Below are 144,179 nucleotides of genomic sequence, written 5' to 3'. Positions count from 1 at the left end.
TAGATCCCCTTGATGCACCGATTGTTCATGATTTTGTGGAAGAGATGTCACCTCCTCATAATGATGCAGAGGAAGGAAGTGTTGAGATAGAAATTGTGGGGGAGCCAACACCCCAAGAGCCACTTCCTCAGACTCCGGTAAGGAGGTCCACTAGAGAGAAACAATCATCTAGAAAATACTCATCAAATGAGTATGTGATGATTACAGATCAAGGAGAGCCAAAAACTTTTGCAGAATGAAAACAAGTCTAAGTGGCTCAAGGCAATGAAAGAGGAAATAGATTCATTGCATAAGAATCACACCTTTGATCTGGTAAATCCACCTAAAGGAAAGAAAGTGTTGAAGAACAAGTGGGTCTTCAGGAAGAAAAGTGTTGGGAACATCTCTCAACCTAAATTCAAGGCACGACTTGTCGTGAAAGGTTTTGGTCAGAAAAAGGGAGTTGACTTTGATGAGATCTTCTCACCAGTTGTAAAGATGTCCTTCGTTCAAACTATACTCGGTATAGCAGCAAACATGAACTTAGAAGTTGAGTAGCTTGATGTGAAGACTGCATTTTTGCATGGTGACTTGGAACAAGAAATTTATATGGAGCAATCTGAATGCTTCATTACAAGTGCAAAGAACACCTTGATTGCAAGCTGCAGAAGAGCTTGTATGAATTGAAGCAAGTATCAAGGCAGTGGTATAAGAAATTTGATTCTTTTATGACTGAGAATGGATATTCAAGAACCTCCACGGACCATTGTGTGTTTGTGAAGAAATTTTCAGATGAAAATTTTACCATTCTCTTACTTTATGTGGATGATATGCTGATTGTGGGCCAAGACATCAGTAGGATAAGCAAGTTGAAGTTAGAGCTGAGTGAGACCTTTGCCATGAAGGATTCAGGACTAGCAAAGCAAATTCTTGGGATGAGAATCATTCGTGACAGATCACATGGGCTGATCTGGTTATCTCAAGAGAATTATATCAAAAAGGTTCTTGAGAGGTTCAACATAGATAAAGCAAAACCTGTCAATTGCCCTCTTGCAGAGCATTTCAAACTTAGCTCAATTCAATGTCCTGTAAATGCTGAAGAAGAAATCAAGATGCAGAAAATTCTCTATGTTTCAGCAGTAAGTTCTTTGATGTATGCTATGGTCTGTACTTGATCAGACATAGCTCATGTTGTTGGAGTTGTTAGTCAATTTCTGTCAAATCAAAGGAAAGAACACTGGACAACAGTGAAATGGATTCTAAGGCAATTTGCGATGGCAATTTACAACGAATTATTTATATCGCAAATTAGTAATGAATTAGCTAGAGAAAACTAATCGTCCCAAAAATTACGAATTTTGCGATAGAAAAATTCCGTCGCTACTTAGCGACGAATTTTGTGACAGACCAATTCTGTTGCAAAACCCATAGTACTTAGCGACAGAATTTTTTTGTGGCTAATTAGCTATAGATTTTGCAACAAAAAAATTCCTTTGCTACTTTTCGATTTAAAATGAACCACCTCGGGCATGAAATTCTCCCTCCCTCTCTCTGATTACTCTCAAATTGGCCCGACAGGGAAGAGGGCGGCCTCAGGAGGATGTTCGCCCCTAGAGTGTCGATGGTGATAGAGAGCTGACAGAAAAGACGGTGCGGCGGGAGTTGCAGAGAGAGAAGAAGAAGAAAGAAGAAGAAAGAAGAAGAAGAAGAAGAACCCCAAAGATCTTTGCCTCTCCTCCCGGAACCCTAGCTCCATGGCGACGATTGCGAACCCTAGCTTCATTTCTTCCTCCAAACCGAACCCTCTCTCTCATCTTTGTCGTCGTCCCTCACTTCGATCGTCGATGTACTGGGAGAGCTGGGTGAACATGAGGAGGGAGCTCTCCTTGAGGCTAGGAGAATCTGAGGTGACGCACTGGAACATGAAGGGGAGGAGCTCATGCCACTGACCCTCGGGGACGATGCTGGATGTGAGCTCAGCGGCGGTGTCGCAAAGCTTCTTCACGATGGTTTTGGAGTCCTCACGCTGGAGGCAGGAGAGGAGGTGGGACTTGATGGTGGATTGGGTTGGGGCGGAGAGAGAGGGCCAGATGAAGGAGTCATCGCGGGTAATCTGCTTGCGGAGAAGGATGGCGACCATGGCGCGGAGCTCGGGCTGAGACGACGACTGGAGGAGGTGGGCGAGCTTCAGGGCAAGGGCTGGGTGGACTTGCATAGGTTGAAGAGGGACTCGGCCTGCGAGCGCTGGTCGTTGGAGGTGGACATGAGGTGGGTGATTAGGGTTTCGAAGGGCGAGGGGTCGGGGCCGAGGATGGCTGCCAGTTGTGCGGCCTGCAACTCCGATGGATCCATCTCTTTCAGGGTTTCCGACGATCTGATTCAATCGATCGATCGGTCTCCTCCACCTCTTCTTCTCCCTTCGTCGCAGCGGAAGGAGGCGGAATTGCAATGGGGGAGAGAGCGGTGGCGGAAGGGAGAGGGAAGGAGAGGGGAACAGGGGCGGGCTTTTTTTGCCCTCTCTTTTGTCTTTCTATTTATACGACCCCTCTATCTCATGTACAAGAGGTACAAAAAAATAATGTTAAGCAAGAGGTACAAAAAAAATTCAGATGGGAAATTTCCACTAAAACTTGCCTCTAGCTCTGTTTGCATGTTTTGCACTTGTTTAGTATTTTTTCCCTTTTCTGATCTCTTTTTTTCTTTTGAATCTTGCAGAACATATCTGCACCATTACGAACACTTCAAGAGTCAAATTTCTCACCACCCACAGCCCAATCTGAAACATTTTCTCGAGTTGGTGATGCTACTCTTCACATAACAAACAATCTCTCCATCTTGAACAGTCCAGGCTATTCTCTGTCACTTCACAACCTGAACCAAAACGCTATATCTCAGGTATGAAAAGTTGAAAGCCAAGTAAAGAGGCTCTCTATTTCTAGTTTTTCTTATTAAAAATAGAAAAAGAATAAGTGAAACCAAAATATATTATAGTTTTCCTTTTCTGTTTATTAAAGGGAAATGGTGGTCTTCAATGGACTATAGAGAACCAAAGGCAGAGGTTCACCGATCAAGGATTGCTGAAGAAAATGGGTTTCTTTCAATAGAAACGTAGACTATGCACATACATGGTCAGTCCAAATTCTCAGCATCAATTTCACAAAATCCAGTATTATCTGCCACATCAAAATCTACCTCTAAATTCTGTTGCCCTTTTTCCTTTTCATATTTTTTTTAATAGCTTCATAATTTTTTAATAGTTTCCTCTTTTATTAATGTAACTTTGCCTTGTATTTTTCAGATTTGAATAGGGGACGTTTTATGACCAAACCCAGCAGTTTCTGAGAAACCCACCTGAAAATAAAGAATCTGCCTCCCAAAAGTTTCAATGAAGAGGGCATCTTCACCTGAACATCCCTGTCCATGAGTGTTTTCTTGCAAGACACTGAATGTGAGAAGGAAATGTAGCAATAAGAGAACAACCAATCAAAATAAACTAGCCTCTACTTTGTTCCATTTTATCCTTTTCCCCTTTTTCTCTATTTACCATTCTCAATGGTGTACAGTTTCATGAGGATGTACTGTTGTTATTACTGTCAAGTTGCATTATTGCTCAGTCTCAAATGTTTGTCTCTCTCATTTAACAATCTTTTGTGTTATGCCAGTATGAGAACCTGAGTTTTTTTTTCTGCATTTGATGTATTGTTTAATACTGCTTCTGAGCATATGCTCCTTATGTTGTTGGTCCTGTTTATCAAATAATGGATTTCATTGCTTGCTGAGTGATAGTAATTCCTTCTTCACTTTCAAATTTAAGCTGCTTGATGGATCTTTGATTTATGGCTAAATTGATCCATTTGTTTCTATTGATTTGCTTTGATGTATAATTATGTTCATTTGATGTATTTTAATTTTGTTTTCTGATTGTAAGTCTTTTGCATTCTCATAAAATGTTCATTGCGTCGGTGGTTTTTGTCACATCTGACAATTGCATCCTGAAAATTGGTCTATACAAATGATGCTTTCTTTCTGCTGCTTTAGAGAAATGGCCCTCGAAGGTCTCCTTCCGACAAAAGTTCAGGATCAAACTGCTAGTTCTGAAAGTGATATCAAGTATCCCAAGCTAAATGACATGTTAGATTACATATGTAGGCAGCAGCCCTGGGTGTTGAGTTCTACTGACACTAGGGAAGTCATTCTTTTATTTGCCTCAAAGACATATGTGGCTGTGATAAGGTTTTTGTTGAAAACGTACACAATAGATTGTGATCAAGCTGTTTTGACTAGATTTACTTCAGTTTTTTATCCTCATTGTTGTGTAGGAAACTTTAATGAAGATTTTCGACAAGGCCGTTGAGTCTCGTTTGGACCGCCGTTGTACCTTCGTTGCACTTGGGGCTGGTCTTTCAACAGCAAAAGCAAATACAATCAGTAGCCAAAAAACATAAATGCCTGTGGAAGCAAATTATAATTGTTGTGCTTGCTGTAGAGTGCACATTAAGCCATGGTACTATTTTATGCAAGAATCAGATTTAACTAGACTCAGTCTTTTGTAGGGTCAAGAATTAACTTGCATTTTATTAAGTTTTCCTTGCTGGTAGAGATAAGCAAATTATTTCTATGTGAGTGCAGGCAGATTAAAATTTGTTTACTCAGCATAACAAGATAGTTGAATATAATGAAACAACAAATGGATGAATGAGATGCAGCTGCTTTTGCATGAGGTAGGTAGTTTATGTGCCTTCCCTTACAGGCCATCTTCATCTTCCTGTGACAGGCACCTCTTTTTTCTTAGTAATGTGTTAACACCACCACTCAAATCCATTTGAACATAGAAGACATTGTTATATGCACTCAAGATTTATGGTATTAAATGCATGTCATAGGTTAATCATGTAGTCTAGCAGTTTCACTTTGTTGTGACTTCTCATTGCATGCCCTATCATATTTTTCCTTCCCATAGAAGTTAGTGCACATTTCTACTTTTATATGTGACTCGGATGAGATATCAAAATGATTTTTTAGTTGTGTTTGTCTGTTATTAAAACTTCATATAATGTTTTAGCAATGCTATTTGATTGAGACTTTCAGGCATTTTTCACCAATATATATATGTATGTATGTTATCTGCAGGTCATTGAGGACAGTGTCATTTGCTATAGCAGGGTTGTACTTAATTTTTTAAATCATAATTTGCTATAGCCTCTTTTTAGCCACCAACCTATCATTTATTTGAATGTTGGTGCTATATCTGTTGTACCATCTGGAAGACAACCTTATTATACTAGTATGGTGCTTGTAGTTAGGAGAACCCAATCCCACTGCATTGTAAATACATATCTCATAGTTTAGAAGCTGTTGATATAGCTGATAGAATTCCAACCAATGGGTAACTCATTCCATTTCCTACAATATATTCATCACCAATTTCTCTGATCAGTAATCTGTTGCATGATGCAACACTTGGTGGAACATTAATAAGATTATTTTTAGCTTTTACCTGTTTGTATACTTGTTTAAAGGGGTGTATTTTCATTTCTCACCAGATTACCTGGCTAGCAAAGTGTTGCATGATGCAGCACTTGTTGAAAATTTCAAAAGGATACTTTCCACCTGTTACCTAATTTATATACTTGTTTAACTGCATTGATATTTTGTTTCATTGGCTTCTTAAAAAAATTACCGGTCATCCTCTCTTCTTGTAATCCTCCCTGATGATATGTATTTTTGTTTGGCTGGTTTCATAAATTTGATGGTTTGCATTGTGAGACAACTTTGTTCATTGAATGTAGTGATGTATGTACCAGGTGATGACACTTAGTTCTTCACTTAATAGAATGATTATTCAGGCCAAATGTCTCAAATACGAACCTTTCTTCTGCAACCGATTGATTCCAATTAGTTCAAGCTTCATTCCAGTTGGAGATTGCAACAAAAGAATTATATTTTGTCGCTAATGTTGTCGCTATTTTAGCGACGGATTAGCGACAAAATATAATCCGTCGCCAAATTGAATCCGTGCTTATTTAGTGACGGATCATATTCGTCATAAATTAGCGACAGAAGTAGCGACAGAAGTAGCGACAAATCAGTTATGTCACTAATTAGCGACGATAAATATGTAACAGACGCTATCCGTCGTCAATCTGTCGTTAAACACATTTAGCGACGGATAGAGTCTGTAGCTAATCCATGTTTTTCTTGTAGTGTTCAAGATCCTCCACAGACCATTGTGTGTTTGTGAAGAAATTTTCAGATGAAAATTTTACCATTCTCTTGCTTTATATGGATGATATGTTGATTGTGGGTCAAGACATCAACAAGATAAGCAAGCTGAAGTTGGAGCTGAGCGAGACCTTTGCCATGAAGGATTTAGGACCAGCAAAGCAGATTCTTGGGATGAGAATCGTTCGTGACAGATCACATGGGCTGATCTGGTTATTTCAAAAGAATTATATCAAAAACGTTCTTGAGAGGTTCAACATGGATAAAGCAAAGTCTGTTAATTGCCCTCTTGCAGGGCATTTCAAACTTAGCTCAAGTCAATGTTCTTCAAATGATGAAGAAAAAATCGAGATGCAGAAAATTCTCTATGCTTCGACAATAGGTTCTTTGATGTATGCTATGGTCTGTACTTGACCAGACATAGCTCATGTTGTTGGAGTTGTTAGTCAATTTCTGTCAAATTCAGGGAAAGAACACTGGACAATAGTGAAATGGATTCTAAGTTATCTTTAGGGCGCTTCGAAGATGAGTGTGTTTTGAAAATGGTGAACCTATTCTTGATGGGTTCACAGATTCTGATATGGCTGGCGATGTTGATAGTAGAAAATCTACTTCTAGGTATTTGATTACTTTTGCAGGTGGAGCAGTTGCATGGCAATCGAAATTACAGAAATGTATAGCTTTCTCCACCACAGAAGCTGAGTTCATCGTCATTACATAAGCAAGTAAAGAATTATTGTGGTTGAAGAAATTTTTGCAAGAATTGGGCTTGATGCAAGAAAGGTATGTTCTTCACTATGATAGCCAGAGTGCAATCCACTTAAGTAAGAATTTCTCATTTCATTCAAGATCAAAACATATTGATGTTCGATACCACTGTATTCGAGATGTCTTGAATGACAAATTGCTGCAACTTGAGAAAGTTCATATTGATGATAATACATCAGATATGTTGACTAAGGCATTGCCCAAGGACAAGCTTGAGAAGTGTCGATTACTAGCAGGAATGGTAGAAGCCTCCTCATAAGACAGGAAAGGGAAGAATTGTTGGGTTTTCCTCTTTATGAGACCCATTTATCTTGGAAATGGATCGTCTGATAACTGATCATTTATGACATCATCAGTAGTTCGATGCATATTCATTATCACGACAGAATTCCTAAGCACGATGTTTGATCTTCTCGAGGACAATTTCAGTACTCGTTGGATAGCTATTTATTTCAGTATTCACTGGATAGCTCTCGAATTTCAATTGTACACACCACGACAGTAAGAGAAACCGTAATATGGCAGAATTAGGAAGGAAGAACAATTTGGGCAACCAAAATCTTAAGAAATAAGAGAACACACACACACATATATATATATATATATATATATATATATATATATATAGAGAGAGAGAGAGAGAGAGAGAGAGAGAGAGAGAGAGATGAATTAGGGAGAAGGAACAATTGGGAAAACAAGATCTTACGAAGTGGGGATCCTCTAGCAAATGAAGCAGCGATGCCTGAAATTTTTCGCGATGAAGGGTTGAATAGAGAGCTGGAAATTATGAAGTAGGAAGATCTTGTATCTGTAAACCTCCAGAATTGGAATATCAGAGAGAGAGAGATTATTTGTCCCACACCTCGAAGAAGACAGCAGATAGGGCGAGATGTTTGAGCATGAGCCATTCTATCCTTCTTTTTCTGTCTGATAGGAGTAACAGGGGCCACACCGGAAGAGAAGAAGTGCCGCTCAAATCCTATCTATCACCCATTGTTGGATCAGCAGCGCTTGGCCCAATTTAGTCCGTATGACTCGATCAAGATTGGGTTGGGTCGAACCATTGCGTTGGCTATGCAACGGTCATATGGAGGTGCGAATGGGGCCCCGCACTCACCTTGCACACTTCCCAATTGAGATGTGTGGTGAGGATTGAACATAACTGACGATCTATGCAATATGACCTTAACTGCTGTCATCCTCAGCTATATCACCTCCAAAGTCCTCAATATCATAAGATTTGGGAAAAAGAAACCAACAATGCCTAGCACTGATAATGTTTTGATCCCATTCAGTTTCCATTAGCATCACTCTTTGTTAAGATGATTGTTACTGTTTCCTTATGACCGTGTTCGATTACAGATGCTTTGTAGTTAAGAACCATTAGAATGCTCAAGAAATACAATTTTATCTCGTTTTCAAGTAATAAACTAAAATTGAATCAAACATGCATAGACTAACCCAAGTGAATTTTAAATGGGTCAGATTCAATTCAATAGCAGACCCACATTTCAACCATATTTAATACAGAATTATTTGATTAGGTTGGGTTTGATGGTTACCAAGATCTAAATTGTTTGGAAGTGGTTCAATTGGAGAGAGAGAGAGAGAGAGAGGCCCCATATCTTCAGGACTTGAGTAATAAACCCCCACTTTTTGCCAAGTCACATAATCGTCATTAGTGATTCGGTGTACATAACAAAACTAATAAAACCTTAGAAAACATAACAAAAAAGATTTGCAAAAGCATCCAAAACCTAGGCCAGTTTAAGCACAAGTACACGACTTGCTTAATCCCATTACAATGACAATAATCATAACAAAGAAATCAAGCCTGGCCTGGTTTGCTGCCACCCCCCTTGCCGGCGAGCACCTCCTTCGCAGAGTCTAGAGAACGCGCCACCGCGGAGGCGACGCCGCTCACGATGACCCCTCCACCACCACCAGCAGCGCAATCGCTGGAGTGATGCTGGTGAACCACCTCAACCGTCTCCTTAGTGGCACCCTCCTGACCGGCCGACGATCGGAAATCCACAGTCTCCACCTTCGTCTCCTTCATATCTTCCGCTCCACCATCGCCCTGCACCACCAAGAGAGTGTCAAAGCCAAGAATGCCGAGAGAGAGAGAGAGAGAGAGAGAGAGTTACCTTCTTCATCTTTGAGGAAGCCATTAATTATGGGGAGTTGAGAGATAATGGTTGCAATTGGAACTCTAAAAAAATTCTTCAAAGATCACCATCATCGTTGCTTCAATTCAACATATATATAGAAAGAGAGGAAGGGGATTGGAGTTTCTGTGATGGGCGTTTTCTCGCTTCAAGGAGGAAAGCACACGTATTGATACGCGTGGCTGTTTCCAAACGGTTGAACGTCGACGTATACACACAGTAGCACCAGGTGTAGGGATGGCAGTGAACGGAAGAAAACGAGCCCCGCCCTGCCTAGTCTCGTACAGACTAAGACCGAAGACATGAAACAGGGACGGTGGTTAGGGATGGACTTAAGCTTTCTTCCGTTTCGTTTCGCTTTAGATCCTCTTTAATAAAATAACTAAAATATCTTTAAAAATAGCATTGGACCCGAGAGAAATAAGGTCTCGTCCCACTTCGTTCTGTTTAGACCAAGAATAGAGGACATACCCGTGCAGAGGGGATAAAGGACAGAATTTTGAGATAGGGTGGCCCTCCTCCCCCCCCATCCACTTTCATCCCTAACCAGGTGGTGAACTTATAGAATATTGAATGAGATCACACTCGATGTAGTTAAGCTTGGTTTTGGTTCTGACTCGGTATGAACACATGCTGGAACAATGGCTGGGGTCTAGGGTCATGGCTTTACAAACACATTTTAAATGTGCTGCTGCACCTGAACATCCACCATTAGCTAGGCGGCCGATCAGGTGCAATCACATTGCACACTTTAGTATGCTGCTGCAGATGATTTGCCATTTATCTTTTGTGAAATACTACAGCTGACAGGTTATATCTCGAAGATGGAGGGTGGTAAGTTGGTCAGGTGCAGTGGTGCACTTAAGGTGTGCAATGTAATTGCACCTGATTCGCCATCCATCTGCTGTTGGGCTCCATAGCTGACAAGCTGTATGAGAAAGATGGAGGGAGCTCAACCTCGGTCTTGGTTCATTGTGTGAGCTCACACATGTTTAAAAATTCTTTTTATAATATTTGTAGAGGGAAAACTCTGGTTCAAGTGATGCTCTATTATATAGCTAACCTCTAAACCATTAAAACATTAAAACCTCTTAGTCATCCCTCTGCTTACCTGAAGCTTGTTGATTTGGCTGGCAAGGATGCACACTCTGAGTATCGAACTTGTGACTTTTTTAAACTTAAAACGCTTTAAGCGGAGACCCACCTAACCAGATGTGCGAAGCTCTTGTGGGTACGTTAGCACGTGCACACCATAGTCTTCTAATTTCTTTATAAGAGAATGCATGTGTACCAGTAAGTAGGGATCCAATCATCAGCACTGTGGTAAGCGATACCATAACGACGGATGACATAGTATACCATGGCAAGCAAAGCAGGTTATATGTTCCCCCCCCCCCCCCCCCCCGAACAGGGCCGGTACTGAGATCTCATGTTCGGGGCTTCCAAATAGCGCCATGTATACGATCGAGACCGGCATGGTTCCCGATGACAGTCTGCATCATACTGCATCGTAATTTGGTGCCGCAACAAAGACTTAAGTACCATTTACCGCCATTCGCTTCATCTTCCTCGAACGGACATAAATGCCCTCCTTCTAGAAAACTGAACCGTCGGTTCGTGAAAAGGACAAAACTGTCCTCCATCGTTATCGCGCCAAAACGTTCCGCAGAGTTTGCGTATGTAGCAAGCGTTATGTTGTAAGATTCAAATAGTTCGAAACAATCCATTCTCGCTCTAAGCACTCTACCGGAGATTCTTTGCTTTCATCTGCAGTCGTCGGAGCATCCTTTCCTTTTGTTGTAGAGCATCTGTTTTCGTCTGACCACTGCTTACTCTACAGTTGGAATATCCAAATTCCCATCGTTTCGGTGAGTTTCGTGTAAGGTTTCTTTCTTCAATCTGAACTTTGCTTCTTATACAACGATTTGTTTCTTATGAACCCAAATATTCCGACGATTTCTAATCATGATGATCGTGTAATGTATTGTGCAAGTTAGCAATGTCTGTGCCTCATCAGATTAGAGATACCCCGTCGTTTTATGGGTTGTCTATTAGAGAAGTGATTCGTCAGTCCCATCTATCTAAGGTTTTTGAAAGATATCAAAATATACTTAAGATTGAGAACGATGAAGACAGGGAAAAAGCCTTAGAATCGTATTATGCGGAGGATTATCCATCAGATATCGAGGTTGCGGACCAAAGGAAGAACTCTGAAGAACGAAAGATGCAGAACAAGGATGACGAAGAGAAGGCAAAGGCAAGAAATATTGCTGAGAATTTGAAAAGAAGGCTGAGGATTGAGGCACTGTTGAGGGAAAAGAGGAAGAAGAATGAGGAGGAGTTTCAAAGTTATGTTAGATATTTAATGGATGAAACTGCGACAGAATGTAAGAGGAGAGGCTTGGAGCGCAGTGCAATGTTTAAGAAGGCATGGCTACTGAAGAAGGAGGAGGAGAGACGAAGGCAAATGAATAAGGAGGAGGAAAAGAAGGAACATAATATTCCTCAGTATGAGGAAGAAAAGGAAAGGTGAATGAGGGAGAAGGAGTTTGAGGAAGCTAAGGAAATACAAAGGCAGGAGAAGGAGAATGAGGAAAAGAAGGAAAGGCAACGAAAGGAGAAGGAGGAGGAAGAAGAAAAGGAAAGAGAAAGGAAGAAGCAGGAGGAAGAATTTCAGGAAAGAAGGAAACAAGAACTGAAAGAGAAAGAAAGGCGGCGGAAGGAGAAGGAGGAGGAAGAAAAGGAAAGGGAAATGAAGAAGCAAGAGGAGGAATTGTAGGAAAGGTTAAGGAAGAAGCAGAAGGAAGAGGCGAAAAAGGAGAGAGAAATGAAGCAGAAGGATGAGGAGAAAAAGCAGAGAGAAAGGAAGGAGAAGGAGGAGGAGGCGAAAAAGGAGAGAGAAAGGATGCAGGAGGAGAAAAGGGAGAGAGAAAGGAAGCAGAGGAAGGAAGAGGAGAAAAGGGAGAGAGAAAGGAAGGAGAAGGAGGAGGAGGAGAATAGGGAGAGAGAAAGGAAGCAGAAGAAGGAGGCAGAGTAAAGGGAGAGAGAAAAGAAGGAGAAGGAGGATGAGAAAAGGAAGGATAGAGAAAGGATGGAGAAGGAGGGCGAGAAAAGGAAGGCGAGAGAAAGACATGCGATGGTGGAGCCGGTAAAGATGGAGATTGAAATGCAATTGGAGGCAGTGGACCCACCAGAAAGTCCCAGGTTGGATGAAAAACAGCAGAAAATAGCTGTCAAGGTAAATATATTTGTTCTGTCTGTGAAGATTTAATAACATGTTTAGCGATTTTGGTATAGCGATTACTGTGTTAGGTATTAATTTGTATAGCGATTACTGTGATAGTCTGTCTGCAACCAATATTATTTATAGCGGTTAGTAGAATAATATTTATAAGTATAAATGGAACTAAATTACAATTGGCAGGAATAATATGTTATTTTGTGTTACAGGGAGTTCACAGGAGAAGTAGAGCAGTAGGTGAAAAGCTCGGAGGTCGGTGTCAATGGCCTGTAGTTCTGTCGTGGTATGGTCAGCTGAGTGCATATCAGAAGGACCGATTACGAAATATGCACTTCGATGGCCTTTTGGACCAGCAATATTTTGAAACTTGCTGGAATACCATGACCCACCTGGTAAATAAATGGAATGATAAGACGAACACATTCCAGTTTGATTCTTTTGAGATCACCATGACTCTAGAAGATGTGGCGAGGATCACTGGCCTTAAGTGCGATGACAGTGTTGTCCTGTTACGGCATTCAAACTATAAGGCAAGGGAGAAATGCACGGCCCTGTTAGGAATGTCGATGGACGAATGGAGTCAATGTATTTCTGATGGAATAAATTCCACATCAATGAAGGTCTCATTTTTTCGTAACCACTCCGCTACTTGTGCATCTGAAATAACTGACCAAGAGTTGCGCGGCTTCCTTCTATATTTTTTTGGTCTTACATTATTTTTCGATTGTTCTGGTTTGAGAATAAGTTCCATGTGGCTGCAGTACCTGACAGACTTAGACGAAGTAGACAACTATGCCTGGGGTGCCGCTATGCTCGCACACTTGTACAGTCAACTCCACCGTGCGAGTAACGGTACGAAAACAGTTGGTGGATTTTGGCCATTTGTTCAGGTATTTATTGATTACATACTTAGTAATTGTAGAACAATCTCATTGCAGGTTGTGGTGTTACTAATAATATTGTTTTTGTTAGGCCTGGGCGTTGGAACATATTATCCCATTGCGTCCTCGTTGTGGCCCTCCGATTTGTGGTTTTCCAAACACTACAAGAAAAATGTTAATTAGCGACGAAAATTTGCGACGGATTTTTTTCGTCGCCACTTTGCGACAGATTAGCTAGAGAAAACTTTCTTCATGAATCCGTCGCTAAGTAGCGACGGATTAGCGATGAAAGTTGTTTCATCGTTAAGCCGTCGCTAATTAGCGACGGATTAACGACAACGATTTTTTCATCGCTAATTCTCAATACAAGGAAAACATTTTAGCGAGGGATTTAGCGAGAGAATTTTTCCGTCGCTAATCCGTCGCTAATTAGTGACGGATTAGCGACGAAAAAATTCCCTCGCTAATTTTCGATTTAACAGAGCGCAAAATTTCCCCTCTCTCCTCGTTCGAAATTTAAATCGACCGCGCTCGATTTAAACCGACTTCTTCGGAGGACGGCGACGTCGGAGAGCATGACGACGATGAGGCAGTTTCACGGAGGTCGGCGACGCCGGAGGACGCTGGAGGACGGCGATGCCGGAGGACGATGACGCCGGAGGACGCCGTCTCACGGAGGATGCCATTTCACGGAGGACGGCGACGAGGCAGACGCAAAAGCGGTGGCCGGAACCTCAGCTTTTGGCAGCTCATTGGAGCCGAAGATGGCGGTGCCAGCAGCTGCAGTGGATGAGAAGAAGTGGTCGGCCTCTGGACTGTCAAGGAACGACAATATTGAAGACGGAATGTTGTCTTTCTCCTCTGCGATCGTCCTTCCGTCCGGGGTGAAGTCGGAGGGAGACTCGAACCACTTTAACCTCGAGGCATCGGTGCGGGAGGCAAAGAACTGCTGAGTGGATCCCGAGAAGCGACCGAAGAAGCAGGGCAGGAAGCCAGTCAACGGGCAGGAGGAGCCGCTGAATCATGTGGAAGCAGGAGGACGGCGACGCCGAAGAGCAGTGGTTCACAGAGGATGGCGACGCCGGTTCACGGAGGACGGCGACGCTGGAGAGCATCGGTTCTGTGCAATGCCTGTCGGGTGCGGTATAAGTCCAGCTTATTGCTGCCGGAATACCGCCCGACAAGGATCATTTTTTTTTATTTTTTTTTTAAAATTTAGCGACAGATTAGCGACGGATAATGTCTGTCGCAAATTAGCGACGGAATTAACGACAGATAAGTTTTTTCGCTAATTAGCGAGCAAAAATTCGCGATGGCCTCTATCCATCACTAATCCGTCGCTAAGCCATCGCTAAACTGTTTAGCGACGGATTAACGATGGATATAGTCCGTCGCTAATCTACGATTTTTTTGTAGTGAAAGATCGGTCGTTGGGCTAGAATAAACGTCGCAGTTTATAATGCTAAGTTCATTTTAGATGGGCTGCAACTAAACGAGGTAAACGTTCTAAAATTGTTTATAATCGCGACAGCATTTACCATTGAGTATTATAAATCGTTGTAATGTTCAGCATTCTTAAGTATCCATCGTTGTAGGATTGTCTTCCGTAGTACATATCGTTGTTGCCATATCATGCGTAAATAAATGTTAATATATTTGTCATTCTTTATTAAAAAGAATTACTAATGTACAGGTTTTGTGGAGACCTTATGGAGATGGGGAGGACGATGATGAAGACGTTGTTGCGGTGGCTGCTAGATTGGCTTACCGCGATTTGTGGCTATTCTGCAATTTTGAAGCCGAGTTGCAGCAAGGTAGTCGAGTTCTTCTACAATCTGGCTTGGGGCAGTCTATCCCAAATAAGCCTTTGGAAGTGAGAAGGAAGATGAATAGTGGTGGTGGCAGGAACGTTAATTAGCCCGATCGCTACAGGGACGAATTATTAAATTGGAACTCAGGTGGTTTGATCCCTTCTATTTCGAAACCACATGAAGGACGACAATTTGAACCCTTCTATTTCCAAAGGTATTGGGAACCAATGCGGCGAAATCGGAAGATTGAAAAAATTGTGAACCCATGCCTCCCAACTGCCCCTTCTCATGTTGCAGCCCAGCCTCTACAACCAAAACGTCGTCTCTCTACGGTTACTACGACTGGTCCCTCAGTAACAAATCGCGAGGAAGAGCGAACACTTGCATTAAAAGAGAACATTGTCTCTGCCGCAAGGTTCGAAGTTGTGGAGAGGGAGAATAAAAAATTAAGGGCAGAAGTAAGCACTATGGGGATTCAATTGAACTCAGTGGTAGAGATGATGATCAGTTTTCTTAATAATGGTCTCGCAACGAAGATGCCACGCAGGATAGACAGTGCACAAATAAAAAGTGAGAGACAATTCTATGATATTTCATCTGATTCGTCAAGTGCCTCAGAATAAATCGTAGTTTTTCATTTTTATCACACTAGGTTTTTGTTGTAATTGTATAATGACTTGTAGTAACGTGACATTCTTTTATTGTTTAATTCTTTTTTATTACATCTTTTCATCTGTGGATCTCTGAAATAAATAAACTTCAATCGAAAATAGATGTTTGTTCAAAAATCGTGGCATTGCCTAACCTCTTTAGCATCGCTAAGATATATCATTTCTGTTTAGCAATCACTGTATTTGTCTCCGCCTCGAAAGAATATCGCAATAAGGATTGGCGATGTAAGCCTTGAATAATAATTTAATGAGTTCTGACGGCGTAAATGATAACAGTCAATAGCGATAAGAAAATGGTTTGTCGTTGCGTGAATATATCGATGTATTCATATACGATAATCAATAGAATAATCGTGAAAGATTATTCATACCCAAAAGCTTGTTATAATGCGACCGACAAACGACGGGGTTTTTATTATTTAAAAGTTAATAATTAAATTTTGGGGGTGTTTTCGAAAAAGTTTGGCATGTGAGACGACGTATTTTTAATTATTTCTATCGAAAAAAGTGCGGTTTGTGGAAAGACGTATTTTTATTTATTTAAAACGCAATCATTTAATTAACGGGTTGTTTTCCGAAAATGTCTGGCATGTGAGACGACGTATTATTAATTATTTGTATCGAAAAAAGGGCGGTTTGTGGAGATCGGTATTTTTAAATACTTTGAAAGCAATCATTTAATTTGGCGGCGGGTATCGAAAAAAGGGCGGCATGCGAAACGACGTATTTTTATTTATTTAAAACACATTTAATTAGCGGATTGTTTTCGAAAAAGGGCGGGACGTTAAAGGACTTTACCTTTGTATTTGACTGAGGACGGTGTTTCCGTATCTGCGTTGCAAAGGTGCCATCGATATCTCCGTCCAGGCATGGCGCCGAAGAAGGGGACAATCGGAGCAGTACGACCAGCCATGGCGTCCAAGAAGACGACTACGTGGCCAATACGACCCGGCACGGCGCCAAAGATGATGGGAGCACTACGACCGGGCACGGGGGCAACAGAGAGGACGGTGGGAGCAAAACGACCAAGCACGGCGCCAACGGAGAGGACGATGAGAGCAAAATGACCAGGCACATCGGCAACGGAGAGGACGATGGGAGCAAAACGGCCAGACACGGCGCCGAAGAAGAACACAACCGCATCCACAGTACCAGCATTAGCGCTTAAGACATATATTTTTTGAAACGCCTGAGCGCTTTAGTCAACATTTGCCTTTTCATGTCACATTTGGACTATTGTTGTTTACTGTAGACAATAATTTCAATGTCGAATCCTGAATACCACACTCATGGTGCACACAGTTCAACATCCACAGGTAAGGTTGGGCGGCAACGCCCTGACGAGTGCGTAGATGTCATCGAACAGATGCAAGAAGAATTTGCAGTTGGAAACACTATCAGTAATTTTGTAAGTATTTAACCACTATCAATTTCTACGTTGTTCTGGTTTGTATGTTTTGAAGTTCGTAAATTTGTGCAACCAGACAATGTGTGATTTTGTCCATTACATCCAGAGCAAGCCAACGAGCAATACAGTACGCATCATCACCCCTTATTTCATGGTATGGCTGTTCCGCTGTTGTTTTCTTTGTTTTTATTACGTACTCAAGTTTCTTGATGGTTAAATCTTACTATTTCGTGCAACAGTGTACGTCCGGCGAAAGCCATACAGCATTGGATTCAAAGATGCAGAACCTTGTTGGAACAACGGTGATGAGTGTCTAGACATTTTGAAATTTGAAAAAGTAAGTGAACGAACCTCTTCTCCAAGGTTTAGTCGTAACATCCCCATCACGATATGTCTCTGGAATGAGAAATTATTTTTTCGATTCATAGATTTTACTTCCTACACTCTGGCAAAATCCCGACCATTGGGTCCTATACAAGATGAATTTTCTGGAAAAAACAACTATGGTGCTACAACTCATTGGACTGCCACAGTGGCGTAGAACGCGACACTATGCATTTGGTAAGATTGTGGCCATAGGTGAATCGTAGCTATTCGAGGTGGACCGGAGTGTAATATATTATCCCTTTATCACAGACGAGATTCCTTAACGAGGCTGTGGGTGTGGACATTGCCGAGTGGATGTTGCTCTGTGCTGACGATGCTCCTTTACAAAGTAATGGGGTCGATTGTGGCATATTCGTAATGAAGCATATTGAAGCAATATACAATGGAATAGATGTTACTTTCCACGCTGTATGAGCTTTGTATCCGATGTTATTGTTTATTCCTGTTATATATTCGTTTCACATTACATGTTTTGTTGCAGGATATTATGCCGAAAATACGCGACGAAATATGCGAACAATTGATTGAGTTTAAAAAGAACAACAGACAAAATATGTGAAGTAAAACATATCGATTGTTCTGTCTGTACAACCTTAGGAGCTCCGCCATCACCGTTCTCGCCCTCCTCCTCGACAACAACCCAGTCGGTGCAGTCGCGCTGAGGATGGCCAACAGAAGCTCCACCACGTCGTCTTCCTCTCCCTAGCGAGGAGGTCTCAGCACAGCCGCCGTTCAGGTGACGGGTGTTCATCTCATTCCGGTGACGGGTGTTCTACGAAATGTAAATCGTAATCAGAAATAGTTTTGTGTCGTATGCGCATAACAAATGCTGGTTGTTCTTCAGTAATGAAAAATATTGTACGGAGATAGATATTTCTAAAAATCGCATTCAGTGAACGTATCAATAAGAAATGTTTGTTCTCAGAAATCGCTGTATTGCTGAACCTACGGTAAGGTACGCCTAAGGCAATTTTTTGGGACGCGTGTGGACGTACTTTTGGATTTATTTGAGATCGAAAATTTCGGTTTAATCGCATTGATTAATATATGGAATAGCCCCCACATTGTTCAATTTCATTAATGCGGAGTGCATTTTGACTGGTTTTGGTGTTTGTTCTCAGAAATCGCTGTATTGTTGAACCTACGGTAAGGTACGCCTAAGGCAATTTCTTGGGACGCATGTGGACGTACTTTTAAATTTATTTTAAATTGAAAAATTCGGTCCAATCGCATTGATTAATATTTGGAATAGCCCCCACATTTTTCAATTTCATTAATGCGGAGTGCATTATTACTGAAGATTTGCTTTTGGTTTAATGAAACTGACGTATATACTTGAAAACTGACGGAGGGTGATAGGACGTTTCATTGATATTTGATTGACACAACACACACTTCCACTTTGCTTCGCGAATAAGGAACCGACAAATCGATAATATTCACACCGACAAGTTTTCATGGTGGTAGCAGTGTAGTTGACGGTAGACGACTAAGCGTATCGCTTCGTACTATTCGTAAAATACGAAAGCTACATTAATTGCCGTTATTCACCACTTTTTTCATATGCCAGCAATAAAGCGATGTTTAAGCATACAACATTTCATAGCGATGTTGAATATTATTATCATTTCGAACATTACAAGTCTTTGTTCATTAAAATACATCGCAGTCTCACTCAGCGACTGTCAACCACGCCGGTTGAGCGCACATCTTTTATCAATTGCAAGCCTTTTAGATGCTCGCGAGGCCTTCTTCACTTTCTCCTCCGCAATTAGAAAGGACGTTAATTTTTTGCAGAGTTCTTCACGGAATCCGGGTATATCAACCTGCAAAAACTTATTGTAAGGTAGAAGCAATAGACATGCACTTAATCCCCAATAACAGAGGCGAAGAAATGGCATACAGCGTCGAATAAGGGTTCTGCACCATTGTATATTGCTTCAATGTACTTCATTACAAATACCCCGCAATCAACGCCATTATCTTGTAAAGGAGCATTGTATGTCATGCGATAGATCCACTCGCTAGCATCGACTCCCAAAATGGCTTTGAGGAAACCGATCTGAGAATAATGCGACCGACAGTAAATTCATGACCCCAGTACACGACTTGTTCCTCACATAGATATTGAAACTTACGAGATGGGAAATGTCTAGCCGTAAACCACTGTGAACTTCCAACGAATTGTAACACCATAGTTGTTTTTCGCGTAAATCCATCACGTATAAGACCCAATGCTTTTCAGATTGCCATAGTGTAGGAATCAATATCTGCAAATATATCAAAAAATTGATGTTAGCACTTGTTATGCTGTAATATTGCACTCTAGGTTTGTTTGCTTACCTTTTCACTTGACAAAGGGTCTCTGCAGTGATTACCGTTAACCCAATAAGGTATGCCGTCTTGAAATCCACTAGAGTATGGCAAACGGCGTAAGATAGTCTGCAAACCCAAACATTGCTAACACTAACGATAACATACGAATCAATTGGAATAAATCAATAACGGAAAACAACATAAAATAAAATCGATATACCATTAAATACGGGCTTACGACGCATACAGTCTGGCTTGGTGCGCTGCTTTTAATATAACTGACGATATAGGATATAGTCTGTTTGCAGCAAATATGTTGTTGTTAACGGACGTACACATGACTTACGTATATAGACAACTGCTACTAGTTTCATACTAACAAAATTACTGATCATGTTGTATTGTGCGAATTCACTCTGCATTCTGTTGATGACCTCCAGGAGTGATTGACTAAGTTTTCGCCCAACTTCGTCGGTGGATGTTCGACTGAAATGAATGCGGACATTGCAACGAACGATATTGAAATTACATTATACAGTACACAAAACACAAATCGCGAAAAACGGCATGAAACAGACGGATTTTGATGAAAATGTAGACGATGTGTAGACAATATACCCATGATTCGCCATTGTTGATCGTGTAGCTATCTTCGTCTGTGTAAGTTTGTATGTATGAAGGAACCGTCTGTTTGATTGTTGCTGGTTCACGAAGTAGAAGACAAACACAGCTTCGAGTACTCGTGCGACTATTTATGACCTAAAAGATGTACTGCTCAACCAACATGATCAATGAATACTGTACGACAAATCAAACATTTATTGTTATCCGTTTTAACTGAGTAATTCTACTTCATATTCACTGCATGGCGATTTGTGGTTATCGTTGAATAGCGATTTGTGCAGCAATACTCGGCCTTTGTAAAGGGTGTTAGTCAACGCCGATTTGCGGTGTTAAACGATACTAGTATAAATTGATAGTGAATGTTTGTCCATAATAACCCCACGGATCTAAAAAAAAAAACCACGGGTTGAACCACATATCTTAAGAAATGAAGTGAAGAAGAGAAGAGACACATTGACTAGCCTTTTATTTATAATATATGGATACAACATTTCACAGGATAACAATAATGATTTCAAAAGGCAATTGAGGTGTCACAGGAATCTCGTGTGGGCCATTAATTTAGTTGTTATGCCTCTTTGCATGCCCCGATCTCCATAATGCCGGATTTGTTTTTGCGTTTATAGTCATTTGTCACTAACGACTTGCGGTTCGTGGTTGGATTTGCTTAAATCGATAGATAGTAATTTTTTGCTTCTGCATGAAGTCGATCGATGACATCACTGTATGGCGATTTGTGGTTATCGTTGATTAGCGATATGTGGCATCGCAGCATAGCGATTTGAGGGTATTGTTCGACTGTCGATCTAAGCGCGATGACAATGGTTGTTCAAGTAAGCTTTTTTGGGGCATTGACCAAGGTTGCGCTTCATTTTATGATCCAAGTAGGCTTTCAACCGTGCAAGTGATAGCATACTTAGATCATAAAATGGAACGCAACCTTGATCATAAAAAAGCTTACTTGAACAACCTTTGTCATCCCGCTTTGATCGACATTCGAACAATACACTGAAATCATTACGCTGCGATGACACATATCGCTAATCAACGATAATCACAAATCGCCATACAGTGATGTCATCGATCGACTTCCTGCAGAAGCAAAAAATCGCTATCTATCGATTTAAGAAAATCCAACCACGGACCGCAAGTCGTCAGTGACAAATTACTATAAACGCAAAAACAAATCCGGCATTGTGGAGATCGGGGCTTGCAAAGAGGCATAACAACTAAATTAATGGCCCACACGAGATTCGTGTGTCCCATACCTATCTGATGATTGCATCAGAGCCTGTCATGAAAGAGAAAATATTAGACACTGAATTAAGTTTCACAAGAAATGCATACCTCTTCGCAACATTGATTACATACCAAAAGACTTGTAAAACTGTAGCGATCGTTGCCGGAACTCAGGTCGGGAGGAATGTAGGTTTGAACGTTTGGTGGTACTTTGGCATGGTATTGCTGCATGATGGACATTACACGAGTTAGCTATTTGACAAGCTTATCGCAATGGGAAGCAATATAATGTTTTACATACTTGTTCATTGCAAGGGCCTTGTTGTTTTTTATTACAGGTAGGTTGTTTCTTAATCCTCTTCTTGCCAACCAATTCTACTGCACCCTTTGCCCTCCGACGACTGCGATCAAAGGCAGGTTTTCTTTTGATACCCTTCGCTTCATGAATATGTCCATCATAATCAACAACGTTCACTACTGACTTGTTGAAGATAATGTTTACGCTTCGGTGCAACTTCTCAGGAGTGTCAAGCGAAACATGATTTTGACCTACACTTTTCGATCCCATTATCTTCGTCTGGTATTCATTCACTGCAACGGACTTAATGTGAATTAACTCCACGTTTTCAAGTAACTTTGTTGCAGCTTTTGTCACACATGCATAGCCTTCTTCACTTCTCGATGCCAAATCAGCAACATGCATGAATGACCTACACAGTTGTTGGTAACGGGAGGCTATGTGGCACTTCTCGTCAACACCAGATTTACTCGCATTGTCCATAACGAGCATTTCAATCTTCGCGCGTCTGATCCATCTTCGCATTACGTAAGACTCAGGTATTTCTTGTATCTTCTCTTGATTGAGTGTCTTTAATGCATGACAACATAGAATGCCTTTGAATTCATACATTTTGCACGAACATTCTACCCTTCCGTTGTCAACATTGTACGTGACATGTGCTTCTTGCCTTTTCTGATGCTTTTCGCCCTTACAAAAAATATGGTATTTGTGCATATTCTCGGTTTGCACGAGTCCTTCTATTTTGCAATTCATGACATGCAACACCTCTTTCTTGATCCATTCAAATACAGTTAGTGTATACAGAGCTGCAGGTCGCATCAATATTTCCATGCCAAAAGTTTGAGGTCGTGTATTGAAGCATTTCACGTCTTGTTCAAGCTCATTTTGTCTTAGACCGTCTACAAATAATTCATATTGTTCCATGAAACGAAACATTGTTAAACATGAATACAGAGTTTTCTTCAGGGTGGCATGCATAGATTCGGCTCTTTGTGTGCTTATCATACCTGCACAAAAGTATTGTCTTCCATATGCCAATGCCCACTTCTCTTTTTCTGCATATAAATTTTGTAACCACAGACAGTCAATAAGGTCGTATGTCTTAATCATTTTGTCCCAATCTGACTTAAAAGTGACCTCGTCTACGCTATGAAGTACACACCTTGTAAACGTTTTGTCAAACCCTGTATTCTGATTAAATATGTGTCCTATGTTCTTTGCTGCATTTTGAAAGATATGCCACAAACATAGGCGATGATGTGCATCTGGCCACACATGAAGCACTGCAGCCGCAATTGCGTGATCACCATCTGTAAGTACAGTTTCAGGATGCTTCTCGTTCATTGCCTGTGTAAATACTCTGAACAACCACTCAAAGCTTTCCTTGGTCTGGTCATACACAAAAGCACCGCCTAATATACAACTCTGTGCGTGATGGTTCACTCTCATAAACTACGCAAATGGCCACTGTTCAGTATTAATTTTTACTGTAGTATCAAACACAAGCACATCATTGAAGCATTCATAATCTACTCTAGACTTTGAATCTGCCCAAAACATATTCACAGCATATCCATCTTCGTCCACTTGCATTGCACTAAAGAAACCATGTTCATTGCTTGATTTATTCTGTAAGTAGCGAACCAAACAACATATTTCTCCGTTCTTCATGTTATCTGTCCTCTTCCTTCTCAAGTGGTTTCTTAGATCCAAAGGAGTGAATGGCACATTTTCGCGACCACCATCTATGCGGATAAACAAATTGTATGTCTTCCTTGGTGCAATGCCGACGCTATCGGCTATTTCAGCCATTGCAGCATGCGCTACAGTTACTTTACGATGTGACCTTAGCATAACAGTCATAAATGATGCAGATAAATTATGATTATGATCACTGATTAAAGTACGCACGACAAATTTTCCATTCAGATGTCTTCTCAAAACCAATCTCGTCTGACATCCACATCTTGATTCTGGCATGCCCCTTGTTGGATTTCCCATTGATTTCTTCCAACCTTGCTTGGAACAGACATATGTCTTTCTAACCAAGACACCCTGTGCATTTTTTGACCAAGAAAACCTTCTCACACTGAAGCCAACTTTTAAGGCATAATCATTGTAAAATTTATATGCATCTTCCTCGTTATTAAACTGCATTCCTTCTACAGAAACATAGTCACGTGTAATTCCATGTACATTCCCAGTTCCTACGGTATCAAAATCTACCTCATTATTGAATTGCATTTCTTCTCCTGGAACATTCAAGTCAAGTGTACTTCCGTGTACATTCCCGGGGCCTACACTTTTATTATGTGCACTGTCATCAAAATCTACCTCATTATTGAATTGCATTTCTTCTCCTGGAACATTCAAGTCAAGTGTACTTCCGTATACATTCCTGGGGCCTACACTTTTATTATGTGCACTGTCATGGTAGTCTAACTCATCATTGAATTGCATTTCTTCCGCTGGAACATTCAAGTCAAGAGTGGATCTAATGCCTGCACCCTTCTTTTCATGTGCATTGTTAGTGCAGATGTTCAATACTTCAGTTGCGTCATAAGTATAGATATTCAATTCTCTAGATCTTTCGATGGATTCAGCTACATCGTCTTTATTACAACCTGATGATAAGCTCAACAATGTTTTAAGCAATATATCAATTTGTGTTTTGCAGCAAAATAGCAAACAAATCGATATTAACTAACAAAACGGGAGTCTGTTACTAATACAACGGTTTGAGATACAATGCATACGATGAATGAATGTAGGATACCTGATGGGGTAGAGGCCCTTCCTAGCATCTGCAAACAAGTATTCTTGTCAATAGGTCCCAGTGTCTTACAAATATCGATAAGTTTCCAACCTTCGTAAGAACAAGATCTACCTGCAATAACCAAACAATGCCTTAATGGCACACAAGACGACATGCCTTCTTCATCGATCGCATGATGAGATGAAAAGCTACTCACGCTGCCTTAATGGCACTGGTTGGAATGTTTGTGCATCATTGCTTTCTTCGATAATGCCTAACAACAACGACAAATAAAATAAGACAGTGGAATGTTTTGTAAGCAATATATCAATTTGGGTTAGCAAGCGGCATAGTTTTACTACAATTTAATCAGGATGCATATAACAACGGATACCACTAGGGTTAAGCAAGTCAAAGCAACGATTTAATGCATGACAGTATCAAATCAAGTGCAGTTTGATGTTTGCTTATACTGAGCATCGACTTATCGCTTACCATGCCAATAAAATACACATGTCGTACATGTGTGTTGACGATAACGCTCTCATAATATTCACGAGGCTCTAAAGCGAGTTCAATAGAAGTCGCTGAGAGAGCAGCGATATGCATGCGAAAATTGCCCCGTCATTCGTGTAACGATGTGTTTCTGCATCCGCATGTTTTCAAAGTCTGTGTACAAATATCTTACAAATACATATTACATGAAATATAATATCTTACACAAACAATATGTATGTATAGCGATTTGTAAGATATTGAAAATCGATGCGGCAGTTCAGCATAATAACTTACAACTCGACGATACAAAACCATACTATCTAAAAGGTCGATAAATATATTGCACAATAAATTACAAATCGATAAGGAAGAACTTGAGCATAATAACAAACAAATCGATATTAACTAACAAAAATGTATCTCACAAAAACGGGAGTCTGTTACTAATATAGCGGTTTGAGATACAATGCATACGATGAATGAATGTGGGATACCTGATGGAATAGAGGCTCTTCCTAGCATCTGCAAACAAGCATTCTTGTCAATAGGTCTTAGCGTCTTACAAATATCGATAAGTTTCCAACCTTCGTAAGAACAAGATCTACCTGCAATAACCAGACAATGCCTTAATGGCACATAAGACGACATGCCTTCTTCATCGATTGCATGATGAGATGAAAAGCTACTCACGCTGCCTTAATGGCACTGAAAGGAATGTTTGTGAGTCTTTGCGTTCTACCATGATGCCTAACGACAACAAAAATGAAGAGAAGACACTGGAATGTTTTGTAACGCAAGGTAGGCACGAGAAGGCAACAGTGTGTTGTACAACAGGATAAAAAACAAGGCGGAAAGCTAGACTGAAGACGAAGGCAAAATTTTGGTTGATAATGGGAGCAACTGTTACAGCAGATGGCGCAGGGGTTTAATGAATAGGGAACGTCTCCACTTTAAATGGTTAACATCAAACTTTCTGGATGGAGGACTTTTTTGTCTTTTTATCGACCCGTTGTTTCACAACTTTTGAATGGAGGATATTTTTGTCATTTCCTCGAACCGTCATTTCAAGACAGGAAAAGCAAGTAAGGGCGATTCAGTCTTTGCAACAGCACCAGAGTCAGATGCAAAGTTATGTCAACATACACGGGAATACGAGCCCCATGTGCATGAATACGTGGCGCTCATTCGATCCCCCGAACACAGACGTGGGATTCAGTGAATCATCGGGGGCGAACATACACCACCCTCTCATGATACTCGGGTACACGATGGTAAGCCAGGTGTCACTCTATTGCTGCACACCACTCGAGGAAAGCATCAGCATCAAGTCGACCCGTGAACTCGGGTAGGTCTAACTTGATACAGGGTCGATTCCAATACTGACAACCGTGCTGCACACATAGATACACATATCACATGAACTTCTGAAAGTCTCATTTCTAGTTTTTGTTTCCCAACACATTTTTTGTTTTTGTTTCCCTTCCTGGCAACCTCGCGTAAAACCCAGGTTGCCCTAACATCAACAACATTTTCAAAATACATGAAAAAAGCATGATTCTATACTTTCAAAATATTGTGATATGTTCAAGCTAGCATGATTCTATTGTTTATACCAAAATATTGTGATATTATCATGGTATTTATCGTTATCAATTATTTAATAGGGAAAATGACAATATATCTTTTCATTTTTTATATATTTATAGTGACATCTCTTCGTGTAAACGTATTTTTAAATTTTTTTTATATTATGTGAATAACGATGTGAGAAAATGAATATTTTTTATTTCTCATGAGAATTTCGCTGTTGTTTTGCTGTTTTAAACTTTGTTCACTATGCTAACATGAGCAACCAATAACACCAACTGCATAACTCATGTCACAAAGATATAGGCGACAGATGCGTGAGTTTTTAATTCTTAGTCAATCAAAAGTACTTTTTTATATTTTGATATACAAAGATGTACTTTAATAAAAAATTAATTACAATTTACAAAAAATATTTAAAATAATGGCTTTACATGTCTGAGTCATGTTGGTGTATCCCAGTCATGTCTCTCTAAACACGAACTCTAGGCAGTGTCACTGTGACGTGGTTCTTGGTATTGTTTCAAGTGAGGCCTGCATTAAGATACCGCAAGGGGTGGTGTATGTTCGCCCCCGATGATTCACTGAATCCCACGTCTGTGTTCGGGGGATCGAATGAGCGCCACGTATTCATGCACATGGGGCTCGTATTCCCGTGTATGTTGACATAACTTTGCATCGGACTCTGGTGCTGTTGCAAAGACTGAATCACCCTTACTTGCTTTTCCTGCCCTGAAATGACAGTTCGAGGAAATAACAAAAATATCCTCCATTCAAAAGTTGTGAAACGACGGGTCGATAAAAAGACAAAAAAGTCCTCCATCCAGAAAGTTTGATGTTAACCATTTAAAGTGGAGACGTTCCCTATTCGTTAACCATTTAAAGTGGGGAACATATAACCTGCTTTGGAGTATCATAGAGTGGCCTTGGCCGCGACTTGTTTACACAGTTTGACTCTGCTTTGGTGGACAGATCTGCTCCAAACTCAAGAAGAACAAGGATTGGGACCTGTTGGCATGTTAGCCAAGATGAAGTGGGTGGTGCACAAACTGAAGAAGAACATGAGGAGGAGAGTGCACGAGGCCAATGCTGTTACATATGATTCGCCAAAGACGAATTGTTTCTAACCTGAGAAGGATGATGCAACAGCAAATCCGAGTCCAAGATGATTCACGAAAAAGAAGAAGGGCAAGAAGAAATTGGAAGATTATTGATGATCCATGATTCATTTGGATCTAATTTATTAGGTTTATTTATCTTTTATGTTTTGGAGTTGTTATTGGACTTTGGATCTATTCAAGATCCATTTAAGATTAGGGCTTTTTTATTTGATATAAATACTTGTTTTGTGGTGGGATTTAAGGTAGAAGTTGGATGAAACCTTCTTATTTTTTCTACAATTTTAATTGATATTTTTTATTATTCTTTGTTTTTCAAGCTTTTTTGCGTAGGAGTAGGTGTAACCTACTTTTTTTTTTACGTCATCGGGATCGAGGGTGCATCACCTATTTCCAAGGTAGTCAATACATGAGCTATCATATGGTATGCAGTGCATGTAATTCTAATGTTTAGATCCATTCAATAGCAAGTACCTAAGAATGCAATCTTTATAGCCTATTTAGTATAAATAATTTATTAGACAATGAAATTCTTGATATTTAGATAGTTTTGTATGAAAATTAAAAATCAACAGCCAGTAATCTACCGTAAATTTATATGAAAAATCTGGTCTTTATGCCGTAAGAACTTGATTTAAAATGATGGGACAAATACTGGCAGGTTCTTTGTATCACAATATTTTCAGAGGTTGAAATATTCTTGAAAAACACGATATTTTCAATATAGCTCCTATTTTAAAATATCATGTTTTTCCTGATATTAATGTGACACAAATATTTTTTAATATTATTATTTTCACATATACCTTTATATATATACTGATATTTCTTTGAGATTTTCTTAGCAATAAAACCTCAATTTATCACAAAATTTTCCTCACTTAGACTTTCCTTCGAATGATATTGCTGTGACTATGATTTATTCTTGAAAAAAAAGAGCCACGGTATGTAAAACCCCCTCCGGCGAAGTCGTCGGAGGGGATAAACATCAAAAAAAAAATTAATGAAACAATGGTTTCCCCAAAGGGGAAACCGCGTTACGAGAGGGGGTGAGGATAAACCTCACCCCCAAAAATCCGCGGAGGGTGAGGCTTATCCTCACCCTGCGTGAGGGCTATAAAAGCCCTCACACAGCCTCCCTCCACCGCATCTCAACGAGCGATAGAGGGAGAGACTGAGAGAGAAAGGGAGCGACAGAGAGTGGGAGAAGGAGGAACTTACCGGATTCCGGCGGCGGCGGCGGTGGCGGCGGCAAGGTAAACCTCCTTCGCCTTCTTCATTTTTCCTCTTCTTCGTTTCTTTTCCATCAAAACAAAGAGGGTCGGCAGCCATGGTTGCCGGCGAGTTTCTGAAAAAAAAAAATTGATGACAGAGGAAAGGAGGGGGGGGGGTCGACTGCCCCGGTGACCAACCGACGCCGATGGTCGGCCCGTGCCCGGATAGGCATAGGCGGAGCTGGGGGGGGGGGGGCAGGACTGGGTTGTAGCCCAGTCCTGCCTCCCGAAACAGTTAAAAAAAAAAATTTAAAGCCCAGCCATGATTCCATATGAAATAGATTTTTATCCATTTTTGTAGCTCAGTTCTAGCCTAACCCTGACTGCAACAAATAGCTTGATTTGTCCATATGAAATAGATTTTTATTAATAATTGTAGCCATTTTTTTTATCTCAAAAAAAATTTTTTTGGGGCGCTGCACCCAAACCCCCGACTATCAAACCATTTTTTTCCTACACCCTTGTTTGCCCCCCCTCACATGAATCCTAGCTATGCCACTGCGGATGGATGCAGAGGAGAGGGTCGGCAGGGGCCGACCCCTCTACATCTGGGAATCAGAAGGGTCTCAACCCCTTCCGCTCTTTTTAAAAGAGACCAGGGTCGTGCCCAGACCGAGCCTTCATTCAAAAAAAAAATTAGGCCAGTTCGGCCTGGGTGCGACCCAGACCGAATTGGGTTAATTCGAGTCTCACCCAGACCGAACCGAGACAGGTTGAAAAAAAAATATGAGTGGTTTGGGTGAACCGGTTCAGACCAAACCGGTTTAGTGGAACTGGTTTAAGTAGAACTGGTTTAGGTAGACTCGAGTCTGAGCTGAACCGGGTTGGATAAACCCGAGTCAGGTTGAACCAGTTCGATCTAACTGGATCTGGGTTCTCGGTTTGGATCCAGTTTGGTCTGGACCTAGTTTGAATCCAGACTGAATGTTCTAGATCGGTTTGGATCAGTTCTGGATCCATATCAAAAATAGATATGGATCAGATCAAACAAAAGTCTCGTATGGTACCGAAATCCGTAATTTATCAAGATATCCATTTGGATACTCGAGATTCATTTCAGTAAAATGGACATAACTTTGCACTTCGAACTCGGAATCGAGTGAGGTTTAGTGTGTTGGACTCGTATTGTAGAGATAAATCTGCTAGTCCATTTATTTTAGTAAAACATTGATACAGAAATTGAGGTTTTTTGAGTAAATTCGGGAAAAGGTATTTTTGGTAAGAAGTGTTGCGTATTAATGTGAATATATTATATTATAACCAGATCACACTGATAGAATTCATGAGGCGTGATTTGAGATAAAGCACATGATTCACCGTTAAGGTAAGGGATGTTATAAGTAATTTTAGATGTGAATAAACCTTTTTCACGTTGCTTGTTATGGTAGTGTTATAGATGTTATATGATTGGCATGATAGTTTTGATTGAGACCATGACATGCTTAAATTTCATGCTTGACATTATGAGTTAATTTATATACATATTTATTGTGATATGCATGTTAGTTTCGATATGTCATGCATGATAGAAAGTGATTGTATTTGTGATTGCATGTCTATATGATCATTAATATCATGCATTGTGATGAGACTAAGTTTAGATTAGAGTCTCATTTAGTTCATTCATATTGTTTGAATAGAGATTTTGAGATCAACATGCATGACTCCTTAAATCCCGGAAGTGGCGACCTATGGCAAGGGATACTTGCTTCGTGTCCAGAGTGCAGCCACCACGGAGAGTGAGCCGCCGGTGATTTAACGATGTAGAGACACTACATCATTGCATGCTAAGTAAGAGAGGTGTGAGTCCTAACGTCATCATAAGATTAAGAATAAGAATTGTTGTGATTAGTCATGACATCACTCGTGAGAGACCGAGTGAATTATGAGTTTGAAAATGTCGATAAATGTGTGAACTTAGTTATGACTTAGGATTTCACTCACATTGGTTTGAGATTCTGGAGGACCATGGATGGTTGACAACCATCATGGTTAGGATGTAGCATGAACCATACCGAGATTGAGATCTTGACCTCTCGACTAGCTACTAGTGGGGTCCCCGTGGTAGTTCATTGCAGTGCCTGGTGGTCCGGGGACTACTGAGAGTGTATGATTCATTGTCTGACCAACATGTAGAATTGGGGTGTTCTACTGGGTTGCTACGCCCATAGACGACTATGACCAGTATAGTCAACCTAGTGATAGTTGTGTGAGAGAGAGTATTTGATAATGATACTGGGGGTAATTAAAATATACAAACATATGTGGTGTGTCGAGAATTAAACTAAGACTAGAGGCTTAGAGCCCACTACAGTTGTAAGTGTAATTGTTTATTTGCTTATAATTATTTTTTACTGGGTTGTAGACTCACCCCCATTTCTGTTAATTACAACTGTAGGTTTCAGGCATTAGCACAATCAGGACGTGTGCAACTTACCCTTTTTTCCGGCAGAGTAGTTGATATATTTTATTTTCTCGTTATTGAAACATTGTAAGAAAAAAGTTGATTATGAGAATAAAATAAAAAGTTATTTTTTAACCACGTTTTCTCTGTGTAAACTTTGTGCTCTTTTTTTCTGGAAAGTAATACCAACCAAATTCGGACTCTTGAGGTTCCAGATCGGTTGCTGATTAAGTACATAACAAAGGTTCCAGATTGGTAGCTGATTAAGTACATAACAACTGCAGACCTTTTTAGTCGATAATATGGTACTAACATTAGTACCAAATGTTTACCCTTCTAATTTAAATAATATGCCATTATTTGGTTTCATGCTTGGTAGCAAAAGACTAAAGAATCATCTTGCGCGCGTATGTATATATATATAGAGAGAGAGAGAGAGAGAGAGTTGCAGACTTCTGAATATCATGATACCGCAGTGGCCTTGGAGGAAAAAAAAAACAAAACATATACGAACGAAGAAAAGAATAATCGCCACGTAACAAAAAACCAAAAGACAGGTTGCATGGTATGTTTCATTCAAGAAGAGGCTAAATTTCTTTTTAATAGTTCAATCATTTCTTAAATTCAAGTTGTATAATATGCCTTTTCTTGAGGGTATTTTCTTAGTTACATCATCCAGCTTGGCTGGTACAACTTACAATTTTAATATTCTGTACTACACTTTTATTATAATAGCTAACTTGGAATTCATGTGCTATGCTTTTTGTTTATTTAAAAAACATGTTTACGAGGAAATATCCAGGGTCATAACAATTTAAAGAAACATAAGATAAATAATTGGTTCAACAAAAATAGCATGAAACTCATTTGACCACTTCACATTTCTGAATTTTGTGAAATGGGCCTTTGTTTTCTTTGAAAAATGTCAAAGAGAGACCTACTTCTAGTGATGGCAGTGGACCAGGGCCGGTGCTGGGGACAAGCTCTTCACCCCCGCCCCCTCCTAAAATTTTGCCCTTCATTCCCGCTTCTATCCTGGCACAACTTTTGATTTTCACCTCCGTACTATTTTCCATTTCATGTCCTTCGTCCCTGCTTCAAATGAGATGGTTCACTGCTATTTCTGTCACTGTGTTACACTAGTCAGAAGAAAGAAAGAAATATGAAAAGAAAAAAAGGGTTGTATAACTTAGGGTCAAGAAAAGAATATGTATATATATTAAAGAGATTTAAATGTTATTTTATAAAATAGTAAATGTATATTAATAATTTTAATAACAGATATTGGGGGCGGGGCAGAAGAAAGAGTAAGTCCTCCCCGGCCTCCATCCCTATACTTTGGTAATGATTTTGGTTTTCTCACTTTCGGTAAGTGAAACTTCTTTCTCGCCTTTCTACCTTGGTGAGAACTAGCTTAGGTTTCAGATCGGACTCATTTACTAGTCTCCACAATATTTTTCCTTAAATAAGGTAAGGTGCTTCCCTATAGAAGCCCATGTTACATTAGTTGAAATCATTGAGGTTTAAGGGTTTTGATATTCATCTCCATTTCACGTTTCTCCCAAGTCCACTGCCATCCCTACCTACCTTTACAGGAAAGACGAGTGGTTATTTATCTCTCTTGTAAAGATAAATAAGTATTTTCCAACACTAAAGGTAATTTAAAAACCCAAAAGAATCACGTTTGATGTTGGTTAACCTGAGATCCCTATTTATCAGTTCTCAGGAAACCCGTGGCTCATATCAGCAAATTCAGACAAGTGAGGCCCATTTTTCTCATAAGACCAAAAGATCTGTTAAATGATTTTTTCTCAAGAAAAAAATAAAATAAAATGTGGCACCAAACATCAAATCCTGGTGTCTCCCATGGACCACGGTGCCTTGAATTTGATGGACAGTAGATGAGATCATGAGATGAGAGTTCACTCGAGCCCAGATTCCAACATTGGTGGCTCCCCCCACCCCCCCAAAAAAATATGTGCTCAATGCAGCATCAACTTTATATGATGCCTCCATGGGCTGAATACTACTTATGATGTAATGGTCCACACTCCACATACCACTTCATCATCATACACAAAAATATTTGCATACAATAGGAAATGGCAAAGTGCCAATTGGTTGGTAAGTGAAAGGAGGATACGCTCAAAAGTTCCTACTTCTCACTGCCCATGAGAGGTCAATATTATACAAGTAAAAAAGTGTGGCAGTGTAATATCTTTTATCTATTAATTATTGTTTTATCACCACTACTGAATAGGCTGAGCTCGCGGTTGGATGGAAGTCTGTTAGACCACCATAAGACTCTCTCTCTCTCACTCTCACTGTCATGGAGTCCCTCCTCCTGGGAAACCCACCGTGCATTCGGTTCTTTCTAGCAACGCATGAATCCCCAAGTGGGCTTTCGCATGGGTCTGCCGTGGTGCAGAGACTGCCTTCGAAGGCGTCTCGGTTATCCACCGCCACCCATCAAAGATGGAAGGAGGGGTTCATCGTTCGGGCAGAGGAGAAAGCGAAGAGTTCCATTCAACCCCCTCCCTCCATCGACGTCGATGAGGAATACGAGGTCAGTCTAGTTATTTTTTTTGAAAGATCAGGTGTATTCGCATAGACATTGATGATTCTTGGTAGTATCGATTGTACCCAATAGGAAATGGGTTTGGTGGGTATAGTAGTTTTGTGCTATCTATTGATTAAAAAGCAGGGATGATCGTTCTAGTGACTATAACTGGTACTTTCTTCATTGTTTGATCAAAATATTTTGCTAATTTGGTAACCATGACAGAAGCAAGGGAAGTGCAATCATGGGATTGGAAAATCTGATTCCTTGCGCTTGATTTCGTTATAGCCTGAATGATTACTTGCCTGATAGAATATACGTAAAAAAGAATTCTTAGAATGGAAATATGTAGATTATGTCTCGTTTATTGCATGTGGTTTTTCATTATGATGACATAACATTAAATGGGAAAGGATTCTTACATTAGGGTTACATAAAACATCCGTGTTATGTACTTCACCATAATTGAGCACCAGCCAATAGATGATTGATAACTACGAGATATGTAATATGTTGGCGAGTTGAAGAGTATCCTATGGTTCATCTCATATCATTTTTTCCCAGACAAGCTGTCATTATATACTCTAGTAGAAAAAAAGAAAAGTTTCTGTCTGTGTTTTCTCAGATTTTTGCCTTTCTTTTTGGTAATCTTTAGACACGAGTTGATTCACTCTAATCACGTATCCTGTATTTGAATCCTAAAGCTAAAAGTAATTTCTAAGGCAATGCAGTTTTCAGCTTTTTCTTTTTCTGTCACAAATTAAGGGTTCAGTCTCGCTTTGGAGTGGTTTCCAATTCCATTAGAATGGATCCTTTCTCTACAGTTTCTTGTTAATTTATATACTATTTATAAGTGAAAATATATGCTGATCGTTTGGTAAAACATTTCTCAAAATTAGGAGTCATGTTTTTTTAAATGCTCGTGTTGCATAGTATTCTATGTGATTATTTTGTTGATTTTAACTTGGCACAAAAGATGAACGGAATTTCATTAGGGCATTAAAAGATTATGTATTAGCCACTGAATCATTAATATTTGTAATCTATGTCACATGGATACGGCTGAGGATACAGCGATACAACCATTTTTTTGAACTTCCCAATATGGCTTGTATATAAGGGGATTCAGAACGGGAGTCAAAATGGAGTATCCATGTGACATAGTTTGTATTTTGTAATGAACATGGCAGCAAGATGATTGAACCTCTTTATTCTAAGGGAAGTCCTCACTTTTTTGTGGGAACCTGCATTGCAACTGTTAATCTCGCCTATGCATGAATTGAAATTTTGTTAGGACAAATAAATAATATATATATATATATATATATATATATATATATATAGTACATGGTTAGTCTATGACCACCATAGCAGAAAAATGATAGAACCTCTTTATTCTCTGAGGGAAGCCCTCATCCTTGGTGGGAACCTTCTTTGCAAATGTTAGGTGCCTTGGATGCTGCGCCTTTTTATGCTTGAACTGGTCCAAGCTGATCCAAAAAGCAGAAAAAAAAAACTTATCCAAGCTGATTCCTCAATAGGTTGTTTATGTTCTTTGCCTTGCACGCCTTTTATTATCTGAATTCAACTAACACATCTGCATTAAATTTAGTTTGTACAAGTTATGTTCAGAATCAAAGTTAGCATAGCAGCTAGATGATTGGATCTCTTTATTCTAAACTAAGCCTTCATTCTTGGTGGGAACCTGCATTGCAACTGTTAAGTTTTTTGGTTGTCTCGCCTATGCATGAACTGAAAATTTTGTTAGGACCAAAAAATTATCTGTAGTAGCACATGGTTAAACCGACATAGCAGCAAGATGACAAAACCTCTTTATTCTCTAAGTGAAGCCCTAATCCTTGGTGGTAACCTGCTTTGCAACTGTTAAGTGCTTGGTTGCCACGTCTTCTTATGCTCAAACTAATCTAAGCTGATTCCTGGATATCTTTACGTTGCATGCCTTTTTATTTCTGAAATCAACTACCACATCTGCTGTAATTTAGTTTGTACAGCTTTTGTTCAAGATCAAAGTCTTGGCATGTTGTGAACATAGACTAGATTCAATCTGGAACTACTAGAGCCAGAATCTATACAACAACAACAACAACAACTACGCCTTCATCCCAAAACAATTGGGGTCAGCGATATGAACCAAAAAAGAAATTCATTTTGGGTCTTCCACATGAATCCTTTTCCTCCAATCATTTCTATCCAACGCCATGTCCTCGGTGAGGTTCAAAGCATTCATATCCTTTCCTATCATCTCCATCCAAGTCTTCCTAGGCCTACCCCGACCTCTTTTAACTAATATATTTTCCCATTTCTCCAACCTTCTAACTGGAGCATCATTAGGCCTTCGCCGAATATGTCCAAACCACCGTAAACGATTCTCTCGCATCTTATTTTCAATGGGTGCAACACCTACCTTCTTACGTATCTCTTCGTTCCGAATCTTATCTTTTATTGTATTTCCACACATCCATCTAAGCATCCGCATCTCAGCTACACTCATTTTTTGAATATGATGTCTCTTGGCAGCCCAACATTCCGTACCATATAGTAAAGCGGGTCTAATAGTCGTCCTATAAAACTTTCCCTTCAACCGCAATGGCATTCTACGATCGCACAGCACTCCAGTAGCACTTTTCCATTTCATCCACCCAACCTTTATCCTATGATTTACATCTCCATCAATTTCTCCATACTTTTGAATGATGGATCCCAAATATTTGAAATAATCATTCACCGGTATATCTTGCTCACCAAGCTTCACTACACTCCCATCACTACTTCGTTGCTTACTAAACCGACATTCCATATATTCAGTCTTACTCTTACTCAACTTAAAACCTCTAGCTTCCAATGTCTGTCTCCATAATTCTAACTTAGCATTAACCCCAGCTTTAGACTCATCAATCAAAACAATATCATCAGCAAACAACATACACCACGGTACATTTTCTTGAATTGATCTCGTAAGCTCATCCATCACTATCGCAAATAGGAAAGGGCTTAAAGCAGATCCTTGATGTAACCCAACCGTTATCGGAAAATTGGTTGTCACCCCTCCACAAGTGCGGACATTGGTTACTACTCCTTCATACATATCTTTAATTATACTAATGTACTTGAGAGAAACACCTTTCTTCATCATTGTCCACCAGAGAACGTCCCTAGGTACTCTATCGTATGCCTTCTCTAAATCAATAAAAACCATATGCAAATCTTTGTTCCTCTCTCTATATCTTTCAATAAGTTGTCTAAGAAGATGTATAGCTTCCATAGTTGATCTTCCAGGCATAAAACCAAATTGATTCTCCGATATCATGACAACCTTCCTCAACCTAGACTCAATCACCCTCTCCCAAAGTTTCATAGTATGACTCATGAGTTTTATACCACGATAGTTTGTGCAATCTTGTATATCACCCTTATTCTTATATAAAGGCACCAAAGTACTCTTCCTCCACTCATTAGGCATCTTATTTGTTCGCCAAATAAAGTTAAAAAGATTTGTCAACCATTCTAAACCTTTCTCTCCCAAGCATTTCCAAGCCTCGATAGGTATACCATCTGGGCCAACTGCCCTTCTTGATTTCATTTTCTTCAAAGCCTCTGCAATTTCTTTCTTTTGAATCTTGCGCATGAAGTCACGATTTATCTCATGAAAAGGAATGGAGAAGTCTCCAAGATCTTGAGCATGACTATCATTAAATAGCTTATCAAAATAATCTTTCCATCTCTCCTTAATCTCCTCATCTTTGACTAAAACCCTTTGCGTTTCATCTTTGATACATCTAACCATACCCAAATCCTTCGATTTCCTATCTCTCATCTTTGCAAGCCTATAAATATCCTTCTCGCCTTCTTTGGTATCCAACTTGTCATAAACCTCCTTATATACCTTAGCCCTCGCGTTTCGAACAACTTTTTTAGCTTCCTTCTTTGCTATCATATACTTCTCCAAATTCTCATTATCACGACTCTTACTTAGATTTCTATAACACTCTCTTTTAACCTTAATAGCTAATTTGACATCCTCGTTCCACCATGATGTATCCTTACCTAGTGGTGCACCGCCTTTAGACTCACCCAATACCTCCTTAGCTACTTTTCTCATACCACCCGCTATCTTATTCCACATTGATTCTAAATCCTCCTCGAGACACCAATCAACTTCCTTAACTACCTGCTCTACAAACATTCCTTGTTTAGCTCCTTTCAGTGCCCACCACTTAATTCTAGGATCTATCCTATGTCTATCCCTTTTGCGGCATTGTCTAATTCTAAGATCTAAAATTAAGACTCTATGTTGTGTAGCTACACTTTCTCCTGGTATAACCTTACAATCGATGCAACAACCCCTATCTCTCTTTCTAAGTAGGAAAAAATCTATCTGACTCGTATTAACCCCACTTTTAAATGTTACTAGGTGAGACTCCCTCTTCCTAAACCAAGTGTTTGCTAAGATAATATCATAGGACAAACAAAAATCTAAAATCCTTTCTCCACTTTCATTTCTTTCTCCTATACCATAGCCTCCATGGATATTCTCAAATCCATCCCTACTAATGCCTACATGTCCATTAAGGTCACCGCCGATGAAAAGCTTTTCTCCATAAGATGTCTCTTGTACTACTCCATCTAAATCTTCCCAAAATTGATGCTTAATGGAATCATCTAAACCTACTTGAGGTGCATAAACACTAATAATATTAATAATATCCGTACCTAATACTAATTTAATAAGTAAAATTCTATCACCCTTCCTACGGACCTCAACTACATTATCTATAAACTGACGACTCATAGCAATCCCTACTCCATTCCTATTCCTATTTATTCCTGTATACCAAATCTTATATCCCCAAGGTTCTATCACTTTAGCTTTCTCACCTACCCATTTGGTCTCTTGAAGACATAAAATATCAATCTTTCTCCTACACATAACATCTACTAACTCTACCAACTTACCAGTTAAAGACCCTATGTTCCAAGTGGCTAACCTAATTTTATGGTCTTGGACTAACTTCTTTACCCCCACCCTTCCAACAAAGTGAGGGAACCCTTGCCTATTTGACACCACACCCGGGCGCCGGTGTGACGCGTCGCTTCTGGGCGACGACCTAGCAACCCTTGCACATTTATCACTGCCTCCGAGCCTAGAGAGTACAGCGCGTCGCTCAGTAGGGAACGCCCCAACGAAATTCTCATATTGGTTCATTTTCATAGGATATGACAAAGTTTTTATGCTGGCTGTCACAGGCCTACCGCAACCCTCCTCCTTTATCCGGGCTTGGGACCGGCAGTGTATAACTACACAGGCAATCTATATTTGGATATTTTGTTTTTCAGAGTTTCTGAGTTGGCCTTTATTTCCAGGTCAATATTCTTGACAATATCTGTGTTTTATGATTACCTTTTTTAGAAAACTTTGAAGATTCCATATCCACATGAAAAATTTCCCCATTTTGCCAGGAACTCCTGTCAAGACCTGGAACATGTGATCCTTTATGCTCTGTGGATGAAATGAGCTCTCTTGATTTTGAAGCTAACTACCAGCCAAAAACAGACTTGCTTAAAGCTCTTTCAATTCTTGCACTAGCTACAGCTGGAGCAGTTGCAATTAATCATTCTTGGGTAGCTGCAAATCAGGTGATTGTCCAGCTTCAGTTTTGCTTTTCCTTCTGAAGGTTTAGACAAAATCGGCGGGTTGGCATGATGCTTTTGTAATTTTGCTTTTCTATTATGCTTCCAGCTGTGCTTGTTTGTATGAAAATGTGTTAGAGGACTTTGTGGAACACTATATTCATATCTAACTGCAACCTCTTTCTGCTACAGGACCTTTCTATGGCATTGGTATTTGCTCTAGGATATGCTGGCATAATTTTTGAAGAGTCTCTAGCATTCAACAAAAGTGGTGTGGGACTCCTGATGGCAGTCTGCTTATGGGTTATACGGAGCATAGGGGTAACATGTGCTGCATGAATAACTTGCATCCGTCTTATCATATTTGCTAGAGCCCAGTTTTTGTTCTTAGTGTCACATTTAGTAGACTGCTCAGCTCATTCCCTATTTTGAAAGATGAATATTTAAAATAGTTTTACTCGCAATATATCCATATACATTAGTATAAAGCATCTGTCCATCCATGCTATACTTTAGATGCCTAAATATTTCAATGAATATTTCCATAGTATGGATACTTGATAATCCTGATCTTAATTTTCTGTGTAGGCGCCTTCAACGGAAATTGCCGTGACAGAATTAACTCATGCATCTGCTGAAGTTAGTGAGATAGTGTTTTTCTTACTTGGTGCAATGACCATTGTTGAAATAGTCGATGCACATCAAGGGTTCAAGTTAGTAACGGACAACATCACAACCCGAAAGCCTCGTACTCTACTTTGGGTGGTTAGTTACTGTTGCTATCATTCAAAATTTAGATATCAAAAATATATTACCATGTCTCTTTATGTTAGTTTGATATCTACTTATCCTTGATAGCAAGAACAAAACTGATAGTGGTAGGGGGTAAGATCCTCCTCTTCTCTTATTCTTGATGTATTTTGCTTTTATCCTGGCCAAAGCGTATCTTGTACCTAGACCTCAAGTGTAATTCTTTTCATATTTCTGCTCTTTTTCCTTTAAAAATGTTTGTAAATGTTCCTTATGTGGTTTTCTATGTATAGCATCCTACTAATACAGCTATTTTATGATGCAGTGTATTTGTAATAGGTCTGCCAATACTGTTTATGAATTAATATTGTGATGTTAATTGGTTTGGGCACTCCACGTGGAATGAGATATATTCTCGTATATGTTGGTACATCATATTTAAGTGGATTATGGAGGTAGAAAACCTCAAGATAGAGGTCTTACTGCTAGCCTGCTGTGTTAGAAATAAACTTATAATCCACACTAATGTTTATGTTTTTTGGAGTGTTTTGGTCCTATTGCTAGGCAAATGCACATTTACTCCTATCTGAACAGCCTCAATAAGCTTGAAAGCTCCTTTTTTCTCCATATGGCCTTTGGTTTTTCAGTGTATGTTCACCAAAAACCGAGGCTTCTTCTTTCAGTATGATATATCTTTGAAACAAACTTGCGTTTGAAGTGTAAACGCCTTTGTATGGAGTAGGTGGCTGACATCTTGTTTGTAAAAGTTTGCATACTAAAGTTGGAATTTTTTATTTCGACCAGGTTGGAGGCCTTTTTGTCTTTTCTTTTCTGTTTCCAAGCATCTGCAATCACTGTTTGGCTCATAGATATAGCATTCAGTCTATTGAAAGTGTAGGAGTTTCCTTTGTGAAAGACACCTGAACTTTTTCTATCCAATTTGTCTGAATGGGCAATCCATTGTGGATGTAAGGATACTGCCACATCTGTTGATGTCATGTTATGAAGCTTTGACTGATAAACATCTTGATCATGCTAAGATCTATGTAGTCAAAATCGGTGACTAGGCACCTAGTCACCCTAGGCATTGGGTCAGCGCCTAGTCTAGGGCACTTGGGCGCCCTGGACTTAAAAGGTTCCAATTAGTCCAACTAGTCCCTGCCTAGGCACAAACTTATCTTTTTTTGTCATCAGTTATATATTATATTATATTATATGTTTTTCTGTATATATATATATATATATATATATATATATATATATATATATATATATACAAACTATATTTTTTAGATGCATATCTACTCATTTTCTTCAGATATAAATATAGATTTTTTGGTTTTTTTTCAAATATATGTATATAGGCTATATATATACATATGCCTCTCTTTCTATTTCATTACATGGTATCAGAGCCAATAGGCTCTTGATTCTTTTGGTGAATCTATGCAGTGATCGAGTTTTGTCTTGAAAAGCATGTCAAAGCATCAAATCTTCATCACCACTCTCTTTCTTGCCTCCAATTCTCTCTTGCTTATCATGGAAAAGGAGTTTGTGTTTGTCATGCCTATCAAATTAAATAACTTCAACTATCGTATTTGGGCATCTACTATAGAGAATCACATTCTATTAAAAGGCCTCATAAAGTACATTGAGGGAGATTGTTCGGAGCCTCAACTTTCATTCACAAAGATTGTGGACGAAAATGTGAAGTTCCTTGAGGAAGATGAGAGATTTATAGCCACTCTTGAATTTGAAAGAAGACATATGAAGTGGCGGATGGACAATGCCAAAATATTGGCATGGATTGTAAGTAGTGTGGATGCTTCCATTTTTGATAGTGTGGCTCAATTCAAAGTGGTCAAAGACGCATGAGAGTTTTTGAAAGACATGTACACTATGAAGGACATGGTTCATTAATGAAATCTCCATAAAAGAATGATGTCCTTGAAGCAAGGGGACAAAGCCATCCAGGATTACTACAATGAAATGGACCTCCTATGGAGGGAACTTGTTTTAGAGCTAAAATAGAAGGCCACCGGTGATCTGCACCTTAGATAAGAACAACTCAAAAGGGAAGAATTTTTCATGTTCCTTAATGGTCTAAGGCCCAAATTGAAGGGGTAAGAATGATGTTACTGATATGAAACAAGCGGAAGTACGAGAACCCAATGAGGGTTTAAGAGAATACAAAGAGTGCACAAGCACTAGTCCACAATACAATCACAAAGTAGAATAAACTCAATAGCACAACACATGCGCACAATAGCCACTAAGGGACAACACAAAAGATAAAAAATAAAATCAGATTTATAAAATGCTTAAGAAAGCATTGTGTTTATACAAGAGAGGGGCACTCCAAGACACAAGGGGGTTGGTCCAACTAGCCATTGGACCAGTCCCAACGACCATAATTACAGTCGTTGGGGCTGGTCGAATGGCTAGTTGGGCCAACCCCGTGTGTCTTGGAGTGCCTATTTAAAGGGACTTCCTCTCTTGTATGAACACAATGCTTTCTTATAATTATAGCCGTTGGGACGGGTTGTTGGACCAGCCTAACATCTATAAAGTATAATAACTTAAAATGAAAAACATAAAATTAACAAATAAAAAATGATAAGTCGGTCCCTAGTGGACTGACACCTATTACATAATGAAATGACTGAAATACCCTTGATGGGTATTTCAGTTTACATACACAGAATATATATATATATATATATATATATATATATATATATATATACATTGATACTTATAATTTAACAATTCCTCTCAAACTTACGGTGTGATCACTGAAAGTTTGTTAAGAATAGATAAAAAATGAAGTGAGGCCAAAGCTTTAGTGAAGAAATTTGCCAACAGACATTCCTAAGTCACATAAGACAATTCAATAGTTCATCGCAAAAAAACTTTTCGGACATAGTGGTAGTTTATCTCTATATGCTTGGTTCGTTCATGGAAGGTGTGGTTGCTTGCAATATAAATAACACTATTATTGTTACAACACATCTTCGAAGGACTAGAGATGACTAAGCCCTTTTAGTAGACTCATTAACCAAATAATCTTCATAGTTTTTGTTGTCATGGTTTAATATTTAGCTTCGGTGGATGACAGAGAGACCTTTTGTTGCTTCTTACACCTCAAAGATATAAGACTCCTCTAAAAACACACAAAACCAGTAGTTAAAACTCTATCATTAGGATTACTTCCTCAATTTGCATTAGTATGAGCAATTAAATCTAAAAAAGAAAAGGAGGATAAAAGTAACCTTTATAAAAATTTTGATATATCTGACAATTCGCAGAACATCATTCATATGCACCGTAGATGGGGCATGCTGAAATTGACTGGCTGGGTGTACTGCATGAGCAATGTTTGGTTTTGTGATGGATAAGTAGGTCAAAAATCCAATCAGTTGTTGGTATGAAGTTGGATCTTCAAGAGTTCTATCCTCAAATCTTAATTTCACATTTACAACATCCGACGTGTCCACCTTATCATCAAAAATTTCAGATTTGGCAACATATCTGCGACAAAATTCATTTGAGACAAGATATATCCTCTAAGTGAATAAGCCACTTCAATACCCAATAAATATCTCAGAAAACCTTTTAATTTCACTAATTTTCTTTTCATCACTCCCTACAATGATCATATCATCAACATATAATAGAAGAACAACAATGTCAGTACTTGTATCTTTGACAAAAAGAGCAGTGTGAGTAGAACAAGATTTATAATTCAGGTTTAACATAAATTTGTTAAACCTATTATATCAAGCTTGGGGGCTTGCTTAAACCCATACAAAGTTTTTCTTAACCGAATAACTTCTCCCATAACGATCTAAAAACCGGGAGGAGGATCCATGTACAATATCTCATTTAGGTCCTCATTTAAAAAGGCATTCTTGACATCAAGTTGATAAATAAGTCTTTTTCTAATGGAAGCTAAGGCAATTAGTGTTCTAACACTAGTCATACCAGCTACGTAAGCAAAAGTTTTTTCATAGTCTATCCCATACTCTTGGGAAAAACCTTTGGCCAGTGACTTAGCCTTATATCTTTCTAATGATCCATCCCCTTTGGTTGACTTTATAAACCCACCTACATCCTGCAGTCTTTTTCCCTATAGGTAGTGGTTGAATTTCTTGGGTTTTGGCTGTCTCAAGGGCTCCTAATTCTAGGTTCATGACATCAATCCATTCGAGAATTTCTTTAGCCTCATTATAGGTTGAGGGTTCATGAAAGAAGTGAATAATAAGGCATGCCCTATATCTAGGTAAAAAGGTTTCATATGACACAAACCTTTTGGGAAGTCTAGAGGTTATACTAGATTTTCTAACACTAGTTTCTTCTATATTTTGTTTTTTGGAGTAACTATCAAGTGCACATGGAGGGTGTTAGAAAATAATACATCTATGTATATACTTGAATATATATATATATACACACATACCCTTCTTAATACAAGAGTATGTATATGTATAAGTATATATATATATATATAAATACATATTTAAAGTATATACGTATATATTTATAATCTTTTTCTTTATTTCTGTAATTTTTCCTTTTTCTTTATTTTTATTTTTTACTTACCTTTTTGTTTTGTAAACTGTCATTAGAATTTAGATGACTGCTGAACACAGTCAGCTAATGACAGTCTGAGTACAGCTGACACAGTCAGCTGAAGAGTCGTTGGGGCTGTACCCAACGGCTCTAATTAGAGCCATTGGGTACAATCCCAACGTCTCTTCCTCTTCTATATTCTCTATAAATAAGGGCCTCTAGCCCATTGTATAATATACATAAAGAAGGAGTTTTATCCTCTAATGCTCATTAATCAAACAGTGCATTTGACACACTTTCTTACTTTTGTGTTGTGAAGTATTTGAATGCTACTTTGTGCTAGTATATGCTTTTGAATGTTTGAAGTATAAAGTTATTTTGAAACTTGATTGTTTGTAAGGCTCTTCACATGGTATCAGAGCTTGGTGTATGATCAACGGTGCATTGGTGGGCTGCCTCGTAAAGCGTACTTATTCTACTCCATGGTGTTGACTTTTTTTCCTCCTCTAATTCACCATGGGTGAATCTTTTCCACACAATACAAGCAACTCCAACTTTATTCCGCCGCTCAAACTTGAAGGAAACAACTATAATATTTGGGCAGGACACTTGGAGATGTTCATCAAAGGTCAAGGTTTGTGGGGATTCGTAAGAGGTACTATTCTTGAACCTACTCCAAAAATTTCATTAGGTGAAAATGAGATTGAGACTAGTCTTGAGGAAAAAAACAAAGTCATGGAAGAATACTACAAAAAATTGGATGAATGGGAAATGAGAAACGCAAAAATTCTTTCATGGATGTTAAGTGGAGTTGAGACAAAAAATGCCTCAAATCTATTATGCTACAAAAAGGCAAATGAAGCGTGAAAATATCTTAAATGTATGTTTACCGAAAAAGATATAGCTCACAAGTATTATCTCCAAGAAAATGTTAGAAATATTAAACAAGGAGATAAAAGTGTAAGAAATTACTATATAGAATTATCTTTCATTTGGACCTAACTTGCCCAATTTGAACCCAAATAGGAAGGTAAGTGTATAGAAATGAAAGAGTTCAAGTTAAGAAGATAGTCTCTTCGATTTTCTCTATGGTTTAAGACTCGAATTTGAACAAACAAGGGCCTCCTTGCTATCATCTTCATCACTTCCTATTCATGAGATTCTCGCTAAACTTAGTGGAGAAGAAACTAGGCTAAACATGAGTAAAAATGTTAGTGTTCTTGCTACCTCTAGCAATGGTGAAGAAGATGATTGTGCTCTTGCCACATCAAAACTAGGACATTATATTAAGCCATATAAACTGTCTCACTTTAATAGGAATATAGGAGGATAAAAAATCATTTGCCATAATCGTAATGAGCCCGATCACATTAGGCTTCAATGTTCTAAATACAAATATAGGCCTCAAGAAAAACGTGTTGCCGCTACACCATCAAAACAAGATGAGGATACTCTGAATCTCAAGGACATCACCAAATCCTTATCTCAACTGATGGAGGCATTATAATCATTACTTAAAGGATCTACCTCAGGAGCGACCATTGCATTCTCTTCTACTCCTGGTATGTGTTCTTGGCTTCTTGATTCAGGAGCTTCTTTTCATATGACTCCACATAAGTCTATATTATCTGAATGTCAATGTAATTCAAATACATCCTTTGTTTCCACTGCTGATGGCACTGCCTTAGAAATAAAAGGTATTAGAACTTTTAAAAATGATTTGTCAAAACATAGCAAATTTTATATTTCAAAAATAAGATTTATACCTAAACTTCATCTTAACCTACTTTCAGTTTCGCAAATCTTGGATCATGGATGTGGTCATTTTCTCATCAAATAATTGTTGGGTGCAGGATCGCCAGTTCGAAAAATTGATTGCGTAAGCTTCTAGGCAAGGAAATCTCTATTATATGGATCTACTTTGTATTCCAAAGGAATCATTTTGTAATATTGCCCAAACGAAAAATATACGGACTTGGCATCATAGACTTGGGCACCCAAATATAAAGAAATTAAATTTTGTACCAGTTACCAAGAATATTTGTAAAAAAAAATTTGAATGTCAAGAATGTTTACTTGGTAAAATGACAACCTTGCCTTATGGTCAAAGAGCATTTTATTCTTCAATGCCTTTTGAATTAGTTCATTCAGATATGTGGAGTCCTGCACTCGTAGCTTCTAAAGGAAGATTCTCTTACTATGTTGTGTTTATCGATGATTTCACTAGATATTGTTGAATTTACTTTCTTAAGTTTAAATCAGATGTATTCGCAATATTCAAAACATTTCATAATATGATTAAAAATCAATTTGAAAGTAAACTCAAAATCCTCAGAACTGACTCTGGAGGAGAATATTTGTCAAATGAATTTAAACAATTTTTAGAAAATAAAGGAATTCTACATCAAAAATTGTGTCCTAGAACTCCACAATAAAACAAAATTTCAAAAAGAAAACACAAACACATTATAGAAACTACAAGGACTCCTGATTGCTAAAAATGTTTCAAAAAATCTTTGGGCTGAAGCTGCATTAACTTCAGTATATCTTATAAATAGGATGCCTTCAAAAACATTGTCCAATAAAATTCTCTTTGAAAAATTATTCAAATATCAAACCGACTATCAAAGACTGAGAATCTTTGGTTGCAAATGTTATGTTTTAAATGATAAAGGAGATAAGCTGTCCTCTAAGGCTATTCCCTGTGCATTCATTGGTTATTCTGAAACACAAAAAATGATTCAAATGTTATGATATAAAAAATAATAAACTTCTCGTCTCAAGGAATGTTAATTTTGTTGAAAATGAAAGTGGATTTGAAGGAAACATGTCGCAAGACATAAATTCTGATTACTGATTCTTGTTTAAATTGCTGTCTAATGATGAAAATATTTATGTAGAACCTCCTATTGAGAATATAACAACAACTGAACCAATAGTATACACTAGAAGGAATCGAAATGCAACCAATGAAGATGTAAATCAAAGTAATCATGAAGCATTAGAAATACCCTCAAAACAAACAACTATTCGTAGATCTGAATGAATCTCAAGGATCCCAAATAAATTTGTCTTATGACTCATTCTCTCCTAAATATAGAGCATGTCTTATAGCTATTCATTCTTACTTTGAACCCTCATGCTACAATAAAGCAAAAAATTTACCCGAATGGATAAAAGCTCTGTATAGAATTAGATGTTCTTAAAGAAGCTAATACTTGGAAAATTTTAAATTTACCCATCGGAAAGAAGACCATAGGTTGTAGATGAGTTTTTAAGGTAAAAACCAAAAGTGATGGATCCTTAGAAAGACATAAAGTTAGGCTAGTTGACAAAGAATATTCTCAAGAATACGGAGTTGATTATGAAGAAACTTTTGCTCCTGTTGCCAGAATGACTACTGTTCGGATGCTTGTAGCTATTTCAGCTATTAAAAACTGGAATATATTTTAAATGGATATTAAAAATGCCTTTTTGAATGAGAATCTTAATGAGAAAGTATATATGGATGTTCCACCTAGATTGATAATCCCTTCAGGTAAAGTGCGTGAATTAAAAAAGGCATTGTATGCCTTCATACAAGCACCTAAGGCTTGGTTTGATACTTTTAACAATGTTATTATAAGATATGGTTTTAAACCATGCTATACTGATACAACTTTATTTATCAAGAATTCTTTTGCAGGTAGTATAATTGTACTTTTGTATGTTGATGATATGTTGATTACAGGTAGTGACAAAAAAAGAATCAAGAAAGTAAAACAGTTTTTAAAAAAATCTTTTGAAATGACAGATCTTGGGTTCCTAACATACTTTCTTGGTATAGAAGTATCCTACTATAACAGAGGATACATATTGTTACAAACAAAGTTTGCTTCAGATATTATTGACAGGTCAGGACTATCAGATAATAAAGTTCTCGACACCCCAGAGACTGTTGGAATAAAGATACGAGTCGATGATGGAGTTTCTTTGGACAACCCAACCCCCTTTAGACAGCTCGTGGGATCTTTTATGTATCTAAGTATTACAAGACCAGACATAGCTCATGCTGTACATGAAAAAAAGTGTTTTCTCTGGTTACGGGTCATGGATCTGGAGATCCAGACCCGTGACATCCACTTCTCATTAATGGCATTGTGTAATATAAGTTATTGTAATGAGGGTATTTTAGTACCCTAATTTTGTAATCACATGTTAATATAAAGGAGTATACACAACAGCCGACCCTAACACAACAGGGTATCGGTTTCTCCCAACTTCTCTCTCCCTTTCTCTCTCTCTCTCTCTGTTTCTCAGCTCTCACGCGTGGAAGGACCTGTAGATTGAAAATCTGACATGGTATCAGAGCCACGCTTCAGTTGAAACTGGAATCGATCTCAAAGGTAAGTCTGAAAGATCTATCCCTTCTCGATTTCCTCTTCTAAGTCAAGAAAATATTTTTCTTCTGGCATCTTATCTCATCTGTTTTTTTTTTTCTGGTTCACGACTGACCCAACCCATTCTTTTCTTCTCAATCAGATCTGATGATAATCAGATCTGACTTCTTCTCCCTAAAGTTTCCTTTCTGTCTCTTGAACTTGATCAGATCTGACGTTAATCTGATCTGATCAAACCATCTCCCTACCTAATCTAAGTCAACTCAGAGAGGACTGAGTGACTCAGCCCAGATTTTTGACCCAAATCTTTTGTTGAAAATACCTTTTCTTCATTCCTCATTCTGTCACTAACATACCCAGTTTATCGCTCTTGATAGCAGCGTGATCTAATCACGCAGGGCCCTATTTTGATTCAGCTGCATCCTTGATCAGATCTGATCAAGCCGATACACTCTCATTTCTTCTATTTTACCTCTTTTAGCTTGAAAGCATTGCGTCAATACATAGTAGGAATTCATATTCACAATTTTTTTGGTGATTTTCATACCCAATATTCCATTTCATATACAAATCTGAAATCTGATAGATATTCAATTTCTGTTTCAAATCAGCAATCTGATAGCCATTGATCTGAATTAGTTTCTGGAAAAAAAAAAGGTTACAGAAACTGTAGGCGTAGGGCAGATTGTGCTGAACACACTCTTAATACTGTGAAACATGGATTCACTTCCTAGCCAGTCGGTTCTTTCTTCAAGTTTCCTCAGCCAACTCGTGTCTGAAAAATTAAATAATGGTAACTTCTTGACTTGGAAGAGGCAAATCATACATTTCATTAGGAGTCAGGATCTTTCTGGACATCTGGATGGATCTATTCCAGTTCCTCCTGAGTTCATATCACGAGAAGAAAGGGACAGCAAAGGGGAATCTACTACAGTATATGTTAGAAATCCTGAATTTGTGGCTTGGATGAAAAGATACCAAGCGCTAGTTGCTTATATTACATCTACACTGTCACAAGAGGTACTTGTAGCCATTCCAGATGGCTGCACTGCCATGCAACTTTGGAACAGACTTGTTCAGACATACTCACAGGTATATCAGGCCAGGATTATGTTTCTTAAAAGAGAATTTCAAATGTTAAGAAAGGATTCCATGACCATCATGGAATATTTGAACAAAATGAAGGTTATCACAGATCAGCTAGCAGTTGTTGGAAGTACAGTTACTGATAAAGATTTGGTACAACAAACCCTCAGTGGATTGGGACACGACTATCATATGATTGTCACTTCCCTGTTATGTTTACCTGAGCTGCCCAACTTTGAAGATCTGCGTGCAAAATTGTTACAATATGAGATGAATCTAAAGGGATTTTCTGAAGAATCATCTATGCATACTGGGGCACAAGAAGTTCTTGCTACAGGGGTTACTTATGCACGAGGACGAGGAAGCTATGATATCAAGGGAAAGGGAGCACAAGGGAGAAGTGGTCATGGAGGTCGTGAATTATTGCCTACACTCAACACATATACGAATCCACAAAGACATAGGCCAATTCCTACCTGCTTTCTGTGCAATAAAAAGGGGCATATCAAAGCTAACTGCTGGTTCAATCCCCTAAATAAAGGAAAATCAACACAAACTGAAGCAAAAAGAGGCACAGACAGTACAAGGACCAACAGAGAAGTAAAGAAGCTATTGTTGTCAGCCTTAGCAGAATTGAATCTGAAACAAAATGAGCAAGGTACTTGGTATGTGCACTCTGGCGCATCGACTCACGTTACTGGTGATGCAGGTAAGCTCCTAAAACTTGTTCCTTACATTGGTAGAAGTAGTATAGTTACTGGAGATGGATCACACCATTCTGTCTCGCATATTGGAAATTCCATTATACCCTTGCCCGAATCTTCCATCAACCTTTCAAAGGTTCTTTATGCTCCTAATATCAAGAAAAAACATTGTTTCAGTTTCTAAACTTGTTGATGATATCAAAGCCTCAGTTGAATTTACTCCCTCTTCTGTTCTTGTCAAGGATCTCTGCACGAAGGAGACGTTCACTAGAGGAAAACGGCAAGGCAATATGTATGTTTTTCAAGAAGATCCTTCAGCACATATTAGCTCTGCAGACCCAAACTTGAAGCTCCAATCATCGTTGTCTTCTGAAAATCCTACCTGCGTTTTTAGTGTCTCTGAAATCAATAAGCCAAACCTTTGGCATGGTTGTCTAGGTCACTGCAGTAGTAGTTTCATTGAAAAGCTTGTTTCAAATAACCTCATTCCCAAGTCAAGTTTAGGAATAAATGTCAATGACAACAAATGTTCTAGTTGTCTCTTATGTAAGAGTCATGTTTTACCATTTCATTCTATCAATAAAAGAGCTTCAAGACCTTTTGAGACTATCTGTTCTGATGTTTGGGGGCTTGCTTCAGTTGCTTTCATATCTGGAACTAGATATTATCTTTTATTTGTTGACAGTTATTCTCGCTATTCTTGGATATTTTTCATGAAACATAAATCTGAGTCTTTCAAGTTGTTCCGTAACTTCCATTCCTTTGTCAAAAACCAATTTTCTGAAAACATCCTAAGTTTCCAATGTGACGGAAGAGGTGAATTCTCTTCCATTGACTTTACTAACTTTCTTCAAAGTAACAGGATAAGGAAAAATGTGTCTTGCCCACACACATCTCAGCAGAATGAGATTGCTGAAAGGAAGCATCGCCATATTGTTGAGAGTGCGATGAGCATGATGCATGACAGTAGTCTTCCGATCACTTTATGGACAAAGGCTTTTATTCTGCAGTTCATGTGATAAATCGATTGCCCATAACTATTTTGGAAAACAAGTCTCCTTACTTGTCTCTTTTTGGTGTACATCCCAACTACTATGATTTGCATGTGTTTGGTTGTTTATGCTATGTTCATGTTGACAGTTCAAGGAGACATAAGTTTCAGGACAAGGCCCTGAAGTGCAGGTTTGTGAGTTATGCTGATGACTATAAAGGGTAAAGGTGCTATGATCCGGTGAGCAAGCGCATCAAAATATCAAGAAATGTCATCTTCGATGAATTGAATTTTGATTGTCGATGTACTAGTTCTTCAGAATCAAAACCTAAAGTTGAGACTTATTATCCTTGGTTGAATTATGAACTTCTCTCAGGAGCTAGTGATGTTTGCTCAAATTGCACTCAAAAGGATAAAAAGCCTGTGTCTACTGATGGAATGATTGCTCATGAAAATACAGACCCAACTTTGAATCCAGGAAGGTATAAAGGCCTTGTCTACACTCGATGAGAAAGAGAGCCGCCCACCATAGTTAATTCAGACATGGACACATCCTCTACATCCAACATCGTTGATACTAGAAGATCCACACGTTCTCGCCATCCAATTGAAAGGTGGGTCAATTATGAAAATTTCTCATTAGATTTTCAACTCTTTCTAACAGCCTTGAATAAAGAAGATGAACCCACAACGTTCTCTCAAGCATCAAATTCCAGAAGATGGATTGAAGCAATGAATGAGAAGATGGAAGCTCTACATGAATGTGGTACGTGGGATGTCGTATCAAGACCACCTGACAGAAACGTTGTTGGTTCGAAATGGGTGTACAAAATAAAGTATAAACCAGATGGGACTATAGAGCGATACAAGGCGAGACTTGTAGCCAAAGGTTTTACACAGTAGCAAGGACAGGATTATGATGAAACTTTTAGTCCAGTGGTGAGGATGGGGACAATCAGAGTCATACTTTCTTTAGCTATTGAACACCAATGGACTATTAGCCAACTTGATGTGAAAAATGCTTTTCTTCATGGAGATTTGAGAGAAGAAGTATACATGGAACAACCCACTGGTTACGCAGAAGGTAATCCTACAAAATATGTCTGCAGACTAAAAAGGGCGATATATGGATTGAAGCAGGCATCTCGATCTTGGTTTGACAACTTTTCTCTTGAAATACAAAAATATGGTTTTAAGAAATCTCTTCTTGACCACTCCTTATTTATATTTAAGAACCAAGACACAATTACTCTGTTGTTGATATATGTGGATGATATCATCATCACTGGTAATTCCAATGAGCACATTGAAGAAGTCAAACATCTCTTGAATCAGAGGTTCAAAATGAAGGACCTTGGCAAACTACGGTACTTTCTTGGAGTTGAAGTTGACAGTACCTCTGAAGAAATGACTCTCACTCAACATAAGTATACCATTGATGTTCTCAATAAAGCGGGTATGAAAGACTGCAAGCCCTTGAGCACTCCTAGCGTTCTTCATCAAAGGCTTAGCTCTCAAGACGGAGATCCATTTGATAATCCCACACAGTACCGTAGCATAGTGGGTATGTTACAATACCTCACATTTACTCGCCCTGATATAGTCTACTCGGTGAATCAAGTTTCTCAGTTTATGCATGCACCATGTGAAGGGCATATGGAAGCAGTTAAACAGATACTACGATATCTGAAGGGAACGGTTGGGGATGGTCTCATATATAAGCGAAAGACAAATGGGCAAAATGCACATGAGATCACTATTTATTCTGATGCGGACTGGGCGGGAGATCCAGATGAACACAGATCAGTATCCGGCTATTATGTATTTGTTGGGATGAATTTGGTTTCTTGGAGTAGTAAGAAACAAAAGGCTGTTGCCAGATCCAGTACAGAGGCTGAATACAGGTCAATGGCAACCGCCACTACTGAGGCTACTTGGATTAGACATCTACTGACAGAAGTCGGAGAATCGATATCTCGATCACTTCTTTTGTGTGACAACCAGAGTGCCATTAGTATGTCCTTTAATCCAATCCATCACAGTCGTGCCAAACATATTGAAATAGACCAGCATTTTGTGAGACAAAAGGTAAAAGAGAAAGAGGTTGAGCCTGAATTTGTTCGAACTACAGATCAAGTGGCGGATATATTTACAAAAGGATTGACAAAAGACAAATTTTGGATGTTAAAAGGCAAGTTGTTCATGGTTCAAGATCATGCACAACTTGAGGGAGGGTGAAAAAAAGTGTTTTCTCTGGTTACGGGTCATGGATCTGGAGATCCAGACCCGTGACATCCACTTCTCATTAATGGCATTGTGTAATATAAGTTATTATAATGAGGGTATTTTAGTACCCTAATTTTGTAATCACATGTTAATATAAAGGAGTATACACAACAGCCGACCCTAACACAACAGGGTATCAGTTTCTCCCAACTTCTCTCTCCCTTTCTCTCTCTCTCTCTCTGTTTCTCAGCTCTCACGCGTGGAAGGACCTGGAGATTGAAAATCTGATAGTACATATAGCCAGTCAATTTCAACATGCTCTAACATCAACTCATATGAGTGCATTCATGAGAATCATTAAATATGTCAGAAGTACAATAAATAAGGGAGTTTTTCTATCTTCTTCTTCCTCCCTAGATCTTATTGCATACTCTGATTGTAACGACCCCAACTCGTACTCATGAAAAAGTGACAATTTTTTTTTTAAAACAAATACGGAAACATTCTCAGAGACTCGGGGCCTTTACAGTTAAACACAACCACCACCACAAGGGATCTTATACTCATCTTTCGTACCAAACCAAACTTTATTTATTCAAATGCATATAGTTTGAAACATAAGTAAATGAACTGTAAATAAAGCAAAAAGAAGAGTCACGTTGTCCAAAAGAATTTGTCAAGCAATCGTGTAGTCCCCTCGTGACTCCTCTCAAAAGCAAGTCACCCCACTAGGCGTTTGAGGCTGCAAAAAACACAAAGAGTAGGGTGTCAGAATCCAAAGAATCCTGCGTACGAATCTCTCTAATGAAATAAATAAGTAAAAAGAACACAAATAAGATTCATGTAATATTTTAGAGGGATGCAATTATGACATTTTCATAACTCAATTAACTATTCATGCAATAGAGAACAATTATTAAGCATGAGAGAACATTTAATAAACAACATGGATCACAATTCAAGCAATAAAAATATTTAACATGCATTAGGGATTAACATTATGCATTCACCAATATATAACAGCTAACAGAACAAGTAAATATGCATGATCTAATGTATAACAGGAATATGCATGATTTTAGTGCAATCCATGTATAAATTATTATTTTTTATCAGAGTTTTCTTTTCATATGCATGTCTTTATTAAATGCACACAATTTAAGTTTCTCTTTTTAATTACTGTTGCCCGTGGATACTCCAAACGGGTAAAATCCTCGAGGTCAAGTTAGGTTCCCAAGGTAACTTAACACACAAGTTGTATTTTATTACTGAGTTCTAAACTTAGCTCTCGACCGAAACAGTCTTCGAAATATTAGACCACCCATCTAATGTCGGGGACACCAGAGACCACCCATTCACAAGTACCACTTTTCTTGGTATACCAAACAACAGTTGTGTCTACACACTACCCCCAGGCAAAGTGACAGATTCTCCCTAAAACCGTGGTAAGGAAAAGAACCTCAATATCGGGTTTAATGGCAACAACAACACACATTGTGTTTTAGTATCTTCACGGTTTCCTCAAAACCGCAATGTCCAATATTCACACACTATAGAAGGGACATCAAGGAAACATAGATTACACTGTTCTTTAATTTCTTTCATTTTGTTATTAATTCGTCTTTCTTTAAATTTTGCAAATTCAACATGCAGAATCAATAACATAAGCTTGCAAATCAACATGCGAAGCTCTTCACGGGACCACAACCCGTGGCAACATAGAACAATGCAATAAAACAATAATATCACATTTGATTTTTGCAATGCATATAATAACAAGAACAAAAACAACACATCCTCAAAGCTCACACAACCCAGTATGATCCATTTTGATCATCGATGCATTCATATGCAAAAATCATCAATCAGATGCCACTGCATTCCTTCCACATGCTTATCAGTGCACATTCATATATGACAATTTAGAGATGTGCATGAAACAACAATATTCATATGTCTACGCATGAGTTCACACGTTCATGTTAAATGCATGTTTTTATTCAATTTACGTATTCATGTCAAATGCATGCTTTCATTCATGAATAATCTCAAGTAAACAATGTAAACACTCATGCCATTATGCACACACCAAGACACATCCATTTAATGTATGCACATGCACAAGAAAGCAGCCTTGCATCAATACTTTGATTCAGCATAGTATATCAAGTCTAAGCCTGTGCACAATTTCATTCTTTAGCATGCATAAGGCTAGTCTAATACAAGAAAACAATTCTGGAAATTAACATGCATACCTGAATTCTATTCAAGTTACATAGGTATAAGCAATGAGCATTAACTAACAGATTTGGTTATGTAGCAAACCGCATATTATTTGGTCAATGATGCCTCCTATGGTTGCTTTCTTTTAACAGAATTTGCATAGACACATGACCCATTTAGATGAAATAGAAAATGAACCTGAATATACATATTGCATTATATATTATTTTTTTGTATGTTTCTGCCCAGCCATCAGTGGCTGGGGGTTTATTGATAGGCAAGCTGAGGTTAGGCAGACCCTTACCAGTTATACCAGCATACCATTTGGTATCTGAACTTGCAACGTCCCAACACATGGTGACGTGCACTAGTTGATTTTACCAGAAAAGCAGAGCCCCAATTGGTTTCTCTATTATTTTTAACAGGTACTCAGCTCAGCCGAACCAGTCGGCTGGGACTGATCAATATGCAGCCCTGCCCCAGCCGACTGTCCATGCTGGGATTGGACAACTGTCTGTCCTGTCCTGAACCCGAAAATCACCCAAAAATCCAAATTTATCGTTTTAACTGAGTATACACATTTTATTTCCATAGATCTAGTTCAGTTTTAAGAACCACAACCCCGCGTCCACCTGTCCATAAATATAGACCTGTTCGGGAGACAGATCTGTCCATATCAAACAACATGGATAGGGGCTCAAATTTGGCCATAGATCTGTCCATCATCACAGTGTCCAGATCTGCCTACCAAAAGCATAGGACAAAACTGTCCAGATCTGTCAAAAGTGTTCATACAAGGCAAAAACATATACATATATAAATATACATGCTTCTACATGTATATTTATATATGTATGTATAGGAGAAAACGTAAAAACATGCAGAAAATCACAGAAAAACAAATATCATATATTCTAAGCCTTCCTACATCGATTCGCATGGATTAAACTATGAAAAATCAAGATAAAATCTATGGTTCCTACAAAAACATTGCCTAAAGCTTATTTAGGCTCTTTTTCTCATTCGAGACAAAAGAAAGACCCGTACCTTTACCGTAGATCGAAAAAGAAACAAAAACAATAGTGGAAAACGATGGATGATCAAAGAGGGAACCTCCTTCTTCCTTTTCCTTTCTCTTCCTCTTCCTTTCTTTTCCTCTCCTCTCTCTTTCTCTCTTTTTCTTTCTCTTTTTTCTTCTCTTTCTTCCTTTCTTTCTTTTTGATCTATTTATAGAGCTCTAGATGGGCTGGAGAAGAGAGTGCAGCCCCAACGGGAACTCTCTTCTCTCTCACCCACTTTCTCGAATTTTTCGAAACTCTTCAAGTGTTGACTTTTCAAAGTTAAGTGTTTTTAAAAGTCTTTCTTAAAGCTTCTAAGGCACGAAGAAGGGCTTTATAAAGAGTCCTAAACATTCTAAAAAATAAATATCAGAATTAATTAAAATTAATTAATTATTATTTATTAATAAATAAATACCTAGAAGCTTCCAAAAATTACTTTATTGAACTAGGACACTTCTTAAGTGATTTTACGTGGGTTTAAGGGCTCTACTTAGAGCTCAAAATATTTTTTGGAATTTCATTAAATTAATTAAAGATATGTATGAAGGAGTAGTAACCAATGTCCGCACTTGTGGAGGGGTGACAACCAATTTTCCGATAACGGTTGGGTTACATCAAGGATCTGCTTTAAGCCCTTTCCTATTTGCGATAGTGATGGATGAGCTTACGAGATCAATTCAAGAAAATATACCGTGGTGTATGTTGTTTGCTGATGATATTGTTTTGATTGATGAGTCTAGAGCTGGGGTTAATGCTAAGTTAGAATTATGGAGACAGACATTGGAAGCTAGAGGTTTTAAGTTGAGTAAGAGTAAGACTGAATATATGGAATGTCGGTTTAGTAAGCAACGAAGTAGTGATGGGAGTGTAGTGAAGCTTGGTGAGCAAGATATACCGGTGAATGATTATTTCAAATATTTGGGATCCATCATTCAAAAGTATGGAGAAATTGATGGAGATGTAAATCATAGGATAAAGGTTGGGTGGATGAAATGGAAAAGTGCTACTGGAGTGCTGTGCGATCGTAGAATGCCATTGCGGTTGAAGGGAAAGTTTTATCGGACGACTATTAGACCCGCTTTACTATATGGTACGGAATGTTGGGCTGCCAAGAGACATCATATTCAAAAAATGAGTGTAGCTGAGATGCGGATGCTTAGATGGATGTGTGGAAATACAATAAAAGATAAGATTCGGAACGAAGAGATACGTAAGAAGGTAGGTGTTGCACCCATTGAAAATAAGATGCGAGAGAATCGTTTACGGTGGTTTTGACATATTCGGCGAAGGCCTAATGATGCTCCAGTTAGAAGGTTGGAGAAATGGGAAAATATATTAGTTAAAAGAGGTCGGGGTAGGCCTAGGAAGACTTGGATGGAGATGATAGGAAAGGATATGAATGCTTTGAACCTCACCGAGGACATGGCGTTGGATAGAAATGATTGGAGGAAAATGATTCATGTGGAAGACCCAAAATGAATTTCTTTTTTGGTTCATATCGCTGACCCCAATTGTTTTGGGATGAAGGCGTAGTTGTTGTTGTTGTTGTTGTAATTAATTATTTAAGGTTAAATATTAAATAAATTTTCGGAAGCTTACAAAAATTACCAAATTAACTTAGGAGGCTTCTTAACATTAATAAACCCCAATTTAAAGGTTTTTGATGAATTTAAAGTTGAAAATATTGTTGGGCATGTATTTAGATATGAATCCAGATCCAAGATCCAAATCCATCTCAGAAATCCAAATGGGTCTTGAGCTGGATCAAATCCAGATTAATATGGGTCTTGGATAGAGTCCAAGTCCATATTAATTTGGATCAAATCCATCTGATCCGGTCCGATCCAAATTTAGATCTGAACCGTCAAACTGCTCAATTTTTGAAAAATGTGATTTTCGGGCCAACCGTAGCATGAATCAAGAAAAATAAAATATCGTTGCACTCAAAATTTTGGTATGCATCTAACGATATATAATTTGAATATCAAATTCCGAATTTCATCCAAAAATAACCCGAATTTTGCTTGAATTTAAAGGTAAAAATAACTCTTTCTTACGCTTCGATTGACTCGCCTCGACCTAATCGATGAGACCTGGGCCAAGCCTAAACTCAAAAGCATCGGTTAAAAATCGAGGTTCAAACGATTTTTCTTTTATACTTCTAAATTTTTTAAAAACCTAAAAATGACCAAGTATGAAAATACATGATATTACACTGATGCTGATTGGGGAGGGGATCCAAATAATAGGCGCTCAACCTAGGTGAATCATTGATTTCATGGAGATGCAAGAAACAACAAAATGTGTCATTATCATCTACAAAAGCTGAATATAGAGCAATGACAACTACTACCATGGAAATCATGTGGCTCAAACAACTAATTTCAGATATGGGAATTCATCTTCAGAATCCTATAAGATTATGCTGTGACAACAAGAGCTCCATATACATTGTTCGAAATCATACGTTCCATGAAAAAACTAAGCATATAGAGATGGATTGCCATTTTGTTCGTGAAGAGTACTTAAATAAGACTATTGATCTTCCTTATGCAACATCAGACTATCAACTTGCGGATTTCTTCACCAAGGCACTGTGCTCACCAAGATTCATCTTTTTACTTGACAAACTTTCAGTGATTTCACCATAAGTTTGAGGGAGACTATTAAAAAATAATATATATATATGTATGTATGTATATAAATACGTATTTAAAGTATATACATATATATTTGTAATCTTTTTCTTTATTTATGTAATTTTTCCTTTTTCTTTATTTTTATTTTTTACTTGCCTTTTTGTTTTGTAAACTGTCATTAGCTGACTGCTGAACACAGTCAGCTAATGACAGTCTGAGTACAGCTAACACAGTCAGCTGAAGAGTCATTGGGGCTGTACCCAACAACGTTTCTTCCTCTTCTATATTCTCTATAAATAAGGGCCTCCAGCCCATTGTATAATATACATAAAGAAGGGGTTTTATCCCCTAATGCTCATTAATCAAACAATGCATTTGACTCACTTTCTTACTTTTGTGTTATGAAGTATTTGAATGCTACTTTGTGCTAGCATATGCTTTTGAATGTTTGAAGTATCAAGTTATTTGGAAACTTGATTGTTTGTAAGGCTCTTCACATATTGTTTGTAAGCCTCTTCACAGTTCAATAGTTCTTCTGGAATAGATTTGAGTATCATGATTTTGGGTTCTTTTTGAGCTTGGGACATTCTGGTTTGATGTGTCCCGGTTCTTGGCAAAAATGACAAATAATTCTCCTCCCTCCTTCATTGTTATTCTTCCAAAAATGAGGATGTTTATATGCTTTAACATTGTTGTCGAGGCTTGAAACAAAGAGAACCTCCTCACTTCCTTTTGTCATTCTAAGTTGGGTCTCAGCTTGGTACTTTCCAAGAGCATCATCAAGAGAAGTGGTAGTGGTCCTATGTAAGATGGTGGACCTAACTTGCTCATATTCGGTCTCAACCCGAACAGGAACGTAAAAAAATATTCCTCCACAAGTTGCTTTTGCCTCATTTTAATAGCGGGGCCTTCCCACTTAGGCTAATACAAAGCTAATTCATCCCAAAGAGGTGCGAGAGAACCATAGTAATTTCTCACACTCTTATTTCTCTGTTTGATAATCCGAATTTTCTCTTGAAAAAAATATTTTCATACTAAATCTTTTTGCACAAACATATTCTTGAAAAAAAATTCTAGTTTCACATGCTTTTTTGAATTTAGCTATACTTACTGTAATTTTGAGATCCATACTATTAAGAAACCAAGGGAGAATTTGGGCATTCTCAGCTTTTCCCTTGATGTGGTATTCTTTTAGTTCATTCTCTCTTTCTTCATCACTAAGGGCTTTAGCTTGGTCATCATCCTTTCTGGCGAGTATGAGTTATGGTTCATTTGACCACTCACATACCCCCATAGTTTTTTTCATTTAATATGATGCTCCATAGCGGCGGCCCCACATCAAATAGCTGGAGTTGTTTAGCTTGAATGCGATCACCCTCATGAATTCTTTTTCACCCATGTGGATAGAGAGCAAACCAATGAATATGGAGAATCTTTTGCTTTGCAACCACGGTCCTTGGAGAAGCTTTTACACAATCCCAAGAGCCTTAGGCTCTAATACCATGAAATGAAACAAGCGGAAGTACAAGAGAGAACCCGGGTTAAAGAAAATACAAATAAGGTGCACAAACACTAGTCCACCAAGGAACAATACAATCACAAAGTGAATAAACTCAATAGCACAACACATGCACACAATAACCACTAAAGGCCAACACAAAAGATAAAAATAATAAAATGCTTAAGAAAGCATTGCGTTCATACAAGAGAGGGAGTGCCTTTAAATTAGGGGTGTCAACGAGTTGGGTTTGGTTCGGACTCAGATGGAACCAGACCTGAACCAGATTTTTAGGTATGGTATCAGGTCCAAAATCGGGTATAATTAGGTCTACTATAAGAGAAACCATATCCGGATCCAATAAGAACTACATGAACCAGACCTGGACCATACCTGGTAAAATAATATTTTGTATCATTTTTATATTGAAAAAATTGCAGGTCTTAATCGGAACTCGGGTCGGGCCCAGGTTTGGTATAAGATTTTATAAACTATACCTAGATCCATGTATTAATCGGACCTTCGGGTCCGAACCTGGGTCTTAATCAGGTCTTCTTATTTGTCACCATACCCAGACCCTATAGGGTTTGGTCCGGGTCAGGTACAGGTAAACTGACCCGTTGACACCCCCATTTTAAATAGGTACTCCAAGACATAAGGGGGCTGGCCCAACTAGTCATTGGACCAGCCCCAACAGCTATAAAGTACAAAAACTGAAAAATAAAAATAAAAAATTAACAAATAAAAAATGACAAGTCAGTCCCTAGAGGACTAACACCTATTACATAGTGAAATGATTGAAATACGCCTGATGGGTATTTCAGTTTATATACACAGAATACAAATACACACACACACATATATATATATGTATGTATGTATGTATGTACATTGATACTTATAATTTTAACAGTTACTCCATAAATCCAAAATCTCTTCTCTCCATGAGACTCTCATCGAGTTAAGTATGGAGGAAGGAAGATTAAAAGATGAGAAAAAAGACAAATTTGGTGACACCGTTCTTGTTGCTTCCAAACCCAGTGCCTCTACCAAGGCATATAGACCTCCACATTTTGGAAAACAAAACAATGGAGGATATAGAAAGATCATTTGGTACTTTTGCAATGAGCCAGGTCGCATAAAAACGGCTTGTCCCAAATTGAAGAAGGTGGCTTCCATTGGAGACTCCTCCAAGACAAGCAATGATGCTAATAAAGGAGGAGACCTTAAAGATATTTTTATTGCACAATTGGCCACCGCTCTACAATAATATTTAAGACATCTACTTCTACCACTTCTACCTTAAGTGTCGCAGTCTCATCCTGTTCTCTTTCGAGTATGTCACCTTGGATCCTTGACTCGGGGGCCTCCTTTCACATGACACCTAATGGTTCTTTACTATCTAATTGTCGCACCAATAAAGATTTCTCTAATGTTTTTACCGCGGATGACACTTCTTTAGAAATCACAAGTATTGGATATTTTAAAAATGATTCCAAAAATTTCTTTGTTCCCAAAGTTAAAGTTATTCTTAAATTGAATTTAAACTTACTATCCGTTTTTCAAATTTTCGACCATGGGTATGAAATCTCCTTCTCATCTAATGGTTTCTTTGTGCAGGATCGACAGTTAGGGAAGCTGATTGGGGAGGGTCATAGAAGAGATTTATACTACATGAACTTTTTTGTATATTTCAAGAAATTCTTTTTGTAACTATGCCCCCAAAAAATGATGTAGAAACTTGGCATAGAAGATTATGATATCTATCTAAACTTTTTCTTTTTCCTTTTTTTGGACAAATTTTGAAATGAGAAAGAATTTGTATGCAAAGATTGTTCTTGGAAAAATGAAAACTCTTCCTTTTTATCCTGGATCTTATGAAACCAAGAAATCTTTTGAATTGATGCACTCGGATGTATGGAGACCCGCTTCGGTCATGTCTAAAGGGCAGTCTTTGCTTTGACTGTCTAAAGGACGGTCATGTCTAAAGGGCAGTCAAGGGAAATCTTTTTATTCTAGATCTTTTGGCTTTGAAAATATTTATCAGAATCATGTAATTGCAGTCAAAGGGCAATCTTTGCCTATCCTTCAACAATTAGTGGATTGCTTTTTGTTGCATTCTTCTGAGACATAAGGAGTTGATGAATAAATTGCATGCTCACCATTCTTGTAATAGGCTTGCCTGATTAATCATCCATAATCATTCTTAATTCCTAGAGGTAAGTTCTCCTCCGTCCATACCCTGTTCTGTTCTGTTGCTTTAATTATAGTTTCTTTCTTCAAGGTCCTAAATTTTCAAGCTTTTGTTCTTCCTCTGCATGAGCCTTAGTTGCACCACAGTCTTTCTTTTACATGTGGAGAAGATGGATTTGCACAAAACCAAATATCATTTTTGTTCTCTTCTAGTGGGTCTGTAATGGACGTTACTTAACTGATCCTATATGGGATAGGAATGGACAGGGTATATGCAATCATTTTTTTCTTCTTTTTTAATGGTGTGAAGGTTTAATATTAGTGTAGCATGTGTTGCTTCAATATCAAACCTTTTTGTAATAGACATACTGCTTTCAAAAATGTCTACCTACAGGTCTTGTCTTACACTGGGCTGTTATCTAGCAATGTTAATCTTCTTTTCCACTTTTTAATTTATAATACATATTTTTTTAACATTTTTCATATGTTTCTATAGGTTTGATTTTACATTACAGGTTTTACTGATCTAAATAAACTTGCAGGTTGGCTTTGTCACCTTTTTTCTTAGTTCAATATTGGACAATCTTACATCCACAATTGTTATGGTATCATTGTTGCGGAAGCTGGTACCGCCTTCTGAATATAGGAAGTATGTATCTGAAGTAACCTTTCTTGTTGGGTCTTTATATTTACGTCTTGGAAAGAAAAACTAGATTCATTACTAAATTTTCCTCTGTCTTCACTACACCGTGGATTATATCTTGCATCCAAGATGCTGATTTGTAGCTGGTGTGCTTATCGGCCAAGTTCTGGATCATAAAGTTGTTCCCTGGAAATGAGGTCACTAAGCAGCCTTACGATTCTTTTCCCCTGCAGTAGGTTTCACTATCCCAACTTTATTGGTCAAAAAGGTCAAGAATACTTAAAAAAGAAAAACAATGAATTGTATCATCCTGGTTCTGAATGATGGCAGATAAACATAACAGTATTCTAATTTGTGTGCAGAAGAATGTGAACAATGACAATTGTTATGACCATATTGTCAAACATATTGGTAACGTTATGGCGCAATTAAGATAATAGGTGGAGATTGATAGCATAAACATAAGATGATTCTTGGAGCACACCAAAGCTTCATGGGTTCCCATGATGGATATATCAACTTTATGTTTCAATGTCATGATTCCATGACTGACACAGTACCCTAATGGAACAATCAAGTACAGGCTACTTATACTTTTAACGTGCAAACAGGATTAAAATTCCCCAATACTTAAAGAGCAGTCATAGTGAGATTTATATGCCTTCTTTTATAAATTCAAACTCTGTTTAAAAAATGTAGATCATATTGCAGATTTATTTGTCAAGGCTACTTGGAAATAAGATATCCTAAGATCATGCCTGTTGGCTAAAATTTTTATCCCTACTGCAGAGAACACCTGTTTTGAAATCTTAAACTGTTTTCAATATTGTTCCTGTCTTATTGCAGTAATGACTGGACTCAGAAAGCAAAAACTTATTGTAGTGGTGACCTCTAGTCAAAATGGTTTCATATCCTATGTTTTTGGTAAACATTTATATGACTTTTGTCCAGTGTATTTTGTTTTGTTATCTGTTGGATTTTCATATCTTAATATGTCATTTTGGCTATCACATGGTAAGTCTTGCGATTTATACATTTGAAATCTCATTCTATTTTAAATAATTACATCTCTCACTAACATCAACTATCTTGCATCTCCGTGAAAATTTTCCATGCTTCTTCATATAATTCTTCAAAGGGCATTGATTCCAAGCATGAATATATTCATTGACAGGTTTCTGGGAGCAGTTGTTGTTATAGCTGCGAACTCAGGTGGTGCTTGGACACCTATTGGTGATGTTACCACGACCATGTTGTGGATTCATGGTCAGATAACAACTTTACCAACAATGAAGGTCTATTTCCACTCGCACTTGCATAAAGGTTTTTAAATGGCTATAGTTTGAGGCGCTCTATTGTGCAGTCTGATAATGTTTTCTTTTTTCTCCATTTTGAGTTGCAGTTTAGAGATGGTGCTCCCTTCTCTTTTCTGTGAGTTGCATTTCGTGTTGCATTATGCATATTTTCAATATGGATCCAACCTATTGTTGTGTTTTAGTAAATCTGAAACACTTGTTTATTTCCTTCAAACCTGAAAAATCTTCTTCATTAATAGTGAGTATTGGATAATTTCGGGCTTTTCTGGTGTACTTGTTATCTAACTCATAACAGCCTCAAGACATGTGTGAATAAATATACTTACCTCATTTGTCGGTCATTCTCGTTCCCGTACTTACTATTAGAATATGAATTGGATATGGATCCGATAAAGGATCCATATCCATTCACGAGTTTTGTTTTGTACTCTAATGTAACATGCGCAACTAATGCAGGGCACTTTCGTCTTTGTAAAATGATTGTAACCCTATTAAGACTAATGAAGTATTACTGCAGCCATTAAGGAGAATAGTGGCTGCCGATTCCAAACAGAGAAAAGAAAATTCGTGCTTTCTCTCTCCCTCTCCTTTTCCTTTCCCGAGTTATGCAGGGGTTTTAACATGGTATCAGAGCAGCGGCGACAACCCTGGGCATAAAGGTGTCTTCTTCGAGAACGCGAAAGGATCTGCACCTTTTGGCCACGCCTGCTCCTTTGCAAGTCGACCCTGTGCCTCTCTGTCACGCCTGCTACCTTCTGCTGCACCTTTTGGCCACGCCTGCTCCTCTGCAAGTCGACCTTGTGCCTCTCCGTCACGCCTGCTACTCCAGCGACTCTCTGTCACGCTTGCTATCTTCTGTAAGTGCAGACGAGTTCACAAAAGCCGAGCCCAAGAGCCAAGTTTCTTCAATCATCTTCAGTCAAGCCCAAAAAGATACTGGAATTTGTCTATCACGCATGCTGTCTTCTGCTACTTCAGACGAGTTCACAAAAGCCGAACCCAAGAGTCGAGTTCCTTCAGCCGAAACAACTTGTTTTTGCTGAGAAAAGTCTATTTTCTGTCTTCTAAACAGGTCTTTTTCTCTTCTTATCTTATCTCACAACTTGTTTTTGCTGTCTTCCATTTTTGCCCCATCATCTCCCAACTGTGTCATTGTCGTGACATTGTCTTATTTTGTGTCGATTTCTGCCAACTGTGTCAGTCCAGTTTCATCCACTAGTGTCATTTTGTAGGGTCATTCTGTCAAAAAAAAAGGAGGGACTGTCAACAAGTCTACAAATGGATACTTCATTCAATTCAGGCTTTTCTTCCAGTTTTCTGGGGTAGCTAGTTTCGGAAAAGCTGACTACAAACAACTATCTGACTTGAAAAAGGCAAATTGCTCCTTTTATTCGTAGTCAAGATCTTTCAGGTCACTTGGATGGCTCCACCCCAATGCCTCCAGAATTTTTCACAACCGAAGCCAAAGAGGATGGAGGATTGCAGAATATTATTCGCAACCCTGCATTTGTTACTTGGATGAAGCGTGATCAAGCCCTCGTCGCGTACATCACCTCCACATTGTCACAAGAAGTATTGATTTCCATTCCTGATGATTGCACATCCAAAGTTTTGTGGGAGACTTTAGCTCAGACCTACTCTCAGATATCAGAGGCTAAAGTGTTGTTTCTTAAACGTGAATTTCAGATGTTAAAAAAGGGGTCAATGAGCATTATTGAATTCTTAAATCAAGTCAAAAGCATCACAGATCAATTAGCCATGGTTGGGTATCCAGTGTCAGATAAAGAAAAGGTACAACAGACACTGAATGCACTGGGTTCAGAATATCATGTTCTTGTTACATCCTTATTATGCTTGCCTACGTTGCTCAGTTTTGAGGAATTACGCGCCAAACTCTTTCAGTATGAGATGACACTGAAAAGCATGTCTGAAGCTCCAACAGGACAATCATCTACGCATGAGGTTCTTGCCACAGGGGTGATAGCTGATCGACCACGAGGAGGACGTAGCAGAGGCAAGGGAAATCCAATCCAGGGTGAACGTGGGTTACTACCTACACCAAATTCCACTGTTAGTTTTTCAAAGAATGTTCCCACATGCTATCAATGTAACAAACGAGGTTACATCAAAGCTAACTACTGGTTCAACCCACAAAATCGAAATAGAATGCAAAACACTAGAAATGTTGGTACATCAGGAACTGCAGGTACATTTCGGGTCAGTGATGATGCTAAGGATCTTCTACTATCTGCAATGGCCAGCTTGAATCTGAAGCAAAATGATGATGGAATATGGTATGTTGACTCTGGGGCAACAACCCATGTGACTGGCAATGCAGGTAAGTTCTCTACTTTGACTCCCTATTTTGGAAAATTTAATATTGTAACTGGAGATGGGGCTCACCACCCTATTTCAAACATAGGCAACGTTCTCATTCCTTTGTCTAAGTCATCTATTCCTTTATCTGATGTTGTTCATGCACCAAATATAAAGAAAAATATTGTCTCTGTTTCTAAGCTTGTTGATTCTACCAATTCATCTGTGGAATTTACTCCTACTTTTGTCTTTGTCAAGGATCTTCAAACGAAGGAGATGTTCGCTAAAGGAGAGCGACGTGGAGACATGTATGTCTTTAATGAAGATCCTGCCTCCAGTATCATGAAGCCCAAGTCTGATCCCGTCTCTAAAAGCGTCCTAAGTACATCCAAATGCAATAATTCAGATCTCTGGCATTCTCGTCTTGGTCATTGTAGTCAAGTCTTTATTGAAAAGTTAGTGTCAAATGGTTTTCTTTCAGAGTCTGTTTCACCTTCATTGAAGGATAAAATATGTCCCAGTTGTCAGGTTTGCAAAAGTCATGTACTTCCTTTTCATTAAATAAATAAAAAAGCCTCCATGCCCTTTGAGATAATATGTTCAGATGTTTGGGGCCCAGCCCCCAATCCTTCTTCTTCTGGAAGTAAATATTATGTATCTTTTATTGACAGTTTCTCTCGTTTTACCTGGATATTCTTTATGAAACACAAATCAGAGGTTTTTCTCATTTTTCGTCACTTTCATGCCTATGTTAAAAATCAATTCTCCAAAAATATTCAAATTCTCCAATGTGATGGAGGTGGTGAGTATTCCTCCAAAGAATTTTTAGATTTTCTCCAAAATAATGGGATGCATAGTAGAGTTTCTTGCCCGTACACTCCACAACAAAATGGAATTGCTGAACGTAAACACAGACATATTGTGGAAAGTGCAATGAGTATGATACATGGGAGTAACTTACCTATTAGTCTTTGGACTGAAGCTTTTCACACTGCCACTCATGTGATAAATCGTCTTCCTATGCCTATTCTTGAAAATCAATCTCCCTATTATGTTCTCTTTGGTGCACATCCCGATTATAATGAGTTACGAGTTTTTGGATGCACATGTTATGTACATATTGACAAATCTATAAGGACTAAGTTCCAAGACAAAGCCTCTATTTGCCAATTTGTAGGTTATGCAGATGAACACAAGGGTTACAGGTGCTATGATCCCGTCAATAAGAAGATAAGAATTTCCAGAAATGTTGTTTTTGCTGAAAATAGTTTTCTGGAAAAAGAAGCAGACGTCAATCGTGAACGTATTGGTGTAGTTGCTGATTGGTATGACCCATGACTTAGTGTTGAACTTATTTCACAAACTGCCGAACATACTACTTTGACCCCTGAAAGCACACATGGTGAGACAGTTTCGGATGATGCATCACAAACAGAATGTCTGAGATACAAAGGTAATGTGTATACCAGGAGACCCAGAGAGCGAACAAATGTACCTGCTGAAGAACACATTGCATTGTCTGATAACAGAGAAGCACCAAGAAGATCAGGCAGGATAAGGCATCCTATTGAAAAATGGGTTAGTTATGACAACTTTTCTATGGATTTTTAAATTTTCCTATCCAAGATTGAAAAACACGATGAACCACTTGGTTTTCATCAAGCTATCCAATCCAGCAAATGGATTGAAGCGATGAATGAGGAGATCGAGGCGCTTCACGAGTGTCAAACATGGGAGATAGTTGGCCGTCCTCCAGATAAAAATGTTGTTGGTTGCAAATGGGTATATAAAATTAAATATAAACCGGATGGTAGTATTGAACGGTACAAGGCACGTCTTGTAGCCAAGGGTTTCACTCAAGAATATGGTCAGGATTATGATGAGACATTCAGCCCACTGGTAAAAATGGGAACTATTCGCATTATTCTTGGCTTGGCAATTGAACATGGTTGGACCCTTAGTCAACTTGATGTTAAGAATGCATTCCTTCATGGGGACTTAAAGGAAGAGGTTTACATGGAGTAACCTCAAGGTTATGCAGAGGGAGACACAAAAGAATATGTATGCAAATTAACCAGAGCCTTGTGTGGTTTGAAACAAGCTTCTAGGTCATGGTTTGAAAGCTTTTCCTTAGAAATTCAGAAACATGGTTTCTTTCGTTCCCAACTTGACCATTCTCTATTTATATACAGGAATAGTACCACTGTGGTTTTCTTACTCATATATGTTGATGATATTGTGATCACTGGTAATGCTCCAGACCACATTCAACAAATTAAAGCTTTGTTGAGTATGCAGTTCAAAATGAAAGACCTTGGGGAACTGAGATATTTTCTTGGTGTAGAGGTGGACAGACAAGATGAAAAAATGTCATTAACTCAACACAAATACACTCTTGATCTTTTGGCTAAAGCAGGAATGACAGATTGTAAACCTCTACCCACACCCAGTGTTGTCAACCAAAAGCTCAGTATTTGTGATGGTGAGTTATATCCTGATGCAGTTAAATATCGCAGTTTAGTGGGTATGTTGCAATACCTTACTTTTACTCGACCAAACATTGTATATTCTGTTAATCAAGTGTCTCAATTCATGCATGAACCAAAGACTAGTCACATGGATGCTGTTAAACGCATCATTCGCTATCTAAAAGGAACGATGGGTGATGGACTCATATATATTCAATCTTCATGGAAGACACCAAAACATGACATACTGGCCTATACAGATGCAGACTGGGCAGGAGATCCAGATGAGAGGAGGTCTGTTTTAGGATACTGTGTTTTCATTGGGAGAAATCTTGTCTCATGGAGTAGCAGAAAACAGAAGGTTGTGACAAGATCTAGCACAGAGGCAGAGTATAGATCTATGGCAGCTGCCACAGCAGAAGTGACCTGGATTAGGCATCTACTTACAGAGATGGGAGAGGATATCTCAAATTCGACACTTATGTGTGATAATAGAAGTGCTATACAAATTGCATTCAACCCTATTCATCACAGTCGGACTAAGCATATTGAGATTGATCAACATTTCATCAGACAAAAGATAGCAGACAAAGAGATTGAACCAATTTATGTGCCTTCAGAAGACCAAGTTGCCGATATGTTTACCAAAGGTCTTACAAGTCAATGTTTCTGGTATCTGAAGAACAAGTTGCACATGGTTTACTCCCATGCACAACTTGAGGGAGGTTATTAGAATATGAATTGGAATCGGATCCATATCCATTCACGAGTTTTGTTTTGTACTCTAATGTAACATGTGCAACTAATGCAGGGCACTTTTGTCTTTGTAAAATGATTGTAACCCTATTAAGACTAAGGAGAATAGTGGCTGCCGATTCCAAACAGAGAAAAGAAAATCCGTGCTTTCTCTCTCCCTCTCCTTTTCCTTTCCCGAGTTATGCAGGGGTTTTAACACTTACCTCATTCGTCAGTCATTCTTGTTCCTGTCAATTCAGTCTACCATTCATAGTTGAAAGTCACCCTTTATCATAGTTTCCAACGTGACAGCACTTGCTTAGGCCCTGTATCAGGAAACATCATTCTTGTAACTATGCATCTATCTGATGCTCTTGAAGCAAACATTGAGCTTTCTGTTGAAGAACCACTGTCATGTTTCTTGATATATTTGTGTGTCGTTTCCTTTCTGCACAAGATTTTTGTCTTTTTTTTTTCGGAGGGAACTGCACAAGATACATTTGTCACTCACATTGTATCATTGTGCTAGCAAATTGAGCACAACCGTTAAAGTTATTTTATTTATAACAGGTGTTTATGCCTTCTTTGGGTGTATTGGTTACTTTGACGAGTGTTGGATTTGAATGCAGGTTCTTTTGGTTAAGTTGATGTCATTACTCTTTATTTTTCACCTATCAGATGCAGCCACTATTGTACTTGCTACAGTATTCTAGTGAAGCTACCTATTTGCCATATCATGTCTCATTCAGTGTCATTGTCGAGTATGGAAGAATGCCTTTTACATGGGATGCTCCATTTTGGTCCCTCATATTGTCCCCTTGTGTACTAATTATACTGAAAACTTGATAAAAATAGCCATATCCCCATATCCGCAGCTGTATCCATGTGACATAATCTAGGATGCAGGTATGTTTAGCATGTAATTGATGATAAGACACTGTAGACATTGTTTAGGAGTCATATTAGCCAGTGTTCATTCATCAACACTGATTATGCATACCCTATGCAAGTGGAGTGAAGCAGGAAGGCTTAATGGGGTTTTATCACCTTGCTAAGGTCGATGTACCCCAACCCTTCTATGAGCTTGCTCAGCGAAAGAGCTGGTTGTAGCCTGTTTTACTGGTTTAGTAACTTACAATTGTGGCACCCTGAGTCCCACCAGTTTATTCCATATCAGCTGAAAACAGGATTTCATATTACTGCTTAGTAGTGCCCCTGTATGATCAGGACCTTCCACTTTTTGTATGCTGAGCTATTGTGCTACCACATCATAGATATGCTGCAGAAGGACCAGAGCAACTGCCTTTTGTTCATTGTTCAAGATGGTGATATAAGCTTCCTTTGAATTAGAGTTGGGAGGTATTGGCATACATGGTTCTCTCATGAAGAGATCTCCTACTGGACTGATTCACTTAGCACATTATTGTTTGCATGAATTGTTTCTCTTCTGTACCTCTCTAACTACTATTACTTATTTTAATATGAAATATATGGATGCTGTGCAAAGTTTATGTATTGTAATTTCTTGCTCTGAAGTACAGAATTACTTTCTACATGGGATCATGAAAAGCTGAGGATTTTTAATATTGTGGCATGATGATAAGGCCATCGTTTTCAGGCAAACAATCAGATGTCCAGTGAATGAGCATGTGTAATTGGAAATGCTTGTGAACTTTGGCAAGCCCTGTTCTGTTACAAAATAAACTTTGATTTTCTAATTGGATTGCATTAAGTGAATTTTGAATGCAAAACATGATGAAATTTTGGAGTGACATAGGTCTTCTTGTGCAGGATTTATTTATTCCATCTGCAATTTCTTTGGCTGTTCCACTAGCCCTGATGTCACTCACAAGGTACCTCGGCACATTACACTTCATGGATTTAGATATGGATGAAGGAATCTTACAGATGCATCATTACATTGTCCTTTCTGTGCAGTGAAGTCGATGGAAGGGGGCAAAAACCTCCAGATGTGTTGGCATCAGAGCAAATGGCCCCTAGAGGGCAGCTTGTTTTTGCTGTTGGAGTAGGTGCTTTGGTGTTTGTTCCTGTATTCAAAGCTATAACAGGCCTGCCTCCTTACATGGGTATGCTGCTTGGGCTTGGAGTCCTCTGGATTTTGACAGATGCAATCCATTATGGAGAATCTGGAAGGCAAAGTCTAAAAGTACCACAAGCTTTATCTAGAATAGATACACAAGGAATTCTTTTCTTCCTTGGAATCCTTCTCTCTGTAAGCAGGTATCCTCATCCACATATTAGATATCCATTTTCTGGAAAAGTCTAAGGCATTTCATTTTAAAGCAAACTCCTTCTAGGCTATTTCTTTATTATTACTTTGACTTGCAAATGCTCCATAGGACCATATCTGTTAATGTATATATATATATATATATATATATATATATATATATATATATATATATATATATATATATATATATATAAGTGAAACCCATTAGGGGTATTTTGGTCATTATACATTATGTAATTAGTGGTGTTCCTAGATGGCACTTTAGGGTTTTCCTTTTTAATGTATTTTATTCTTTTCCTTAAGGGCATTATAGTCCTTATAATGCCCTTGGAATAGAGTTGTCAGGAGTGCTCCCAACAATTATATTTCTAGCTGTTGGGAGCACTTCCCAATGGCTCTTCTTTGCTTCATTTTGTGTATAAATAGGGGGTGTAACCCCTCTTGTATGTTAAGATTGTTCACAAGCATTCTCTTAATAATATTCATATATTTTTTTACTTTGTGTTTTAGCCCCTAAGTGGCTTGTGTGGTTGTGCTCTTGTATTGACCCATAAGTGGTCTTGATTGTATATGTTCTTGTGTTCTTGTGTTCTTGTATGCCCATAAGAGGCACCCACTTGTACTCTTTTTGTATTTTCATTGCATAGTATCAGAGCATTGGTGCTCTTGGGTTGTAGCGTATACGTGCAGATTAAGAGGAAGATCATGAAGAGCGGTGAAACTTTGGTTCATTGGTTTGTTGCTTCGGGAAGCATGCCATCAAACTTCTTCAACATATTTCTTCTACTATTTCTTTTCTTGGTATAATGTCCGAAAAAATAGTTAAGGTTGTTCCCATCAAATTTGATTGGAAAAACTTTAATATGTGGGCCACTGCTATGAAAAGAATCTTAGTTGGCAAAGACTTGTAGGACTATGTTGATGGCTCCATATCGGAACCTCAACATATTCTCACAGAATCTATTTGTGGGAAAAATGGTGAAATCAAAGAGGAAACTCTTAAAGAAAAAGAGAGAGAAAAAACTCTTTTAAACTACAAAAAAGCTATTAAAGCATGGGATCTTGGTCATGCCAAGGTTTTATCCCTATTTATGGGGAGTATGTGTGAAGAATCTTGTGAAAATACATTGGAATTTGAGAGGGTCGATGAAGCATGTGTTTATATCAACCAAACCTACACCCAACGTGATGGTTCCTGTAAATGGGACTTGCAAGATAAGATTCACAATTGCAAACAAGGTAAAAAAAAGTGTTAGAGAGTACTATGGTACTCTTAAAAGACTTTGGGACCAAATTGCCAAAATAGAGCCAATTCGGGATACCATTGATGATGCTCGCAATAAAAAAATCAAATCCTTGGTGAGCAATTTTTTCAATTTATGAGAGGGCTTAGGCCCGAGTTTGAACATGTTCGAGTATGTATTATCCACCGGAACAAAAGTCAAAAGGCGCTTCCAACTTTACCTAAGATTTTAGCCCAAGTTTGCATAGAAGAAACAAGGCTAAAATCCATGACCGAATCTAGGGAGTCCAAGGATAATGTATTAGTGGTTTCTAGATCCAATGCCAATACTCATCCTTATAGGCCTCCTCATTTCAACAAAAATAGTTGTAAGCCAAGGAACAATGATTAGAGATATGATAGAAAAAATGATAATAGAAAAGAGAAAATCTTTTGTCATAACTGTGGAGAACTGGGGCACATCAAACTTTTTTGCTCAAAATTCTAAAAGGATAAAAAGAGAGTAGCTACCTTAGAAGCTCCTCAAGAAGATGAAGATACCAACAACTACGGTTACAAAAACATGTCTTTGTCTCAACTCACATAAGCTTTACAACCGCTCCTCAAAGGCTCATCCTCCTTAATTGGTGTCGCAGTCTCCTTTTCCTCACCTCCTGGTAAGATCTCTTGGCTCCTAGATTTCGGTGCTTCATTTCATATAACTCCTAATGAAACTATACTCTTCGATTATAGTATTAATTCGAGTAGATCTAATGTTTTTATTCGGATCGGTCCTCTCTTGAAATTAAAGAAATTGAAAATTTTATAAATTCTTTAAAATTTTCTATTCCAAGAGTCAGAATTATGCCAAAACTTAATTTAAGTCTTCTTTCATTTTCTCAAATTATTAAGCATGGTTGTAGTATCTCCTTTGCTTCTGACCGATGTTTTATACAGGATCTCCAGTCTTGGGGAAGGTCATAGATAAGGAGACCTCTACTACATTGACCGGTTGATTATTCTTAAAGATACTTTTTGTTTAAATGTATAAAAATTAGATATGTTTTTGTGGCATCACAAACTAGGTCATCCTAGCATCTCTAAATTATCCAATATATCTCATTTGAAAAAAAATTATAATGAAAAAATTCAATGTACTTATTGTATTATTGGGAAAATGAAAGAAATTTCTTATCAAGAGAACTTTTTTTGCTTCCAAACTACTTGAACTAATACATTATGATGTTTAGGGTCCTGCTCCTATTGCCTCTAAAGGAGGATTTACTTATTATGTAATTTTTGTGGATGATTATTCTCGATTCATGTGAATTTGTTTTCTTAGGCACAAATATGAAGTTTTTGAAACATTCAAAACTTTTCATAACCTTATTAAAAATTTGCTTAAAACCAATATTTCTATATTTCGTTCTGATTCAAGGGAAGAATACATGTCAAATGACTTTAAAGATTATTTGAAAAATCATGGCATCTTTCATTTAACGATCTTGTGCAAACACGCCTCAACAAAATGGTTTGGCCGAAAGGAAATACAAGCATATAATAAAAACCACTAGAATATTGATTATTTTCAAACATGTTCCAAAACATTTTTGGGTTGAAGCTGTGCTTACTTCGGTATACTTTATAATATGGCTTCCTTCATCAAAACTTCAAAATATTTTTTCTAATGAGAAACTTTATAAAACTACCCCCGACTATTTCAAACTAAAAACTTTTAGATGTAAATGCTTTATTCTTACCAATAAAAATGATAAACTTTCTCCAAGAACCATTCCTTGTGTCTTTTATGGTTACGGGAAAAGTAAAAAAGGATTTAGATGTTTGATTTTAAGCATGATAAACTTTATATATCAAGGAATGATAACTTTATAGAAAAAGAAAGTTTGTTTGATTTAAATATGCCTATTAAATAAAAAATGATTATACCTTTTTGAAATTATCTCCTAAATGTAATGATGAAGTGTTAAACAACAATGATGTTGTTAATGATGAACCTCAATATGACATCTAGTGTGGTGACTCTCATGATATTAATGATGGACCTTTAGTTATCTAATACAGAAGAAGAAATAGACATCCCACTGCTTTAGAACAATATTCTAGCATAGAAAATCCCAAACAAAATGAAAAGAAGTCGTCTTTTATATTTTGGGTTTAGATCTAGGATCCAGATCCAATCCATGTTCATTCTGCCGTATATTCATTAATGACTAAGTTGTATTTTAGGTCTGTTGTAAAAGGGTATTTTGGTACCCTAATCTTTGTATTAAGCAAATACATAATGAAAAGTTTGGTGCGCCGATTCCTGCGTGAGGAATCTCGGCTTTCTACAACAGCATACCTTCTTCTTCTCATTATCTCTCTATTCGTGTGATTGAATATCAGACTCTGAATTCTAACATGGTATCAGAGTAGCATATCCAGTCTTAGAGATCGTGACTTCTTTATGATCATCAAAATCGAGATTCCTGTCTCTTCCTAAGGTAATTCTTTTTCATTCATTTCACCTCTTCTTCTTCTTCTTCTTATCGTCTTTACTAAATCTTTCTTTCATTCTTCTTTTGATTCCAAATCATATCTCCGTAAGACCATTTATAAATCTAAGATTTGTTCCATCTTTTGTTATTTCTTTGGGCTATCTCATGTCGTTTAACCCTAATCTTGTTTATCTCATATCGTTTAACCCTAATCTTGTTTGTCACCTTTGTTCTTCTGAAATCGTAACTCTTCCTTTCTTCTGTCTTTTTTTCTAATCCATACGTGATCTCACAGTAAAAAAAAAAATCATGTCAGATCATATCGTGATCCATGCGTGATTCCAAAACATAAGAGGGTTACGTCAAACCTGTTTTTCTTAAATTTCTTTTCCTTTGTTTTCCTGATCAATCTCCTCTTTGTTGATCGCCTTGTTGGACTTCTTTTCATTCCATTGTGATTCAGAAAAACACGTCTTATCTAAAGTGACGTGCTCAAGATTGGTTGAACATCGTTCAGATCAGATATTACAACAAGGTTTGGTTTACTGCCTCTGGTTTACAGATCGTCCAAAATATTAAAAAAAGGGGGCAACAAACTTTATTTGAAATTAAATTAAATTTCTATTCTCAATCTATTCTGAATCCAACATATTTTATTTGCGACTGCATTTTTGTTATGAACTCATTCTTTTTTGTTTTCATTCTTTCTTGAATTTCGATTTTATTCTTCTTTAGAATATGGATTCGTTTCCTTCCCAATCTAGCCTTTCCTCAAGTTTCCTTAGTCAACTTGTGTCTGAGAAACTGAACAACTCTAATTTCTTAACATGAAAGAGGCAGATCATCCCGTTCATAAGAAGTCAAGATCTTTCTGGACATCTGGATGGCTCCATTTCAGTTCCTCCAGAGTTCATATCACAAGACAAGAATATTAAGGGAGAATCTTCTGTTACATATGTCAGAAATCCAGGGTATGTAACCTGGATGAAACGAGATTAGGCGTTGGTTGCCTATATTACTTCTACACTGTTACAAGATGTGCTTGTGGCAATTCCAGATGACCGTTCGACTATGCAGTTTTGGGACAAACTGGTTTAGACATATTCGCAAGTTTCTCAAGTCAGGGTAATGCTTTTAAAGAAGGAATTTTAAATGCTGAAAAAAGACTCCATAACTATCATGGAATACTTAAACAAAATGAAGACTATTATAGATCAACTAGCCATTGTAGGCTGTGCAGTAAGTGACAAAGATATAAAGCAAACTTTGAGCGGACTGGGGCCCGATTATCACATGATTGTTACTTCCTTATTGTGCCTACCAGATTTTCCTATATTTGAAGATTTGCGTGCCAAGCTTTTTCAATATGAGATGACCTTTAAGAGATTTTTTGAAGAGACTCATGTTCACGTTGGAGCACAAGATGTGCTTGCCACAGGGGTTGCTTATGGGCGAGGACGTGGAAGGTATGATTTTCAGGAAAAGGGAGGTCAAGGAAGGAATGAACAAGGAGGTCGTGGAATATTACCTACACCCAACATACCTCCTAATTCGCACAGGCAAAGGACAATTCCTACCAGTTTTCTATGCATAAAAAGAGGACATATCAAGGTTAACTGTTGGTTTAACCCTCAAAATAGAGGAAAACCTATGCCAACAAAGGTAAGGAAGGGGACAGATAATTTAAAGACCAGTGGTGAAGTAAAGGAGTTGTTATTGTCTGTCTTAGCTGAATTAAATCTAAAACAAAATGATCAGGGTACTTGGTATGTTGATTCCGGGGCAGTGACTCATGTTACTGGTGATGCTGGTAAGCTCCAAGCTCTTGTTCCTTATATTGATAGAAATAGCTTTGTCACTGAGGATGGATCTCACCACTCTATCTCTCATATTGGAAACTCCGTTATCCCTATGTCAAAATCCTCTCTCAGTGTTTCGAATGTTATTCACGCCCCTAATATCAAGAAAAATATTGTTTTTGTTTCTAAGTTTGTTGATGATATTAATGCTTCAGTTGAGTTTACTTCTATTTTTGTTCGTGTCAAGGACCTTCAAACGAGAAAAACGTTCGCTGAAGAAAAATGACACGGCAATATGTACGTCTTCCGAGAAGATCCTTCTACTCGTGTTCGCCCTGTTGATCCCACCTTGAAACTCACCTCACCGTCCCCTTTAATACATCCTAAGAGTGTCCTTAGTGTTTTTGAATGTATTGAGCCAAATCTTTGGCATGGTCGTCTAGGTCATTGTAGTAGTCGTTTTATTGAAAAGCTTGTCTCAAACAGTCTTATTCCCAAGTCGAGTTTAGGATTACGTGTCTATGATAAAAAATGTTATAGTTGTCTTTTGTGTAAGAGTCATTCTCCCCTTTCATTCTATTAATAAAAGAGCTTCAAGACCATTTGAAATTATCTCTTCTGAAGTATGGGGTCTTGCTCCAGTTTTCTCTATATCTAGAATTAGATATTATCTTATATTTGTTGATAGTTATTCTCGTTACATATGGATCTTCTTTATGAAATGCAAATCTGAGACCTTTAAGTTATTTCAGAATTTTCATTCCCTTGTTAAGAATCATTTCTCAGGAAATATTCTTTGTTTCCAATGTGATGGAGGGGGTGAATTCTCTTCAAATGACTTTATTAATTTTGTCCAAACTAATAGAATAAGTAGGCGGGTGTCTTGCTCTCATACACCTCAACAGAATGAGATTGCTGAACTGAAGCATCGCCATATTGTCGAGAGTACAATGAGCATGATGCATGACAGTAATCTTCCAGTTACCTTCTAGGCAGAAGCTTTCCATTCGGCGGTTTATGTTATAAATCGATTACCCATGATTATTTTGGAAAATAAATCACTATGCTTTTCTTTGTATGGAGTTCATCCAAATTATCATGATTTGCGTGTATTCGGTTGTGTATGTTATGTTCATGTTGACAGTTCAATGCGACACAAGTTTCAGAACAAGGCTTTGAAGTACAGATTTGTGGGATATGCAGATAATTATAAATGGTACAGATGCTATGATCATGTGAGTAAGCACATCAAAGTATCCAAGAATGTTGTTTTTGATGAACCAAACTTTGATCATGTTAACACTTCTTCTGGAATTGAGGTTTATCACCTTTGGTTGAATTCTGAACTCTTTTCTAGTACTGATGATATTTGTCTAAGAATGTATTCAAAGGAATGGGGAAACCATATCTGATGCCGAACAAACCACTTAGGAAATCATGACATCTGAACCACTTTTGGCACCCGAAAGGTATAAAGGCATCGTTTATTCTCGGCGAGAAAAGGAGGTACCCTCTACTTCTAATCAGGAAATGAATTCTCCTTTTATTCCTGCTCCAACCCTTGATCTCAGAAGATCTACTCGCTCTCGACATCCGATTGAAAGATGGGTCAGTTATGAGAATTTCACGATGGACTTCCAACTCTTTTTAACTTCTTTGGGTAAGGAAGATCAACCCACAACATTTTATCAAGCCGCAAATTTCAAAAGATGGATCAAAGCTATGAATGAAGAAATGAAAGCTCTTCGTAAATCTGTTACTTGGGATATTGTTTTCCGACCACATGATAGAAATGTTGTTGGGTCTAAGTGAGTGTATAAAATAAAGTATAAACCGGATGGTACTATTGAATGATACAAGGCGAGACTGGTTGCGAAGGGTTTCACATAGGAGCAAGGACATGACTATGATGAGACCTTCAGTCCGGTTGTGAAAATGGGCACCATCAGAATTATATTATCATTAGCTATTGAGCATCAGTGGATGCTTAGTCAACTTGATGTCAAAAATGCATTTTTGCATGGGGATCTGAAAGAGAAAGTGTATATGGAGCAACCCATTGGATATGCAGAAGGACACTCTAAAGAATACATGTGCTGGTTAAAGAGAGCCATATATAGTTTGATGCTAGCGTCTCGCTCTTGGTTTGACAGCTTCTCTCTTGAAGTACAAAAATATGGTTTTAGTCGATCTCTTCTTGACCATTCTCTATTTATATTCAAATGCGAAGATGTAATTACTCTGTTATTGATATATGTAGATGACATTATCATTACAGGTAACTCTAATGATCATATTGAGCAGGTCAAAGAGCTCCTGAATCACAGATTTAAGATGAAGGATCTTGGTAAACTGCGATATTTCCTTAGAGTTGAAGTTGACAGGACTACTGAAGGAATGACTCTTACCCAACATAAATATACCATTGATGTTCTCAGCAAAGCAGGTATGAAAGATTGCAAACCTCTAGGCACACTCAGTGTTCTTCATCAGAAACTTAGTTTCCAAGATAGGTAGTTGTACGAGGATCCTACGGGATATCGCAGCATAGTAGGGATGCTGCAATATCTCACTTTCACTCGGCCTGATATTGTTTACTCAGTTAACCAGGTGTCTCAGTTTATGCATGAGCTGCGTGTTGGAAATATAAAAGTTGGTAAATGTATTCTTCGGTATTTGAAGGAAACTATCGAAGATGGTCCTCTGTATAGAAAGAGGATGAATAGACAGTATGTACATGAACTTGTTTACACGGATGCAGACTGAGCAGGAGATCCAGATGAACGCAGGTCAGTCTCAGGCTATTGTGTTTTCATTGGTATGAACCTAGTTTCCTAGAGTAGTAGGAAACAAAAGGCTATTGTCAGGTCGAGCACAGAAGCCGAATATAGATCAATGGCAGCTTCCACAGCCGAGGCAACATGGATTAGACACTTGTTGACATAAGTAGGAGAATCGATCTCCCGATCTCTTCTCTTATATGACAATCAAAGCGCCATCAACATGTTCTTTAATCTCATTTATCACAGTCGTGCCAAGCATATTGAAATAGATCAACATTTTGTAAGACAGAAGGTTGAAGAGAAGGAGATTGAACCTGAATTTGTTCGGACTACTGATCAAGTTGCTGACTTGTTTACAAAGGGACTGACCAAGGACAGATTTTGGATGTTAAAAGTCAAGTTGTTCATGGTTCAAAACTATATACAACTTGAGGGAGGGTGAAAAAAAGTCTTCTTTCATATTTTGGGTCTGGTTCTAGGATCCAGATCCAATTCATGTTCATTATGCCGCATATTCATTAATGGCTAAGTTGTATTTTAGGTATGTTGTAAAAGGATATTTTGGTACCCTAATCTTTGTATTAAACAAATACATAATGAGAAGTCTGGTGCACCGATTCCTGTGTGAGGAATCTCGGCTTTCTATTGTGAAAATCTCTACAAAAAGAGATTGTGTGTAACGCCACAATACAAGAAATACAAAGAGTGCACAAAGGCACAAAGGAGAACACTCACAAGTGCACGAAGGCACGGATACACATGCACAAAAGCATAAAACAAAATGAACTTCAATTCATAAGTTCCCAAGAGGGGCTTTACAAAAGCATTGTTATTGCATATGCACTCACAAAAAATGATATGTTTACAAGGGCCACTAAGGCCTATTTATAATGCAAAAAGAACCCACAGGGTGCAGCTCAATATGACTGTTGGAGCTGCACCCAACGGTCACATTTGTGACTGTTGGGGCAGCTCCAACAGCTATATGGAGTTGTCCCTTTCACAACAGTCAAAAAGAAAAAAAGTGTAAAAAGAAAAAGGTGTAAAAGGCAAAAGTAAATAAAAAAAGAAAAAGTAAAAATGTTAGCCCATTAGGGTGGCTAACACCTATTGAGTAAAAGGACTGAAATACTCCTGATGGGTATTTCAGTTTACAGTTAAAAGAGACATAATATTTTAACACTCCCCCTCAAACTTAGGGTGTCACGACCGAAAGTTTGCCAAGAAGGAAGTTAAATCTTGGAGAACACAGCGCCTTGGTAAAGAAGTCTGTCAGTTGATATTCTGATGTAACATAAGGAAGGTCAATAGTTTTTCTTAAATATTCTTCACGAACATAGTGGTAGTCCATCTCGATATGCTTCGTGCGCTCATGAAATGTGTGATTTTTGGCAATGTAGATTGCACTTTTATTATCACAACATAATTTTGTGGGCCCTTGAACTTGAATATTCATATCTTCCAACAAGTTGCGAATCCAAACAATTTCCATGGTAGTAGATGCCATGGCTCTATACTCAGCTTCGGTAGATGAAAGTGATACGTTTTGCTGCTTCTTGTATCTCCAAGAGATTAATGATTCACCTAAAAAAATACATAAACCAGTGGTGGAGTGACGATTATTTGTGTCACCTCCCCAATCAGAGTCAGTATAAGCAATTAAACTTAATTCAGACGTAGAAGATAGAAATACTCCCTTGTTTATTGTACCCTTTATGTATCTGATGATGCGAAGGATGACGCTCATATGGACTGTAGTAGGTGCATGTTGAAATTGACTAGCAACATGTAATGCATGAAAAATATCAGGCCTGGTAATGCTGAGATACGTTAGGGATCCAACCAGTTGCCGGTAAGGTGTGGGATCTTTTAGGAGAATCTCATCATCAATCTTCATCTTTGAACCTACTATTTCAGGAGTTTCGCAGACCTTGTCATCTGTGATTCTTGATCTATCAAGAATCACACAAGCTAGTTTAGTTTGAGACAAAAAATAGCCTCTCTGAGAATAGGCAACCTCAATTCCCAAAAAATATGTTAGAAATCCTAAGTCTGACATTTCAAATCTTGAAGTCAAAATAGATTTAATCCTCTTGATTCCTTTGATATCATCACCTGTTATTAACATATCATCAACATATAACAATAATATAACAATCCCTGCATCAGATTTCTTAACAAACAATGCAGTGTCAATATAGCATGAAGTGAAACCATTTTCAGTCATTACATTGTTAAACCTATCGTGCCAAACCTTGGGTGCTTGTTTCAGTCCATAAAGAGCTTTACGAAGACGAAGAACTTTATTTTTAGGGATTTTCATACCAGGTGGAGCATCCATGTAAACTTCTTCATTAAGATCTCCATTTGAAAAGGCATTTTTGACATCCATTTGGTAAATATTTCATTTTTGAATTGAAGTAATGGTGATAAGACATCTGACAGTAACCATACGAGCTACTGGAGCAAATGTCTCTTCATAGTCAATCCCATATTCTTGATTGTACCCTTTAGCTACAAGACGAGCCTTATACTTTTCAAGAGAACCATCACTCTTAGTCTTGACCTTGAACACCCATCGACATCCTATGGTTTTCTTGCCATTGGGAAGAGATTGAAATTCCCAAGTGTTAGCTTTCTTAAGAGCTTTGAGTTCACTCTCCATGGCTTCTCTCCATTTAGTACATTGTTTGGCTTCTCCAAAATTTTTTGGTTCAAAATAAGAGTGAATGGCACTCAAACAAGCTCGATATTTAGGAGAGAGAATCAAACGATACGAATCTAGAGGGAGTCCTTCTAGTTCTTTCAGTTCTCCTAGGATGAGAATCATGAGTGGAAATAGTCTCACTAGGTTCACTATATAGTTCAATAGCACTCCTAAAGATGCTTCTATCTCTATGAGAATAAGTGATGGGTTCTCTAGATCAGTGTTTTAAAACTCGCCGAGTCAACTCGTTGACTCGGCTCGGCTCGCCTCTCTAGCGAGTCAACCCGGCAAGGCAAACTCGGTTTGCCAAAACTCGGGCTTGACTCGGCCTGACTCGGGCGAGTTTTGGGATGTTTGAAATTTGTTTTTTGAGTTTCAAATTACAGTTTCGAAATATATAAGTACATATATTTTAACAAGGGTTACCCCCAGATTTTGTATAAAAAAGAAAATAAAAATCATTTAAAGATAAAAAAGCATTTAAATCCATAGAATAAAATCGTCATGTTGTTCGAACAATTGTTCACCCTGTGTTATCAACTTATTCTAGCAAAATATTTTAAAGAAATGATTCTCACTATATATGACGGGTCAACTGTGCCTATGGGAAGTCACATTTAGGTTTCATCATCCATTTGTTATGTGAATAAGCATTGTACATATTCAAATATTAGTAGTCTTTTTATAGTTGTGCCATTAATATATTTCCTGCATAGTTTTTATACATGAGAAAATTGCTTATTTATGTTGATATTGGGCATTCTGTAAACTTTCAATATGCACATATATCCCTGCTTTACATTTATGAATTTGTTAGAGAGGGAATTAAAACTTTAAAACAAGCTAGCATATATGATTGGCCATTTTAGGAACCTTACGTAGTAGCAGACTGAACTCATGGTGACCAAATCCTCTAATTCAAGTCATGAATTAGTCAAAGTGCTTGTATAGATATCAAATTCAATTATTCAAGCAAACCTCTATAGCTCTTTGCAGTTGTTTTTATATTCTTACAGACGTTTGGAGACTATGTTTACTCAAAAACATGGTTTCAGACAAATTATATATTGTTTTTCTTTTAAAATCAAAAGTTAACAAAACCCGGTCCGAGTCACCGAGTTCACCCGCCGAGTCACGAGTCAATAAAGAACGAGTCGAGTTCCGAGTCACGGGTTTTAAAACCTTGCTCTAGATACATTTTCTTCTTGAGGGGTAGAAGGGTTAGAGTTATTGTTGATCACAACCATTTCATTTTCACTATTATATGTTAATTCATCATCACTAGAGATATCACCATCCTTAGATAAAAGGTCAAAAAGAAAGGAGTAATCGGCATTTTCTAAATGAGATTCATTTTTTTCAAAACCACTATCATTTTCCAAAAAAGTTACATTCCTTGAAACATATAATTTATCATTCTTAGAGTCATAATATCGAAATCCTTTTTGAGTTTCCGAATAACCAAGAAAAGCACAAGGAATGACTTTTGGTGAGAGTTTATCATTTTTATCGGTAATAACAAAGCACTTACAACAAAAAACTCTCAACCTATTATAATCGGGTTCTTTTTCATATAGAATCTCAAAGGGAGAAATTTTATCTAAATTTTTGGATGGAAGTCGGTTGATAAGATAGACAGAAGCAAGAGCCGCTTCGGCCCAAAAATTTTTAGGAATATTTTTTGAAATGAGAAGGGTTCTAGTGGTTTCAATGATATGCCTATGCTTTCTTTCGGCCAAACCATTTTGTTGTGGGGTCTTAGGACACGATCTTTGATGGACAATGCCACAATCCTCAAGATATTTCTTAAACTCATTAGAGAGATATTCACCTTCGGAATCGGTCCTAAATATCTTTAAATTACTATTAAATTGATTTTTTATTATCATATGATATGTTTTAAAACGTGAAAAAACTTCATGCTTATGTTCGAGAAAATATATCCAACAATATCGTGAGAAATCATCCACAAAAATCACATAGTAAGCAAAACCACCTTTGGATATGACAGGTGCCGGTCCCCAAACATCTGAGTGAATAATTTCAAAAGGTTTAATACTAAACATAGTTCTTGGTTCAAAAGGTATACTTCTCATTTTTTCAAGAATACAATCATTACAAGAAAAAGTATTTTTATCTTTAACAAAATGTAGATAGGATAACTTGGTAATGTTGGGATGACCAAGTCTCTTGTGCCAAACATTTATGTCTTTATGTTGGGCCACATTACAAAAGGTGTTTTTAGGAATTTGAAGAAAGTCCACATAGTAAAAGTCTCCTTTCCTAGAACCTTCCCCAATCAATCTCCCGGACCGGTGATCCTGTATTAAACATTTATTAGATGGGAATTGAATGTTACACCCAAGGTCCGTGAGTTGAGAAACGGAAAGCAAGTTTAAATTTAATTTTGGTATAAGTCTAATTCTTGGAATAAAGAAGTTTTGGGTTTTAAAATTTCCAATTCCCTTAATTTCGAGAGAAGTACCATCCGCGGTCGAAACAAAAGAAGGTGACACATTTTTAGAATACTCGGAAACAGATGAAATGTTTGGGGTCATATGAAAGGATGCACTCGAATCTAAGAGCCAAGAAGTTTTACCTGGAGGAGAAGAGGTGGATACGACGGCACCGAAAATAGCTCCCTTTAGAAGATGTTGAAGAGCCTCCACAATTTGATTGAGATATAGAGCTTCTTTTGAAGATTCCTCTTTGGATGGTTGAGATGTAGTTGTCATTGCTAGAAGTTTCTTCCATTTTGGGCAAACCGGTTTGATATGACCCGGTTCTTTGCAAAAGTGACACGAGATTTTGCTACAATCTCTTCTTCCTCCTTGATTACGTTGATTTTGATTCTTAAAATGAGGAGGTCTATATGTTCTTAAATTGTTACCGGGTCTAGAAACGGCATTAACACCATCACATTTTTCTTGATTTGTGGACATTGCAAGCACACTAGGATTTTGCTTCCTAATGCCCATACGGGTTTCCTCTCCACTTAATTTAGTTAAGACATCTTCAAGAGAGGGAGAGGTAAAAGTGGATAGGAGAGAAGATCTTATTTGCTCAGACTCGGGCCTTAGCCCATTCAAAAAATTGAAGAATCGGTCTTTTTCTAATTGCTTATGACGAAGCTCTATGGCTTCTCCACTCCACTTGAGTTCAAGCATGGGAAGCTCATCCCAAATTGAAGAGAGTTCCGCAAAATACTCTCTTATAGACATATCACCTTGAACAAGAGTTAACGCTCTCTTTTGAAGATAATACTTATGGGACAAGTCCATAGAAATATACATCTTCTCAAGATACTCCCACGCTTGAGAAGCCTTTTTAAACTTTATAATGTTGGCATTAATCCTTGTCTCAACGGAAGAGAAAATCCAAGACAAGATCTTGAAATTCTTTATTTCCCATTCCTCATGTTTCCTACTATATTCCTCAAGAGCATTAGTTCTTTCATCTCCCTCAAGGATTTTGATTTTCCCTTCTTTAACCAAAGTAATTTTAGGCTCTGGTTTCAGAATCGAGCCTTGAATGTAACCCCAAAGCCCTTTCCCTTTGATGTAAGCTTCCATATTTCCGGCTCACACGTGATAATTTGAGTCATTTAGCTTCAAACCAAGAGAAAAATGGGAGTCTTTCTCACCCATTAGAGAGAAAAGAAGAAATAAAAGAATATGTACCACAATAAGATTTTAAATCTTTCTTGTTTTAGTAATCTTCTAAAATATTGAATGAAGAAGAGTCTTCACTCCAATCACCAAAAAGTTGAAGGCACGTTTTCCGAGGCACTTGATATTGAGAAGAATCACACCAATTTCTTTCTCCAAACAACCTTGCTTTGATTGTAACGACCCCAATCCATACCCTTTTAAAATGCGGAATATTTTTTTTTTCTAAGAGTTGCGGAAACCTTCCCAGAGATCTGGGGTCCTCACAGTTCCACTTTCCATTGGATAGCCCATCCACCACAAACGAAGTTGCAATTATCATCCAAATCAACCAACTAAAACTCTTTTATTAATGAGTAAGTAAATTTCAAAGATAAGGTTTTCTTCAACTGAAGTAAAGTAACAATTGCAGAATTTAAAAGAACTGAAAGACAAAAGAAAGAGCCATTATGTCCTCTGCTGAAGCTGACAAGCCCAAGTATAACTCATCCATCCCCAGATGCATGTCCAACTTCACTGTTCACCATTTCCTGTGAAAAAAACAACAAAGTAGGGTGTCAGAACCGAAATTCTGAGCACAACTACTTCTAAAGAAACCAGGTGAGAGAAAGAACATGGATAAGATTTCATGCAGTGATTTGAGTGAGTGCAGATATAAAATTTGCAACATTTAAATTTTCATAACTACCAATGATTGCATTTACTCACCAGTCAATAACAGTAAACAGTGTCATATATCAATAACTAAATGATCAAACCTTTCAGCATGATTTCACAAAGTAAGTCATATGCTACCAACAAACGATGTCATGATATCAAGAATGAGTCAAACATGCATGATCTAATGCATAACAGAAAAATGCATGATTATGTGCAATGCATGATTGCTTCTGTTATCTTTCATTTAAGTTTCATCTTTCCATATGCATGCCCTATTAAATGCACACAACTTTAAGTTCCTCTTTTTAATTACCGTGGCCCGCGGATACACCAAACGGGTACAAACCCCGAGGTCAAGTAGGTTCTCAGTGTAGCTTAACACACAATTTGTATTTTATTACTGGGTTCCAACTTAGCCCTCGATCGATATCAGGAAACAGCACCATCCATCGAAACACTAGACCTCCACATCTAATGTCGGGGACACAAGGGACACCCCACGCCCACATGTGCCACTTCCTTGGTACCATAAACTTACAGCTGTGACTAACACACCATTCCTGGGTAAAGTGGCGGATTCTCCCTAAAACCGTGGCCAGGAGAAGAACCTCAATATCGGGTTCAGGGGCAACAACGCACACGGAGTTTTTGTATCCTCACAGTCTCCCCAAGACCGGATATCCAAGATTCTCATACTCCAGATGAGATATCCCAGAATGTATATTACACTGTTCTTATTCTTTATATTTTTATTTAATTCCATTCTTTAAGTTTGCAACACAATATGCAAAAGTAAAGTGAAAACCCCGCATCCTCCCTTGCAGGGACCCATTCGGGACTCCAGCCCGTAAAAACCATTAGAACAGTGTTTTTATGTGCCAAACCATCTTATGTGGTTTAAGTGATGCTTTTAAAAACATATGTAAAAGAAAACCAAACCCACGGCTCTCCGGGCCGGTGATGGTCCAACTAGGCCATCGATGCATCACATAATAAAACCAAGTAGTGTTTCAATCATAACACTAAACCAAAATGCCAAAAGCATATGCACTCATGAAATCATAATCCGACTATATGCATGTCATTTATTAAACAGATGCATTTCCTCTATGTGTGTGTCACCTACATCACATACAGATATTAATCAAAGTATGTCTTCTTTGAGTGTGTGAGTGCACAATTTAAGTATTCTTACCCAAGAAGAATTATCAATACTGGATCATGCTCACATTCATGAGTACCCTAATCATAACAATAACAGTTATTGACACCGATATATAGGTGTGCATATGTTCTAAGATTTCCCTTTATTCATATCAAGACTTATATCATACACAATATTTATAAAAATTTTGGAACATATTTCCATCAAATCTGATTCATAACAGTCAAGTGAGATCATACACCTCCATGGCAAACATAAGTAATATATCGAAAACCAACACTTCCCTTCAATCCTATAACAAGAGTTTTATTTTTTTATTTGGCACTGAAACCCGATTCCATTTGTCTTAATTCAAGATAGAATAGCCTGTTATCTATTTTTACATAGATACAGTTTCAATTGAAATCTGCCTGCTGAAGATGGAAAACAGTTTCGTTACGAGTAACAATACTAACAATTCATGAATCAAAACCTAATGTATCACATAGTAACATTGGAACTGGGAAAATATCAAATCAACATAGGCACTAATAGTTCATTATCAAAACATACACAGCAAAACTTTGGATGGATATCAAAGGCATTGATGGTACATGGTTCAACTAATAGCAAGCCCGAACTTAACCCATCTAATATATATGTTTTTACAAAAAGAATGCGTACAGCCCTCTCGGGTCAGCCATGTCGGGTTCACAGCCCAAATCCAACTAGGGATGCAAATGGGGCAGATCAAGGATGGAGGTTTGAAAACTTTTGGCTATTTTAAATATGCATCCCATTATCAACAACAACTTCAGATTCCAAACAGTCCTTCAGTATTCGGTTTCAAGAACACAAGCACTCAAGTTCAAATAATCCTATTTCAGGTAGATAACAGTATCGAGACTTAACTTTCAGAACACAGATTGATAAAACTCAATCATGTCCATAGAACACAGCCTACCTAAACCGAGTTTTTTTTTTTTTTTAAATAAAGTCAGCCCCTGTGGACTTAACACACACGGCCTATCTAAACCAAGATTTAAAATAAAGTCAATCCCTGTTCTGATTACATACCACACACAGGGATATGCAGGTGCACCTAATACCCCGGCCTCCATGATATGGAACTTCAAAGTAATTAAACATGTTTCTGAATCTTGATGGCAGGTTCAATCCTAATCATCTTAATAAAATTAAGAAAACCATGCTATAAAATGACACTTCATGGTCCTGAAGTTATGATGAACCAAGCTCTTAACATGAACTTTATCATACATAAACCGAAATTTGACCCAACTGTGGCAACTTGGTATAAAAACCATGATCAAGAATACTGCAGTCAAATGAAAACTGTAAAAGAAACATTGTACATGAAATAACCTAAAGTTCAAGGGTTTAAATCTATCAACCTTCACGTACACGTGAATCAAATCTCTTTAAGAGAGTCGTGATTACCCCAAAAATCGACAGATTAAACACCAAATTAGGCTAATCAGATGCTTCTATACTGATTTCCTAAATTAATGCATGCCGAACCAAAAATCTGTGTAGACTATGCACTTAGAATCAAGAATTAGCATTTACAAGTTAAACCCTAAATTTCCGTCCGAGTTAGAGCTTCCCCTGTAACCCCAGGGTTCGTGATGGCCTTCGGTTCCCCTTCTTGCATAAAAACGAGAGACCCCCAAATCGTACATCTAGGGTTTAACAGAATTTTCTTCCCCTTGATGATGAAAATCCGAAAACCCCCAAAAATCCGATTGATTAGGGTTTCTGTCAACCCTCATAACCTCCTCCCTCTCCTTTATTCATGCCAACCGAAACCCCCAAATCCAAGATTTGGGGTTTTCCCATGTGGGATTCAAAAAGAAATCCCCACTCCAGAATTTCGGTGGAGCCTCCCCTCAAACCCACACAGGGAATCGAACCCATGTTCGATCCCTCACCTCGATTCCAAGAAGACCCGTACCAGTTTTGAAGCTTTTTCGGCGACCTAAGGCTGGAGGCGCATAGGCACGGTCGGCTGGGGGTTGCACCTTGCTGCTGCCGTGACAGGAGTCTCGCCGGAGGTCTGTGATGGCCAAAACTTGCCGGCGACCTCCCTGCCTCCAGCGCGTGCGCACCGAACGAGAGAGAGAGACGAGGGAGAGAGATGAGGCTGAGTGAAGAGGGCAAGACCCCCTCTCCACTCCCCTCCTTTATCGGCCCCAGGCCCCTCCTTTTTCGCCGAGATGGGGGAGGTCGGTTACGGCCTGCGTAACCCCCCTGCCCCCCTTCCATATCCTGCAAGGGTTCTATCGGGCAACCCTTATCGGGTTGCCCCTTTTTAAAAAGAACTCGGGTCCGGGTCCGAGCCCGTGACCCGCGATGTTGGGTCCATTATTAAAATGGACCCGGTTCGTCAATAGTAACGGATCCTTAGCTGGATCCGGGTGGATCCAACTGTGGATCCTCGAGTCCACTTAATATATATGTATATTATATTTCTATAGTATTACCAATATTAATATTATTTATTTATGAGTATACACATATATATATATATTTAGATATATATATGTATATGGATCCAGTATATGGATCCCATACCCATCTACGCAGCCCTATTGAATGATTATTCTCCGAATTATTTAGTTAATTACAAATTATTGTACTTATACGTACATATCAAATTTACGAGGTAAATGTATGCGAAAAACCCCTTTATGGGTCCTGGATCTGTAATTTGGATCCAGGCCCAATTTGCAAAATTTTATAAAATTTTCGGGTTTTACATCCCTACCCCCTTAAAAGAATTTCGTCCGCGAAATTAGAACGTACTAAATGTGAGTAGTACCAAAATTAAATATCGCACGTAAGCCTCGCAAATTTAGACCCTCTATGATCCTCCCCCTTGGGGTTGATCACGAACAATAATCATTCATATACTCACATCAGACTTTTAAATTCACAACAAGGAATATTAAACTATAATTGCAATCAATCACACAGAATTCACATACTTAAAGTAAAAGTATTAAATAATCATACCGGTGAAGAAGACTGCTCTGGAGGACGAGTCACACTTGTCGACGCTTCAGGACAGGGCTCATAAACCAAAGTAAAAATTTTTAATACTCAAAAGATGATCAAAATTGCAAGTCTTTGTGGTGGGCTCTGATACCAAACCTGTAACGATCCCAATCCATACCCTTTTAAAATGCGGAATATTTTTTTTTTCTAAGAGTTGCGGAAACCTTCCCAGAGATCTGGGGTCCTCACAGTTTCACTTTATATTGGATAGCCCATCCACCACAAACGAAGTTGCAATTATCATCCAAATCAACCAACTAAAACTCTTTTATTAATGAGTAAGTAAATTTCAAAGACAAGGTTTTCTTCAACTGAAGTAAAGTAACAATTGCAGAATTTAAAAGAACTGAAAGACAAAAGAAAGAGCCATTATGTCCTCTGCTGAAGCTGACAAGCCCAAGTATAACTCATCCATCCCCAGATGCATGTCCAACTTCACTGTTCACCATTTCCTGTGAAAAAAACAACAAAGTAGGGTGTCAGAACCGAAATTCTGAGCACAACTACTTCTAAAGAAACCAGGTGAGAGAAAGAACATGGATAAGATTTCATGCAGTGATTTGAGTGAGTGCAGATATAAAATTTGCAACATTTAAATTTCCATAACTACCAATGATTGCATTTACTCACCAGTCAATAACAGTAAACAGTGTCATATATCAATAACTAAATGATCAAACGCTTTCAACATGATTTCACAAAGTAAGTCATATGCTACCAACAAACGATGTCATGATATCAAGAATGAGTCAAACATGCATGATCTAATGCATAACAGAAAAATGCATGATTATGTGCAATGCATGATTGCTTCTGTTATCTTTCATTTAAGTTTCATCTTTCCATATGCATTCCCTATTAAATGCACACAACTTTAAGTTCCTCTTTTTAATTACCGTGGCCCGCGGATACACCAAACGGGTACAAACCCCGAGGTCAAGTAGGTTCTCAGTGTAGCTTAACACACAATTTGTATTTTATTACTGGGTTCCAACTTAGCCCTCGATCGATATCAGGAAACAGCACCATCCATCGAAACACTAGACCTTCACATCTAATGTCGGGGACACAAGGGACACCCCACGCCCACATGTGCCACTTCCTTGGTACCATAAACTTACAGCTGTGACTAACACACCATTCTCGGGTAAAGTGGCGGATTCTCCCTAAAACCGTGGCCAGGAGAAGAACCTCAATATCGGGTTCAGGGGCAACAACGCACACGGAGTTTTTGTATCCTCACAGTCTCCCCAAGACCGGATATCCAAGATTCTCATACTCCAGATGAGATATCCCAGAATGTATATTACACTGTTCTTATTCTTTATATGGATCCCATACCCATCTACGCAGCCCTATTGAATGATTATTCTCCGAATTATTTAGTTAATTACAAATTATTGTACTTATACGTATATATCAAATTTACGAGGTAAATGTATGCGAAAAACCCCTTTATGGGTCCTGGATCTGTAATTTGGATCCAGGCCCAATTTGCAAAATTTTATAAAATTTTCGGGTTTTACACTGATACCATATGAAAATCTCTACAAAAAGAGATTGTGTAACACCACAATACAAGAAATACAAAGAGTGCACAAAGGCACAAAATAGAACACTCACAAGTGCACGAAGGCACGGATACACATGCACAAAAGCATGAAACAAAATGAACTTCAATTCATAAGTTCCCAAGAGGGGCTTTACAAAAGCATTGTTATTGCATATGCACTCACAAAAAATGATATGTTTACAAGGGCCACTAAGGCCTATTTATAATGCAAAAAGAAGTCATAGGGTGCAGCTCAATATGACTGTTGGAGCTGCACCCAACGGTCACATTTGTGACTGTTGGGGCAGCTCCAACAACTATATGGAGCTGTCTCTTTCACAACAGTCAAAAAGAAAAAAAGTGTAAAAAGAAAAAGGTGTAAAAGGCAAAAGTAAATAAAAAAAGAAAAAGTAAAAATGTTAGCCCATTAGGGTGGCTGACACCTATTGAGTAAAAGGACTGAAATACCCCTGATGGGTATTTCAGTTTGCAGTTAAAAGAGACATAATATTTTAACATCTACAACATCATACCTTCTTCCTCTCATTCTCTCTCTATTCGTGTGATTGAATATCGGACTCTGTGAATTCTAACACAAAACATTCTTAGGAAATTAGAAAGAATACATAGGCCTCCAGATAGGTTTATATCCTGCGAAAACTTTACTCCTCAATATAGTGTTTGTCTAGCCAAAAATTTTTCTTACTTTGAACCCTCATTCAAACAGGCCAAGAATTATCCTGAATAGATGAATGCTATGAATGATGAAATACTAGCTTTAGAGAAGTTCAAAACTTGGGATATAAAAGATCTTCCTCATGGAAAGAAGACGATAGGTTGTAGATGGGTGTTTAAAATTAAAACCAAAAGTAATGGAACTTTAGAGAGGCATAAGGCTAGATTAGTAGCCAAGGGTTACTCTCAGGAGTATGGCATAGATTATGATGAAACTTTTTCTCTAGTAGTTAGAATGACTTCTGTTAGAACCCTTGTAGTTGTAGCTGCCATTAAATGTTGGCCTATTTATCAATTGGATATCAAGAATGCTTGCCTCAATGGTGAATTGAAGAAAGAAGTTTATATAGACCCACCACCTGGATATGAAGTTCCTATTGGAAAGGTGCTTCATTTAGGGAAAGCCCTGTATGGTTTAAAACAGGTACCTAAAGCCTAGTATGATCGTTTTAGTTTTGTTATGGTTAAGCTTGACTTTACTTTTTATTGTACTGACGTTGCTATGTTTATTAAGAGATCTGATGCAGGTATTGTTATCCTCCTCTATGTTGACGACATGATCATCACTAGTGGAGACAAACAAGGAGTTAGTTTTATTAAAAATGTTTTAAAACAAAGCTTTGAAATGACTGATTTAGGCTTTCTTAAATATTTTTTAGGGATTGAGGTTGCATATTCCACTCATGGCTATTTTTTAACTCAATACAAGTTTGCTTCCAACATCATAAACAAGTCTGACATCACGGATGAGAAAAGGGTGGACACTCCTAAAGTAATAAATGCAAAAATAAAGATAGATGATGGCACACCATTGGATGATCTTACTCCTTACCGCCAAATGATTAGAGCTCTCACATACTTGACCATTACCAAACCTGATATCTCACATGCAGTCCATGCTGCCAGTCCATTCCAACATTCCCCTACCACAGTGCACATAAGTGTCGTCATGCGTATCATTAGATATTTAGAAAATTTTGTTTCTAAGGGGATTGTTTTGTCTTCCTCCTCTCCATTCAAATTAATTGCTTATATTGACTCTGATTGGGGAGATCTTAATGATAGATGCTCAACTATGCCACAGGGATTCGGCCAGACAGTTGCCGCACTCGCGTCGACGCGACACGACGCAGGTGCGGCACCCGACGCACCAAGGGTCATTTTGGTCCATTTTTTGGATTTTTTTTTTTAAATTTTGCCCTATGAAATGGGTTGCGGAATTTAAAAAAAAAATCTTGGGGGGGGGGGACCCCGGACCCCCCTTATATATATATATTGCAGCACCCCCGCACCCAAGGTTTTTGAAAGTGCCGCACCCCCGCACCCGCACCCATGTGACAGAGACGCTCAACTATAGGTTTTTGTGTGTTTGTAGGTGACTCATTGATGTCTTGGAAATATAAGAAGCAGCAGAAGGTGTCGTCGTCCACTGAAGTTGAGTATCATATCATGGCCATCACAACATCTCAAATTGTGTTGTTGAAAAGATTATTGGAAGACATAGGGGTGCATATACTCTCACCCTTAAGGTTATGTTGTGACAATAAAAGCGTGATCTATATAACCGACAATCACATGTTTTATAAGCTCACCAAACATATTGAAATAGACTGCCACTATGTTTGTGAAGAGTATCTGAATAAGACCATCATCCTACCATATGTAGTATCGGAATTTCAGTTGGCCGACTTCTTTACGAAAGTTCTTCCTTCTCCTCAATTTCATTTTTTGCTTGACAAACTTTTGGTGATTACACCGTAAGTTTGAGGGGGAGTGTTAAAGTTAGAGTTGTCAGTCGGGAAAGTGGGATAGGAAAGCAATTCGGTAAGAGGAAGCTGGAAGTAAGACACTTCCAAAATTTTAGGAAGCAGTAAGCGCGGGACGACTTAGTGTTAAAGGAACAAAATCAAGAAGATTAAAGATCATGTAAGCTTCTCTCTCTCTTCTCTCTGAACATAAAACAGAGTTACGTGGTTCGGTCTTGAAGAATAGACCTACATCCACGGTATAAAGCAACGTCTACAATAAGATCTCATGTCCATTGCTGGACGTGCATGGCAGTTTATATAATATATCACAGTTGTTTTCCAGATCCTTAATTTTAGGATTGTATTTTGATTTTCCTTTACCACCATATGATTTTCCTTTATAGTCCTGCAGCATATCCTTAGACTTTGGTGGAAATATCTCATTATTTTGGATAGTAATCTCCTTAGGATCAGATTGACGGTTATGCTGAGTTATTGTTGGTCTAATACTTAGAAGTGACCTAGGAATCGTCTCGAAAGTGAGAAGAGAAGCGAAGCATAAGCGACCTAGAAGCGAGTAGGAATCAAAAGAAAATCGAAAAATCACATAAATAAGACTAAAAGTCTCCCAAGAAATACAACTCAGAAACAGTTAACTAGAAATATAAGTTATATAACTCAGAAATAGTCAACCAGAAATATAACTCAGAAACAGACAACCAGAAATATAACTCAGAAACAGACAACCAGAAATATAAGTTATATAGCTCAAAAACAGTCAACCAGGAATATAAAATATATAACTCATAAATATAACTCAGAAACAGTCAAACAAATTATATATGAATTACACACACACACACACACACACACACACACACACACACACACATATATATATATTATAATAACTGAAATACAAAATATATAATATAACTGAAAAGCATAAACTATAGCAAAAACAGTAAGACCGAGAGAGAGAAAAACAGGAATAAGAAGAAAAAAAACGGGAAAGCGAGCTTTCCATTTAATTATGGTGCTTCCCTGCGTGTTTCGGAAGTGCCACGTTTTGCGCTTCCCAAGGTCCTATAGCACTTCCGATAACCCTTGTTAAAGTATATACATATATATATATATATATATATATATATATATATATATATATATATATATATATATATATATATATATATATAATGTAATAAGTGAAACTCATTAGGAGTATTTTGGTCATTATACATTATGTAATTAGTGGTGTTCCTAGAGGGCACTTTAGGGCTTTCTTTTTTAGTGTATTTTATTCTTCTTCTCAAGGGCATTATAGTCTTTATAATTTCCTTGGAATAGAGCTGTTGGGAGCACTTCCCAATGGCTCCTCTTTGCTTCCTTTTGTGTATAAATAGGGGTGTAACCCCTCTTGTATGTTAAGCTTGTTCACAAACATTCTCTTAATAATATTCCTATATTTTTACTTGTGTTTTAGCCCCCAAGTGGCTTGTGTGGTTGTGCTCTTGTATTGTCTTATAAGTGGTCTTAGTTGTGTATGTTCTTGTGTTTTTGTATGCCCATAAGAGGCACCCACTTGTACTCTTTTTTGTATTTTCATTACAAATCATGTGAACATTAGTGATGCATTCACTCTCTAGGTCTCACGCTGCACAAAATAAATAAAAATACTCCATGTTTGCACTCTGTACACTTTGTCATGGTCAATATATCAGGTATTGTTACTGTATTTCTCCATTTTCCTTTGTTTCTGTTCTCCTGCTTCCTTTTCTCCAAGTATGCAAGTTGGCTGATCTAGGGTTTCAGTTATCTCCTTCAGACTGACTTCTGTTGTCAACCCTCCTACCCCACCTTTCATTTTGTATTTTTGCTTCTCTTCCTTTGGAATCATTCCAACATCTGCTCTCACTGAATTATCACCATCAGTGTTTGCAGACTGCTCAGTCATATCTTTAATAATAAAAAAAAACGGTTGGCTTCTTCTTCCTATTCTACTGCCTTTCTGGGTTTTTTGCTTCTTCCTCTTGACTATAATGTGTGTATTTCCCCTATTTTCTGTCTATTAACTAACAGTTCTCCTATTCCATTGTTAAAGTCACTGTAGTACTGTTGTGTGTATCTTATAATTGCCACTTGGACTAAACAATCCCATGCCTGCCATATTTGAATCCATGTAATTCACCAATTTTCTTGGAACAGGCCATTCATTTACTTCTTGGCAGCATTCTTCCATATTCCCTTTCACCAGACACCAGCCCTAGTCTATAAGGTTCAATATGTAACCCTGTCATTGCATTGTTTTCCCAAGTGTGCATATGTGTGCTAAGGTAAGGTATTCTCATCGGGATTGGTGAACATCGTTAGAATCTCTTTTGCGACAACCAGACTGGCATTCTCAATACATCTACACCCCCACAAGGTTTTTCATCCTTTCCATTTAACCAGCATCTGCACCCCTTATGTGTCATCTGCAGTTTTTAAAACACTTGTGTTCATCCTGTGCTAAAACATTTCTTGTGCTTCATAGCCTTGAGGCGGCAGGTATTTTGAGAGAGTTGGCGAATTACCTGGATGCTAACATCCCAAGTCTTGAGCTGATTGCAAGTTCAATAGGTTTTGTATCTGCTGTCATAGATAATGTACCTCTGGTCGCTGCTACAATGGGAATGTATGATCTTTCATCCTACCCAATGGACGCCGAGTTTTGGCAGCTGATTGCATATTGTGCTGGTACTGGAGGTTCAATGCTTGTTATCGGTTCTGCTGCTGGGGTTGCTTTCATGGGGATGGAAAAAGTGGATTTCTTTTGGTACTTTAGAAAGGTAATTCTGACATGGTCATGGTGCATAATTTCCATCAATTTATTTTCACGTTGAACCAACTCTGTGAACAATGGGGAAAGGATATGTTGACTCACCCTTGCTTTTATGGGTCCAAGACCAGAGTCGCTAGAGACACATATCCCTGGCATATTTCTCAAGCTTTTGTGGAGCTTGGTTGACTCGAGTAGATCTATCAGAGCCCACCTTGAGTGGACTTGGGTGATCCATCATTTAAATCAGTTATTAACTTATTATATTACTCCTTTTGAAGAATCTCCAAGTTGAAATTGCTTCAAAGTGATGATCGTTAAGACACTAGTTTTTTATTCTTTTTCTTTTTCTAGCTTGCAGTCATAAACATTGAATTTTTGTGTGCAGGTGAGTGGGTTTGCTTTGGCAGGCTATGTATCTGGGATTGCTGCATATCTAGCACTGCATAATTTTCACATATCAATCCCTACAACACTGGCTCATGTTCCATTCCTTTCTGGTTCATAAAGTGCTGCACAAAATGGCCGGGCTTAGAAATGGTATGAACCACCATCCAACTTATGCATATGGCCTTCTCAAGAATCTGAATTCAGCTGCTGTGCAATCTGATTTTTTCAGTGCCTCATGGCTTTGATGAGAGTAATTGATCATTCAAGAAACTTCAAGTGTGCAGATTATGGTCCTGTTTAATTTTGGGCATAAAACGTTACTGAAAAGGACTCGTACGAAGATCTTGTTGTTTGAGGATAGTTACAGTGACGTGTCATTTAGGTCTAATTGCTTAGTGATAGATATGAAACAGAAATATTCACGATGAAATAATAAGAGTAAAATTTTACATGCACGATGGTGTTTGAGTGTCATGGATGTCGTGGACAGGGACAGACATTGAATCTTTATGATACTGTATTTGTTGAAATGTATATCCATGTGATTTTTCACTGCAGTATTGTTACGCCTTTTTTTAGATATGCAAGCTGAGGAATAACCCCTGTGGGATTTGAATCCGAGAGCCTTGGGTTATGATAGAGCGACCTAACCATCCAGCCATTTCATTTGACCCCTTGGAAGCCTTTTGTTTTGTAGACTTTGCAAAGAGCAGTTGAAATTTGAAAATGATGATCAGGTCAGTGACTTGTGTTTGTGTTGCATGGAATCGGGGGATTTCTGCAGAAAGGCATGAAGCCCACTCATTTCCGGGCCAATTGATTTCCATGGAAGAAGTCTCCATGTGGAACCTTCTTCTGTGGAATGCAAACACGCCCTAAAAATTTGTGGTCAGCAGATACAGAAGCCAATAAGAGCTATAACTTGAGAAAAACAAATTCTTGTATGGCTGCGATCTCTCCAAATTTCTTGAGGGCCTGTTTGTTTCATGCCACTTTCATGGAAAAGTGCTATGTTGGCAGTCCATTCCCACTAAGGGTGAAACAAACGGTCAAAAGGATAGGTGGGAAAAGTCCAGGCTGGCCCAACTGGGCCCCAGCATTTCCCACCTTCCTCTCATCTTTATGTATAAACCCAGTCATACCTCTCCCATGGGGAAGTAGTTCAGTCTGCTCACAGCTCTGCTGCAGAGGAAACTAATTCTCTAGAAACTCAAAACAACGAATGCTTGAGACTCGCCAAATCCAAACACATCAAAAGAGAATATTCAATACAATATTATTTTCATGGAAATAGAGTGACATCATACCAACCATTTGCAAAATACAGTTAAGTTCAAAGAAGAAGCTAACAAGCAACAGAAGCGCAACAGGAATCATACATCAGAAACACCAAGAATTGGCAAAATCTTGGAATTACCAAAAAAAAAAATCCATAGGGAACAAGAACAGCATGCCGAACGCAGATCCCATAACCAATCAGGGTCCATTATATTCATCAGAGACTATAATGTTTCAAATATTCATGAGCCAACATCTTGCCAAACTTGACTTGAGCCTCGGTAGTGAGGTGCAAGTGATCTCCATTAAGGGGCAATCCCTTGGAATCCACATAGTAGACATTAGGGAGTTTCATTCCCAACTGCGCTTCTCTTACCTTCTCAATGTACTTGGTGTCTCCTGATGTAATTGTACCACCTTCATAGAGAATTTCACATCGATATAAACATGGCAACAATCATACTGACAAATGTTTAAGAAAAAAGAAAGAGACAAATCCGAGCAAAACGAGAATTCTTATTACTTAAGATTGCAATTTCTCTTCATGGAATATGAGTTCCACAGATCACGTAATTCACAAAAGCAAATTCTCAGTCCCATGAAATCAGCATTCAATCCCTTGAAACAAACATGCCGCAAAAGTACATTCGTTTTTAGAGAAATTTTCAAAAAACACAGCTAAGGTTTTGGTGATAAATAATAAAGACATCTAAGCTTTCGATATTATTAAAAACGCACCTAAATTTATGCTCCTTCAATTAAAAACACATTTATGCCAAACTAACTTGGGTTTATCATTAACCCGTTGAGTTAATAAGACGATGTTACTCATTTGCCCTCAAAACAATAATCTTTTTTGAAAAAAACAAGCAAAGTGGTACAGATCCAGCCCATAGTTCACACCTTGTGCCCCACTGGTTGGAACCTGTCATAAAGGTATGGTGTATGACCCGACACGCGACTCGAGTTCGAGATCTCTTTTGAAAAAAGGGATACAACATGGGTTTTTCTAAATTTTTAATGAATATAAAACTAATTTTTCTATTTCAACATATAAAAAAAAATTCATTGAAATATTATTAAAAATATTAAAATGATGTACATGTCACCGTGTCAAAGAAAGCTCTAATTGTGTCACCCATGACACGCTGCCTAAATGGCGTGTCACTGTGACATAGGTTGGTTCCAAATCATATTGTCCGCCCTGTGACCTGAAATCGCATGATTTCAAATCACGTCCCTGAGCAAAGCAACAGAAATTGAATAAAATTCCGTGTTTTGTAAACTCCAACCAAGTTCACGAACTTCGAGTTTCATGAACTCTTACCCGGAATTCATGAACCGCGTCACGTTTCACGGATGTCCAGTATGAACAAATCCAGAGATCACCAAAGACTCGAAAGCATCAAGAATGTCACCACCTGGATCACAGGTAGATCAGGCAAACGCAGATCCGATTGAACGTTGTGTATCAACTCCTCCATCTTCTCCCCGTACCGCTGAGCATCCTCAGCCGTCGACGTATCGCTCTCCCCCTGATACCAAAGCAGCGCCGCAATGCGACCGCCTCCTTCTACCGAACGCTTCGCCCTCCTCACCATCTCCTCGTAGAGCCTCCCCCCTCTCGCCCACTCCCTGATGGCCGTGCCTCCGATCGCGCACGGAACGAGCCCGACGACGAGCCCCGTCGGATCCAGTCGGGCAAGCAGCTCGTGGGCGAAGGGCATTCCCGGGCCGACGCCGCACACCTTGGCCGTGTCGATGTCGGCATGGAGCGGCTCGCGCGCTTCTTCCCAGCGGAGGCCGGCGTTGAGGCGGAGGATGGCCGGGGAGGGCTGACACTCCGGCGGGACTCGCCCGTCCCACTTCTTGTTCTTCACTCCGCCCCTCCCGGACATGTTGCTCTGCCCCGATAGTATGAAGATGTGCTTAGCCCCCGCCGGCGCGCTTCCTTCGCACTTGGATATTCCTGAGAGCCCCACCCCTCCCTCTCCCTCTCCCTGTGCATATGCAACACTGAACGCACATATATTATATACATACAGCCAGAGAAGAGGGAGAGTGGCACGGCACTGGTAAAGGCTAGCTGTGTTTGGGAACTGGTAGCTGAGTTGGGAGTTTAAGCATTTGTCAAAACGACGGTTAGGTGGTGGACCCTTATGCATTTGGAAAAGGAAGTGAGACAAACTTTGAGGGTATGTTTGATGCGCAGTTCTCAGCGTGATTAGGACGAAAAATCTCAAAGAGAAGAGAGATTTCTAACAAAGGTTGGATGCGGCCGCTTTCATATACATGTGATCTTTTCGTTTCACCTTTCCTCCTGGGAAGCCGATCAGGTCATGCTGAACATGAGCATTTTTGCTCATGCCTACATAGTGGTCATCCGATTTGCATTTTAAAAAGTTCAAAAGTCAACAAAACCACGTGGCATTCATCCAAAAATGCAAACAGACGGCCACGATGTCGGCGTGAGCAAAAACGCTCATGTTCAGCACGAAGCATGACCTGATCTGCTTCCATCCTGCAGGGATGAGGAGAACGAATTTTTCTCGATAAGCGTGTCTTTGCTGGTGAAGGCTTTGTTGGAGACATTAAGGAAGCGTTGAAGTTGGTTGCGACAGGGCAGGGCCCGGGGCCTGTGAAGAGGTTGATGTTGAGGAGGAGGGCGTAGAGGCGGGGGAGGCGTGCGAGCTATGAAGGGACGGCTCAGATAGGCAGTTCTCGAAGATGACGATGATCTTGAGGTGAGGGAGGCAGGAAAGCTGTCGGATAAGCGGTTCTTGTTGAGGAAGAGGCTCTTGAGGTTGGTGATGCCGGCTGATCAGGACCATCAGCTGGTCCAAGGCGTTCAGTGCGGTGCGGTCTAGGGTGTCGTTAAGGCCTTGGGACTCCATCACGAGATTCGTTACCTGCCCGTTCATGCATTCCTTCACGCCCGACCACCGGCAGAAGCCACCGTGTGCTGACCACTTGAGAGCGTTTTGCAGAAGACAATATACTGAAGCAAACGCAGCAGCAAGCAAAAGAAGACGCACAATGTAAGTGGTTCGGCTGATTGCAGCCTACGTTCACTGAAGACCTTAGCGCACTTTCTGTTATTCACCTTTTGAGTACAGGGGGGAATATATAAAGCTTTTACAATAATGGCTGGAACGCCTTTGGCAATTGAACGTCTTTGGAAACTGATCTTCCCACGTCTTTGATGACTGATCTTCCCACGATTTATGCACGTCTTGTGTTAAGGCTCCCTCTCAAGTTAGAACAAATATCGGTTTGTCCCAACTTGTTAGTCATGCGACGATAGCTATCCCGGCTTAGAGCTTTTGTAAATACGTCAGCTAATTGTTCTTTATACTTTTGAGATATTTGGTCTGGATTTCTTCTAAGTTGATTTTTTCTTCAACCTGAATTCCCATATCTCTCAATAACGCCTTTGTTCATATTAAGCCATAGCTCTGTATTCAGGATCTAGCCACCACGTTCTGTTTTTTGCTTCGCCGGGTGACTAAGTTTCCTCCAACAAATGTACAAAAACCAGTTGTAGACCTATCATCTAAGTTTCTTGCCCAACTAGCATCGGTATATCCCATGACTTCCAGACTGATACCCCTTCCTGGAGTGCCTTTGATATAGCGAAGAACTCTATGTGCAGCTCCTAGATGTGGCTCATGAGGCTGATCTGGCCTTGTGACGGTTAGATCTTTGGAAAGTACTAATGTCTGTCAGAGGTTGTCCTTCTGTTTTGTTCAATCGATTGTTAGCTTCAAGAGGGGTGTCTACTAGTTTTGCTCCCAATAAACCTGTCTCTTTTAAGAGATCAAGAGAATACTTCCGCTAACAAATAAAAAATCCTACTTCAGAATGAGCTACGTCAAGGCCAAGAAAGTACCTTAATTTACCCAGATCCTTTATTTCAAATTTATCATGTAAAACTTGTTTAGTTCGAGCTATGGCCTCTGCATCATTTCCAGTGATGATCCACATATATTAGAACCATCACAGTTCCTGTTTCTTGAATACGAGTGAACAAAGTGTGATCTACCTTGCTTTGATTAAATTTTTGAGCTAACAAAACTTCTCGTAACTTGAGGAACCAAGCTCTTAGAGATTGTTTCAATCCGTAGAGTCTTTTTTAATTTACACACCATTCTCTTTTTTGGAAGAGTAACTCCTGGCGGGGGTCGCATATAAACCTCTTCATTGAGGTCTCCATTTAAGAATGCATTGTTAACGTCCATTTGATATATTTGCTAATGCAAATTTGCTGCAACAGACAATAGTATCCGAACGGAATTCATCTTTGCTACAGGAGCAAAGGTCTCATTGTAGTCAATACCTTCTACTTGTGTGTAGCCCTTGGCAATGAGTCCTGCCTTATATCTCTCTATACTGTCATTACTTCTGTATTTGATTTTGTAAACCCATCTACAACCCACAAGTTTTTTTCCTTAAGGAAGATCAACAAGCTCCCATGTGTTGTTTTTTTCCAAGGCCCTTAGTTTCTCATTCATAGCATCTCCCCATTTGGAATTCTCACTAGCTTCGAGAAAGGTTTTGGGTTTTAAGTGAGTATAAACTTGTGAAACAAAGGCATAATATGAGGGTTTTAGTTTATCAAGCTCCACATAGTTTTTTATTGGATAAGCGGTTCTATCTGATTTAGAAACAAGATAAGTGAAATAATCATGGAGTCTAGCAGGAGCTTGTGAAACATGTGTCGATCTTCTAAGAGAAACAGGAGCTGAGGTACTTGGGTGAGTAGGAGAGGTGTCTAATATAGGCTGACTGTTTGGTACCTCATCTTGGTTGTCATTATTATCAACGACAAGAGGGTTAATGTTTTCTTCCGCTTGGAGGTTGGGCAAGATGATTTTGGTATCATGACTAAAGTTCTCTCCCTTGCGTTTATCGTCAAATAATGATGTGATAGGTGTGGAGAAGTATGGTTTTTTTCAAAAAAAACAGAACATCTCGTGAGGTGTGCCATGTACCGGTAGATGGATCATAATACCTGAAACCCTTTCTCACAGAGGAGTACCCAAGGAAGATGCACTTGACTGCTTTAGGTGATAGTTTGTCCCGGTCTTTGGATTGTATGTGCACAAAACATTTGCAACAAAAAACCCGAACGTGAGCAAGAGATACCTGTTTGTTATATAGGATCTCCACAGGTACTTTGTTATTGATGGAGCTACTTGGCAGATGGTTAATAGAATAGCATGCAATAGATATGGCTTCAACACAAAATTCTTTAGGAACATTCATGTGAAGCATTATGGCGCGAGTCACATTTAAAATGTGACAGTTTTTCCTTTCTGCTACTTCGTTCTGTTGGGGTGTACTGGCACATGTGTGTTGTGGGAGAATTCCTTTTTCCTTGAGAAAACTACTCATAGCGGCATTTATAAATTCTCCTCCATTATCAGTTCTGAAGGACTTTATCCTGGTGTTGAACTGTGTGAGGACCATCGTATAAAATTCTGTGAAACATGTAGTAACCTCTGATTTGTGCCTAAGGAAATAAACCCATGTCATACGAGAGAAATCATCAATAAGTGTAAGAAAGTACATAAAACCGCTATGAGATTTAACAGGAGCTGGGCCCCAAACATCACTATGAATTAATTAAAAAAATTCAGCAGATTATCTTTCAGACTTAGCAAAAGGAAGTCTAGTAAACTTAGAATATTCACAAGCATCAGAGGATTTTGGATAAGAAGAATGTAATATGCTTGGAAGGCGAGTCTTTAACACACTTGTAGATGGGTGACCTAGATGGTTATGCCACAAATCAAAACTGTTATCATCACTTTGAGCAACAAGAGCTTGTGAACCAGAGTCCAATATATAGAGCCCGTTATGTACGGTCCCTCTACCAATCACTGCCTTCGTCACTGAATCCTGAAATTCTAAGTGGTCAGCAAAAAACACAGCAGCACAATTATGATTTTTAGTGATTTTGCTAACATACAACAAATTTGCAGGAAAGCTTGGAACATATAAGGCTTCAGTCCCAATGTTTTGATTCAAAAAGTAAACTTCACATGTTCCCAGAACAGAAGTTTCTCTACTATGGCAATTCTGACAAGTTTCTTAATAGTAAGCCGAAAATTGCAAAGGAGATTTTTCTGTCCCGTCATGTGGTCCATGGCTCCAGTATCCACAATCCAATAATCAGAAATAACATGAGCATTCATGGCAAGAAAATTACTTGATTTGTATTCAGTTGGCTGATCAGTAGGTTGGGAAACAGTTAGGTTGGATTGCCCAATATTTTGAAAAAACTTGGCGAGGTCCTCCATGCTAATTGTAGCTACACTAGCCTGTTTGGTGGGTTGGGCCGGTGATGATGCTGATAGAACTTTTGAAGGATGTCCGACGAGATCCCATCACCTCTCACTAGTATGTCCAGCTTTTTTGCAATAAGTGCACTTCATCTTAGGTTGTTGCCAGGTAAAGGCCTGGTTTCCATCGGAACTGAGTTGTTTCTCACTCACATTAGTTTTCTGAGTAACATATCTGTTTTCAGCCTTGCACGCTATATTTTCATGCGTCTGGTCAGAGTTTTTAATTTTTGAATCTCGATTCATCACACGTCGTCTGGACTCTTCATGTTGGATTATTTGGCACACAGAGTTGAAAGATGGAAGCGACGCCGGCATAAGTATTTGGCTTCAAATAGCATCAAAATCTTCTCGAAGTCCAGCAAGCATGTTAAAAATTTTGTCTTCCTCCAAGCGGCGTTTGATCACATATGGATCTATAGACACGGGTCGGTGTTGGGACATTTCGTCCCACAGACCACGAAATTGTCCGAGATACACATGATATGGTTTATCACTCTGTTGAAGATGAGCAATGTCTTGCTGGATTTGATAGATCCTTGCAAGGTGATTTTGTTCACCATAGACATCCCTTAGGCTAGTCCACATCTCTTCAGCCGTTTCAAGGAAGAGAAAACCTTCCGCGATAGATGGTTCCATCGAGTTAAGGAGCCATGACATGACCAAATGATTTGCCGATTCTCATTCATCATAATTTGGATCATCAAGAGTAGGTTGAGAGATTTTACCATTTACGTAGCCGATTTTTCCTTTGCCGCTAAGGAATAAGCTGACTGCTTTAGACCATGTAGTTTGAGCCATTAAGAGGAGTGGATGTGATTTTCAGGGTAGGATTTTGCTCGTGGATCACCATTTTTGTAGATGGCATGCGGTTTGCAGCAAAACCATAGCTGCCCAGCTGACTGTCTCCATGGTTGGTGCTCATGATGGAACTATTACTGAAGCAAACACAACAACAAGCAAAAGAAGACACACAATGTAAGTGGTTCGGCTGATTGCAGCCTACGTCCACTGAAGAGCTTAGCTCACTTTCTTTTATTCACCTTTTGAGTACAGGGGGGAATATATAAAGCTTTTACAATAAAGGCGGGATCCTTCCTAAACAGAAGGATACCGATATGGATAGACAATGGTAAAAGGAAAAGAGGTAAAAAATGTCTAAACGTCTTTGGCAACTGAACGGCTTTGGAAATTGATCTTCCCACGTCTTTGGTAACTGATCTTCCCACGATTTATGCACAACGTCTTGTGCTCATCTATATCCGTTAACACGTTTTTGGGGTCGAAGGATTTCTTCAAGGCCAGAAGGGACTCTGTGTCGTTGGATGAATGGGACTTTTCAGGGGTGACCGTTTTGGGGGGAGGCAAGCTCATAGGAGGGGATTTTCAAGAAGTTGTCTGCCTATGCTCGATCTAATCGTCGATTCTGTAGGCGGGTGGTAAGAAACCCTGCTCGCTTACTTTATGCATCCTTTGGCTATCTTCTAAAACAGAGTCACGATGAATCTATCTTGCGGTGCCAGAAAGCTCTCTCTTGCCGGATTTCGATGAATTTAAGAGTTTCTTGGTATTGGACATCAAACAATGAACATTTAGAATATATCATCTCAGTACGGTCCAAACAAACGTTAGACTTGAAACAGTTGTTACGGAAGTTGCATCTTTTTTTGTTCATTTAGTTTCAATCCCCCTGAATGTGTTAACTATCGGATCAAACCCCACACTGGCTCACTTGTGCGTCTGTAGCTTTCAAAAGGTGGGTCAAGTAAGGCTGGGTGGTTTCCTTAGCTTCAATGGGGGGTTTTTAGCCATAAAAAATGAAGTAGAAAAAAATAATGTCAATAGACAAATCCACCAAAGGGGGGGGGGGGGGCTTCGCTTGTGTGGCAGGAGCAGTGTACGTCACCTTGTGGGGTCTGCCTAACCCCAGCCTTCTCTGTCGAAAAAAACATTGCCAAATCCTAGATGGATATTTTTTTTTTTTTGGGTTCACGAGCTGGGGTTAGGTAGACCCCGACCGGTTACATCATGACGTGATAACATCTCAGATACAAAGGGAAACCAATCACGTGGACACCCAGAACTCCAAGATTCTTTAGTGCACTGCAGTAGTATAGATGCACTCCTGAATCCATTAACATTTACAGTGGCAATGTCTCCCCCAATTTCTGCTTGTAACAACAGCCTCGAGAGACGTTCCATCACCACTAAAAACAAGCAGGGGACATAGGATCTTGACGTATCCCTCTCGAGCTATGAAAAGCCCGACCTGGCCTGGCCGTCCATTAATGAGAATGGAGAAAGGTGGGAGTGGACACTTGCTGTCGAATCCAACAAAAAAAATAGAGGATCGAAGGAAGGACCAATTTACTCTATCATATATGCCTTAATAAGATCAGTCTTGAATAAAAAGGCTTCATTTGCTTCTGCTCATCGAATTCACCAACTCATGTGCAATTAAAATGCTCTCTTGAATATGACGACCCTTCAAAAAAAAACCTTCTGGTTATAAATGATTCTTTGAAGGATATGTCGCATACGGTGTAACAATAACCTTAATAATAACCTTATAGATGAAGTTGCAAAGACTAATGAGTCGAAAGTCAGTTAGCTTTGTAGCCTATGAAACCTTAGGAATGAATAATATGAGTAGAATTAATTTCTTTTCTACCAACATCCTCATGTACAATGTCCCAGAAAGAGTGATAAAAAGCCTAGAAAAAAAAATCAGGCTCAGGTGAACCGTCTCCATTCAATTCGAAAACTGCCAACTCTTCACGGAACACAAGAACCAAGAGGGTGATTTTCTTCCTCGAAACTTTAGGAAGGCAAGCTCAGTGAAACCAATCCTCATTACAAATCTCCCGAGTGAAAAAAACCCTGTAAAAATTGGTGGCTTCAACCATAATCACATCTTGGCCAAAGCAGAGCTCTCCATTTTGCTTCTGAAGCACCCGAATAACATTCAGGACATTCTGCTTAAACTTCGAATGAAAGAATTCGTCATTCCTGTCTCCTTCCTCTAACCAACGAACACGTGACTTCTTCTGCCAGAACGCTTCTTCACACTTACAAAGTTTCTGCAACTCTTCTGTAATCTGCAATTTCGCTTCCAAAAGCCCAAGTGCCCAAGGTCATCATGCTTCTGAATCTGTTCCAGATCTTCATGACATTTTCGGAAAAGCGTGTACCCAAAGATCATTAGCAAGAACACGATCTAATTTGCTCGCAATATGACGTAACGCTCTTTACCGATTATGCCAGGAAAATTTAACACCCGGCGTAGGAATTTCCATCAAAGCACAATAGCAACCAAAGCAAACTGGATGAACGGCCCTCCAAATCCCTCCACAGAGCCCTTCGCTCCATGTAATTGTTGGAGCCATAAATACCCGTGACTAGAACCGATCCATGCGCAGTCTTCACCATTTCCGGACCCAAATCCACATTTCAGTCCACGCCTCTGACCCCGTATAAAACTTAGATAAAGATTCGATCCGAATGCGTCTCGATCCGGATCCAGCATGTGCCACGCTGTCCTGTCCAGGGCCCGTTAAAAGTAGAATCTTGACATCCAAGATGGATTTGGCAGCTGCCGCTTTTCCGGATGCATAAACTTCCTCCAAGAGATAATGGAGTAAGATCCAAAGCATGCTTTCAAGTAAAGAAATTATGCTAAACACATTTACAGCCTCAAATTAATCTAAAAGCACCTGAGCTGTGACTCTTTGATATATAATGTCCATACAAGTCCATACTCAAACTGGGTAGGACAGACCAATTACTATATATATAATGCCTCCAACAGTTTCAATGGAACGTCAACGGAGATGGTCACTAGACATTACAAAATTTTCGTGTCCTATAAGGATCTGAACTAGCAGAGTAATGCATAACAAGCACAAAAAACAATAACAAGAATATGGGATTTACCCATCATCAGTAAACAAACATTAAAGAAAAAAAAGCCACTGTAACATCTTCAATCTTTTTCTTGGCCAAACAGAGCCACAAACCAAAGGAATAGAAGGCAAGACTGTATGATTGTTCAACGGAAGGTAGTAGGTCCATAGCTACCTCAATTACATCACTTAGAAAAAGTTTCACATTGTAAATATAACAAGCTCAAAGTTCAGCATGGTGAGTAGTATTTATATGGTGGAAATTTGAGCCTGTCAGCTTCTCATATCATGTAACACACAGAACAGAAAGGAAGAGAAGCTTTGCAAGGCAGCCAAGACAGCAACCTTGTATGTTCCTGAAGAAGAAACACATTCCAATTGGTGAACATTAACCAAAAGAGAGAAAAAAACATTAACTATTCACAGAGCATTATGTAACTTCAGAAACAAAACCTGATATAGTAGTACCTCATCAACAAAAGACAATCAACGTGTAAGTGTTGAAGCATTCCTATGCACGTCAGGAAAATCTGAGATCCTTTGCCTTGGTGATAATGTGGAATTAGCAGCTTCATTAACCTCCATGTTTAGAATTGATTTTCTCTTCTGAGTTTCCACCCTAGGCACCTCATTTTCTTTTCCATAAATGGGGCTTTGCTGCTGGCATATTATTGCATAGGCTTCTGCCACAATAGAAGGATCATCGTCTGTGGCATACAGTATTCTGTGAATTGCACCAACGACCTGAAATGATAAAAGGGAGGGAAGAAGAGATGGAAGTAGGGAATTAGTTAAGGAAAAGGTGAAAAGCATTGTTGTGGGGAGGGGAGAGAAAAAGTTAACCAAGGGTGAAAGTACCACATACAGGCAAATGCTCAATCTCGGGATATTGGCACAAAATCTCTATATCTCTCAACTTAGAGAAGTAGAAGTCCCTCTCTTTTTCCAAACTGTCAACTGAAAGTTTTAGCTCAGTGATCTGAAAATCCATATAAAAAAAATCAAGGAGACATTCAGGCAGACAGCAACAAGCTCTGATTTTTCATAAAAGAGTTGTTCAACCATCGAACCTGATCATCAAAAGCTTGTTGTTGAACTGAATGAATGGAATGAGAAGGCATGCTCTGTGCAGAAATATCTCTCCCTCCACTAGAAACAGGCCTTCCAGCCTTAGTTCCCACATTCATTTGGTTTCCATCATTCTTTTGGGCATGGACTGCAGGAGTTTTGGTTGCTGCAGAAGATTGCTTGCTTGACTGTGTGGATGCCACGGACTTCTTGCTTACTTCTTTCCCACCTTTGCAGGCTTCTCTTCGTTCCAAAGGATTATAACTGCCAATTTTCATTGTGTAATGCACAGATTAAGGCTCATGCCCAAAAAGGCATCATTTCAATTCATCAAGGTGGAAGTTTAAGTGATGAATATTTTATTCCCCTCTTTGTTTGTGGTTTTTATTGAAATAAAAATTCATGGATTCAACACAAGAAAGTGAAGGACAATCATTTGTTTTTCTTTTTTTCCAGGAAAAAACATGCAAAAGCAGGAACAAATCAATAAGCAACTTAGATGAAGCATGTCTTTCAAAAGAATCACTATGTTTCTTTATTTCTGCATGGCTTTCAAGAAAATCATAAAAGTTCCATCATTCTAAGGTTTGACATCTGAACAACCATATCATTCCTATGATCCTACAATATGAGTGAAGATGATAATAAGAATAAATAAAAGTAAATCATGCAGTAGTCTTAGCAAATTGATCACTACTTTCCAAAATCCAAATACCAGAGAAAAGGAGGAAAAGAAGAAAAGAACATACAGATGGTGGTATATCGGTCTAACAGAGAACAAAACAAAAGATATAATGTGGTTTGATCAATAGACCTACATCCACGATGATAGTCACTCCACATTGAAAGGTGTGTGGGGAGTTTCCCTTAAGTTTCATATATAGTTTACATGGAAGATTAAAGACCTATTCAACAAGTTTCCAATTGGTCTCCTGTCACACTTGGTAACCTGTTACAAGAAGGAATCCTCAAGTTTAGTATCCGGTTACAAGAAGGAAACCTTTTATTCATGGGTTTCCTTTCCACATCCATAGTGTCATCAATTTTGGACACTTCCAATGTGTGAACCTCCATGATCCTCTTTCCATTTGACGCCGTAGCTGGACCGGATCAGATTTGGTGGATCCAGATCTGATCCTCTAACATCCCCCTGCAAGCTCAACGGGCTCTGCTGCACGGTGAGCTTGGACCTGAGCTGAGAGAACCGAGCAGAAGTAAGAGGTTCTGTGAGTAGATCAGCAACTTGCGCTTCGATAGGAAGATAACAAACATGAAGGTCGCCCTTAGCAACTTTATCATGCACAAAATGAACATCAAGTTCGATGTGTTTGATCCGAGAGTGCAAGATAGGGTTGACAGAAAGATATGTGGCACTAATGTTGTCACACCAAATGGGTGGAGGCATTGGGGACGGATAACCCAGTTCACGCATGAGATAACCAATCCACGAAATGTCAACAACATTGGCAAGAACATGATATTCAACTTTCGTGCTTGAGTGAGCAACAACGGGTTGCTTCCGAGAACAACATGAAATTAAATTGCATCCAACGAAAACAACATAGACTCCAGTAGCTTTTCGATCATCAGGGCACCCAGCCTAATCAGCATCAGTATAAACTGTAGGGACGAGAGAAGAAGAGACCATAATGAATAGTGTTAAAATGTAAAACTGTACATATATGTATATATAATAATATTATATTATATATATATATACATTTTTCATTTCTTTCTTTTCTGTAATTTTTTTCCTTTATTTTTTATTTTTTGTCTTTATGTCATCTAGTTCAGTTTGAACTAGAATGACTGTTGCTAGTCAAGTCCTGTCCAGACTTGACTAGCAATAGAGCTGTTGGACTGACACAGTCCAACAGCTCTTAATAGAGCTGTTGGACTGACACATTCCAACAGCTCTAAATAGAGCTGTTGGACTGTGCCCAACAGCTCTATTGAGTCCTCTTTCAGCTGTGTATATAAAGGGGTGCAGCCCCTCTTGTATTTTACTCCAATGCTTCTTAAGCAATTGGTTTTTCATATCAATAAAGAATACATTTTTATTTTTATTTTGTTTCCAGTTATACCCTTTTTAAGGGTTATGCTTTAGTGTCATTCTTGACACTTGCTCTTGTTAATCTAAGCTCGTGTTTCGAAGATCCCCATTTCATTTCATGGTATCAGAGCCGCGGAAGTACTAAATCTTGAGGAAAAGCTGCCTCGGTTTCCGTGCCCATTTGCAAAAGTGTTCGCCACTTGAAGAGAAGTGTTTTATCACTTCATTGGAGAAGATTTCACATCTTGTTGTATTGTTTTTTTTTTCTTTCTTTTTCATTTTCCTTGTTTCTCTTCTATCCTTATTCTTTCTCTCCTTGTAATCGATGGATGACAATGATAAAGTCATCATCATGCCTATGAAACTAAGCGATACGAACTATGTAACATGGGCTTCAATCATGAAGCACCATATATGGGAAAAAGGCTTATGGGGGATTGTGGATGGTTCCGATTCGGAACCTAAGCTATCTCTTACTAAAAAGGAGGGAGATAAAGAGGTCCCTCTATCGGAAGAAGAGAAAATCAAGGTTATTGCCTCATACGAGAAGAAATGGAAAGAATGGAGAATATCTCATGCGAAGATAATGTCATGGCTTATCAATAGCGTTGACATTAAAAAATGCTCAAGTCTTGCCAAATTTGATCATGCCGATAAGGCATGGGAATACCTTAAGAATATGTATTCCCTTAAAGATATTGCACACGTGTGCAACCTCCAAGAAAAAGTTCGAATGATGACACAAGGAGACAAAACTATTCGTGAATATTACAATGGGTTGTCCGAACTTTGGGAAGAACTTTCCCTTTTAGAACCAAAGTGGCATTGTGCCGAAGACATCGAGCTTCGTCAGAAACAACTCGATGCCGAACATTTTTACCAGTTTATCACTGGATTAAGGCCGGAATTTGAAACCACTAAATCGGCCCTACTTCACCGGGGAAAAATTTCTTCTATTATTGAAACTATTGAAGAGTTAACAATGGAAGAAAATCGTCTCCGGAAAGGTTCTTTAAAAATTGAAGATGATTCCGTTTTAGCCGTGTCTAGACCAGAGAATCATGTTCGATCATATAGGCCTCCTCACTTTAACCGACAAAATGGTGACTATGATAAGAAGAAAGTTATTTGTCATCACTGTCATGAACCGGGACACTACAGGCCACAATGTCCCAAACTTAAGGAGCTGAGAGAAAAAAGAGCTGCAATTGCTGGATCGGAGCCTAAAGATCAGGATGCACCAGTTTCCCTGGCCCAACTAATGGAGATTCTTCAGCCTCTCATCAAAGGTGCCTCTTCCTCATCTGAAGCTTCAACCGGCGCAGCAGCCTCATCTTTTTCTGATCTAGGTAAAATTTCTTGGCTTCTTGACTCTGGTGCATCTTTTCATATGACCCCAAATAATCAAAGTCTATCCAAATGTGTTAAAAATAAAACAAGTGTGTCAAAGGTCTTTACTGCTGATGGGACTTCTCTTGAAATAGAAGGAATAGGAAATTTTGAAAAAAATTATAAAACAAAAAATTTTTTTATTCAAAAAATTAGACATGTTCCCAAATTAAATTTAAATCTTTTATCTGTATCTCAAATTTCTGATTATGGGTGTAATATTTCTTTTTCTTCTCATGGTTGTTGGGTACAGGATTGCCAGTCAGGCAAGCTGATTGGGGAAGGCCATAGAGAAGGAGGACTCTATTACATGGATTTTTTGGAAATGCCAAAGAAAGCTTTTTGTTATAATATTCAAAAAATAGAGTTGGAACTGTGGCATAAGAGACTTGGTCACCCACATATAGCCAAAATCTAACATTTTCCAAATCTAGGGAAATTTTGTAATTCTGAATCATTTGATTGTAAAGATTGTATTCTCGGCAAAGTGAAAAGATTACCATTTCAGAACAGAACCTTTTTCTCTTCAAGACCACTTGAATTAATACACTCGGATGTTTGGGGTCCTGCACCAGTAATTTCTAAAGGAGGATTTGTTTACTATGTTATTTTTGTCGATGATTTCTCCCGACATACATGGATGTACTTTCTCAAACATAAGTCTGAAGTATTTTCATACTTTCAAACTTTTCATAATATGGTTAAAAACAAGTTTCAAAATGATATTACTATTTTTCGCACAGATTCAGGGGGAGAGTTCTTATCCACAGATTTTCAAAATTATCTTAAATTGCATGGCATCACACATCAAAGATCTTGTCCTTATACACCTCAACAAAATGGACTGGCAGAACGAAAACATCGCCATATTATAGAAACCACTAGGACTTTATTAATAGCAAATCAAGTCCCGAAAGACTTTTGGGCAGAAGCTGCCTTAACTGCCACATATCTCATTAATAGGATGTCATCTTCTTCGTTACAAAATATCACTCCCATTGAAAAACTTATGAACATTTCTCCAGACTACTCTAGACTAAGAATATTTGGGTGCAAATGTTTCATATTTACTGACAAAAATGATAAACTTTCCCCTCGTGCGATTCCCTGTGCCTTTTTAGGATATGCTGAAAACCAGAAAGGTTATAGATGTTTTGACTTCAAAAATAATAAACTATATGTGTCTAGAAATGTTTCCTTTCTTGAAAAGGAGAGCTTCTTTGATTTTAGAAAATTAAAAGACGTCACTGAGTACTCCTTTTTGCTAGATCTAACATCAACATCTAATGAATATGACCTTGACTGTAACTTTGATGATGATCAAACAATTATTGATCTTAATGTTGAAAATGAAGAAGTTCATAGAGATACTAGTATTCAATATTCCAGGCGACAAGAGTCTAATCCTCCATGTGCACTTGAGAAATATTCTAACATTCCAACTAGACAATCAACCCGAATCTCGAGGCCTCCAGGAAAGTTTGTATCATACGAGTCTTTCTCACCCACATATAGGGCAGTTATTGCATTAATTCACTCATATGAAGAACCATCCACATATTTTCAAGCAAAAAATGATATCAAATGGATAGAAGCCATGAAAGCTGAATTAGATGCACTTGAAAAGGCTTCTACATGGAATATTCAAGATCTTCCTCCAGGGAAGAAAACTATAGGATGTCGATGGGTTTATAAAATTAAAACCAAGAGTGATGGTACTCTTGAAAGATATAAAGCCCGTTTAGTAGCCAAAGGTTATGCCCAAGAATATGGGATTGATTATGAAGAAACCTTTGCTCCGGTGGCTCGTATGACTACTGTCCGAACCTTAATTGCCTTAGCTTCTATCAAAAAATGGTCTATTTTTCAAATGGATGTCAAAAATGCTTTTTTAAATGGAAAGCTAGTTGAAGAAGTATATATGGAACCCCCTCTTGGTCTAAGTATTCCTAAGGGTAAAGTCCTCCGCTTAGAAAAAGCTCTTTATGGACTTAAACAAGCACCAAAAGCTTGGTATGATAGGTTTAGTCGTGTTATGATTGATATTGGTTTTCAATTCTGTGTAACTGACACTGCTTTGTTTATTAAGAATTCTGATGCAGGGATCATTGTGCTTCTTCTCTATGTGGATGATATGATCATCACCGGAAGCGATAAACAGGGAGTTGAAACAATCAAAACACTTCTTAAATCTCATTTTGAAATGACTGATTTGGGCTTGTTGAGATATTTTTTAGGCATTGAAGTTGCTTATTCTCCTAGAGGATATTTATTATCTCAGACTAAATTTGCTTTTGATATTGTTTTCAGGTCTGGTATTACTGATGATAAGAAAGTCGACACTCCAGAAGTTGTTAATGTTAAAATGAAGATTGATGATGGAGAACTTCTTGCAGACCCTACTCCTTACAGACAGCTTGTCGGGGCACTTTCCTATCTATCCATTACCAGACCAGATATAGCACATGCTGTTCATACAGCAAGTCAATTTCAACATGCTCCTACTTCTGTTCATATGGGAGCAGTCATGCGTATTATCAGATACATCAAGTCCTCTCTTTCACGAGGACTTTTCTTATCTTCCTCCTCTTCTCTTGATTTAATTGCATATACTGATGCTGATTGGGGAGGTGATCCCAATAACAGACACTCAACCACTGGCTTTTGTGTCTTTTTAGGGGAATCATTAATCTCGTGGAGGTGTAAAAAGCAGCAGAAGGTATCTCTCTCATCCACCGAAGCTGAATACAGAGCCATGGCAACCACGACCATGGAAGTAGTTTGGCTCCGACGACTGCTTGCTGACATGGGAGTTGAAGCAACAAAGGCTTCACAAATGTGTTGTGACAACAAAAGTGCGATCTACATTGCCAGTAACAGAACATTCCACGAACGCACCAAACACATCGAAATGGATTGTCACTACGTCAGAGAGGAATATCTACACGGGATAATTGATCTGCCATATGTCACTTCAGAATATCAGTTAGCAGACTTCTTTACAAAGCCTCTCGCTGCTCCCCGATTTCACTTTCTCTTAGACAAACTTTCGCTCATTGTACCGTAAGTTTGAGGGGGAGTGTTAAAATGTAAAACTGTACATATATGTATATATAATAATATTATATTATATATATATACATTTTTCATTTCTTTCTTTTCTGTAATTTTTTTCCTTTATTTTTTATTTTTTGTCTTTATGTCATCTAGTTCAGTTTGAACTAGAATGACTGTTGCTAGTCAAGTCCTGTCCAGACTTGACTAGCAATAGAGCTGTTGGACTGACACATTCCAACAGCTCTAAATAGAGCTGTTGGACTGTGCCCAACAGCTCTATTGAGTCCTCTTTCAGCTGTGTATATAAAGGGGTGCAGCCCCTCTTGTATTTTACTCCAATGCTTCTTAAGCAATTGGTTTTTCATATCAATAAAGAATACATTTTTATTTTTATTTTGTTTCCAGTTATACCCTTTTTAAGGGTTATGCTTTAGTGTCATTCTTGACACTTGCTCTTGTTAATCTAAGCTCGTGTTTCGAAGATCCCCATTTCATTTCAAATAGTACCCTTTAAATATTGTAGAATTTGTTTGACAACAATCCAATGATTATTAGTAGGGTGATGCATACATTGGCAGACCTTATTCACAATGAAAGCCAAATCAGGACAGGTAAGAGTCAAATATTGGAAAGCACTGACTACACTGCGATACAAAGTAAGATCTTTGAAAGCATCAGTCGTTCACACAAAGAGGTGTGAGTTGACCTCTATGGGCATGGACACTGGTTTGGCAGCCAACATATTCATGTGAGAGAGGTCTAAAGTATATTTCTTCTGAGTGAGCATTAAACCATTGGGGTGAAGGAAGCTAAGAAAAAATGTAAGACTCCCAAATCTTTCGGAGCAAATGATTTATTTAAGTAGTCAACCAAAGATCGAAACCCAAGAGGCTGAGTTATATAAACTTCTTTAAGAGGTCCATTTAAGAAGGCATTATGGACATCAAGTTGGTGAACTTCTTGTAAGGAAATGAGAGCCTCCAAAAAAGTTCACCAAATCACTAAGGTGGACACGCAAAAGGGCCAAAACCAAAGTAAACACACAAAGAACCACAAAATAGGTTCACTCACAAAACCCAAAAGGGGGCAAACAAAAGATACTCACAAATTATAAAAATTAATATTTTATTGAAGTCACACTCGTGCAAGAAGCATTACATTGAAGAGGGAAATCATCCCCTATTTATATACATCAAATGAGTCTCATAGAGACGTTGGAGCAGGTCCGACAGCTCTATTTAGAGCCATTGGACCAGCTCCAATGTCTCTTGATGACTAGTCAACCTTGTGTTGACTACTTCAAAAGAAACCAAACAGTAAAAGAAAACTATCCTAGTTAACTATCGTAGAAAACCATAAGAAATAATGGGTGTAGGACCCCAAATATCATAATAAACTATGTTTAATGGTCTAGAAACATTAATAGAAGCATAAGTAAATAGAAGATTATGACTCTTCCCAAGTTGACAAGCCTCACAAACTTCACTCAAAACACTTTTATGTAGGGATGGCAATGGACCGGGGCGGGGGGGAGAGACAAGGTCTCCACCCCCACCCCGTCTCAAAATCCGAACCTCCATCCCCACATGTGCATGGATTTTAACCTCCACCCCTCCTCCATCCCCGGTCCAAACGGGGGGGCGTTTCACCTATTGTCATCCCTTAAAAGGATTGGGGATGGGGAGGGATCAGGACGGCGGCGGGGGAAAGCGTAAGTCCATCCCCGCACAGGGATGGATTTTAACCTTCATCCCCGGTCTAAATGGAGCGAGGCGGGGTGGGGCCCCGTTTTCCCCCGGTCCACTGCCATCCCTACTTTTATGAAAAGGTAACTTAAACTTATTAACTATTTGCCGCACTATTGTAAGGGCTGGATGTCCCAATCACTAATGGCATCTCCAGCCATTGCATGCTTGCTACTGGGTGCCATTAGAATCTAATAGAGTCCATTTTTACTCTTGCCTTTGATAAGGACTTTCCCTGATGTTCGGTCCTTAACATAGCAACAATAAGGATATCATTCAAAAAATACATTATTATCATGCATAAAAACACAAAACCCTCTAGTGAAAAGTCTATCTCTAGTAGAGCCTCCAAAGTCAGCATCACAAAAAGCTCTCAACTCTTTGCCAGATGAGGATGAGAAAAACATGTCATAGTGCATAGAGTCTTTGACATACCTGAAGATTTTGAGCATGGCTGCCAAGTGAACTGATTTAGGAGCATTCATAAATTGACTAACTACATTAACTGCATGAGTTATATCTGGTCTAGATATAGTCAAATATACAAGGCTCCCAACCAGTGTTGTGAAAAGTGTTGAGGCGTAGCGAGACACTCCACCAAAATCTAAGGAGAGGCGTAAAGCGTAAGCCTAAAAAAAAATTGAAAACTTAAAAAAAACTGTAAAAAATATCTAAAATTATAAATAAATAAAAATTGCTTTATTGATGAAGCAACAACCAACAAGAAATAAAAAATCTCAAATAAATACTAAAACATATGAGATTAACATGTAAAAGTAACATTAATGCAATAACTTGATCTATGTAAGTATCTAAGAAATAAAATATGAGCATTCATTCAATAAAAAATTAACAACAAAATACATATTAGCATTAACAACATCATATGGACATAATTAGAAAATGCATGTTAGCAATAACAACCAAATGTTAATATATTTGTCCAAAAACTTTTCAAAATGAGAGTGTTAATATTCACAAGTGTAAATAAAAGACCCAAAAAATATATAAATGCACATAGCCCTATGATATGAATTAGGGCCTAGGCTCTTCTTGTATCTCATCATCATCAATATCTAAGTCTTCAATGTCATCATCTGAGGAATCCATATAAATAGGTTCCCCTTCATCCTCATTCTCTAACTCTTTATCATATGCACTTTTTTCCTTCACATCCTTGGTCACTTCTTTTGCTTTTCTTTTTCTTTCAATAAAAAAACATGTATTAAATACTTATTTTATCTAATTAAAAAATACATTTATATTCATAGCAAGGTAAAAGAAATATAGCTTTACCTGGATCTCTTGAAGACCTGACTTTTCTAAAAGCATTTTGTGAATAATGAGGTGAAGTGATTCTTTCAATAGGCACATGCTCAATATCATTTATGTCGAAGTTCGGATCCAACCATGAATCCTCCAACCAATTGGGATTACTAGGCAACACTGGATCTTACTTCTCCACAATTCACTCATCGTCCAAGTCTATATGATCTAGACATATAAGGTCTTTGGTAGCCCTCCTCCTTTTATTTTTCTCTCTCTTAATTTAATATTGTACATTACAAAAACCAATGCATTCATCTTCTCTTGTTCAAGTCTATTCCTCTGTTTTATATGCACCTATAAATACAAATTATTGATAATCAATTATAAAATAATTACACTTATAAAAATGTATTTCAAAAATAAAATACAAAGTCACAAACCAATGAGAAAATACTTCAATTCCTTTCACAACCCAATGCACTGCACATCAAACTTAAAATTCGAATTGCAAAATTCATCAATTCAAGATTTTCGTGCCCAAATGAACTTCATCAATCAACTGCATTCAAATAAAACAACAAAAAATTGATAAAAACATTAAGAATGTTACAATTAACAAAAACATAAAGAAATATTAACAAATAACAACATAATTGCAAACTCACTAAGACTTTTTAATTTTCTTGTTGTAACGACTGCCTCTCTACCAAACAACCCCTTTGCCTTTTTAAATATATCGATTTGTATTGTAATTTTCAACCAAACATTTGCATCAGAAACCAATTTTTCAACACAATCATAAAAGTCACTCATAACTTCTCAATCCGAGTTGAAGTTGTCAGCATAATGAAAGTGAGGATTTAAATAATAGGCAGCTGCATGCGAAAGCTTATGAAGTTGCAAGTCTCGTCGTCTATCAATGATATCTCAAATAGGTTTATATTTTGTTTCAACATTATCAAGGTTTGAAGCAATTTCCTCCTTTGCTCTATTCATTGTCTTGTACAAAAATCCCATAGCAGGTTCATCTGCATCCATTAATCGAAACACTTTCACGAGAGACAGTGTAGCTTTAATTGCATATGATATAACAACTCAAAACTTATGATCATTAAGAACAATATAAGAAATGTTCTTAGCATCAAATTTCTTATAGTAATTAGATTATCTAAAATTTGAAAACAAGAACATCGACTTCAACTCTTTCTTATAACATCCAATACTATGAAACGAGAAATATGTTGTGGCAAAATGAGTGACGGCTGGACGTAGAAGTTCTTTCTTCTTTGTGAACTTTCTCATCAAATTTAATACACATGCATGACTATAGATACATCTTGTAATTTTTTTTGTATTTTCCATTGTACTTTAAAAATTGATATATTTTCAATATCTTCTAATATTATATCCAAGCAATACACCGCACATGGTGTCCAAAAATATGTTTTTCATGCTGTTAACATATTCCTAGCTGCCACATAATTTAGTGCATTATCTGTAATGAATTGCACCACATTATTTTCACCAACTTCTTCAAACAACTTACACAAATTTGCACTAGTTTTTTCTATGTCGTTGATTTCAACGGACTTCCAAAATACTATCCCAAATGAGTTGTTCACAAGAAAATTAATTAAGTTTCTTTATTTTCCATCTGTCCAATCACCTGTGCTTGTTTTTTGCAACATTACATGATCCACTGGTTTCTTTGTTCACATTATCGCCTGTTGATGATCCAAAATAAACACTCCTGATTTTAAACTTGTTTTGTTCCTCCTCTTATTTCTTTTGCTTTTGATCTCCTAGATGATTCTGAAAAAACCTTTTCACATCAGGTGGAACCGCTTCACACATACTTACACCATGTTTCATATTAGCTAAGTGATGTTTCAGTCGAAGAATAAACAAAAAATACAAACTGAGAACAAGAATGGTGCTCTGTTAACACAATTGGGGAAAAAGTGAAACTTACCCAAAATGAACAAGAATGTTGTCGATCCGCCTCGGCTCTCCGCTCTGAACGAACTTGTCTCCTCCTTTCTCTCTGACACCAAACCCTAATACACCCAAACGAGGAGGCCCTGTTTTTCAAAAATATCCAGGCCCCCTGACTGCGTGTTTCTCAGAAAAATCCAAGGCGTATACACCTCAAATTGAGGCGCGCCTTGGGGCTTTTGTGCTTTATACCTGCGCCTTAAGGCGCAAAAACCCTCGCCTTGAGGCAAGGTGTGCTTTTTGTGCCTTGAGGCGCGATTTTAATAACACTACTCCCAACTAACTATCTATATACCACAGGATCCTCCAGCTCGACACCATCAGTTTCCCTCATCTTCAAATTTGCATTCATGAGAGAATTTACTGTTTTGAGTCATCTGCTAATATTTTGACAACCAAATTTGTAGCATACTTATGTTGGGACAAGTAAAATCCCTTTGCAGAGTAAGCTATCTCAAGCCCCAAAAAATACACTAAACGCCCCAAATCTTTCATCTCAAACATATTAGATAGTTTCTTTTTGGTCTCTTCAATCTTATTTATGTCATCTCCAGTGAAAATCATATCTACATAAAGAAGCAATATACATTTTTCAAGAGCAGAGGAAGACAAACAAAGCAGGGTCATTGTGACTCTGCTCAAAACCAAATGATCTCACTTTTGAACTGAACTTCTCAAACCAAGCTCGAGGTGCTTCTTTGAGACCATATAGATCTCTATGAAGCATGGATACTCTACCTTTTGGATATGAGTATCCTTGTAGTAGTTTCATATACACTTCCTCTTGCAAATCCCCACTCAAGAATGCATTCTTGACATCTAACTACAAAAGATCCCACTGTTATATGGCAGCTAATGCTAGTAGGGTACGAATTGTGGTCATATGAGCCACAAGAGCAAAAGTTTCATCAAAATCAACTCCAAAACGTTGATTGTATCCCTTAGCTACGAATCTGGCTTTTTATCTTTCCATCGACCCATCTGCCTTTGTCTTTACCTTGTACACCCATTTGCTGCCAATAAAATTTTTTGGGAGGAGGTTTTACTAGTTCTCATGCCTACATTATTTCAAATGCATTCATTTCATCAACCATGGCTCTCTGCCACTCTTTCTTTCCTACTGCATCTGCATAGGACTCAGACTCAACATAGGAATGAATTAAGGCTAAGAAAGCACAATGATGAGGTGCAAAAGACTAGATCTCCTTTCTCCCCTTGACTTTCCATCCTCTCTCTCCCACCTTCCCTTGCTTCAAAGGGGAACAAAAAGGACAAGTTTGTCTCATTTTTTGTCTTTTCTCCACACTGACTAAAATATAGCACACTCTCTGAGGTAAGTTGCATAGACTAAAACGTCTTGGAGTCATCCATGAACCTCATTAACTCGTACAAGTTTAGGATGGGCAGGAACTAAGATTCTCAGAGAAGATAATTCTCTGAGATAAGTTTCATAGACAGAAAATATTGAAGGTTGGACAAGGCTAGTGGATGAAAGACATTACCCGATTGGAGACTTGCTACTGCAAGTTTGGGATGTCATTGAAGAGGACGGCAACTATGAAGACTCCATGATGAATCTTGTTATTGCTCTGATACCATACCAGAGAACAAAACACAAGATATAAAGTGGTTTGGTCAATAGATCTATGTCCACGATGATAGTCACTCCACACTTGAACGTGTGCGGGGTGTTTCCCTTAAGTTTCATTATTTTCATATGTAGTTTACATGATCAATGTGTCACCTGTCACACTTGGTAACCTGTTACAAGAAGGAATCCTCAAGTTTATTATCCTGTTACAAGAAGGAAACCTTTCATTCATGGGTTTCCTTCCAACATCCATAGTGTCATCGAATTTGGACACTTCCAACGTGTGAACCTCCTTGATCTTCTTTCTATTTGACGCCATTGCTGGACTGGATCTAATCGGTGGATCCAGATCTGATCCTCTAACACGGTCAATCTTAGACAGTTTATTGAAATCAAGGGTCATAGAGATTATAAGTCTTAGACAATTCATTAAAATCAAGGATCATATAGATTATAAGCATTTCAAATGCAAGGTTTACATTAACCAATTAGTACAGAAAAGAAACTTAAATGCAACTCCATGATTTTCAAAACAATCTTCCAGAAAATACACAATGCATAATACTATCATTATGTCAAAAAACTATCCGCCACCACACGAGATGGATATTTCAACCAGAAATTTAAATAAAGCATACATGTCAAGAACATGGAGCAGGATGGTTGAGATCATTTTTTATGGGTCGAAGGTGATCAAAGCACATATGAAGACGAGAAACTTTGTTGCCATTAACTAAAAAGAGATAAAATAACGTACATTTACATCTTCTTGCCAAAAACGGTGGTGGTGCTACTTTTGTTTTCCAAATAACCAGAGATAACCTTTAAACCAAAAGACGCTGTTTCTTCAATTTCTATAAGAACTTTGCTTTCCTAAGAAATCCCATCATTCAAACGACAACCAAAAAATAAATCCAAAGAAGGAAAGTAAAATCAGGCGGACTTCATGGTAAAATAACAGAAACAAAACCTTACTTGATCACAGCACCGCCGTTAACAGAATCACAATACCACTTCATCCATTGCATGAATTCCAGATTGTCGAGGGGACGCCTTTTCACCAACTTATTCACTTCAATATGCTGCAAAAGGGGGCAAAATAAGAAAGAACCAAAGGAGAACATGAAACCTTATGCCCCCAGATCCAGAAATCCTGTTCCATGAAGAAAAAAGAAATACCTTAGTGATCTTGAGCTTGTTGAACACGTCCTGAAGAACCTTGTAATTCTGGATCATTTCGTATTCATTCTTCGCATCGAAGTTTACCTTGTGCATCGGCACGACCCCCGGATGGACCGCATCCATCAACTGGCACTGGATCGCGCCAGTAGCGGCCTGAATATCAAACACGCAAGATGATCCCAAATTCCAGAAATCAGATCGAACGACTTAACGAAGATCAGAGCGAAATAGAAGGGGGGAAACAGATACCTCTTCAACTTTGGATAGATTGAGTTGGAGAGTGGAATTGATCCACGCAAGGATCTCAGATCTCCCCACGAAGTACGCCGAATCCATCATGCCAATGCTTGTGGCCGCCATTGCCGATGCGAAGAGAAAGGGAAATTTTGGGTGCAAATTTGGGAGAAAAAGAAGAACGGAGAAGATGTGTTTCTGGAATTTGAATCGAGGGAATGAGCGGGATGAGATTATTTATAGGTGAGGGCATTCAGAAAGGACGGTAATGTCCCCAATTTTTATTCGGACTATACTGAGGTGGATACGGATCGAATTCACTTATTAGAATTTAGATTATATTTGGATTTGGATCAGGATTTTAGGTTCCAATTTGGAATCAGATGAAAATCCAATTCAATCACATTTTCTTACATGTAAAAAGATTGTTTTTTAATATTTTATTTTTCATCAAATCCTTTATAACAACGTATATTTCAGATCCTGATTCAACCCTCTCTCATCAGCAATGATTTGGATGTGGATTCAGATTCAAATAGGCCTTTGTTCCGTTCTGTCTGACCCGTTTGCACCCCTGATTGTAGGCTGTCATGATCCCAAATAATAACCCGTTGGGTTCAGGGACCCAACCCAGGTTATGTTGGGCCAAGAAATGGGATCTCAAACTTAACCCGTATAACTTAAAGGGTATTTAGAAACTAGAACACATATTTCCATTTAAAAAAGTATATATAATACTTAGGTCAGCTGGGTTGGGTCAAAGATATCTAGACAAAATTATATCCAAACCCTGCCCGGATATTACTTGGTTTGGGTTTGGATCGACCCAAATAATATTCAGGTCAGCAACATGTTGTCACTATCTTTGCGAATCAGCTCATTTGTAATATTATTTTAATATTTTTATGACACGTATCTATTTGTAGTTAAAAGCTGGCTGATTCAGATCGATTCAGCCCCGAATCAGAATGGCTCATTTCCCTGAATCCAGGGTCCAAGACTATTCTTACAACATTGGGTCAGCATTTTGCATTCTAATGCCCCTGACAAGAGAGTTAGGATCTAGCCAGTGTATCGGTTGTCAATGGGTTAGGTTTGACCCAGACTCGACACGTACCAAACCCTATAGGATCAAGGTTTGGTGATAAATAAAATGGGTTGATTAGAATCCAGCTGGGACAATAAGGGTCTGATTTATATATGGAGTCAGGTATGGTTTGTGAAATTTCATACCAGACTCAAGCCCGACCCTAGTTCCAATTAAGATCCATAATTTTTCAATGTAAAAATAATACAAAAAATTATTTTACCAGGTATGGTCTGATTCATGTGGGGGAGCAGATCAGGTCATGCTGAACATGAGCGTTTTTGCTCATGCTGACATCATGGCCATCCAATTTGCATTTTAAAAAGCTCAAAAGTCAACAAAACCACGTGGCATTCATCCAAAATGCAAACAGGCGGCCACGATGTCCGCATGAGCAAAAACGCTCATGTTCAGCATGACCTGATCTGCGCCCAACCTTATAGGATCTAGGTATGGTTTCTCTTATGGTGCCCAAACTCGATACCATCATCTTAAATCAGGTTTGGGTCTAATTCTACCTGGGTGTGAACCAAACCCAACCCATTGACACCCTTAATCAGACCCATTGACAGCACGATCCCAAGGTGTGTATTGTGTTGAGCAGAAGTTTGTGGTGGAAGGGCAGTTATAGTAATTATTAATGGTTGTGTAGGCATGCACAAGAGCAGAGTTCAAGACTTGGCTCGCTTCAAAATACTTGTGTTCAAGCTCGGCTCGAGCTTTGAGCTGTGCTTGAACAACATTGTTCAAACTCGACTCAATTCTGAGCTCAAACTGAGTCGAGCTTGACTATTGTTCCAAAAAAAATCACCAGTAAAAGGTCCCAAAAAAAAAGAGATTTGATCTTCTCTCTCTCAAAACAGTGAACAAATTACCCGAGTTTCAATGTAAAAATGATAAAAAATATTATTTTATGAAGTATGATCATGGTCTGGTTCATGTAATCTTTATAGGATCCGAGTATAGTTTCTCTTGTAGTAGGTACGATTAGACCTGGGTCTGAATCTGGATCATCATCTTAAATCAAAATTTGGGTCTAGTTCTACCTGGGTAGGAACCAAACCTGACGGTTTGTCATGCTTAATCAGACCCATTGAAAGCCCGATCCCAAGGTTTGTATTGTGTTGAAAAGTGTGTGGTGGAAGGACAGTTATAGTAATTATAAAGGGTTGTGTAGGCATGTGTACACTAGCCGAGCCTGGGCTGTTCGAACCCAACTCGATTCAAAATGTCTTTGTTCAAGCTCGGCTCGAGCTCTGAGCCAAGCTTGAACAACATTGTTCAGACTTGATGCAATTCTAAGCTCGAGCCGATCTTGACTATTGTTTAAAAAAAAATTACCGATAAAGGGTCTGGGAAAAGTGAGATTTAATCTGTTATCTCCCAAAACAATGCACAAATGACACACCATTACGTTACACTGTGCGTCGTATGACAGAAAATCTACTTTTGGCTATTTTCATGTACGTTATTATCCGTTTGTTACTCTCTGTACAGCTGGTCTCACTATGCATAGTCGATGGTGGAAAGAGAGGACGAGTTCAGCTACAACAGCTTTCATATGCACATCACACTACAAGAAAAATGCTTATTAGCGACGGATGCTATCCATCGCTAATCCATCGCAAAATCCGTCGCTAACATGTTTAGCGATGGATAACGTCCATTGCATAATCCTAGTCGCTAAACTGCGACAAAAATTATCTGACGCTAATTAATGATGACTTAGCGGCGGATCATGTCCATCGCTAAATAGAAACTGATTTGGTTATGCGACGGAATTTAATTTGTCGCTAAACTGTAACGAAGGATATGTATTTATCGCTAATGTTCGTCGCCAATTTGAAGATGGACATTAGCGACAACTTAAATTCTGTCGCAAAGCCATCAACTGATTTAAATTGGCGATGGATTAGCGACAGATAATATCCGTCGCTAATTTAAAAAAAAAATTAAATATGAAACTCGAGAAAAATTTCTTGTTATACAATTCATATAACCTGCTTATAAAAAACAAAGTACACATAAAAAATACATATGCAGGTGAAACAAATTTAACACAAGTTCTAAGTTAAACAACTTTAACAACCAAATACAGTCATTGCCAAGTTATAGTTAGTTACAAGTACGTCAAACAAATTAAACACATGAATCTAATCCTCGCCAAGATTCAGGGCATCATCCTCTTCATTTTCTTGATCTGCCCCACCCTCCATGCCTCCTTCAGCTTCGCTACGCTGATCATCTCCAACATCCTACAAGAGAACCAAAATGTTAGTATTTATAAATAAAATATAATAAAATAAATTATATGCAATGCACATAATCTAATGCAACAAAGTAAATGGCTGAATGACACATAGACTAGCAATAAACTGAAGGATATTAACAGAATTTAGATATGTGTTCTAAGACTGAAAAAAAAATTATAGTGATCAAATCATGCAAATATGTGTTCTAAGGTTGTCAAAGAATGTCACAGTGATTCACGCATGCATGTATGGTTTATAAGGTTATCAAATAAATGTGTTATGTATCACAATCATGCATATATGTGTTACAAGGCAGTCAAAAAACTTCTATAGTGATGAAATCATGCTTATATGTGTTCTAAGGTTGTCAAAAAACTTTCATAGTGATTCAAGCATGCTTATATGTGTTCTGAGGCAGTCAAAAAACCTTTATATTGATTCAATCATGCATATATGTGTTCTAAGGAAAAATTTATAGTAATTCAATCATGCATATGTGTGTTCTAAGGCAGTAAAACAATTTCATAGTGATGAAAGCATACTTGTATGTGTTCTAAGGTTGTCAAAAAACTTTCATAGTGATTCAATCATGCATATATGTGTTCTAAGGTTGACAAAAAACTTTCATATTGATTTAATCATATATATATGGGTTCTAAGGTTGTCCAAAAACTTTCATATTGATTCAATCATGCATATATGTGTTATAAGGCAGTAAAAAAACTTTCATAACGATTCAATCATACTCATATGTGTTCTAAGGCAGCCAAAAAACTTTATATGTGATTCAATCATGCATATTGTGTTCTAAGGTAGTAAAAAAAAATTATAGTGATTCAATCATGCATATATGTGTTATAAGGCATTAAAAAACTTTCATATATGCTAATATCAAGCTCATATGTGTTCTAAGGTTGTCATAGTGATGAAAGCATGCTTGTATGTGTTCTAAGGTTGTCATAAAACTTTCATAGTGATTCAATCATGCATATATATGTTATAAGGCACTAAGAAAATTTTATAGTGATGAAATCATGCATATATGCATTGTAAGGTTATAAAAAAACTTTCATAGTGATTCAATCATGCATATATGTGTTATAAGGGTGTCATAAAATTGTATAGTGAATCAATCATGCATATATGTGTTCTAAAGGTGTCAAAACAAATCATAGTTAGGCAATCATGCATATATGTATTCAATCATGCATATATGTATTCAATCATGCATATACTAGCTTGAAATCTAACGACTTGAAACAAATGACATGACTCTTTATACCTGACGGGCACCGGAGCTCATGTTGAATGCAAACAAAGTTCTTCTGTCCCGAAAAAAGTTGCACAGCTCATTATGAACAATGTTGAGAATGACTTTATTTAAAAAGTACTGTATTTTGTTCTTAAGACGCTGACAGACACCATCCCAAGATATAACAGGGTCAATCGGATATTGAGAGTTGATGCTGGTGGGAGAACTTTGAGAGTCATGGTTGCAGGAGGCAATGACTGTTGTGGTGTTCATGTTACTCCCAAACCCGAACACATGACCCTTTTTGGGTTCACCGGTTGGAGTCACCCATGTTATAGGATCAAAAGGCGGATGCTGAGTGGAGTTATCGTCATATCGTTCTACCATTTGTTGCTCGTATGACTCTTACAAAGAAATTATTAGAATATGAATTAATAATTAAGAATTATAATATATATGATAACCACTAACAAAACCCTTCCTGTATAGGTGATGTCTAATGCCATGAGGTTCTACAAATCGATTATTCTTACACATCGTGCAGGGGCATCTGATCCGACCGATGGGATCCACTGTACTGACATTTGTCGTTGCGAATTCAATAAAATTGTCAACATCATCCATATATTCATGTGATACCTCATTATCAACTATCCTACGATACATCCATTCACGGTTTGGAGGCATTTTGTCATATAATATTACGGATATTATCATCACCAGTTAAAAGAGAATCATAATGATGCTATGATAAAAAGAATATCTAATTTATCTATTAATTCTTGTTTGGTGATTGTTTGTGAACAATTTTTTTGTTTCAGTTAATGCGTAAATTTCCTTCCTCTCTAGACCACAAACATACTTAACATAAAATGCAATTTCATGAACTATTATGCATGCATTGATAATTCAATATTTTTGTGTGTAACACCATCACATCATATTTATACACATCACAAGAATATTTGGAAATATGAAATCATATTCCATAAAACGACACATTCATTTAAAGCATGTTTTCATGATACAAATTTACATGGAAGGCGTAATCAAATGGAAAATAACATTGCAATACATTGCACAATTTCACATGCAAGCATGGATACAGTCACATCAAACATTGCAATATATTCATATCAAAACAATGTCAAACATGTACCTGCAGCAAACACACTCCAATATTCTGCTAACTACTATCATGCCTAGCATGGAATCCGAACTCCAAAAATAAGAACACTTCTATTTTCATACAATAAAACCATGCTCAGCATGATCTCCAAACTCCATCAAAGCAGTCCTAGTTATCTACAACTAATGGAGTGTGTGAACATAAAAGTATTGCATCAAAGAAATTAAATAACATGTGATGCGCTTACATCACTTACTCACCACGGGTATTTATCCGATTTGTATTTTGCTTGTTTATTTTCGCATAGCATTTTAAGCCGCATACGATGCTTAGCATTAAGCATCACACATTTTGCTTTCTTACGCACTAGCAATGCACATTACTTTTGCCCGCCAAAGACAAAGACATAAGAAAGTACCAGCCCGACAGAGCAAACACAACGACAGGAGGCGGATCCACTTGTCGTTGTTGCTTAAACAAGGGCAGAGGGCGGGAGCCCCCTGCCGGAAAGTACCAGCGGCAGGGATGCGGGGCCCCCTGCCGACCGAGCAAATACAACAACAGAGGGGGAGGATCCCCTGCCGTTGTTGCTTAAACAAGTGCAGAGGGGCTCCACCCCTTGCCGAAAAATACCAGCGGCAGGGGGGCTCCCGCCCCTGCCAGTCAAGCAAACAAAACGACAGGGGGGGTGGATCCCCCTACCACCCTTGCTTAAACAAGGGCAGTGGGCGCCCCCCAACCAAAAAATACTAGCGGGAGGGGAGGGGGGGTGCTTAAACAAGAGCAGGGGGTCCGCCCCCCTGCCGGAAAATAACAGTGGTAAGGGAGGCGGATCCCCTGCCGCCTTTGCTTAAACAAGGGCAGGTTGGTCTGCCCCCCTGCCAAAAAATAACAACGGCAGGGGGGGGGGGAGGTGGATCCCCTACCGCCCTTGCTTAAACAAGGGCAGAGGGGTTTGTCCCCCTGTCGAAAATAACACAGATAGGGGGCTCTGCCCCCCTACCGAAAAATACCAGCGGCAGGGGGGTGGGTCCTCTGCTGACAAGTTAGAAAGATGGACAGAGGGGAGAGGCACCGGTATGGGAGGCGAGCTCACCGAAGCACTTTCCTGTCGGTGGATCGCCGGAGAGTGAGGGCAGTCAGCGGAAGAGCGGGGGCGAAGATGTGTGGGGCGGTCGCCAGAGAGCAACGCGGGGGCGGTCGGTGGAAGAGCAGGTGCTGAGATCCCTGGGGTGATCGTCGAATAGCGGGAGGTGGCCAAGGCGATCGTCGAATAGCGGGAGGTGGTCGGGGCGGTCGCAAGAGAGTGAAAGGTGGCTGGGGCGGTCGTCGGAGAGCGGAAGGTGGCCAGGGCGAGCAACGCGGGGGCGGTTGGCAGAAGAGCAGGTGTAGAGAGGGCCGAGGCGGTGGGCAGAAAAAGGGAGGTGGTCGGGGCAGTCACCGGAGAGCAGAAGGTGGTCGGGGCGATCGTCGGAGAGCAGGAGGTGGCTGGGGCGGTTGTCGGAGAGCGGTAGGTGGTTAGAGCGAGCAACGCGGATGAGAGAGAGAGAGAGAGAGAGAGCAAACACAATTTCGTGTCTTAGATGGGCATTTTACATCAAAAATTAGCGATGGATTCACGACGGCATAATTTTGTTGCCAACAACGACGCTAATTAGCGACAGAATAATATATGTCGCTAATTCATCGCTAAGTTCTGACATATTTTATGATAGAATAATATTCGTCGCTACTTAGTGATGGATTGTGCGACTGAATGGTTCTGTCCCAAATCCTGCAACTAATTCCAAATTTAGGGATGACTCATTTTCTCTCGCTAATCTGCCATAAAATTGCGATGAATTTTTTTCATCACAAATTTTTGTCGCTAATTGACATTTTTCTTGTAGTGTCACATCAAAGATGATAGTGTAAGAGCAAAACTCAATGCTCAAAATCATGACTGTGCCACTGAATGGATTAAAGTATTTGACATGGTCAAAGGTTGCCACCCATTTTCTCAGCAGAAAGTCCAAACTGGGCTTCATTAATGGTAAGATCGCACCACTGAAACCTGAGCATCTGGCCTATGATGAGTGGGAGTCAGAGAACCACCTCGTCATGTCCTTGTTGTTGAACTCCATGAACCCCAATATAGTCGAGGGACTTTTATTCCTCCACACCACAAAAAAAATATGGGATTCCCTAAAAGACATTTACGGTGAGCAAAATAACCTTGCGAGAGTTTACCAACTCCAGCAAGATATTACTCACCTAACCAAAGATGAGAAGTCATTCTACTCATACCTTAGCTCCATGTGTGTCACGTGGGATGAAATGAACCTATATCGCTCGGTCACTAACGATATATACATCATCAAGAAGCGTATAAAGGAGGACAAGGTATTCAAGACCCTTGCCGACCTCGGACAATACTATGATAACATGAGGAGTCAGAACTACCTCACTTTAATGAAGTTTGCTCCATAATCCAGCAAGAGGAGACACACCAAAAGGTTATGAGATCCAAATCTAAACCCCACGTCGAAACTCATGAGAAAACTATTTTTTTGAGCAACTATAGGGAGAACTTGGCGAAACCTTCACTCGAACACGGAGGGAATGAACACTCACGGAGTCGAGTGTTGGAATCTTCATCGATGCCTCGAGCAACAAAAGCCGCATACCAATAGCAAGGGCTCAAAATCAAGAAGCACTATCAATAACCTCACACAACTCCTACAGCAAATCAATAAATCCAACCTAGCAGCAATACTCAAAGAGCAACAAAAGGAAGTTACAGGTAACATGTATGTGCTAAGTTCCAAACTTATCAATTCCAAGTATATCATTGACATCGGCGCCACTGACCACTTGATGGGCAAGGTCGATCTGTTGACAAACCTCTGATCAACCAACAAAAGCCCCATTAGCATCGATAATGGTTCTCAGATCCCCATCCAGAACATTGGTGGTGTCTCTCTAGTTAACGGCTTAAGACTCTAAGAGGCTCTATATTTCCCCTCTTTTTCTTCTAGCCTCATGTTCGTTAGCAAGATAACCGAAAGTCATAACTATATTGCAATTGTTTCTTCTAAGCATGTGGTTTTTCAGGACTCATTTCATCAAATATAAAGCTTGCTTTCTCAATATAAAATCAAACTTTTTGATGTTAAAATTGTGCTTTAGTTAAGAGAATTTGCTTTTTCATTTTTTGAAAGTTAATAAGGCTTTTATCAGGTGATCTATCAAATCACTTTAACGAAGTGATTTGACATCTTCACCGTCCATTGATTCATCTCACGATGACCTCATGGTCTTTGTGAATATTGTAAACGCTGATGATGTCGAATCACTTTCCTAAAAGTGATTGGGCAGATCACCAGATATGCTATTGATGAAAATATTATCACGATCACGACGTGATCTAGTCACGTGATCACATCATGATCCTTTTGGGTCTCGATAAGGACTCTTTTCCACAAATGTAGCTACCATCGAATACGGTCGTTCTGGCTCCTCCAATGTCGTCGACTACACCTAACCATTTCATTATCAATTGGCTATTCCCTGCACAACTATTCCCACTATGTACACATCATTATCCTTGATAAGGATAATGTTGTTATTTTCATGTACGTTATTTTCCGTTTGTTACTCCCTGTACAACTGGTCTCACTATGCATAGTCAATGGCGGAAAGAGAGGACGAGTTCAGCTACAATAGTTTTCCTAAGCACATCACGTCAAAGATGATAGTGCAAGAGCAAAAGTCAGTGCTCAAAATCACCACTGTGCCACTGAATGGATTAAACTATTTGACATGGTCAAAGGCTGCCACCCATTTTCTCAGTAGAAAGTCCAAACTGAGCTTCATTAATGGTAAGATCGCACCACTGAAACCTGAGCATCTGGCCTATGATGAGTGGGAGTTAGAGAACCACCTCATCATGTCCTTGTTGTTGAACTCCATGAACCCCAATATAGTCGAGGGACTTTTATTCCTCCACACCACAAAAAAAATATGGGATTCCCTAAAAGACATTTACGGTGAGCAAAATAACCTTGCGAGAGTTTACCAACTCCAGCAAGATATTACTCACCTAACCAAAGATGAGAAGTCATTCTACTCATACCTTAGCTCCATGTGTGTCACGTGGGATGAAATGAACCTATATCGCTCGGTCACTAACGATATATACATCATCAAGAAGCATATAAAGGAGGACAAGGTATTCAAGACCCTTGTCGACCTCGAACAATACTATGATAACATGAGGAGTCAGATCCTCATGTTCAGGGAACTACCTCGCTTTAATGAAGTTTGCTCCATAATTTAGCATGAGGAGACACACCAAAAAGTTATGAGACCCGAATCTAAACCCCATGTTGAAACTCATGAGAAAGCTATTTTTTTGAGCAACTATAGGGAGAACTTGGCGAAACCTTCACTCGAACACGGAGGGAATGAACACTCACAGGGTCGAGTGAGACCTCACTGCAGTAGTCACTGCAAGAAACTCGACCACATAAAAGATAAGTGTTGGGATCTTCATTGATGCCTTAAGCAGCAAAAGTCGCATACTAATAACAAGGGCTCTAAATCAAGAAGCACCATCAATAACCTCGCACAACTCTGACAACAAATCAATTAATCCAACCTAGCGGCAATACTCGAAGAGCAACAAAAGAAAGTTACAGGTAACATGTATGTACTAAGTTTCAAACTTATCAATTCCAAGTAGGTCATCGACACCGGCGCCACTGACCACTTGATGGGCATGGTGGATCTGTTGATAAACCTCTGATCGACCAACAAAAGCTCTGTTAGCATCACTAATGGTTCTCAGATCCCCATCCAGAACATTGGTGGTGTCTCTCTCCTTAACGGCTTAAGACTCTAAGAGGCGCTATATATTCTCTCTTTTCCTTCTAGCCTCATGTTCGTTAGCAAGATAACCGAAACTCGTAACTATATTGTGATTTTTTCCTTCTAAGCATGTGTTTTTTCAAGACCTGAACACAATGAAGGTGATTGGTAAAGGATACACAGTAAATGAGCTTTACTTTATTGATGCAGAAAGTTAGGCCCATATTGCCTGCAAGACGACCAACATGGATGGAAAGTAGCACTCCAGACTCGGACACCCCTCTCACCACATCTTGAAAAGGATATTTCCTGATATCCCACTATCTCAAAAGTCATGTGATGCATGTCAATATTCCAAACAAATCATGATTTCTTTTTCTCAGTCTGAAATAAAAAGTGATGAGAACTTTTTCCTTATTCACTCTGATGTGTGGGGGCCAACTCCCATTGAATCGTACTCTGATTTTAGACATTTCATAACCTTCATTGATGATCACTCACATGCAACATGGGTATATTTGTTCAAACACAAGGATGAAGTCTTTAATATTTATAGAAAATTCAAAAACATGGTTGAAACCCAATTCAATGTCAAATTTAAAACTTTTTGTTTGGACAATGGGACAAAGTATGTCAACGCCAAGTTCGTTGGACACCTTATCAATCTTGGCATTACCCACCAAACCAACTGTGTCAACACACCCCAACAAAATGGTGTTGCCGAGCAAAAAAATAGAACTCTCTTGAACATAGCAAGGGCCTTCATGTTCCACATGAATGTCCCTAAGAGCTACTGAGCAGATATTGTATCCACCGCCTGCTATGTATCTAATCGCCTACCCAACCAAGCCATCAATTACATGACTCTCACAGAGATGATTAGAGGGAAGAGTCTGTCCTTGTCACATCTACGGGTGTTCAGGTGTAAATGCTTTGTCCACCTACAAGAGCGGCATATGTACAAACTTGAAAGAAGAGCAACCAAATGCATATTCCTAGGACATTCCTCCATAAAGAGGGGATACAAGTGTTACGACCCCCTGAGCAAGAGACTTTTTTTTCTCATGAGATGTCAAGTTCTTCGAAAAAGAGCCCTATTACCAAAATAAGGACTCATCCTTGTTCGACGATAAACTCCAGGCGGAGCGCACATCGTAGGTCACTTCTCCGGTTCTACCCACCATAGATGTCAAAGATGTATTTCTTACCAAGGTCATTGACAATACCTTGTATGTGTGTCCCAACACCGACACCATTGAATCCCCGACCAGTTCGGATGTGCAGATGCCCGCCAAGAGTCATGTTAAGCAAGCCGTCATACTACAGAAATCTGGCAGAACCACTAGATGTCCCTCCAAACTGAAAGATTTTTACATATACTTAGCCTCCAAATCTACTGATCACCCGATCGAGAGGCACGTATTGTTCGACGACTTCTTAAATATCTACCTCTCATACCTATGCAACGTGTACTCCAACCCCGAGCCATCCACATTCAGTGAAGCCAATACCCATGAGGTATGGAGAGAAGCCATGGATGAGAAACTTGTAGCTTTAAAAGAAAATGAGACATGAGAAGTCATACTTCTCTCTCTAGGCAAAAGACTGATGGGTTGCCAATGGACCTACAAAATCAAGTATAGTAGTGAAGGATCGATCAAACGGTACACCCAGGTGGAGGGGATTGACTATCACGAGATGTTTGCCCCAGTTGTTAAAATGAATTTCATCAGGATTCTATTGTTTGTTGCCGATAATCAAAGATGACTTCTATATCAACTTGACGTCAAGAACACTTTCCTACACGGAGAACTTCAAGAAAAGGTATACATGAAGTTACTACCAGGACACCTCAGCACATGCAATAAGAGCCTAGATTGTCAACTGAAGAAAGCCATGTACAGTCTCAAACAGTCATCTCGTGCATGGTTCGTCAGGCTCAGTGATGCCCTCACACAATTTGGTTTTCAAAAAAGCATATTTGAGTACTCCATGTTCAGCAAAAAGAGCACCATAGACACCATCATCATTCTCGTCTACGTAGACGATATCATCATAACAGAAGCCGTTCTCTGGTTAATTAATGAAGTGAATGATCATCTGTGTCAAAAATTTGAAATAAAAAATCTTGAAAAACTTAGCTACTTCCTTGGTATAGAAGTCGCCAAGTCAAATAAAGAAATATTCTTGTGCCAAAGGAAATATGCCATGGATCTACTCAAAGAAGTTGGCATGCTCGGAGCTAAGCCCACTAACACATTGATCGACCAAAACCATAAGGTCACTAAGGATGAGGAAGAACCCGTACGTGACATCAACATCTTTCAAAGACTCGTGGGATGCCTAATCTACCTCATTGTTACGAGACCTGATATCACATACGTCGTCAACCTCATCAACCAATTCATGCATGACCCAAGGATCCCCCACCTGGCCATCACTCACAGGATCTTAAGATACATCAAGTCATCACCAGGCAGAAGAATCCTTATGCATAGATACAACTATACCAAGGTTACAAGATACTCGGATGCCGACTGAGCAGGAGATCCGAATGACAGAAGGTCCACATCCGGGTACTGCATGTTTGTGGAAGAGAATTTAGTTACGTGGAGAAGCAAAAAACAAAATGTCGTGGCCAGATCCAACACGAAAGCTGAATACTGGGCAATGGCCTTAGCTTCCTGCGAGCTTATATGGATTAAAGCCCTACTGCGTGACATGGGATTTACCAACATCGAGCTTATGAAACTAAGATGCGACAATCAAGCGACCATCCATATCAGGGTAAATCCAATTTTTCATGAATGAACAAAACACATTGAAGTCGATTGCCATTTTGTGAGAGATAAGATTCAAGTAGAGATTATATCTATCCCACATGTCAGGAGTGCGGACCTGTTGGCCGACATCTTCACTAAAACTGTTAGCAGTGATAAACTTCAAGCCATTGGAGCTAAGTTGGGACTGGTTAATATAGAGTCCCGACTTGAGGAGGAGTGTTGAAAATATTGTCGCAATCATGTCACATGATTACATTATGATCCCTTTGGGTCTTGATAAGGACTCTTCACAAATGTAGCTACCACCGAATACAACCTATTCGGCTCCTCCAGTGTTGTCGACTATACCTAACCATTTCCTTATCAATTGGCTATTCCTTGCACAACTATTCTCATTATGTACACAACATTATTCTTATCAAGGATAATGGTGTTATTCTCATCTACGGTATTATCGATGTCAATGATGACCCTTTTATATATATATCAGTGAGCTAACTTGTTAAGTAAATGACTGAAGTAATATGAACAGAACACTCTTTCTTTCGTGAACGTGGGCATAACGCATCAAACCACATTAATTTTAGATTCCTAATTATTTCTTTTATTAACTTTTTTTTATCGGCTATCCGATTTGAGAGATAGAGAGAGGGAGTGGTGTGTGTGTGGTGTGTGTGTGTGGGTGGGTGGGGGGGGGGGAGTTAGAACCAAAAGGAGAGGAAGGGTTAAAATAGCACAGAGAAGCTACCGACAGAAATTGAGGGCAGATCAGGTGCAATGTGACTGTATACTTTTTGGTGTTCTGCTGCACCTGATCACCCACCATCCGCTGTGAGTCCCACAACTAACAGGCTATGATCAGTGATCGGGTGCAGCAGCAGTGCAATGAATCACATGTACGACTGTTAAAAGTTTGCACCAGCCTTGCCATCACCCGCAATCGAGTGGGAGAAGACACCTTCACAATCTTAATCATCACTCCCACGAAGTGAACAAAACGGGAGCTTTCGTACGGACGGTTCCTCTGTAACAGTGATCATAAGCAAGTTTGGTAGCCTTAGCCACTGTCAGGAGCAGAGGCGGAGCTGGGGGGGGCGCACAAAATGAAATAGATTCCATATGAAATAGATTTTTATTCCATATGAAAAGTGTACAAAATTTTGTTTTTTAAAAGCCCAGCCCTGATTCCATATGAAATAGATTTTTATCCATTTTTGTAGCCCAGCCCAGCCCTGACTGCAGAAAATAATTTGATTTGTCCATATAAAATAGATTTTTATTAATAACCATTTTTTATTTTATCTCATTTTTTTTTTCGGGGGCACTGCCCCCGAACCCCCGACTATTCCCAATAAATTTTGGATTTGATCCTGATGTCAGATGAGTGTGCATTAATTAACTGTGATATGGTCATTCTACTGTACATGGATAGCATATTCAGTAGTAAAATTTTACTGACAATCACATAAATGTTATGTCATGTACAATTTGAAGCATTCTCCCACAAGAAAACTTTTTGCCTTAAAAAGTGTGGACAGAATTTATCACATTCAATGCACTGGAAGCCACCCAAGTCTTCCATTTCGTAATTGAATAATGACCTATCTTGCCCCTGAAGTTAGGCTAGATAATGGGCCATCTACCCAATTCACCAAATCTGTATGCGCACAGTCTCAATGAGTCAGAAAATGGATCTGGACTCTTATTATGGAACCTGGCACCAGTTCACGTCAAAAGTGGCTTGTTATGCAAACCCCATCAGCTGCTCCCACATCCCATATGTAAATATAATCCATAATACTATAAAGTATTATGAAGTGTTGTGGGTGTCTTGAATTTTGGACTGGCTGATCCCATCTATGACCCGATCTAAAAATATTTTGTTGATTGTATAATAAGGATTTTCAATTGGGGGTTTGTGGTGGTACGGAAGGATCACGCGGTAGCCTAACCTATCTAATTTTTGTAATTTTTTCTTTTTTTACCACCTAAGGTTTTATGTCCTTTCTTATGTTTATAGGCGCCTCCTTTTTTAGAGTTGGGTACAAGAGTTTCAAATGTATTGGAGATTAGGGTTTTGACAACTCTTTATCTTGGCTATGTATTTACTCATATTTGTTAGTGGATTTTTTACTCTTTTGCCTGTGGACGTATGTAACACCTCGATCTGGGACCTCAGGAGTCCGAGTTCGGTTGGTGTTACTTCTCAGAAGGAAGAGTGCAAAGCTTACACAGAGAAAACGTGTCTAAAAAAAAAATTCATTTTATTTTCATAATCAACTTTTTCTTACAATATTCATCATTCATAACAGAAGAAAAACAATTACATTATTCTCAATGACAAGGAAAGTAAAATATATCAATGTTCTGCTGAAGACGAGAAAAACTACTCACAAGTGATTAATCTAATGCCTGAAACCTACAGTTGTAATTAAACAAAAATGGGGATGAGTCTACAACCCAGTAAGAAATAATTATAAGTAAATAAATAATCAATTTACAACTGTAGTGGGCTTTAAGTCCTTAGTCTTATTTTAGTTCTCGATACACCACACATGTTTGTATATTTTAATTACTCTTATTATCATTCTCAAATACTCTCTCAACTATCACTAGGTTGACTATACCGGTAATAGTCATTTATGAGCGTAGCAACCCTGTAGAACACCCAAATTCTACATATTGGTCAGACAATGAACCATACACTCCCAGTGGCCCCCAGACCACCAGGCACTGCAGTGAACCAACACGGGGACCCCATCGGTAGCTAGCCGGGAGGTCAAGCTCTCAATCTCGGTATGGTTCATGCTACATCCTATCCATAATGGGTATCAACCATCCATGGTCCTCCAGAGTCCCAAACCAGTGTGAGTGAAATCCTAAGTCATAACTAAGTTCACACATTGAACAATATTCTCAATTTCATAGTTCACTCGTTCTCTCACGAGTGGTGTCATGACTAATCACAATAATCTCATTCTTAATCTCATGATGACGTTAGGACTCA

General features: G+C 38.6%; 4 protein-coding genes and 1 pseudogene across 5 annotated transcripts; 1 reads left to right on the top strand and 4 right to left on the bottom strand.

The window, feature by feature from the left end:
* Positions 1–1,789: 1,789 nt before the first annotated feature.
* On the bottom strand, positions 1,790–2,194 carry LOC149847745 (uncharacterized). Its single transcript, XM_090002139.1, has one exon. It carries the CDS (start codon positions 2,192–2,194, stop codon positions 1,790–1,792), a length of 405 nt encoding a protein of 134 aa, XP_089858265.1.
* A 6,453-nt stretch (positions 2,195–8,647) lies between these two features.
* On the bottom strand, positions 8,648–9,416 carry LOC149847744 (uncharacterized). The gene is made up of 2 exons (XM_090009388.1): positions 9,117–9,416; positions 8,648–9,049 (listed from the first exon to the last, which is right to left on the bottom strand). Exons 1-2 carry the CDS (start codon positions 9,138–9,140, stop codon positions 8,798–8,800), a joined length of 276 nt encoding a protein of 91 aa, XP_089865514.1. The 5' UTR covers positions 9,141–9,416; the 3' UTR covers positions 8,648–8,797.
* Positions 9,417–33,908: 24,492 nt separating this feature from the next.
* Positions 33,909–101,271, top strand: LOC149847743 (sodium/proton antiporter 1-like). Its single transcript, XM_089998436.1, has 10 exons — positions 33,909–34,218; positions 39,691–39,867; positions 40,054–40,182; positions 40,450–40,626; positions 64,726–64,832; positions 66,001–66,121; positions 73,453–73,514; positions 73,600–73,902; positions 100,040–100,334; positions 100,713–101,271. The coding sequence occupies exons 1-10, from the start codon at positions 33,982–33,984 to the stop codon at positions 100,830–100,832; spliced, it is 1,728 nt and encodes a 575-aa protein (XP_089854562.1). The 5' UTR covers positions 33,909–33,981; the 3' UTR covers positions 100,833–101,271.
* Positions 101,272–101,966: 695 nt separating this feature from the next.
* LOC149847742 (putative carbohydrate esterase At4g34215 pseudogene) lies at positions 101,967–104,157 on the bottom strand (annotated as a pseudogene). The gene has a single exon (XR_016431188.1). The product of XR_016431188.1 is annotated as a putative carbohydrate esterase At4g34215 pseudogene (transcript).
* Positions 104,158–104,583: 426 nt separating this feature from the next.
* Positions 104,584–127,947, bottom strand: LOC149847741 (microtubule-associated protein RP/EB family member 1C-like). The gene is made up of 8 exons (XM_090002115.1): positions 127,837–127,947; positions 127,585–127,740; positions 127,381–127,487; positions 113,324–113,570; positions 113,104–113,217; positions 112,730–112,982; positions 112,538–112,594; positions 104,584–104,990 (listed from the first exon to the last, which is right to left on the bottom strand). Exons 1-8 carry the CDS (start codon positions 127,945–127,947, stop codon positions 104,584–104,586), a joined length of 1,452 nt encoding a protein of 483 aa, XP_089858241.1.
* Between the last annotated feature and the right edge of the window lie 16,232 nt (positions 127,948–144,179).

This window comes from Nuphar pumila, chromosome 1, assembly GCF_984573655.1.
Source record: "Nuphar pumila chromosome 1, dmNupPumi1.hap1.1, whole genome shotgun sequence".
Classification (NCBI taxonomy): domain Eukaryota; kingdom Viridiplantae; phylum Streptophyta; class Magnoliopsida; order Nymphaeales; family Nymphaeaceae; genus Nuphar; species Nuphar pumila.
Note: the sequence above shows the minus strand (reverse complement) of the source record. Positions and strands in the feature narration are given on the sequence as shown.

Excerpts from the sequence above, each read along its gene's own strand:
- LOC149847743 (XM_089998436.1), top strand. The coding sequence starts at position 33,982 with ATGGAGTCCCTCCTCCTGGGAAACCCACCGTGCATTCGGTTCTTTCTA. Across the intron at positions 34,219-39,690 it reads ACGTCGATGAGGAATACGAG|GAACTCCTGTCAAGACCTGG; the intron begins GTCAGTCTAGTT and ends CCATTTTGCCAG. Across the intron at positions 39,868-40,053 it reads CTTGGGTAGCTGCAAATCAG|GACCTTTCTATGGCATTGGT; the intron begins GTGATTGTCCAG and ends TTTCTGCTACAG.
- LOC149847744 (XM_090009388.1), bottom strand. The coding sequence starts at position 9,140 with ATGGCTTCCTCAAAGATGAAGAAG. Across the intron at positions 9,050-9,116 it reads CTTCCTCAAAGATGAAGAAG|GGCGATGGTGGAGCGGAAGA; the intron begins GTAACTCTCTCT and ends TTGGTGGTGCAG.
- LOC149847741 (XM_090002115.1), bottom strand. The coding sequence starts at position 127,947 with ATGGCGGCCACAAGCATTGGCATGATGGATTCGGCGTACTTCGTGGGG. Across the intron at positions 127,488-127,584 it reads ACAAGCTCAAGATCACTAAG|CATATTGAAGTGAATAAGTT; the intron begins GTATTTCTTTTT and ends CCCCTTTTGCAG. Across the intron at positions 113,218-113,323 it reads TTCATTCAGTTCAACAACAA|ATCACTGAGCTAAAACTTTC; the intron begins GCTTTTGATGAT and ends ATGGATTTTCAG.
- LOC149847745 (XM_090002139.1), bottom strand. The coding sequence starts at position 2,194 with ATGCAAGTCCACCCAGCCCTTGCCCTGAAGCTCGCCCACCTCCTCCAG.